Genomic DNA, 140291 nt, shown 5'->3' with positions numbered 1-140291 from the left:
AATTGGTAACTCTCGAAATTTATGTGGTGGAAATTCCTTCCGCCCCCCCCCCAAAAGTCGATCCCGTGCACGCGCTTTCATTGATATCATTGTTTTTGTTCGTTGTGGATGAACTTCTACTCAGGGTTATCTTAACATCATGGACCATCATGCAACCTGTATTTCACGGGACATTCATGTAATTTTGGCCGTCCCGACTTTTCGTAAAATGTTCTGTTTCTTCCCTTATTTTCAACAATGTTTAGTTGGATTTTTGAAAGCAAGAATTGAGATTATTCTCATCACTTATAAATAAATGTCTTTTTGACAATATTTTTGGCCGTAATCGGTATCTGTAATAATTTTGTATCTTCGATAATTTTCTTAGCTGTAATTAGTGACCTTAATTGCTTCAGAAATTTTTTTTGGCTGTAATTGGCATTTCTACTTCCCTTCGACGATTGCTTTTGGCTATAACTGGCGATATCTCGATCGGATTCCGCATTTTTATGAAGGAAATATGGTCAAATTAGGTTCTTACCGTGATGATTTTCTGGTAGAAAAGCGGAACACGTTCCGAGCGACTGATGAAACTTGTTGGCCGGCCGTATTTGGCCCGCGGACAGGAGGTTGCGCATCCCGGTTTTAGAAACCCTGTTCTTAGCTGGAAGTAAGAGCTTGCATATTTACAACTAACTATCCAAAATCCTAATACCAGATCTCGTATAATGTAGTAAAATTAAGAACCCCTGCTCTAACTAAGTCTTTGAAAAAGTCGAATTTTCAAAAATGACTTCAGAGAAATATTTCATTCGATTGGAAATAAGATACAGTCCAATCCCGTTATAACGAACTCCAAGAGACCGGAGAAATCACTTCGTTATAAAGGAATTCCCGCTTTTTGCATTGTTTCTATGTACGCTTAACTGAGGGATTAAAAAATTGTTCGTTAAAACGAGATGTTCGCTATAACAGTATTCGTTAAAACGAGATGTTTGCTATAACAGTATTCGTTAAAACGGGATTCTACTGTACATAAAATTTGGTGTTAATCGGTTAATTTGTTGTTTCATAATAAAAGAAAGAAATGATGAATTATAGTGTAAACATATTCAGTCGAATCCCGTTACAACGAACTCCAAGAGTCCGGAGAAATCACTTCGTTATAATGAAATTTCCTTATAAAGGAATTCCAGGTTTTTGCATTGTTTCCATGTAGGCTACACTTATCTGAGGGGTTAAAAAGTTGTTCGTTAAAACGAGATGTTCGCTATAACAGTATTCGTTAAAACGGGATTCGGCTGTACTAGAAAAAACACTTTGAACACGATTATCGAGAGCAATCGACTAATGGGTCGATAGTATTTTTTGTAAAAATGTTGAATTTAGATTTTTGAAATGTATATATTTTTTTCAAACTTTAAAAATTTATAAAATTCTAACAAATGGTCAGATATCAAAGTCCGAGGTCTATTCTGCTATAACGCATATCGACTGAACTTTCCTGCAAAAATTCAAAAAAAAATTTTTTTTTGGGGGGGGGGGGCAGTAGTTTTCTTTAACTTTTACGGTTGAGCTCAAAAACAGCAATCTGAGAAAATCGCGTTCAAAGTGTTTTTTTTTTAGTACAGTCGAATCCCGTTATAGCGAAAATCTCGTTTTAACGAACACTTTTTAATCACTCAGATAAGCGTACATAGAACCAATGCAAAAAAAAAATCCTTTATAATGAAATTTCGTTATAACGAAGTGATTTCTCCGGCCTCTTGGAGTTCATGCAGTTGCTCCCCAACTTAAATTGAAGGGAAAAAATTGTTCAGAAATAACTCATTTTATTACACTTATTTTTTCATTATTTCAGGAACCCATTGATAGTTGAGATCGTAATCAAACACAACATATTAAGAGTAAATTGCATTGTAACTAATTTGACAAAATTTATAAATGACTAATAATAATTGGCGTGGCCCACCTGCTTACGCTTCATCGTGGCTCGAATCATATTGAACAGACATTTCTGACAAACTTTTAAAGTGTTTCATCATCTTTATCAAAGATATGTTACGATTCGATAATCATTTTTCGGATCTTTTATTGTTTCTGCGCAACTAAATGTAAATAATAGCAGTAAAAAAAAAGGAATCAAGGACTACTGGAATTCACAAAAATAAAGTGTATTCCGTTTAACGTTCCCACTTGGAAAGTTCTCGCTGCGTACGACTTATTTTCGTAATTCTAACTTTTACTAACACTTGAAATTTCCCGTTTAAAGCGTTTTCCCGCCCACAACGTTTCTTATGACAAGTTTTTGAAAAATGGTTTAAGTGGGGGGTTCATTATATGAGCACTCCGATGTTATTACTTGTTTAAAACCAAAAGTTCCTTGTGTCACAAATAATATCCAAGATTGTAATCTCAATATTTGAATATTCAAACTTGAAATTCAAAAAGGATGCCCTTGTATAGGTTGTCGAATATTAGCAACACTAGCTGCAATCAGTCTAACCTCAGATATAATTTATTTAATAGTTGGCAAACACATTTTCTTATCAGAGAATGAACTACCGGGGCTGCAAGCAACGTAGCCTACATCATAAATTTTCAGACCTTTGTGCTCTTAAATGTTTTTATGCAGGAACTCTCCGTTCATGAAACAAAATACCTCTAATGTCGGAACTGTACTAAATGAGTAATTAGAGTGAGAAAAAAAATTGTTTTTTCGAAAGTTGTCCTAAAAATTATCAAAATTTAGAATTCGTACATTGTATATATCCGTCTTCCGGAATGTATGAGAGAATGATTCTCAGATGGTGGCGTTAGTAAATTTTGAAGAGGTTTTCAAGCCTCCCTAGGGCCATAACTAGGCTGGGGCAACCGGGGAACTGCCGCAGGGCCCTGAGCCGAATAGGGGGAGGGACAAAAAAAAATTTACTCTTTTTCGTTTAAATAGGAAACCCTTTCAAAAAGGGCTCCAAGGAAAAATTTGCCCCGAAAGGCATTTGCCCTACGGCCTTGCTCCTCAGGGAAACATCACGACAGTTCCCAGGAAGGTATGCAACAAAGCCGCTTGAAAGGTAACTTTTAATACAGCTTCGGTATGCAATTAACACTCCGAAAGAAGTTGAATTCGAAGAAGTTGAAATGAAAACTGGATCTGTGCGGAAGCGGAAGTTGACTGAAAGACCAAAATGAGGTACCGTGCACCAGAGTTCTGTAAACGTGGAAACATATTTTGAATCTGCCAAAAATGAGTCTGTAAAAAAGCTACCGAGGCGTCCAACTACATTAGCTATCGTATTGCGAAACAAGGAAAAAATCACACTATTGGTGAATATTTGATTTCCCCGTGCATCAAAGATGCATCATGTTTTCAGAGGAAAGTGCTCATATAATGAGTTTAATACCTCTGTCAAATGATACGGTGTCTCGAATTATACAGGGCATGTCAGACGATGTTGAGAGCACGGTCATAAGTCACGAGAAAGGTTGCGAATTTTTTCTCTATCCAAGTCGACGAAAGTACCGACGTTGCGAAATATTCTGTGCTACTTTCTCTTTCATGCTAAGCACATGAAAGAGAATTCGAAGAAAATCTTTTATTTGTCACCCATTGAATAGGTCGAACGACTGTTAAAGACAAATTCCTTGAAAAAGGAATTCAATGGCCACAATGCGTTGGTCTCACCACAGATGCAGGAAAATCCACGGAAGGGTGCTACTCAGGCCTTCGCGTGGCAGAAGTCGTCCCCAAAATGAAATGCACTCTCTACTATATTCACAGACAGAGCCCTGCAAACCTATGCCTCCAAATTTGCGAAACGTTCTTGATGAAGCGGTCAAAGTTGTCGAATCTATCAAGGTGAATCCTACCAACTACAGGTTGTTCAAAATGTCGTGCGAAGACATGGACAGCCTTCACAACACTTTGCTATTGCACACCGAAGTTAGGTGGCTGTCCCGGGGTTAAGTCCCGACGTGGCTGTTCCAATTTCGGCGCAAGGTAGCCCTTTCTTTGGAAGTGTTCGAAACACTTCACATTTCTTGTCACAAGCCGAGCTAAATTTAAGATTGGTGATAAGATAATTGAGCACTTGGAAGGATTAAAGTGCTCGTTTGAAAAATATTTTTCACAGCCTGAAATAGGTGATCGGTGGACATCTAATCCTTTCAAAGAAGACTATTTTAAAACGGCTTCATTGTCCATTCCAAAAAAAAGATAAATTGCGTCGAAGCCAGCATCAGATACCACTCTGAAGAACCACTTCAATGGCGGAATGGTGAACCTAGTCACCATTGGGCTCGTCGCGGTGACGAATGCAGTGAACTTTGCAGAAAAGCCATAATGTTTTTGTTGCCGTTTGCGAGCACGGAACTTGTTGAACGGGCGTTCACTTCGTATACTTACATAAGAAACAATTATAGAAGCAAATTGAACGCAGCACCGCATTTGATATGTATATTGTTTATATATGTATTTATACTCTTTTGAGCCTAATTTTTCAAAACTTTGTATAATTCAATACAGTCCATAATATCACATTAATTTTTCTTTAATCTAAAGTGAATTTACGGTGGGGAAAAACAGAAATATGATAATAGAACCGTCAAGGGGCCCAGGCCCGTTCCAGAAATTTTGTTTAGTGGGGGACCACTTTCATTTCGGGGAACCAAAGTGATAGAACAATACATTTGACCATCTTTTCCCCTTTTTCGGTCATTTTTTCAATGGTCGTGCGGGATCGGGGGGGGGGAGAGAACCCAGATCCCCCAAGTCCGCTCCCCTCTCGCTACTGCCCTACCGGGGCCCGAGGCCAGCGCCGTCTTAACGCATGTGCCCACCCGGGCACAGCCACGACCACCAAGTGATAGATAACCAATAGGTTATATAGGAGGTCGTGGCACAGCACAGGGGCCATGAAATGAGATCTGGTTGAAATTGTAAGAACCAAGAGTGCAACCGATTCGCTCTTATTGGTCATATTCGCTTATTTTCTGTCAATCTTTTACAGTGTATTGCCGGACTTACGATAAGAATTTCCTTGGGCTGATTATGCCCCTTCCCTTCTTCTCGCATGTTTCATCTTAATGCGGGGGGAGGAGGCCCACCTGAGCACGGCCGGGAGGAGACGGAGCTCAGCTGTAGAAAGGGGGAGGGGCTCATGAATATACGATCTGATCGAAAAATTTGAGAATAAACACGCCAAAATTGGTAGGCAGGTATTTTTTCTAGCCAGATAGGAGGAGGGGGTGGGCTGAAAAATCACTTCGCCACAGGGCTTATGCAGGGCCGCAACTCCGACAGGGCCGACTGGTTTTGTGAATCGGGTGCTAGGCCACAGGGGGAACAAATTTCACCGTTTAATCTCTGCTTCAACATTACAAGAGGGTGCCAAAATGCTTGCTTGACACAGCTAACCAAACCTCTAGTTGTGGCCCCGGGTCTACGATGGTCTTAAGGTGGCCTTAATGTACTAATGGATAGGGGCAGAAAAAAGAAAGGAATCTCTGCCCGTCAGGGATCTATTTTTGGTGCCCCCGATGACGTTACTCAGCTCAGCAAATTTGTTTCCTCCAACTCGGATTTGGCACCCTTTCCTGAAGAGGTGCCCCATGTGGCTGCACAGGTCGCGCAGCCTCTGTGGTCGGGGGGGGGGGAGGCTGAAAGGCTCTTCAGCCTAGTTTCTTATAATTTTTTATTCATACTGTAAATTCCTTATCGAGGGACCAGTGAAAAATTTGGCCTCTCAGGCCCTAATAAAGATCCCATCTTAGCGACCCTGCCGCAGAACGTGAGTGCGAGAAATGCATCCAGTCCTCCCGCTAGACCAGTACGTCCAATAGATATTGTATCTAGGAAGTAATGAGTCCCTTATGAGTCCCCCATATACCGGGTGCCTCGAAATGTTACGCCGTTTTTTTTTGTTTTTGTTTTTTTTTGCCTTGTAGCATTTGCCGCGAATTCACAATGGCACAAACAATTTTAATATTGTTGGTGCTGCTATCTACTTTCAAAATCAGAAGTGCCTTACGTGGCGATGACGAAGCTCAGGTGTAAAAAACTAAATTCTTCTCATTCAGCTTTGCTCCTTATAAACAAAGCTTATAAACTGACCTGAAAGATCAATATTCCAGTTCGGTTTTTTCAAGACCCAAGGAGACATCCAAAACAAAGGACCTCCACACAAGCAAACGACAGGTAAGATCGTAAAAAGTGAATTTTTCCAAACTCAACTTTATGGTAATGTGCTGCCATCTAACCTCAAATTTAAAAGTGACTCATGTGGTGACGATGAAGTTTAAAGTTAAAAAACTATACTCTTTATTGCGCTCAGTTCCTTGTAAACAAAGCTCGTGAACTGAACTGGAAATTTAAACTATGCGTTCGGTTATTTTATCTGAGCATAAGGAGACGTCCAAAACAAAGAACCCCTTGATGAGCAGACGACAGACAAGAAGTCGGTTCCCTACAAGCTAAAGCTCACAAACAGAACTGGAAGTTCGAACTCCCAGTTCAGTTATTTATTCAGGACACAAGGAGACGTCCAAAACAAGGAACCTGGAGAGAAGCAGACGACAGAGATACTGAGGCTTGCATCGAGATTACATTACTGGAGCCTGAGTAGTTACTTATAGCTCAGCACTGGAGCCACCGCGACGGCAGCGACATCAAATGCAAGGAAATCACGGGACGCGGTGAAAACAAAGTTCCCGCCTGGCAATTCGCCCATAGAAATGTACGGTTCGGTCTCTAAATATTGGGTTTCAAAGATTAAAATAAAAGATAATTAGAGAACTCATCTAAAGGTGAAAAAAGATTAAATTATTTCTTTCATTAATTCTGGAATTACTTCCTTTATTAATTATTATTTCTTTCATTACTTCTAGATTTGTTTCATTAATGCTGCAATTATTTCTTTCAGTGATTCTGAAATTATTTCTTTCATTGGTTCTGAAATGATATCTCATTAATTTTGGAATTATCTCTTTTTCATTAATTTTGGAATTATCAATTTCCTTCATTCTGGAATTATCTTTCATTAATTTTATTATTATCTCTTTCATTAATCCTGAAATTATCTCTTACATTAATTGTAGAATATTTTCTTTCATTAATTCTGGAATTATCTCATCATGTCAAGAAAATAACTGGGGATTGCGTTTGTTTTTACCGAGTCACGTGATGTGATGATGACGACAGATGTTGGGGGACACCACTGACGTCATACTCTCTCCAGTAATATTAGAACCCCTTTATACACGGGGTTATATAACACCCCTTATTTACTCATTTCGGTATATGAAGGCGTCTTAAGTAATATAAGCTTGATGGAGGCTTGATTTATACTGTTGATTATACTTGATTATACTGTTTGTTGGTGCTGCCATCTAATTTCGAAATTTCAGGCAACTTATGTGATGATGGAAAGAGAGAGAGAGAAAATTGCGGTAATAAAATTCGTAGATTTGCAATAATCGATTTTTATGTGGAAAAAATAATTATTTCTTTCCACAAAAAAATCCGGACAATATGGATGATCGTACAAGTGAAAATACGGATTATGTGGCTTTCAGATAGGGTTACCAGATTCTAAACTAAAAAAGGAGGACGCCTGGTCCTGGTGCGAACCGGGTGCCGTGCCTGAAGGGCCTCAAGAGAAGAGGTGCCTCAGAAAAACGAGACGTAGTTGAATTTTTCAGGTAGGGCCTCCAAAAAATCCCTTGGCTCGGAGGTCCATGATGCTCTTAAGACGATCCCGTCTGTCAGCCCCACCCTTGTGGGGGGTTAAGTAATTCCATTACTTGATTCCTTTACTTCCATTAATTTACATTAATTAGACAAAAACAGCAATAAAAAATGCGAAAAATGATCAAAGTTATCGAATTGCAACTTATATTTCATGAAGAGATGACGAAGCGCTTTAAAAGTATGACAAAACATTATGTCTGTTCATTCGAACCACGATGAAGTGTCAGCAGTTGGACCACGATAATTATTATTAATAATTAATGGATTTTGTAAAATTAATTTAAATGCCATTTAAATGGATTGTGTTTGATTGTGATCCATACCATCAACGCGTTCCTGAAATAATTAAAAAAATGGGTTTAATATAAAATGCGTTTTGTTTCTGAAAAAAATTTCACCTTCAAGATTTATGTTCGTAACTCGAAAAGGTTGTAAGTCGGGAAACAAGTATATAAAAAATTTTTAGAGGGGGGCCACAACAATGTTTTTGCAAACTGGCCGCGAAATTCTCCTAAGCCCGGACCCGTCTCCGATATTTCGAATTTAAATATCTCAGGGAATAATGCAGTTAAAAACACGTGATCTGTTTGTTAGGCTCAGAACAGAAAAATCAACAACTGTCTATATAATTGGAAGTTAGAAGACGGGGGAGGATCGTATAAAAATTTACATTTTTTATTTTGTGTACACTGTATTTTCATCTTGAAAACTCGTGCAGGGTAATCTCTGGTCACATTTTGAGAATTTTTAAAATTAGAACCATAACCACTAAGACGAACGGTTGATGAGATAAAGGCTGTAACAACACTCCAAGGAGGAAACCATTGAATGTTAGAATGGCCATAATATTACCAATAGGCAGGGCCGCAAGTAGTGGGGGGAGGTGGGTCTGGTGTCCCGGGCGCATCACAAAACGGGGTGAAAATTTCACAATTCAACCTATCCTTCAGCATTACGAGGGGTACCTAAATGATTAGTTGCCCCGGCTAACCAAGTATCCAGTTGCGGCCCTGCCAGTAGGTATCTTATTTCTGACGAATCACCCCGTTATATATCGGGTATTTTTTCTTTTAGATACATTCTTAAGTTCGTAATTTACACCTGGTAGCATTTCTTTTACTTCCATAGATCAAACTGCACAGTTGATCCACTAATGACCCACAAAAATTATGTCCTTATTCTGTAGAACTCGGTATACTGGACGGGCCCATCTGGCACCGGGGTGTCAAGTGAAAATTACATTTTCAAGAGTAAATATGCAAATAGGTAGGTAGGAATTTTTAGCTAGGTAGTACTGCCTCTCTCATAAAAATCGCGTTGTACGTGGGCGTATGATAATGTTAAGACAGCCCTGGGCGTACTTTATGAAAATTGTGAAAAGCTAATCGAAAAACTTAGCAATGATGTGAAATCTTTTATCTTTTTGTGGCGCCCCTTTTGTACTGATGCCCAAAGCACGCGCTTGTTTTCCTTAATGGTTAATCCGGCCCTGACTAGCTTGTAACTCCCGGTGGACATGAAAATAAAAGAATCTTCCCGGTCTGGGAGTGGGTAAGTCTCCGTAGGCATGTGGGATCAATCTACCACGGACCCATTTCTCCATGTTAGATCATTGATTTCAAGGGTGATAGTAGCACCTTGATTTGTATTTTTGAAATTTTTTTTAAAATCGAAACTCGCGAGTAGTGTGAGTTCACCAAGTCTCTCATGCTGGGCGGACTAATCTCGGACGTCGAACCTACAACTTTTCCCGGATGCCCCTAGGGGCGGGTCGGATTTGTCTTGCATCTTACCCTGTTCATTCAACATGTTCCAATGAAGCTATCGTCTTCTGTCGAATTACATATGTCCACTCTAGATCTATACCGAGTAACGGGATGATCGTCTGAATGGAAGCCTATCACCTCGTTTTGTCCTGTTATGAACAGGAGAATAATCTGGATCTTCGTCTCGTTTTGTTGCCTCTGCTGTCTCCTGGCCTGTTTATCGTGCAGGATATCAAAGTTCATTTCCAAGAATCTCACTAGGAACTGTAATCGCCTGAAATTTTGTTGGCTATCGATCGCACGTTTCTTTCGATGTGATAGCCTATTTTTCTCCGCTATTCGTCCAAAATGATACTCCATCCTTACGTGGCGTCAGTGTCGTCGGAGCCGGGGTTGCTGTGGGTGCTCAAGCACGCACAGTAGTTTGTGGCATGGATCCGAGCACCCCTAGAATTGATTCAGAAATTAAAATTTCCGATATAAAACTAAAGACGAGTACCCACAGTTTAGAAACACTTCCGACGCCCCTGCGTGGCGTAATGCCACAGTGAACACGATTGGTCACATATGAATCTATAATTGCTGGACTATTCGCAAAAAGGGACCACGCTAAGTGGCCAAAATAATCCTTTGCCCTAGATCAGTGTTTGCCAAAGTGGGCGATGGAATGGTTCAAGGGGGCGATGGAACGAACCTATTGATTTGAAATAGGATCCTATGGGTTTACTTGAGTTGGGGGGCGATGAGAGGAAAAAATTTCTGATGAAGGGGACGATGGAACAAAAAGTTTGGGAGCCCTAGATCATGGCCCCCACATCCAGGAGTAGGGCCCATAGGCTGGGAGCTTTCGTGGGGCCCCCGATCAGACTTCTCACGGGCCCTTCTATAGTTCACGTACAGCGTGAAAAAGCAAAAAAATGATGAGTATTTTCCCGGGGCCCTGTCAGCCCCGGCCATGTGGGGCTGGGCCATGACCTAGATCACACCTCTCGTTCCCACTGTATTATGTAGGCGTGTTTCAGCCGACTCTCGTACCAACGTGCTTGTCATTACAAGATCATCTGGCCTTTATGTAAGCGCTTAGGCATGTTTGTGCGAAATGAAGAGAGGTTTAAGGTCCGTCAGTGAAGTACCGCTGCCTTTACGAGCTTATCGGACTTTTCATTCCCGATTAGATCCCACGTGTGCCTTGACCCAGGTGAGCCTTTTTGACAGGATGAGCCAATCGTATGAGTCGAGCAAAGTGATGGGGTGTTCGAGGGCGATGTTCAGGTACTGTATTCTATACGTTTTTCTGCGTGTCCAGAGATTGAAAATAGATTGTAGTTTTTCGTATTGCAGTTACAATTTCACCGTACGATTATAGAATATATTGACATTTTTGACCATTTAATTTTATATCGTTGTCTTGACACCAGTCTTCAACGTCTTCAGCTGATTCTTGTAAATTTTGAATACATTTTTCCCCTTTTTTGTGATTGGTCAATTGGATGGCGCCATCAGCATATAGACCAAGCATTCTGCCCCGAGGAGCTGGAAAGTCATTGATGTTATGACTGCAAAAAGCAGCTGTTCCAAACAAGAACCCTGCGGTTCAGAGGCTCTTATTGGTCTAACAGCTGAGAGAGAGTTGCCATTTTTGATTTGAAATTTTCGATTGGAAAGGTAACTGTTTAAAAAGATGATAAAATAGTCAGGCAAATTTAGATCAATTAGTTTTGCCAGTAAGGTCACGTGATTTGTTTTGACGAAGGCCTTACATATATCCAGACAAAGAGCACAGACATGTTCCTTGTAGTTGAACGCAATCATTATGAACTTGGTAACTCTGTGCAGCTGAGTAACGCAAGAATCCCCCCCCCCTCCTGAGTCCGTGCTGCTCACTTCGAAGAATGTCGCTGGAGTACAGGAAAGTGTCAAGACGTGAAACGTTCAAAGACTTTTTAAATATTACTGAATAGGCTGATAGGTCTGAAGTTCTGAGAAAAAAGGGGTCAGTTCCAGATTTATGAAGAGGTTTGAAGAGCTGAGGCTATATTTCGAGATTGTAGACTGTCGTCGTGCAATGCAGGAACTGACGATTTCCCCTGTAGCTTTCAATCTCTGTTGGAACCTCATCAATGTCGACCAAGTTGGCAATTTCATTAGAGTTGATCGGAACTTCCACCAAGAAGAGCGGGAGTACTCTTCCTGTGGTATAGCTTTTGAGATTGCATACTTTTATCACATCGAAGCCTTGGTTTGATAAGTCGTTAGTGGTATCAGAGTGGTTAACATTTGCTGGAAGACCACGTATTACAAATTTTAAGGACCTTTCACTATTCATTTGGTACGTATGGTACTCGAACCTGTTATCGTCCAAGAACCTTGTGACGTTCCTGTGATCATTCTCACTAAATAAATTTAACAGAATGTTCTTATCTGTCGTTTTAGACACTGGAGCAAATTCACAATTGTTTTTTATATCTCATAAGGTTGCAAGCCAGTTGGATCCTCAAGAGGGCAAGACAATTTGGGGTACATTAACTTTTTTCGTCTTCTGTTGACATGAGTGAATTCATCGTTGTCACCATCAGGATAACCACTGTCAATTCCAGATTCTACCCTATTCAGTTCCACTGAATCCGATTCTCCATAGCACGAGCCAACCCCACCTGAGTCTCTCACTGGACTTCGATGACTTGTAGAAGCCATTACAAACTCATTTGTTGATTCATCTTCAAATATGGGGGTAGCAATAGCTCCAGTGGAGTTGTGATTTTCGGTGGACAGCATCACCTCATTTGCTCTTGTAGACATCTTTTTGTCTTTTTTTCTAGCCTTTGATCTGTGTGACTTCGTCAATTTTGACTGATTTCCTGGCTCGTGAGTTGTCTGATTGAAACCAAGTGTTGGATCTGGTTTCCCTTTCGAAATCCTGGATTGAGGAGACAGCAGATTACGATCTGAAATTTTTGCCACACATGCATTAAATGGAGGAGGTCTTGGCAACGGTAATCTTTTTGTTAGCATGCTTGACACTTTTAGAGTTCTTAGTTTTCAATTTCTCCACGTTGTATATATTTTTGTCGTTGGCATTGCCTGCATCAGTGAAGGTCTCTAAATTTCCAGTTACAGGTGGCAAAATTGGATTAGCCGGTGAATTAGATAACTTAACACAGTCGGAAAGTTTCTTGGCGACCTTATTTACTAGTGCCGGATCATCATGATCAGTATCACTGTCAAAGTCTGAACGTTTTTGCTGAGGCTTATCGCGCTCATTCGGCACTGGACGTTGAGATGGCACTAGTTTGGACAATACACATCCTTGCAACTTATTTTAAGGGCTTCATTATGCTTACGTGATTTACATTTACTTGAAATATGACCCTTTTTACTGAAACCATTGATTGAGACCTTGGCCAAATTGCCGGATTAGTTAGCATCATTATCACAACATTCACTGATAGTAACAAATTTACCTGATTTCTCAACATCAGAATTAGGTGGTAGTGCAACATTATTATTCCTGACAAGTTCTTTTACCAAACAATCGATTACATTGACATCATTGACACTATGTGTGCATCATTACAGACCACATTACCCAGTATTATTTCATCAACAACAGTTGTATTGTTAAAATTGATTTTTGGGTTATTATTATCATTATTCAAATGCTAGCTTTTCATTTACACCAAAACTGTTATGATCATTATTACGAATAACTCTGTTTGATACATGCAAGGTACTATTAACTGATTTGATACCATTTTCACTTGATTTGTTGATACATGCATCATGAATACTATCTTAACATTATCACATGGTTTCATATCATTGACACTCTTTTCAAAATCAAAGTCATTCTTATCAGATAAATCCACAGAATTACCGATTGATTTGACAATCATTAATGTTATTATTGTGGCTGATTACCTTATCATTTACCTTTGAAACATTTAAATCTACAATTCCTTCACCTGTGTGTGCGTGCCAGAGTTTTTATTACATACATTATCAGCCAGTACCTTCTTACACTTACGAATTGATTTAGCCCAATTGGAATCAGAATCAGTTACCAAATTTACAGGCATTTTCTTAAAGCTATTAGACAGGCCTATATGAACACAATCAATACCCTCAAGATCTCCAAAAATTAAACAACCCGTACTAATTAGTTTTTTGAGTATAGAATCATTGTTACGTGACGCTTTGAACTTAACAAAATATGTGTATCAGATTTTGCAATTGATCAACCACAGAACATTCATCATTAATGTCATCGTTACTCAATTCATACACGTTTTCAATCCAAGGCAGAAATTTCTCTGTTAGTGCCTCAAAGATTATGACTTTCCTCAGAAACGAAACTCTGGCATCCGGCGAAAAATCACAATTTCAGCTTCTGCCGCCGAATCGGCATTTTAAGTGACCACTCAAAAGGCAAAGACCTACGCCTAATCAGACACTACACAACATCGATCTTTCGCCCTCAAACCGTAGATAGCTGAAAACACAGTCCCGTTCACTGTTCTGTTGTCCAAGAACAGACTCTTATAGCGGCGAAAAAGAAGTAGTATATATATGTTAATGAAAAGTATTTTTATACATACTTTTACTTTATAAGTTTTTCAATTAAAATCATGCCAGAAAATTAGTTTCTTAATTACGTTTTATTTATCAGTGATCGTAAGTTGAGGTTTTTTAAATATTTTTTTCTTCTTAAATACTTAAACACATCAAATACCCTGGTATCGAACTACATTAATATCATAACATTTTTGAACGACAGATGCCGCTATGAAACCAGTTTAATATGCGAAATACTATCAAGCAAAGAATGTCGATCATATTGGCTGCTCGTGGTCGGATATTTTGGGAACGCAGATTTCCAAAAACATACCGCTATCTATCGGTGACGAAATGCAGTCAAGTATATGCAGGGCCGTAACTACGATTTTTGCCGCCCGGGGCAAACATGATTTTGTTGCCCCCCCCCAATATAAAATTCGATAATTTTATGTAATGGTGTTCTTTGTTTCCCCCTAAAACTTGCCACCCCTTAAATTTTTCCACTCGGGGCGATCGTCCCCTCTGGTTCCGGCCCTGAGTAAAGTCAAACCTCGTTAGTACGTCACCCGGTTAACACGTCATTCCGCTTACCGGGCCACTTTTAGGAAGCCCTAATTGTCCTCTGGTAGGAATTGACACACCTATGGCTTACTCCGTTTAACGCGTCACTCCGCTTACCAAGTCATATTTTTGCTCTCCCAAGAGTGACTCATTAAAGAGGTTTGACTGTACATGTACTATTTACAATTAGTGAAGTATTGCACCTACATTGAAAACTTTTATTTTGTTTATCAAATTACTTTTCACATTAACCGTATACCTATTGCAGTACAAAAATAATAATGCTCTATCAACGCAACATTTCCGTAAATAGTTTGCGCAGTAGGCTTATAAGCGATGTCTTAAAAACAACGTTGAAACTCGTCATTTAAGTCTAGCAGTTGCCATCGTCAATGGTTCTTGCAAATTGTGTGAAAATTCATACTCTGCATCAAATATCAGGGCTCTGTACCGAGTCGAAATTTGGGCCCCATTTCCGGACCCTTCACAAAATTCCGGATCTAAAAATCGGACCGTTCACAAAATAAAAATTAATGAAACCATAAATTTGGAATTTTATTTCTTTTGCGTAGATTAACTAGATTACTTCGCTTCCCGCAAAATTACTTATTTTTCACGGAATTAATGATCCTTTTTCATAAAATTAAGAGAAATTTTTCCCAAAAACAGGACCCTACGCGCCTGAATATTATACCCTATCAATAGAAATTTATACACCTTCCAAAATAAAATTATAAAATATATATTTTTTTTTATTCAAATATATTCTAATTTAGAAGATACAACAAATTTAAAAGATAGTAGATGTAAAAAAAAGTAGATGGCAGCATCACAGTCTCCGCGGTGCGTTTTTAGCGAGGCCAAAACGAGTATAATAACCTGTGTGCTAACCATTCCCCCCTTCTCCTTTCCCTGGTATTTACTCTACCAAAGGATATCTCATATAGCGCACCACGGAAAGAAGAATACAGAGCTCTCTCCACGAAAAGTGCTGCCGAACCCTGACCATATGAACCGTATTTTACGGGACTTTTTTGTAATCAATGCTTTTTCAATCAAAATTTTTCTTTTCGAAATTATTAAATTCATGTCGAAAATAAACAAAAATAATGATAAAAATAAATTCATATCAAATCCATTTAAAGAATTGAATTAATGGCTTGTGATTTTCAGGGGGGCGCGCGCCTACGTGCCTCGTTCACGAGCCGCACCTGGTCAATTAGTTCTACCCACTGCTCCTCCTTCTCTTAACCAGGTCATAACCCGCCGCTCTGTCTCAATGAAGAGATATTAGCAAGTGAGCAAAGAAGACCTGGGCCGTGCTAGAAGCTGTGCATGTATGTGTTATGAACCTTACACAACGTCTGTTTCTGTGTAATGCTTGTTATCTGTATTGCTGCCATCTGCCGTCAACTTTTCTAACTAGGAATTAAGTGTAATGATTCACAATTGTATCGATTCAATAATTGTATCGTTTTAGGCCTGGTGCTCTCTGTGGCGAGACGTTTTAAAGGGGAGATCAGCTCGGTTCGTGCGTCGGGAGCCACAGAACAGAATAGACCGAGCATGACAAGGCTCTGTCGCTTATTTCTGAAATTTCTGAATCGCAAGGAGGGGACAAAAATAATAGTAATCGAGGTCCGTATCATGGGATCTAAACGAACACTAATCATGTGTATGTGCATTCAAATTAACAATATGCATTCAAATAAGAGCTTCAAACTAACATGTAACACAAATATAATACTAAAATGCAGGAAAGCGAACTACCACTATGGCAACGGCGGGGGTTCGAACTCACAATCTGGGTACTAGCGATTCAAACCCGTCACTATGACCACTCGACTACCACAGCGGATATCCACAGCTCCGAGCTTGTCGTTGAGCGACTTACTGAGCTCGTGCATAGTGATCATTGAGATGAACCGCTCATGATGAAATGAATGAAAGATTCTCAAATGAATCGTAAATTTCTTTTGGGAGCTTATTTTTTAAGATCATGCGCACGTTCGTTTCGAGACTCCCTGAAATACGACAACTTTTTTTGGGCCCACAATCTCCGTAAAGAATGATTTTACGTTCTAATAATAATAATAATAATTTCGGGTCACTCGCATTTATAATGTTGTCGATTTTCCTCTTTCTGTTTGAATGAAATGGTAGTTACAGATTTTATTCGGTTTTAGTAAATATTACACGCAATTTGTTTGTGCAATCGACACTCGTAATAACGACCGTCAGTGGTAGAGACCTTTCCATTAAAACGACCGGTACACCACACAGGCCCCAAATATTTTCCTATTTCGACCATGTTTTTTATCCAATGTAACGACCGATAAATATCATTCAACTCATTACAACGATCGAACACAACTCGGCCCCTGTTTGTTTGTTTTTTTAAACAAATGAAAAAGAAAATCTGTTGTTGAGAGAGAGCCTGTGATGCTTGGAGAAGAAAGGATATGAAACATGCATCGTCGATAAAATGAAGCGTTGTAACTTCTACAGAAAACCTTGTAGTTAACTAGCGCCATCACTGGGAACTTTGCTTACAATTCCGTTCTATTTTGTCGCATGGTGGATCACTCTCACTTTTCACGCGTGCTTGACTTTTCCATTTTATTCTAAATTTTAGTGAGCAATTTTACTTAATTCCTCAGAGGGAGAATTTCTCACAGGCAAGTGATAAAACAAATAAATGCAGGTTTATGTAGGCCAGAGATTCTCAATTTCTTTTTTACTATTTCACCAAACACCAACTCTGGCCATATCGCTATATTGCAATTTACTGCCATTGGTGAGATGGGTTGGAAGTGAAAGCGTTGTCTATCGGTGGTCGCCTCGAGTTCGTTAGGGAAAATATCTTATCTATATCCTCCCTCGGGTTCGAACCCGGGACCCTGACAACAACCTACACGATAGTAGACGAGCATCTTACCACCATGTCACTCGGGCGCAATTTGACTCGCGGATTCCTTTCTGGTCTATAAATATCTATGGGAAGCCCCGTAGGAACATTTTTTATTTAATTATCAAAGTTACTGATTTCTTACTATTATTAAAAAATATTTATAATTATTTTTTACAATTTTACTGTTTTTTTTGTTGTTGTTGTTTTCCTAGAGTGGCCGCGGAGCCCCTGGGTAGTGCACACGGAGCACCGGTTGAGAACCACTGATGTAGGCCATATACAGTATTTTTGTTCGTAAAAAAATGTAAATACTGTATAATGTGTTCAATTTTTTTTTCCAGCCAGATACATTTTCACTGCAACATTATAACAAAATGAAAGAATCCTTTTTTTTATATATATACTGTAAAAGCAATATAACATAAAATTTTCCGGGGAAGCTAAACTTAATGATTTTATTACAGCGTTCCATATAACGTCCGTTTTCCGTGGAACGAAGGCAGGGGCGGTCGTTATAACGAGCATCGACTGTATAGCTCCACAATATTATGAAATAAATGTTTTTTGTTTTTTTTTCAAAATTGTACAGATCATGTTAAATGTCTGTTGCCAAGTAGGCGAGCATGTATTCGAATTCCTGTTTAATTGTTTTTGCAACCTTGGCTAAGATTTCGAATTATGTGTTTAAGTGTTATTAACAAGAATTTCCGTATTTCAACGAGTGTAATCTCGTGTATAAGCAAGCCTCTGATTTTTTGGGCTCAAAATTTGGAATAAAAAAGTTGGGAAGATACCGTAATACTATTTACTTACAAGAAACCCCCCTCACATTTTTGAAACCTAATTTTTGGCAGAAAGGGGTTTCTTACGTACATTAAAATAGGGTATGCGTTTTACTTAGCTACACTGAAGAGCCAAAAAAACTGGTCACCTGCCTAATATCGTGTAGGGCCCCCGGGAGCCCGCAGAAGTGCCGCAACACGACGTGGCATGGACTCGACTAATGTCTGAAGTAGTGCTGGAGGTAATCGACACCATGAATCCTGCAGGTCTGTTCATAAATCCGTAGGAGTAAGAGGGGGTGGAGATCTCTTCTGAAAAGCACGTTGCAAGGCATCTCAGATATGTTCAATAATGTTCATGTCTGGGGATTTAGGTGGCCAGCGGAAATAAATGTCTAAACTCAGAAGAGTGTTCCTGGAGCCATTTTGTAGCAATTCTGGGCGTGTGGGGTGTCGCATTGTCCTGCTGAAATTGTCCAAGTCCGTCGTAATACACAATGGACATGAATGGGTGCAGGTGATCAGACAGGATGCTTACGTCCCTGTCAGAGTCTTATCTAGACGTATCAGGGGTCCCATATCACGCCAACTGCACACGCCCCATACCATCACAGAGCCTCCACCAGCTTGAACAGTCCCCTGTTGACATGTAGGGTCTATGGATTCATGAGGTTGTCTCCATACCCGTACACGTCCATCAGCTCGAAGCAATTGGAACCGAGACTCGTCAGACCTGGCAACGTGTTTCCAGTCCTCAACAGTCCAATGTCGGTGTTGTCGGGCCCAGGCGAGGCGTAAAGCTTTGTGTCGTGCAGTCATCAAGGGTACGCGAGTGGGCCTTCGGCTCCGAAAGCCCATATCGATGATGTTTCGTTGAATGGCCCAGAATTGAAATCTGCAGCAATTTGCGGAAGGGTTGCACGTCTGTCACGTTTAATGATTCTTGTCAGTCGTCGTCAGTCCCGTTCTTGCATGATCTTTTTCCGGCCGCCGCGATGTCGTAGATTTAATTTTTTACCGGATTCCCGATATTCACGGTACACTCGTGAAATGGTCGTACGTGAAAATCCAAATTTCATCGCTACCTCGGAGATGCTATGTCCCATCTCTCGTGCGCCGATTATAACACCACGTTCAAACTCACTTAAATCTCGATAACCGAGCAGTAATAATAGCAGCAGTAACCGATCTAACGACTATGCCAGACACTTGTTGTGTTATATAGGCGTTGCCGACTGCAGCGCCGTACTCCGATTAGTTCCATATCTTTATTTGCATACGCATGCCTGCACCAGTTTTTTTGACTCTTCAGTTTATTTTTTCCCTAACCAAAGGTATACAGGGTGCATAGCTAACGCCTCGAACCATAAATTACTGGTGAATTGTTGATATTAGAGTTCAATTAGAAAAAATATTCAGATAACATGTCGAACTCAGATACGTCTCATGTTGTAGTAATTGCATTCTTATTGGAATAAAATAAAAACTTCTTATGCCGACACCCTGTCCTCAAAGACCCAATTAAAAAGTTGTTGCCCTGTCTGTCCTTGGAAGACCAACAAAAACCATTCCACATTTCTATCTGCAATATTCACTTAAACATTCAAAAATCGGAGAAAAGTTGCGTAAGAAGCGTTTTCCCCGCGTCAGTTTTCGCTGTTCTTCCACAATTTTCTCCAATTTTTCAATTCAAATAGATCAACTAATACTTTACTTAAAAACGTAGAACTTTTTTTGTTGGCTGCAGGAGAGACAGGGCAACACCTTCCTTATTGGGTTTTTGAGGACAGGGTGTCCATTTAAAAAATTATTTTATTATTTTATTTTAATAACTGCACAATCCCTTGCAACATGAACAACGTATCTGAGTTCCACATGTTGCTTGGATAATTTTTCTAATTGCGCGAATGCCTCTAGGATCAACGGTTCGTCAGTAACATGCGACGAGAGTGATTACGTAATAACCAAAACATTTGGCAATTTTCAAGACCGCCTGTCCGAGGTGCCCCTGACACAGGTTGGAGGCAGACCAGGGTGCCGCGGCGCAGTTTCAGAACCCCTGGGTAGTTACACACGTGCAGAAAATTCTTAATAAGTTCCAAATTATTATTTGTCCTTATAGTAGCCGACTGTTGTTATCATGCTTCTTCCATTATCTTGTAACCCATTCATAGTTTTAAAATGATTGTTATCATGTAAGTCAATTGCTGCTGCTGTGGCCCGTCATTACGGAATCAACGAATCTACGGTGAGATATATTCGTTCAGCCGTGGCTGTAGCTGCACCTGTGGCAGCGAAAACTTAGCATCGCCTAAATCCATGTGTTTCTCGTACATAAAATGCTGTTTTTTTTTGTGAGTACAAGAGTGCTACCAAAAGGTATTCCAATTAATTGTGATATTATAACGGAAAAGACGATAAAACATTTTACGCTTCTATAAAGGGAAGGGCTGGTAAAACGTCTATTTCATCAGAATTTTATGCAACTAAAAGTTGATTTCATAGGTTTAAGAAACAATTTGGATTACGTAATATACAGCTCACTGGAAAACAAGCCTCTGCCGACCAGGAGGCAGCTAGAAAATTTCCAAAGACTTTGCAGAAAATTATTGAAGAGAAGGGTTACGCACCTCAACAGGGGTTTAACGTTGACGAAACTGCACTATTTTGGAAGAAAATGCTTCAAGAACATTTATCAATCAAGAAGAAAATCGAGCGCCTGGTTTTAAGATAGAATTACTATGTTGTTTTGTGTAAATGCGTGTGGGTACATGATAAAGCCCACCGTAATTTTCAAATCTGCGAATCCGCGAGCATTGAGGAGAAAGGATGTCAAAGCTCCCAGTATTTTGGATGAACAATAAAAGGGCTTGGACTACGAAAGCTGCATTGGTTTAAACGGTGTTTCGTTCCGGATGTCAGGAGGTACCTTGAGAGTGAAGACACGTCATTCAAAGTTCTTTTGATACTGGGTAATGTTCCTGGATAACAAGATGTCAATGTGTTCAAAGCTGTTTATATTTAAAATGTTTGTGCCTCCTAATCAACATTTATCATTCAGTCCCTTGATCAGGGGGGTAAAGCGAACATTTCAAGGCTCACTATACACGCCACTCAATGGAGATGATTGTGCACGCAATAGAAGATGCAAATGCATATAATGTCTTGAAGGTATGGAAGAATTACACTATCACTAATGCCGTTACTGTGATAACTAGAGCCGTGGCAGCTCTTAAGTAGAAGACAAGTTCACCATGAGTAACATAGCGGAAGGGCTTCGCAAGTTCAAATCAGCAATAGATTATTTTAATGTCATTGATCCCTCTAGTTTACGTTCTTCGCATGTAGAAAAATTAGTACAGGAAGCCTTGTCAACATTTTCCATCATCCTTGATGATATGAAGAAGAACAAGCATCAAACAGAAATCACAATGTTGTTTCAGAAAGTATCGCCAACAACCGCTGCACCCTCTTTTACATTCCTCTTGTACCTCTGCGTCACCCTGCTCTTCTCTCTTCTCATGATGTTCAATAAACGAGATAAACAAAAAAAACCTATGGTTTCGGTTATTCGCGGATTTCCGTGTTCGCGGTCACCCCAGGAACGTAACCCCCGCGAATACGGGGGGCCGACTGTATTTATTAAACATATTTACAAAGAACGAGAAATGCGACGGCGTCGATGGTACATGGCGAACTAAACGGTCTAAGACGAACTACTATCAACGTTTTTAGCAATTTTTCTACAATATATAGTTCGGTACAACTGGTAAAATATATATTTTAGCATTAAAATGTATAGGACCAATTGTGATCTAGTCAAATGTCGTATAAATATGAAAGTCGTATAAATGAGGTTCCAACGTACTACTACTACTACTACTTCCCATTAGCAGACACTTTCTGTTAGCGGACAAAATTGTTGGTCCCATTATTGTCCGCTATCGAGAGGTTCTACTGAACCACACATACACCTCTGAGGGTCTTCTAACGAATTGGAGCATGTCGGAATTTACCGTGTGTGTTCTGTACCTAACGTAAAGCTCGTTTCTGATGAATGTTTGTTACATATTTAAAAAGTGTTGCCATCTCTGTCTTCCGAGTTCAGAAGCAAACGAGTCGGCAGGTTATTTTGCCTGTTATATTATGAATGGATTTTAAATGATACAGGTGTGATTGCTCGCTGTGGAGATATTGCTACTACTGATATCAGTGAAAAATCCATGTATTAGTGCGGTGCTCGAGCCTCAAAAGTGCCATGAAGACGATCGGGGGGTCTGCGAGGTCAATCCCAGAAAACGAAAAGCAAGAGTTTTTTTTCTTCCCTATAAAACCTGAGGCTACCATTACTAAACAACACATATACCTCGTCCATATTCGTCTGCAGAATTTCTAACGTATTGGTACATGTTGGAATATGCGTGTACGTGTAGTGAACTTAAAGTGAAGTTCCTTTCTGTGTAATTCTTGCTATATATGTGTAGTGCTGTCATCCGTCATCAGTTTTTTCTTACTATGAATGAAATTTAATAGAATAATTGTGTCGTTGTAGGTCTTTTGTTCCTCTTTGACGAGTATTTATCTGAGAGATCGGCCCGTATTTACGCCTAAAAGTTGGGAACCACAGAAAACCTACTGCAGCCGACCACTACTGTGGCGACGGTGGGCCTTTTACCTACTATAGTGATGAATTTCAATTTTGTAACAATCTTTTCTCGTTTTTCCTTCTTCTTTCTTATGTGCTGCCATCTTTTTTTATTGATAAATTTTATATAAATTTGGTTTTTGAGTTAGAGATTGTTACTTGTATTATATTCAGAATTTATAAAATAATGATTCTGTTGACATCACTAATTTTTAAATAATTCATATTTCAATCTGTTTCAGTCGATGTAAATTTGTAAAATTTTAATGAAGTTAAGTTATATATTATTTATAAATGAAAACTTGGTTGTCGGAAATGAGTTGGTCATAATAATTAGTAATCCTTCGTCATACGTGAATCGAGGGGCATGTGTTTCAGGTTTCTTCTCTCTAATGATTCACGGTCCATCAACATGGCTTTCGTCGTTGGATAGTTCTGCGCCATTTTCCTCCCGTTTAACGTGAAGTGCGGTCGTTTCTTTTGTGTTATTAACTTGCACGTGTGTGTAATAAACTTGCTTAATTTCTCTTATTCAATTCAACCAATTCCACATTCATAGATGGAGACTGAAATAGCAAAAGCCCGGCCTTCTAATATAACCGATGTGGACGCATTCTGGAGAAATATTGTGGAAACAAATGTCTTTGTATACATTCCAGTGCGGTTCCTACTAACTTCCCTGGGGGAAGAGGTAGGCCTGGTGTACTTGACTATACAATTTCTTAAAAATTTTCCATATAAAAATTCAACTGGGTTCAATGCCAGTGCTAAATCCAACTCATAATCCACCAGTCGATACGAAGGTTTTTAAAATTCTTTAAAAAAAAAATTGAAGAATTTCCAAAAATTCATCTTCGCAATACCCAGTTGTTAAAAACCTTCATATGGATAGCGGAGAGTGACGTCATCCTTTCATAATATCATAGTCACTATGCTATAGTTAGACTATGCACGCTTAATTACAAGAAATCTTATCCTACGTTAATATGAGAATAATAACTGGTACGTAACTCTTACAAAGGTTTTTAACAGCTGGCTGATGCGAAGATATATTTATATTGGAGAGTGAAAATTCAACTGAAAGTGAACGCTCTAGACCAGTGGTTCTCAACCAGGGGCCATATAGCCTCCTAGTGGTACTGGAATACTTCAAGGTGGCCACAGAAGAAAATGGAGAAAGGGGCAATGACAGGTGGTTTGGAAGGCTGCAGAGAGCTGAGAAAAATTAAGGTGTGAAGAAATAAAGCTTTTATATTAGTGACTATACAATTACAGAATCCAACAAAACCACCCATAAAACCAGGGCCGTCTTAGCGCATGGACCGACCCGGACCTCACCGCCTACATTTTGCAACAAGTTCCCTAAGGATGGGGTTTTTTGCAGGTCCCCGGCTAGATTTTTCACAGACCCCCCTTCTCTATATTAAATTTATAGTGTGAAAAACAAAAAATAATGAAACCATATCAGGCCCCGGGTTGCAGTTCTGTCAATCTCACTCTGGTGAGGGGGTCATGCCCGGGGGCCTCATGTCCATAAGTGACCCCACCTTATGATATTTTATATAATACAATTAATTTTGAAAATAAGTCGGAAATATGTAGGCTGTTTATTTCCAGATATGTATGGGACTACCATAGCATCACTTTGCCTGATGGGGGGGCCATGATGTTGAGACGGTCCTGATAGAACTCGGAGGCCAGTGGTCTGGAGGCCAATTTTCTTTGCAAAATTTTCGTTCAGTATAAATTCACTGAAAAAATCATTTCAATACGTATGAAGGATCTTGCTTCCAGATGAGGGTCGAAGACTCTGGGTAAGACAGGGGAGCCACGAGAAAAAAATATGGTTCAAAGGGGGCCACGAGCGAAAAAAGGTTAAGAAACACTGCCCTAGACCATTAGACTAGAGTCAACGAATATCTCAATCTTTCCTTGGAGCTCGGGACCGTACGTGGACGGTCGGACCTAACTCAGGCCAAAGCTCCCAATTGCTAACAATGCTACCAGATGGCGACTTATCCGAGGATGTTGTCACTCTCCGCTATCCATACAAAGGTCAGTGGCGAGTGACATCATCGGGAGACGTAACTGTGTATATGACGTAATGTTATACTGAGAGACTTTTATCTTTTAAAATTTGCCTAAAAATTCGCTTGAGCTATCGATAAGGGGCCGTTCAAGTATTACGTAAGCAAATTTTTAGCCATTTTTGACCCCCTCCCCCCCCCCTCCTTGTCAGTAAAATTTCGTCATCAGCTCTGCCCTTCTGAATCCTAACTCATATTTTCTTTTCATAAAGGGTGGTTGAGGACGTAAGCATTATCCAACCCCCCCCCCTTGTCATCAAAAGTCAGAACCCCCCCCCTTATCGATGATGACGTAATACTTGAACGGCCCCTAATTGAAAGAACGGAAGAATTCTCTTGATTTGTTTTTTTTCAAGTGACGCAATAAAAGGTCTTTCGGAATATACTAGCAGCTGTGTGTATGCAAATTTTTATTTCTTTTCTATTTTCTTTTTTGTTTTGGACTGTCGTAACTGATTGGGCATCGCGAATTTACTGTACTTATCTTCGTATATCTCCGTTCGCCAGTTATTAAAGGTCGAAATTCACTCTTACACCCTGTATTTTAGCGATTTATTGGTGGTGATATCTTAAATTACCCATAATATCCCAATACGCAACACTTTCTGACTTCCCCTCACCATTATATTATCATAATCTGTTCCTCGGGGTGTCCCGTAACTGCTAATGTGATCAACCGTCCGTCGTAGAGGTGTGATTCCAATTTTAGAAATGCTCAAAGAGCGTTCAAAAATTTCCCTGTGACAGTTTTGAGAGTGAAAATACAGTGTGTAACAAAATGAAAAAAACATCTAAATTTTGATACGCTCTCTTTGTCCTCCAACTTCTAACGAGGAAGTTGTAGCTATGTCTCTCCTGTGAGGCCAACGAAATAAATTCGATGTTTTTAAGTGCATTAGTGTAGTAAATTCGCTTTGATATTTGAATTATAAAATTGGAGAAAAGTTATTAAGGAAACTAACGGACAACGTTGTTTTCCCTCATTCATGCTGTTCTTTCCCAACCTTTTTCCGATTTTTGAAATCGAATATCTCAGCCAATATTGCACTTAGAAACTTGGATATTTTTTTGGTTGGCCTTAGACGAGACAGACTTTCTGATAGGAAGTTGAGTACAAGGGGACTGTATAAAAATTTAGATTTTTTTTTGTATTTTGTCACACACGGTATTTTCACTCTCAAAACTGGTACGAGGGAACTTTGAGCATTTTTTAAACTGAAACTATACTTCCACAACGGGTTGTTGATGAAGTAAAGGGCGTATTATTACTTACAGGACACCCTTTATACAAAAATGCGCAACCGAAGCTGTCAGAAACCCCGTAGAGCATCTAGAAGCTACCACAGAATCAATACGCAATCGGCAATCCATCGCTATTTGACCTCGTTGACAAGATGCGAGAGAATAATTATTTGAGAAAGACCAAAAAAAACCAGAAATCGTAAAGAGAGGGATTTTCGTAAGAGCGATCTAAGAGTTTCATCATCACCGACAGCAGCAATTACGAAACTAATGAAGGGGGGGGGCCCCCGCGGAGAGAAGAAAATAAAAGTATCATCTCTTATGGGTCCCAAAAGAAACTACTGAAATAACACTTCATGCTCTTCTACCACCAGTAAAAACCAACAAGGTTCGTCGCCGCTGACGTTTTCCAAACACTACAGAGCGAAGTCGTGAGGAATTAGGACGCAGCATGCATTTCCCCCCACCCCCCTTTCAAATTCGCTTTCTATGATGGCATGTGAGAAAGTGTATCCACATCACTAAAGGCCATTAATACTGCTGCTGGTCATTTATTGGATTCTAGTCCGCGTCTCAGTCGAAACCACTAGGTCAGTGGAACAGATTTCTCACGAACAGGAAGGAACGGCTTCACTTCCGATCTGGTAAATAACAAGTACGAGAAACATCGTCCACATGAAAGGGAGTGTGAAAGAAAAACTCATGTTTGACCTCTAAAAAGAACATTCCCGTGTATGTGCCTCGCTTGCTGGTCAATTATTTTTCTTTTTCGTGACCGCTCGAGGCGGTGCAAGTTCCCTGTTAATAACCTTAGCACGTTTATACGATAGTAGCAATAAACTTATTAGGCGATGTTATGGAAGAATCGCTGGTGAAATGGAAAGTGTCTCGACGGATACTCGTTTTTTTAGCCCATTTCAGCCGATGTTTATTGCTTTCGGAAGCCCCGGTGGCCGCTTGTTTTTTCATTCATGATAAGTTCACTGATTGACCAATTAATTTTTGGGCACTTCGTTAAAACGTTATCAACGTAACTGACGTGTAGGCAATCCCATAATTAGGCAGGTCTGAGGAATTACGCAGTTCTTCTGATGGACTGGCTTAAACTCGTTGAATGTTTTTAGGAGGTATTAACTTTTTGCCGTCCTATGTCGAGGTGGAACCGACATTAGGAAAAACCGGTACTTCATTGTTATAACGGACCCTAATGATCAGAAGAAGACCTGTGCACTTGGCTTCTTAGCAGAACTCATGAGCTTTAGAAAAAAAAACCCGCAAAAATTTGCATCTAGAAGCCTTCCTCATTGCGCAGGAGGCGGTATAAAGTACGAACTGCAACACCGAAATACTGAATAAACCTCTGTACCGACAAATGGGGAACGAAATTTTGCTGACAAGGGGAGGAGGGGATAAAAAAATGGCCAAAAATTTTCTTACGTAATACTTGAACGGCCCCTAACAACAAAACACTAGAGTTCTATCATACGGTATAAACTATTAAATTTAAATTTTCAAATTATTTTTAATGTATATCTTCATCGTGCACTAAGTAACACAATAAATTCTTTGTGTACGCCATTTGTTTTTCGCTTTTTTTTTCATTTTGAAATATTTCTAATTTTATGCAATAAAAAAAATTTTGGTGATATGGGCCAATTTTCCACTTTTTCGAATGATGCAAATGGGTTGAAGAGAGTCAGTGTGGCGTTTGTTAGCTGGCTTATTGATGAATCTTTCGAAAGTTGATGGAGAATCGATTCCTTGGCTTGGGGTTTTGTCAGAATTTTCTTAAACAGAGTTCCGCTGTGTTAGAATTTTCTGGAATGGTTATGTTGTGTCAGGATTTTCTGGAAGAGTTCTGTTGCAATCCATCTTTTGAAACAGTTCTTTTGGAATAAAATTTTCTGGAACAGTTCTGTGGTCAAGGAAACATTTATTTTTCTGGATATTGTGCTGAGGTGTACTTGGAAAGAAAAGTTATCTCGTCTCCACCAGGTCTCGAACCCAGGCCCTTCTTGCATACCGGGCAAGTATGCTACCATCTACACCACTGGAGACACGACCCTGCATTCCTTCCTTATTTCACGCACTGTTGCGTGGGGTAGTTGCTCTGAAGTAGAGGCATTAGTAGCCTCTCTTAACTTCAGGAAATGGCCCCCAGGTGGGACGGTTTAGAGAGAGATAGATGGCTTTTTTCTCAGCCCAAGATATCAAGGAAACATTTATTTTTCTGGATATTGTGCTGAGGTGAACTCGGAAAGAAAAGTCATCTCGTCTCCGCCAGGACTCGAACCCAGGCCCTCTTGCCCTCCTGAAGTTAAGAGAGGCTACTAATGCCTCTACTTCAGAGACTCACGCAACAGTGCGTGAAATAAGGAAGGCAGGGTCGTGTTTCCAGTGGTGTACATGGTAGCATGCTTGCCCGGTATGCAAGAGGGCCTGGATTCGAGTCCCGGCGGAGACAAGATGTCATTTCTTTCCAAGTTCACCTCAGCACAATATCCAGAAAAATAAATGTTGCCTTGATATCTTGGGCTGAGAAAAAAGCCATCTAGTTCTGTGGTGTTAGGAGCTTTGGGAACAGTTTTGTTGAGTTACAGAAATTTTCTGGACGAGTTCCGTTCTTAGATAACGATGGCATAGATTGCTCCTTGTGATAAAGGATGGGCTGTGTTCTCAGATCAGTTCAGACACATCGTATATATCTTCCAATGGCTTCCCACATCTTCTTAGCTGGGATTTTGGGGCACCAACATTAAAAACAAAAAGACTTTTATTGAGAAATAATGTTGATTTTCTTACATATTACTGGTCTAAAAATTGAAAGATAAGATAATGCTCATGCGATGCTGCTTTGCTTTTTTTTATCTGTCATACTATAAATTTATTTGTCGTGCAAAATATTGTTCTGGAAGACTCCCAAAGATTTCGACCTGATCTCCGTCCCCAAGATTTTAGGATGCCTGTAGGTGGCCGACAATAGACGAACCGTTTTAGTTATATGAATTTATTCCAGCGTCACAATCATAGAGCAGGGAAACTGCACCAAAAAACAATATACAGATACAAATTAGTTGACGTATTGAATTTCGTCCATCAAGCAAGGATGGTGACTAGATTTTAATTGGATGAAGCATGAACATCTAACCACTTCTCTCTCTTCCGAAATAACTACAATTTTTCGAAAAATATTTACGCCCCTACACAATAGATCCCGTAAATAACGGTTTTTCAAAAGACCGTTATGACAAACGTTATAAGCTGGAAAACGCTTTCAAAGTAAGAATTGGGACCACGAAAATAAATGCTGGGGAAAATGGGAACATATCGCTAAATGGGAACGATATAAGTGTGAGAGAGAGAGAGAATGCACTGTATTTCGTTATTCCTGGACAACTAGGGTTACCAGGTTCGTTAACTTCAAAATGAGGATGCATGCCTGTGATAATAACGGCTCAGTTAGCTCTGTTTACAACAGATAGCGTCACTATCCCCTTATTATACATGTGCATAATGTATTTTTTTTTTCGGGAGGGGGGGGGGGTAAGTTTTTCTGGAGAGACTTTTTAGGAAATTTCGGGGTCGTCTTAACACATGGAGCCCACCTGGGAATTTCTCCCGGAAGACTTCGAGTACTATAGGAAGGCTCCATGATAATGAGATCTGGTGCTATGTACAGTAGAACTTTGGTTAACGAGCTTAATTCGTGCCACGAACATGCCAGTTATCCGAGAACCACTCGTATATCGAATCAAACCTCCCGTAGGAAATAATGGAAACTTCGGAAATTCGTTCCACAATCATTCATTCACGTAAAAACAACTAATAAAAACGGAATTTAATCAATAAAATAATGAAACGCCATAAATAAACATACAAAAAAAATACGATAATTTTTACAAATTAACTTACTCTAAACGACGAGAGAGAAGGACTATCATTTAGGACGATTAATGGACTCTCCATCTCAGTTGTCTTTCTTCATTTGCGTGACTTTAAGAAAGAACCTTATCCAATGAAACTTACTTTTGCCTCTCTTTTTAGGATTCCTCGGGAAATGGGGGAACTGTGCATTGTCGTTGGGCAGATTCATTGCTCGCACTGTTACAGCTTTTTTTGGGTTGTTCTTCTCTACAAAATTTTGCGAATTCCCACATTCAATACATCTCTCTAATCTCCTCAGACGAAACTCCGTCCATAAGCTCTTGTTGATGCGCTCAATGCAGATCCATTAGTTCGTCTGCAGTCGACTCTTAGCCATGCTTTTTCTCTAGTTCTTGAATGTCGTCCTTATTCATCTATAGTCCTACAGTCTTTCCCAAGGACACCATCTCTTTGACAAATGGTGGCTCCTATTCAGCAGCTCTAATCCCTCAAAATCGCGTTTTCTCCAGTCATACATGCTAGTTTCGTATCACAAACAGACACAGTTGCACATACGTTCATTTCTCGAGTTATTGCTCATAATTTTTGTTGATTGTGTTTTTAATTGGGTTGCTTTAATTTTTGAATTATATGACATCCATATTTGTTATGGGCATCTTTTTCTCAGCCACCTCGTTAGGCATTTTGCCTGTTGTGGCGTTGTATTTGTATTGAGTGAGGCACGCTTACCGGAGAGCGTAGGGCAGAATATTACACACAATTCCACAGTACGTGCGTGGGCGAAAACGAAAAATCCCATCGGCTCAGTTGTGATAAAGTGGAACTAAATAAACAAAGCGCAATTGCTCGCAATGCGAATCATCAGTCGTTAACCGAAGTTCCATTGTACGTATGAAAGTACAGAGTGTTTCAATATTCGCGCACGTCATAGTTTACGAATTTTTTTTTCTCAAGTGAATATGAATTATATTTATAACAGAGAATCACGAATTAGTCTTATGAATTGAAACATTACCTTTAATGAAAGTTTAAAAACTTTTACAAAAAATTTACAATAAATGTTGAAAATGTTGGCCTTTCTCACACACACATAGGCACTTTTTTCCACCAGAATGCTCGAGACTTTACAAAATCTGCGAGAATTAATGTCTGATATCGCATTAACAGTGTTAGTCTTGAGTTCATCATTCGTATGTAGATCCACTGCAATATGCCCTGTTTTTAAGATAGCCCGAAATTTTAGTATTGGTCCATTACGTACTCTCATATTGTTCATGAACAGCCCTTTTTTCGATCAAGTAAGATCGAAAAAAGATTGTGTTTGGTATGCCTACATCACGCGCAGTCGGAATGTGAGGCCTATCTTTTCCGATTCCACTGTTGATGCCAAAGTCTGCACAGACTCAATTCACTTCACTTTTGTTTCAACAGGATAGTGCCCAAACGTAAAATTAAGATTTCATGTTTTAACTGAATTTTTTGTTGGTTGTGTTGTTATTGCATGTGAACATGGGCTGCCTCTTTCATCGGACTTGTAACCCCCCCCCCCCCAGTATCTTTTTCGAGCTATCTTAAAACTGTGGCATACTGCAATAATCCTCATACGATTGATAGACTCAAGACTAAAGTCTCGAACTAATTCTGTAAAAAAAAAAATAGTGCTTTTGTGTCAGTGAAAAAAAAACCACCATTTTCGACATTTACTGTAAATTCCAAGTGGTTTTTTTATACTTTTATTAAAGACAGTGTTGCAGTCCATAAGTTTGAGCTGTTATTTTCTGTTAAAGAATTCATATTGGTTAAAAAAAATAAAAAAAATATCGTAATCTATGATGCTGTGAATTTTGAAACACCCTGTATGTTTAATAAGTGTACTGGTATTTCCAGATACGTATAAGGACCGGGAATATATACTTTGTCGGAGTGGGAGGGTATGATTTTGATGAGACGCAAAGTATCCCCAAATTCCCCCGTTGATCGTACGTAAATGACACCCTGGAGACAGCCTGGGTTTCCTCAAAAGTGGGAAAATATGTGTGAAAAAAAGGGGGGAAAATCACACTGATGAACAGTTTTTTTGTTTCAAGGCTCTTTTTTCCCCGGCTGAAAAGAAGTAAAAAAAAATAAATCCTGAACCTTAAAATAAGGACAAATGTAAGAAATTTCAAAAACGTATGGGACCCGCTTAGAACGACATAAAAAATGAGGACGTCTGGTAACCCTATGAACGACTCAAAAATCAGCCAGCCTACAGATTCTACAAACCGACACGTCTATCCACCCCAAACTTCCGATGATGCAATGGGTACAAATAAAGAAAAATTTCCACACAATGAAAAATTTGAATACAATTACAGAAATACAAGTTCCCCACAAATGCAGCAAAAAAACCCCAAAAAATAACTCTTTGACTTACTGATTTCAATTATTGTATGATATAATAGACATTTTGAAAGCACATTTTCGACCTTGAGAGATATCCCAGGTGGTACCGTATCGTATTCATATAGATTATGCAATACATTTTATTACTGAAACTAAATCCGTTATCTAATCTGACTTTTTCCGATGGCAACAAAACAACAAACAAAGCAAAAAATGCGCTTTGCCAAAACGAATAAAAAACATCATGACATCGATGACGTGAAGATCATTTCCATACCCATACATTACGTTACGGCTGTCAACAACTGTATAGACACGTGCTCGAATCTGTAGAAGCAAAACCCATTCGGTCACGCAAATACGCTTAGAAAAATCCACGAAAAAGATACGTCACGTGTCGCGTGCAGCGGCCTCTTTGGGGTTTTTTTTTCTCTTTTTCGTGCCTGCCACTGAATCTAGTGACCAGTCAGTCAGTCAGTAGATCTCTAGCACCAACAAACGAGTGGTTACATCATCGTATCGGGTTCCTCCGTTGGGTAAAAAAAGAGGTAGTTAGGACATGGAAAGGCTTTTCAAGTCCGTCGATGATTACCACGAAGCCAAGCAAGCCGTTGTAACGGGTAAAATTTCGATAATTTTTAATTATACTTTTAATTTCCGGCTATTAATTGAGATAATTGTTTAATTACGGTACACAGCAGTGTTTCCCAACCTTTTCGATATTGCATACTCCCTGTAATGGAGGCCAATGCACCGCTAACCCACCCCCTTTTTAGAATCAAATTCAATTTCGACACGCCACCTTCCCATAAAATGCATTTTCTTCCTAAATTTGCTTACCGTAAAAAAATTGAATTCAGTTGTACAGCACAATGTGCCATTAATTGGAAGTAAATGGAAATACACCCCCCTTACAAAGTGCACACGGAGCGCAGGTTGGAAAACACTGGTATATACCATTACTTGTTAGATATCGTGAGGGGAATTATCCTAATCGGGGTAGGGAAGATTTTTTATGATGCGGGGATGATCAGGATGAAACTATCATCCTATCGGCCTCCTGTGCGTTGTGAATGGGGGGGGGGGAAGAGAAGCCTTCAAATCCTGCAGCAGGACCCCTAAGCTACTTCAAACACCAACTCTGGCCATATCGCTATATTGCAATTTACTGCCATTAATGAGATGGATTAGAAATGAAGGCGCTGTGTCTATCGGTGGTCGCTTCAAGCTCGTTGGGGGTAAATATCTATATCCTCCCTCCGGGGGGGCCCCTGGGCTAGAATCTTTGGTGATTCCCCACAAGGGCCAACCGGGGGGGGGATTTAGGGGTCTGGTCCCCCCTCCCCCGAAATGTGAGAAAATGAGTGAAAAAAGGGAAAAAGATGGCCAAATCTATTCTCACTTTGTTCCCCCCCCCCGAACGAAATTTCTGACTACGCCCCTGATTTCCCAGACCAGATTTTTCACGGGTCATCCAGTGAATTTGGTGTTAAATACAAAAATATGCTTATTATCGCCCCTCATCCCAGGGGCAGGAACCCTGCTCGCCCTCCTTGTAGGATAAGGGCATGATGTAGGTGGGGAGGAGATTCCATTGCGATTAATAATTAGCAATTGGAATTATTTTCCTAGTTTCTTGGGGGGGGGGGGTGATTTTTAGCTCTTGTTTAAGCTGTAATGTTGAAAATGAATCAATTTGATTAGAATGATCGGTTGGTAGTAAAAAATGTGTTGATCGAATCTTCATACATTGATATCCTTCTCGAGGACACAAAGGACAAAAAAAAATTCGTCCCTTAAAGAGGTTTCCGTGTATTTGACTTAACTACTCGTGTTTACCGTAAAAGCAATCACTTTTTAATTTTACATTTTTGTCAACTTGCTACAATTTGAAATATTTTCTGCAATGGCTCATAAGTTGTCTTCGTTCCCAGTAGCGGATTAAAATAGGTCGAAGCCCCCCTTAAATTAGAAAATGTGAAGTTCGGGTTTTTCGGGGCCCTTTAGCAGTCGGGGGGCCCGCCGTTAAATCCGCCTCTGATAGTCCCTATTATACCCACCATGGCTTCAATGCGCTACTGCATTTAATTGGCAGCGATGATGGTGGCAGGCGGAAATTAGTTCTTTTGTCTCATCCACGGCACCCGCGATAAGAGTAAAGGATCAAGGTAGCTGTTTCAAAAATTGGAGAAGCATTTATTACTGATTAGTCGACCTTCAGCTCGAATTGCGATAGATATCATAAAAATTGTATTACAATGGGCTAGCTTTCATTAGCATCGGGGATTCTAAACTAGCATTAAGCAGGAACCTGATCGATAAGATAAACCGAGCAATATTTTAGGCGTACAGTATCAAGCACCGTTTACTCGACATGATACTTGCACGATAAGAGAACTCGAGCATTTACCATCTTTATTTTGAAATATGGAAAATAGATGTCGGTAGATTCGTATTTTGCTGCTGCCAGCGTATTTTTTTTTTTGGGGGGGGGCACTCGGTTCACTTTTTCGACGTGTACCGATTCGCTAGAAATTCCGCGGAGTGAAGGTGCATGTATGGTTAAATATTTTAAGCATAGCCGTTATATTGGGGCATCGTGATGGGACTCTCATTATGAGAATTGAAGTTCCCCCCCCCCCCTCCCATAGACAGCACATTGGTGATCAGCCGGAATTTAACTTCTAATTTGGTAACGTGAGCAAGACTCCCATTTAAAGTCTCTCCGCTTACAAAGAAAATGGTTCCAAGGTGTCCTAAAAAAATTATGAAAAAATTTAAACACATTCACCTTGCCTAGAAACACATTAACATAAGTATTAGATGTGGAATGCGATTATTAAAGCGGCAAGAAGAAAAAATGGCGTTTCGCTACTGATCGCCTTTCGCGCTGATTGGCGATATTTATAGAAAACGTCTTTTCCTCTGTTCTAGAAGCTAGTTTATTTTTCTTGGTCTGTGCTTTACTTTATATACAGTCGAATCCCGTTTTAACGAATACCGATATAGCGAAAATCTCATTTAAACGAAATTTTCTAATCCCCCAGATAAGCTTAGGGGCCATTCAAGTATTACGTAAGCAAATTTTTAGCCATTTTTGACCCGCCCCCCGTCAGCAAAATTTCGTTATCAGCCCCTCTAAATCCAACTCATATTTTCATAAAGGGTGTTTGATGACGTAAGCATTTTCCAAACCCCCTCCCACCTTGTCATCAAAAGTCAGCAAATCGGAAACTCTCCCTCATCGATGATGACGTAATACTTGAACGGTCCCTTACATAGGAATAATGCATAAACCTGTAAAACATTTATAACAATTTCGTTATAGCGAAGTGATATCTCCGGTCTCTTGGAGTTCGTTATAACGGGATTCGACTGTACTTTAAATTTGGGGCTGTAGATCAAGGCATCTTAACTTGGCCATGTGTCTTGGAAGAAGTCATTCTAAAGTCCCGCAACCCTAGGGTGTTGAATTCATTTTCGGCGTCTACCGGCGTTCACAATATCGATATATTTACTTTTTCTTTTCAGCGACGTGAAAAATTCCGGGTTTCTTATATTTTCGTGCGTATTTAATAAGTAGAATCAGTGGCTATTAGACGTCACCTTGGCACCCTTTTGTTTATTGGAGCGATCGGGCCAACAAAATGACTCTTAAAACAACGGAGCTCGGGCATCTTTCACTTCGTGTGCGGAAGAAAATGAAATGAGCCTTGGATTTATAGCAATTGAGGGCGGTATTCACCGACATGGTTTAAACTATAGTCACAATTTTTTGATAAGAGATCGACACGGATTGGTTAAATTCAGGGTTTCAACCAATCTATGTTGATCTTTTTATCCAAAAATTGTAACTACAGGTTTAAACCATGTCGGTGAATACCGCCCTAGAAGTATTTTTCATAAAAATTGAATTCAGATTTTGTTAAAACTCGTGAATTTTTATAATTTCATTAGTAGTTCATTTTACTGACGCATGCCGAATAAAAAATTTCTGCAGAATCTCGGGATTTTGATTTTGCGGACGAGTTGGAAAACCTGCAATCTGAGATAATCTCGTTCGAAGTGGTTTTTCTTGTATACATTAGCACTGTAATTCATCTTTTATTTTGAATAAACTAACTTATTGACACGAAACTCTTTCCATTTAATTTGTAATTGAATGAGAAATGAAATTGAATATTTGAAAGTTGATTTCAAGACACCCCCCCCCCCGTAATTGATCAGCCAGGGCCGCAATTAGGGGGAGCAGGAGGGTCTCGTGCCCCGGGCGATAGACCCGAGGGGGGCGCAAATTTCATTCTGAAACCTTCAGCAGTACAAGGGGGCGTCAAAATGTGCGCTTGCCCCGGGTAACCAAGCATCTAGTTGCGGCTCTGTGATCAGCTGACAGTTCATAGCTCTGCTTAGCATTCCCGCACGGTATCTCCACCCATGCAGCCCTGAGTAGCCTCCTAAATTTCATTCCACAAAGTTTTGGTTCGTTTCCGGCTATTTGATCGAACAGGTGCTCGCCCAAAATTCTGTCGAAATATCGATCTTCGTACGAGATTAGGCTTTCCTACAAATAAAATGAGTTTATCGGTTGCTTTTCGACTAATCTGAAGTCTCGGAAGTGCAATAAAATATCCTATGATTTTTCTGTGGCTTCAGCTGGAAATCGATGTCGATAGTGATAAGTAGGGCTCTGATTTCTGTCTGCATATTTCGCTATTTTTACGTGATAGAAGATATTTTCAGAATTTTGAGGCATATTTTTGCATTTCATAAATTTTCTCCTCGCTATTCCAATCCCGCTTCCGACTGGTTTTTGTGGCTCCTGCCTTTTGACGAGAGCTGTTAGGACTAGGATTTTTCTGCGCTGGAAATGGAACGCTATTGCTGATTGGTAAAAATCCAGAAATTCAGGGTTTTCAACCATTCGGTAATGACATTGAATTGTTAGAGCATAAAAAAAAATACTAGCCCTTCGACGACGCTAGTGTGGCTGTAAATAGATTAATCATCTGAACCCGTGTTGCAGGGCCGTCTTAAGAGCATTATGGGCCCCCGGGCCAAGTGGTTTTTCTGAGGCCCCATCTGGTAAATTCTAGAAAGTTTTAACTAGATCTCATTTTTGTGAGGCCCTCTTCTCTTGAGGCCCCCGGGCCGTGCTCGGGTGGGCCCATGCGTTAAGACGGCACCGCCGTGTTGGTGATGGTAGCTCTAGGGAAAAATTGACTAAAATTGGTAAGGGAGAATTTTTTTTGGTGTTGGAAATTGAGTTTTTATTAAATAAAAAGTGATTTTAAACGTTTTTAATTTCTTGCAATGCTTTTCTAGAGCTAGCTAGTGCTTGGCTAGGTATTTTTCCTATAGGTCACACAGCACGGTACTTCTGAATTTGGGGGCTCAAAGGGAAATTTTGGCTTGAAATTAGTAAAACGAATTTTTATTTATACAATAAATACTGGTTCAAAATAATTTAGACTGCATCAACACCATCACATCTTACTACACGTACTTAGTCATGAGATTTTTTAGGACATCTTTTTCGTTTTATAGAGCATATTTAGTTTAAGAGCATTTATTATAGAGCATTTTTAGAAGTTTTTAAAGCAAAATCCTAGCCCTAGTGATAAGTTTTACGCAGAGAGCCATGCATATGCAACGCATTAGCTTACTTCTCTATTAATATTTTACGTCTGAGTGGATGACTGGCTACAAAAGGTATTCAGGTCTAATCTTTTTTTGAACATAATTTTTGCGGCTCTAAATGTCTCGGAAATCGCGATTGCTTATGGCAGTAACATGCGTGACACTTCCACACCGAGATGGCAGATCGGATCTAACTGCTCTAGTAGGTAGATTCATTCTCCAAGTAAGGTTGCTACTAAACCATACATGCATCTCAGACATAGAATCGCTCACGACAACGGACTTGTGCAAAGCAACTTTTTTCCATTACCTCATGTGGCAGGTTTATGTCCGAAAAAAGCAGATTTAAGTGGCTTCCATTATAAGTGGCCTCTGTGCTCGAAAGTATCAAATATCTCACGTCATGCCATTCGTACATCCCTCTGCGAAATTTCTAATGAATCTGTGTGCTGAGGGGTATTGCTGCATTCTACCGCATTTGCCTTGCCAGCTATGCTTTTTCCGAGTTCTTGATGGTGCTTCGTCTGCCTTCCACATTTTGGAGGAAAGATGCATAACATTAAAATTCAAGAAATTTACCAAGTATGTTGTACGTCTACCTGCTTTCAGCGGAGACTTTTCACATGAGCCCATCTGGTATCCGTGTCTCAAAGTTGGAAAACCATAGGAAAACTTCAGCAGACCACCAATGCTGCTAACGGGATTTTGAATTTCGATCGTTAACTGACAGTGAAGCACGATGCGAACATAATGGTCAGCTGCAGCAAGGGGTGCCAATCTGGTGTATAAACCGCACCCGCACAGTGACGCAGGAAACTCGCACAGTGACGCAGGAAACTCGCACAGTGACGCAGGAAACTCGCACAGTGACGCAGGAAACTCGCACAGTGACGCAGGAAACTCGCACAGTGACGCAGGAAACTCGCACAGTGACGCAGGAAACTCGCACAGTGACGCAGGAAACTCGCACAGTGACGCAGGAAACTCGCACGTCGCTCCCTAAATAATATGGTGGAATCGGGTAGTTAGTCACTAGACTTTTACCACGTGCTTTGCATAAACCGGCGCACATTGATTATCTGGTTGCGTTGTCAGCTGGACTTCAGTTGAAGCTATAGTTTTTGATGCATTATTTCATCTAATATATTCATAGTTTAAATTTTGCACACAACTTCTTTCAAGGGGTTGATGCATCCGAATTTTCTGAACATTTTCGAATTTTTCAATTGCCGAATACTATCAGTTTCTGCGTCTGTGTTCGAGCCTTCGTTCTACCCCGCACTAGAAACAATTTTATATATATATTAAAATATAAACTGCTGGCAGGCATTAGATATGCAAGGGTCTCTTTTCATCCGGGTACACCCCACTTCCCCCTATTCAATGCTGCTGTCGGCTCTCCCAGAGCTGTTTGACAAAGAATATTTTCGAAAACCTTTGTCAGAGGCTGCGCGGAGCGGTGACACTGACAAAAGTTGGAGGGGCGCCGGGAGCACAGTTGAGATGCTGGTTTCCTTTTAAAATGTTTTTTTCTCAACAGTTATTAGTCTGAAGAACATTCAAACACCTTGTAGAAATGTCAACTTTGAGTATCAACACTAAGGTGTAACTTTAACGAGAGCATTTATTAATACGATTTAAAGAAATTTCATGGCATAAAGTAGGAGTGACTTTCAACGTGCAGCATTTTTTTAAAAATCACGAATTCGACAAAAAAGTTAAAATTCTAAATGCTCTCGTTGAAATGTATAAAAAAAAATACTTGAGCATTTAAAGGGGGGGGGGATTGACTGCCTGAAGTGAGATGAAAAATTTCTAAACTGTTCCTCAAAGATATATCCCATGGGAAGCCGAGAACGTGCAACAACCCTCTTAACCCGTTAATTAGGTAAACATTGAATATCAACAGGAGAAATGTTTTGAGGCGGTAATACATTAAGCAAAAATGAGGCACCCTGAATGATATTACACAGCAAAAATGTCAGTGATGAAAATATGGGATGTTGCACTTTGTGGAACACGCCGTACTTATGATTTACATAGATTTTGAACAGTATAAAAAATTGCATTTATTTTCCAACTTTTCTGTCGCTGTTGAAGAACACCACGGAGGAGACTTATCGCTGTGATGGTCGAGTGGTCATAGTGACAGACTTGCATTGAGAGGACCCGGTTCGAACCCCAAAAAACCGTCGCTAATGGTGGTCGGCGGAAGTTGGTTTTCTATGGTTCCTAATTTCAAGGCGTGAATGCGGGCCGATCTCCGTTTAAAACGTCTCGCCGCAAAGCAACGAGCCTACAAATAATCATTACACTTCACCTCTGAAATATGAGTGGCACTATATACATACTAGGACTGCCAGGTAAACTCTTACTTCCAGCAGAACTCGGTAGCAAATTGCCCGTGGCGATAGACCAGAGTTGTGCTCGGTTTGAAAGAAGTCTCCTCCACACATTTCTCTCAAATGCATTGGTCGAAAAACCTCGGCTTGTCAATAAGTAGGGGCACTAGATCCATTCTGCTAATAATTGTAGAAATTTCGTGAACAGCTCGGAAGTGAAAATCGAATGTTTAGGAGTTAATGCCGAAACGAGCTCAATATAAAATGCCTTTTAATTTGAAAAGTAAAAATGTTGCCTGATAGGAACATTGCCAAATAAAGGGTTAAAGTTTTCTACAATTGTTTTCCTTGCCCAAATTTGACACCACCTTAGAGGCATCTAGTGGAACCACGATGGTAATAACGAGGAATCTATTCACTTACCGGTAGGCTTTGAGAGCCGTTTAATTATCGGGATAAAAAAACGTGCCAGAGTATGGTTTTGTGATTAACATAGACCATCCTCTCCAAAGGTTGTCAGAGTAGTGGTGCCAAGATAAGACCAGCTTTGCATGGACCAAGCAGACTCCCTGCACATATGGAAGGATGCGCGCTCCCCATAACCTGGTGTTTTACATACATTAAATTACAAGAAACCATATTTGGGATTGTCATTACATGTAATCCAATCATGCGAGCTCTATTCTTCAACCAGCACCTCCTAGAAATAGGCTTCTGCACTTTTTACCATAAACATCATTCAGACTACCTAGCAAGTTTGCCACATTTTGAAACACCGCATCCTATTTCGTTTCTTATTTTGGCTTAGAATCTTCCCGATTGGCTCACAAATACCGCATATTGATTGGATGTGGGGCATAGAAATCGCCGATTCTGAGCCCGATCATTTCTTTTCCTCGCAACGATACTGGCACGAACATTTTCTTTCCCCTGAATATTCTGAGGGAAAATGGACTTACTGACGTCACAAGCAGACTGCAGAGGCCTTCTATCTCTAGGAGGTGCTGCTTCAGCTGGAATATCGGTGGTAGTTTGAAGCATGTCACCAACCTGCTATGTCAACATTTAAAAAGAATGCTTCTGGTTTTTGGCACAAATAATCATGTCTGAGTTTGAAACTTCCCTTGGTCATGGCACTACAGACTTCACTATCGAATGCATTTTTGCCCTTTGGGTATTATGTCGGTTGAAGTTTCGAAGCACCATTGCGAGTTGGCATTTCGAAAAAAGTTAAAGCACCTAATATGTATTTAGATTCAAATGCAGAGGCCGCAACAACCAACTTGCCCACCGAGATGACTGGAAAAGTGTGCCCGTAACAAACTTTAAGCAATTTGTGTGTGCGGAAAGGCAGTATGGTTCGGACATAGTAAATTATTTTCGTCTCGAGAAATACTGAATGTTAGTAGCCTGTTAATCAGGAAAGCTGCTGTTGAAACTAAGAGCTGAAATAACTATCACAAATTTGAATGAGTGCAGTTTTCCTAGTTGTGGCCGCAAAAAATCACCTCGCGGGCCAGAGCAGTTGGCCACCCCGGATCTATACTATCGATAAAACTAAGAATATTACAAATACAGTCACCCCCCCCCCCATATTCGCGGGGATTACGTTCCGGGGGTGACCCGAATACGGAAATTCACGATTAACCGAAACCATGGGGTCTTTATCTCGTTTATTGAATATCATGAGAAAAGCGGGGTAACAGGTAGAAGGGAATGTAAAAGGTGTGCAGCGATGTTTTCCGAAAGAACATTGCGATTTCGGTTTGCCGTTTCTTCAAGTATTTAGACCATTAAATCTCTCCCACTTCAACATGACAACTTCTTACTTGTACAAGGCTTTTCTATCACACTTTTTCACACTACTTTTGAAATCCCAGCGGAAGCATCTCTTCAGCTACGTGTGCAACATTGCCTAAAAGAGCCGTCAAATGTGCAGCAAAGTGTCCATAGTCTTTATCCCCATTTAGAAAATCCACAAGTTTGTTTACCAGCAGAATTCTTTCAAAGTTGGCGAAATAGACTTGGAATAAACATCACCCTTCTTATTGGCAGTGCAACACAATTTGCAAAATGTCCGATTAAAGTGGTCTAATATTTCTTTGTCATCGAAAATCTGAGGGAATAGAGCGGGACCTCCCCAAATCCGGACACTTTGGCAGAATGTTTTCTAAACAAATGACATTTGTGTGATTTTCTTTACCCAAATTCTGTTCTGGCTTTGTCAAATACATCGACAATTTCATTTTTTTTTGTAAAAATTATCATCGGTGTACTGTTTTTCGGGCTTCCGGGAAATCATGATGGCAACTGTATCTCAATTAGATATTTCGGCTTGGTCAAAAGAACATTTCTCTGGTCTGTACGGTTATCCTTAGAGCGCTAGACAACTTATACTTTTATCTGATTATATCCAATTTTCAAACATGCCGCAAACGTCAAGTAATGTGTCGCGCACAAGCTGCAAAAGAAAACATTGTTTCAAGTACCGAAACCTAAGAGTCTAACTATTGAAAAAGCTAGAACGCGGAACACCAGTACGAATATTGTTTAGTAGATTCTGATTCCATATTCTTTATTTATAGTCACGATCTTCAGATAATTTTTTTTTTTCTCCGGATTTGAGCAATGTCTTCAAAACTTATTGATAGAAAAAACTTGATACTACTTTGAAGAATAACGGGAATGTGTTGATAGTTAGATAAAAACCATAATTTCCAATCTGTTACTACAGGGTGCGTAAGTATCGGGGTGTATGGTATTTCTCTGGCAACCCGTTCGTCCTAGAGGCATCCTTCTAATTAGGAAAAAGTGTACAAATACCGTGTAATACTCAGATATGTCATCCATGTTGCAAGGGGCTATTAAAATATATTTTTTATACGGACAACTTGTGCTCGAGAACCCAATTACCAACTTGTTGCCCGGTCTCTCCCGATTCCAACAAAAATTCCGCGTTTTGAAGTGCAATATTCACTGATATTTGAATTCCTTAAACGGAGGAAACTTGGGGGTGGGGGGGGGAACGTTTTACCATAAATGTCTCGTTGAATATTGCACTTAGAAACGTGGAATTGTTTTTGCTGGCATCGGGCAGCACCTCCTAGAGATAGGCCTCTGCACTTTTCCCATAAACATCTGTGCCACATTTTGAAATCATCTTATTTCGTTTCTTATTTTGGCGTAGAATATTCCTCATTGGTTCACAAATACCGCATATTGATTGGATGTGGGGCATGGGAAATCTCTAATTCTGAGCCCGATCATTTCTTTTACTCACAATATTTTTTCCCTGAATGTTCTAAGGGAAAATGGACTACTTACTGACGTCACAAGCAGAGTGCGAAGGCCTATCTCTAGGTGCTGCATCGGGACAGACCTTTTGTAATTGGGTTCTTGAGCGCAGGGTGTCTGTATAAAAGCTGACAAGGAAATGAGTCGGGATTTGGGAGATCCTACTGTATTTAGGAAGGTACAAACTTTTCTGCTCTAGACATCTGGGCATATACTGCTCTGGTTATAGACACTGAAAGTTGGGCCCTGTGTTCTGATTGGTGTTTGCAAAACTATGTCCACGTTGATGTATTGTCTACAACTCGAAGGTAACTTTGAGAAAAACATTGGGATTCATCAATGTTGGTTTTTTATCCTAAAACTTTAACTCGGTGGTATCTTGTTTCTAATGAATTGTGCATTTACGAAATCTGATTCATCAAATTATTTCCAAACATGTAGGTTCGGTACCAGAATGGCTCGAAGGTCGTCTCTATCGGATTGGCCCCGCTAAATGGGACTTGGACAATAAGTTTTCCCTGAATCACTGGCTTGATGGATGCGCCCTCGTTTACAAGTTTACCGTAAGGAATGGAAAGGTAATGTGAGGCGATTCCCTCTCCGTAATTAATAACTTCAAGATTACTTATGCTAACTTTTGCATTTTCGATTTTTTTTTTCAAGGTGGACGTCATGTCAAGGTTCCTGGATTCAGAGGCGTATCAGAAAATGACGAAGGTTCAGAGGCCGGTCTACACGGAGTTCGGAACAAAGTCTTATCCGGATCCTTGTAAGAACGTATTTTCCAGGTAATGCCGGTGGTACCTGAATTCATTAGTCGTTGACTAGCTCAAATTATGATAGTGGCGTTAATTGCCAAATAACATGGACACAGGCGGATCACATTCCGTGGTTCCACGTAACATGGGTCATATTTCGTTACTACGGGCCGTTCAAGTATTACGTCGTCATCGATGGGGGAGAGGCTTTCCGATTTGCTGACTTTTGATGACGGGGGGGGGGGGGGTTGGCTTACGTCATAAACCCTTTATGAAAATGAGTTAGGATTCAGAGGGGCAGAGCTGATGAAATTTTGCTGACAAGGGGGAGGGGTCAAAAATGGGTAATACTTGAACGGCTCCTTTAGAGGCTTGAGGGTCTCGCACGTACCTTTTTTAAGATGGTAAAAAAAAACTGCGCTCTAATAGAAATATCATTTAAAATGCTATTTAACTAAATTTATTTAAAAATTTTTACACGCTCTTCATACCATAGTAGGATAGCACATATAATAGTTTTACATATTTTGCATGCTTAATGTTTTTTTAAATTATAAAAAATTAGAAAAATGCGTCAAAAACAGCTTGCGCACATAAAATACAATGATTTTAATGTAATTGAATGAAAATTGATTCAAAACATAAAATATTTAGTTTATGAAATGAAACAAAAGGTTGAGATTCGATTGACTACATTTGAAATTAAATTTTTAGTTTTTAATAAGATAGAAAAAGTTGAGATTTCATTTGACTTCATTTCATGAACTGAAGTTTCCTATATTTTAAATAAATTGATTCACATAAATTGATATTTTATGCGTGCAAACTGTTTTTAATTGGTTTGTGAAAATTATACAAAAATTAAGTATCCAAGATGCGCAAAACTTTATAAAAGCATACGATATTACAATCAAAAATGTGTAAAAAAATTGTACTTTTTAAAAATTGATTTTATAACTTTTTAATATTTCTAGGCTTTTACTATCTTAAAAGGTGAGACCCCCCCCCCTCCCCTTAAGAAAAATCATATTTTTCAGATTGAGGATTCGTTCTTGGTAAATATCTATTCATTGGTACCTTTTTTGTAATTTGTTCTCTCCCTAGGTACTTGTCGCAGTTGGTGCCTTTGGACCTGACTGATAACGACGTGGCTAATATCTACCCTCTTGAGGACCAATTGGTTTGTGCTTCAGAAACGTGCCATCTTTGGAAAATTGACAAAGATGATCTCAAAGCGCTCGAAAAGGTTCAATTTGGTGTTGGCATTACCAAATGATTTTAATTTTATTAACGTTGATTAGTAATTTCAAATTTAATAAATTGAAATTGGAGAATGTTAATTTTAATAAAATTTAACATTCCCCAATCTTGGTGTATTTACCACTTAAATCCAAGATAGACAATTTTTCAAGCTGGCTTTCCTCCACTGATCCCTGTGCTGAATGGAAGACCAATATGTGCAATAAGAGTTATGATTTGTTGCCTCAGTCCTGTTTGAAGAGATGCTGAGAGATTTGTTGTCGGCGGAGGCGTATTTCCCGGAGAAAGGGGATTTGCGGGCTTTTGGCACGGCAGCAAGTTACGGGAATGTGTGGTCAAAAAATTATTAGAATCTAAGAAGGGCAGAAAAATGTATCTCTCACGCAATATCCGCCTCTGCCAAGAGCGATGGACCTAGTCAGTGAGTGAACCAAACGAGCAACCTTGTTTTCGAGCATGCGAGTGACAAAAAAGAATGACTTGTAGAGTGAAAGATCATCTCAGTGAATGGCCAAAACTGACCTTGTGAGCATAAGCAGATATGGGCGGCTCGCACGGAGAGAACGAATGCCCATCTCCGCACTACCGCCTGTGTTAATACAATCTTTTTAATGAACGGGAGGGGAGGATCACCCTCTGTATCCATCTATGCTAGTGACTCAGAGACAAACCAGTGAGTGACTGAAATGTTGGCCTACAAATTGTGTAAACGCGGCTGACCAGAAGAGTTACCAAGAATTCAAGCATTTGAGTGACCAAAAGTTGCTTTAAAGCGTAGTTTCGGGTGGGTGGTAAGTGGGCTTTAGCCCAGGACGACAAATGACTGGTAGAGAATGGAACTAGAATAAGAGGGCAGCAAAAATTGTATTGTCACAAGGCCAAAACCATGAATCTGTCTCTGATGGTCCTTTTTACTCAATTGCAGGTTGACTTGAAACAGCTGATGTCCGTGAACTTGGCGAGTTCTCACCCTCACATCTCTTCGGACGGTGTTCATTACAACCTTGGAGCAAGCTTCATGTCTGGACTCAAGTACCATATTTACAAGATCCCGCCTCGACCAGCCAAAGGAACTGGTGAGAGCTCAAAACATTAGTTTTCCTTCATGGCTATGCAAGCTATCATTTAGATTCTATAATCCAGTTTTCCAACCCTGTTTGTCCCATCGCCCACTTCAGAAACATTATCTCCCATTGATCCCCAACGCAATCTAACCCATAGGATCCTACGTTATACCCGTAGCCTCTACCGCCCCCAGGGAGCGTTAACGCCCACGTTGGGAATCGCTGTTCTAGAGAATCGTTTACCACCAGTTGTAATACATATTATATTGTACTGTTACATGGCGGATTGATAATCTTTTTCAGTGTGGTCGGCAGTGTTCATTGATCAACATGACCTGTGGCTTTTAGTGAATTTCTTTTTCTAGATATCAATGACTTTGACCGTGCCAGCGTGCTGTGCTCCATCAGCTCAAGCTGGAAGACTAACTTCAGCTATTACCACAGCTTCGGATTGACCGAGAGATACATACTGTTCCTGGAACAACCCCTGCTGATCAATACCATCAAGTTGGCGGCGTCTGGGATCAAGGGGCACTCTTTAAAGGATTGTATGGAGTGGAATCCAAAGGAGAAGGTATTTGTTCTACTTTTCGGGTGTAAATTTATGAATTTTCTTTACATATAGCTGAGGGGTTTTTTTTAAACAAATCTGCTGCCAAGAAAAGATGGTCCTGGGAACAGAATATCCCAAAATATTTGGGGGGTACTGATTTTTTTGAGAGTATGTATGAAATTTGGTTGGCTGATACTTCCAGGCAAAGAAGGGGGTAGGCCCCTTTGGATAACTATTCCCCGAGGCTGTACTATTCTTTCGAGTCCTTAGCTCTAAAGAATGACTTTCCAAATGTTTAATCAATTTACTTGTGATTTAAAAGTTGATTTTATTTAAATTTCACTTAAAACCTAAAAATTCATGCGGAATGTCATATTTGTAAAATTTTTGAACTTTTGTAAAAATTGGATTTTTGTCTTTAATGCCTCTAACTTTTAACATTGTTTGATGCAAATTCAGAAGTATATATTATACGTAGGAAATCTTTAAGTATCGAGGGCTTGGATTTCTCGTAACATTTTAAATCGCTGATGGTATCTATTCCAATCCGTGATCTCCCCATTTAAACGTATGCGCAGGCGTAGAAGTGATATCATCAGGGATCGTTCAAGTATTACGTAAGCAAATTTTTAGCAATTTTTGACCCCCCTCCCCCCCCCCTTGTCAGCAAAAGTTTCATCAGCTCTGCCTCTCTGAATCGTAACACATTTTCATAAAGGGTGGTTGATGACGTAAGCATTATCCAAACCCCTCCCCTTGTCAGCAAATCGGAACCCCCATCGATGACGTAATACTTGAACGGCCCCTCACTGCTTACATAGTTTTCAGATTGTAATCAGCTTAGTCTAATCCACGTTTTCTACTGACTTAATGGCTAATGAATCGTATTCAAGCGAAAACATGAAAATAAAGATAGCGGCACACTTATAACAAGCATAACTCCGACAATGTGATCACCGACAAAGACTGCAATCTCGCAGGTTAAAGGATTCGAGATCGAAAGAGTGGTTAAATTTGGGATTTTAACTAATGCGTGTCTGTCTATAATCCTTAACCTGCGATTGCAGTTGAATTGTCAGTGAATACGGCCGGTTAGAACACTCATTTCGGCATCTACCTAATCGTTAGAAACTAAGGAATGTTCACGGGGTTCGGTTAACCCTTAATTGGTGAACATTTTGAAACCATGCAATTTTCATCTTGCCACACCTTAAAGAAATGCATCTGGACCATCTTTTTTTTCAGTACCTTTCAAGCTAGCTGTTCACATGTTTGAAAAACTTGTTAGCTTCCGATGTTTCCTAATCGTGTTTAGCATTCGATTTAAATCTTTAATAACCTTTCCCGCGTCAGTCTGAATTGGTAAAATGTCTATTTTTAAATGAAGTAAGGTTTGATCCGATTTTACCTTCATTTATCTCTAGATTAGATAACAGCTTCCCCCCCCCTCCATCATTGCTCTGCCAATTAAATGCATTATTGCATTGTGTGAAACAATGGTTAGCTTTAGAAAAGGGATGATGGCAATTTGTCATATCTTGCACCATCTCTAAGATGGCAAATTTTTTACCCTGGGAGTTATACCAGCCGCCACCACTAAAAGAACTTTGACTCCAACTGATGCAATATGAATAAATCGAAGTTGCCATATGATTATAAAATGCTGATGATGCAACATGTTCATAGCAATGTTGCATCTTGTACTCATCATTGGCGACTTTGGTTTAACTCCATTATATAGCATTAATATCAGTGCTGAGATTAATGTTATATGATGGTAATGGAGATACAGAAATAAAGTGAAGTGTGTGCCACGCCGTTTTATATAAATCGACTTTATTTTTATTGCTTTCCTCTACTTCTATGAGAGTTGAACTTGTCAGAGGCGGAAATTTGAAAAGATATAATTTTTTTTCTAGTCGCCCTTATCAAATCCAAAACATACCCATACTTCCTCATGTCTGGGCAGTATTCGACTGTTTTGGACTTATTAGTTAAAAACCCGAGATCAGCTTCATTTTTGGCAATCCGGAATTCAGTTAGACGAGATCTCGGGATTGTCACTAATGGTCAAGTTTAATTATATTTAAAAGTAGCCTAGTATTGTATGGAAGTTATATGAAAATGTAAAATTCTTTCTCAAAAGATCCGGTAAATATACTTGAACCAAATTTTTAGATAATGGAGAAAGATAGTTGTTCTAGATTTTGTGCGTGGAAAAATAAGCTAAACTTAGATATAACTGCATCAAGTACTTGTCATGCGTTACATTGGATCACCAGGCTTCTCCCGGTGGAAAGTCTTTGTATAAAGCATTGTATTCTATGCCTTAATTGAGATTTTGGTTTTTTCTTTAAATATACCTAGATTGAAATTTTCGGCAAAACTTGACCAATGGCTTAAAAATTTGAAGTTCCTGGTGTAATAATTTCGCGCAAATTAATTTTGCAGTTTGAAAAACCTAATTCCTATTAAATAGTTGTTTTCCATGTCTTTTTCTATAATTGTCATGTTTGAGTGATTTCAATGTTTTGGCGGTTTTTCCTTGCATAATGGGAATTTTATGCCGAGACCGCCTTCACCAAACACCCACTCTGGCCATATCGCTGCCATTAGTGAGATGGGTTGGAAGTGAAGGCGCTGTCTATCGGTGGTCGCCTCGAGTTCGTTAGGGAAAACATCTTATCAATATCCTCCTCCCTTGGGTTCGAACCCGGGACCCTGACAACCTTCACGATGGTAGACGAGCATCTTGCCACCATGCCACTCGGGCACTATGCCGAGACCTGTTTTCAAACCTCTGATTAGCACTTGTGATCATCGGAAGACCGATGGCACTAAATATCCGGTATTGGAACAAAGTTCTTGGCTCGTCATATAAAAGGGTCTCGGATATAAACGGGTTTTAGAGGTCCAGCCAATGAGAAGACTAGGACTCTACGCCGTTGCCTCGCACCTGATTGGCAGCAGACGACACATCTCCCCTTCGATCTTTCTTCACAGCTGAGAAGCACTAATTAATAATCTGAAGTTGTACCGGCATTTTATCTGCGAACATTTAAATTCATAATTTAAATTTTGAAACCAGACCAATTTTCCCGACTCGAGTCAGAAATTTTTTTTTGCATATACACGCATACATTACTCCCTTGTCTTTTCTTTCACACGTAGTTCCCGAAGCTACATTTTGTAAGCCCGCAAGAAGTTAAATTTCATCTGGTCTGGTCGGGTTTTAGAGGCGAAATCTCGCGATTGCCGAAACACCAAGTATCAAGTGAGGCGAGATAGCACTTTCGCTGAGGATGCTAAAATTTTAGCGTTCATACAAACTGATTCCTATGGGGATGCACGATAGCAAAGTATGCAAGATTTTCTAGGGAGCATTTTTTACTGAAAAATTACAGCATAATCTTGGCGCAAGGCCACCACCTCCTTGAGAGAGGCCTCTGCACTGTTTGCCATAAACTTCATTCAGACTACCTAGCAAGTTTGACACATTTTGAAACACAGCATCCTATTTCGTTTCTTCATCTTTTGGCGTAAAATCTTCTTGATTGGCTCACAAATACCGCATAGTGATTGTATGTGGGACATAGAAATCACCAATTCTCAGCCCGATCATTTCTTTTCCTCACAACGATGATACTGGCACGAACAGGGAATTTTTTCCCTGAATATTCTGATAGAAAATGAACTACTTACTGACGTCACAAGTAGAGTGCGGAGGCCTATCTCTAGGATGTGCTGGCAAGGGGCCCTTTCGTATGCCTATTGTATATTCGGTCACCTGCACACATCTTTTTGAAGTTGGGATGAGCAGGCATGAGCTTGCTGCTTTGATTTTTATTCAATGTAAGCTCTATTAAAATTTGAGATGCGATTTGTTAATCCACCAGACTAGATTCCACGTGATCGACAGGGTCTCCGGAGAAGAGCTCAAGTCGAAGTACGTGTCTGAACCGTTCTTCCTATTCCATCACGTGAACGCCTACGAAGAGGATGGGCACATCGTCGCCGATGTCATGGCTTTCGATAACCCGGAGGTACTGGAAAAGTTCTACTTGGAAACGTTACGGCTCGGACGGTTCGATTCGTCTTGTCAGGCTCAAATAAGGCGCTTCGTTCTGCCTCTGTCCACGGTGAGTACCGCATTCGAGGTAATTAATACTTGTCGTATTGAATTGACGATAGGGAGAGATACGTAGCATAAGCTCGGAATTTCATAGTTTGCGATCGAATGCAGACTTGTTTTCATCATTGAACTGCTCTAATCGAGAAATTTCGTTTCCTCTTAGGGCGGCTCCAAAGGAGAAAACTTGGTGAAACTTCCTGATGCTCTATCTACTGCTGTGAAGCAAGACAATGGTACCATATTCCTAGAAGCGCAGTACATTGGCGACAAAGGTTAGCTGAACTGTAAATTTCTATCGACGCCATTGTATGTTTTGTTAAGATGTCCTTTAGAAATTTGGATATGTCTACATCGCACATTGAGATTTTCAATGTGCTGCTGATTTTGATTCCATGTCTATTTCACAGGTTTTGAAATGCCAACCATTAATTATGGTATGTGCAATGCGAAGAAGCACAGATACGTATACGGCAGTGGAGTCTTTGAGACGGGAACGTATCGTAATTCGGTAAAGTATTCTTTCATCTATTTTTCCGTACCTGGCATTCATAGCTCCATTGTTTTCTACATAGCAAGAGTTCTTAACCGTTACCCAGAATCGAAAACACGAACTTAGTGACCCATCTATTTTTAATTTAAAAAATCCTTGAATGATATCAAGACTCCTAAAGTTTTTAATGACAAATATTTCAATCAATTGCAAATCGAATCCAATATTTCAATTAATGCAAATCGATTTCGTGTCACTCGATTAATTTGTTCTTTCCAAATGTGGTAAATGAATTTTACTGCAAAAGCCAGAAGTTGGCCACTTCTCGACGTGGCCAGCCCAGTTGACCCGGCCAATATCCGAAATTCGCGCTTCCACTGGCACCTAATGTCTATCCCTATGATTCGGGGTTATTGGCTTATTTTTTGGGATAATTATGGTCAATTACAATTAGTCGTAGTTGCCTTTAGTTAACCATAATAATTATAGTTAAAGGCAACACTAACGATCAAAGGAATCTGAATCTTAGTGATACATACATGGGGATCGACATGGGGGGGGGGCGGGAAAGCAAGAATTTCGGACATTGGCCGGGGTAAACTGAGCTGGTCACTCGGTGAAGTGACCAACTACGGGCTTTGGCAGTAACATAAGAAATTGCGTTTCACTAATTTTTTATTGTATACGGCCGGTATTACACTATAAAAGTTTGATAAAATCCTTTTTATAAAAGTTGAAAAATCTAACCAATAACCTAATTGGTTAGATTTTTCATTACATTCTAGAAAATGCAACCGTTGACCTTTATTGACTGCATTTTTCAAGTTTTATAACAGGACTTTTATCAAACTTTTTATAGTGTAATACCAGCCTAAGAATGCAGCTTTTGAGCTCTTCCATCAAATTAAATAAAACTACACCAAAAATTATGAGGTTTTCATTTTGCAGAAGTCTTAAGAAAATGTTTAATTCAGATTTCTGAAATTAAAATACTTCACATTGGTCAAATGCTAAAGCGGAGGTCATTTTCAAATAAACATTTCTCCAAAATTTCAATTCTTGCCGCAGCAGTTTTCTTCGCAATTTTTGAGCTCGTCCATAAGATGCAATCTGAGAAAATCGCGTTGCAAGTGCTTTTTCTCTTACTTTTGCACTATAATCCCTTGCTTTTATTTTGAATTTTTTATTAAATTAACCGATTGGCACAATTTTTTTTGCAATTGTTCTTTTCAAAATTATAGTAAAGCTGCGAATTCTCTTAACAGGTGTGCCAACAGGGTCTGAGGTCAGGGCCCTGAATCGAACATGGCCCCCCCCCCCAAAGTTCCACTAATTCCGAAATATTTTTCAGAATTAATGAAAATATTTTACTTTTTCTGATTCTGGAAGAATTTTTCATTAGTTTTAGAATGTTATTTTTGGGAATGCGTTCAGTTATACTGGAATTATATATCCTTCTAAATTTAAAATTCCTGTCTGAATCTTTATACATAGGTCTAGGTAATTTTTCGCCTTTCTGTGCATTCTGTAATATCGTGCGATTTTGGATAATGACTCCTTTCAAAAAAAATTTGTACGTGAAATTTCCGAAGAGGGTCGCAAAAACACGGCCCCTCTTAGTCACAGAAATCGTGGAGACGTCCCTTAAACCAGTGAAGGCAGCAAATGAAATCCATAATTGGCTTGTAAGTTAATTTGCATGACCCATCTCAGGAGCCCCGGCGAAGCAAGTTTGGGTCTCGACCCGTAGCTTAACCCCCCCTAATATAGAGGGTGATGTTTTCGAGAATACCCCCCCCCATTTCATGCCCTGGTGACGAATGCACGTACGATTACAAACCGAAATGCCAAATTTCGACAAAATTAGGCCAAGTCTATAAAAAACAATATAAATTCAGAGACTTTCAACGTTTCATATAAAGCTATAACTCGCATCGAGAAATTCCTGATTTTTCAGGAAATTTATGGTGATTAATCTTGTGGTTGGCGATAAATCTTTATGGGCATCTTTCTCAGCCACCTCGTTGGGCATTTTGCATGTTGTGGCGTTGTATTTGTCTAATATAACGCATCATTAAGAAAAACATTAGAATTGTGATATAACTGCATGGGTATTTTTTTCTGTTGACGTACGTTATGTATCTTGTATCGAATGTAGATTTTATTATGAAAGTATTTGACTATATATAGCTTTTTGTCTTGTTTTTCGGTTTCATTTCACTTCAGCTTGTGAAACTAGATAATCAGACGGGAGAAATGAAAGTCTGGAAAGAGAAGGATACCATGTATCCCAGTGAAGCAAACTTTGTGGCCAGTCCTGGTGCCACTGAAGAGGATGATGGTAAGGTTTCTCACTTGATATATCATTCATGAGGTGGTATCAAAATAACTTATTTCGACAGTTAACAGAAATGTGCAGGTACCTTGGCTAACGAAGAAAATGCTTTCCGGAATCTCGTTCGTTTACCGAAACAAGATGCCCCATAGGTTTCTATGGAAAATTAAATTGTAGATTTGACTAAAGAAATGAAAACATTTGTGACAATAGAATTTAGCACAATGCAGATTTCATGTGCGTCTATCACTAGACGTCCATCTTATCTGCACAATGAAAACCGGAACACGAGGACTTGGAGTGCTGGCCCTCCTCCCCAATAAAATTCGTAAGGCTTGGCGCCCCCAAAAATTCGTGGAAATGCAATTGCGTTACGCAATGCCCCCATGCGGACGATCCTGAATCTCGTACATCGTACCCATGTGACGTCCAGCAACTATGCCCAAAAGTAAACAGCACACACCAGAGAAGCCATCACGAAGTCAAAACCGGGCCGTCATTTAGCGGCCAGGTGTGAGAACAGTTTTGCGGCCCTCTTCAGTACAAGAGATGTGGGGGTTTAGGCCCAGAGGTTAACCATTTTTTTTCTCTATACATCCAGAGAAATTGAGGGTGGGACGGAATTCGGACCATTCAAAAATCTGAAATTTCCAGAAAGCAGGTCAGTCTCAACGCATGGGCATACTGGATCGTGTAGGTCGTTAAATTACGAGGCATATGCAAAACAATGTCTAATACGTGAAGCGAGATTTTGAATCGGTTTGACGAGACAAACTTTCGATATAAATCTTATTCTGGAGTTCTGTGAAAAATTGAGGCGTCCTTCAAGGATGTGGGGACAGCGTATTCAGTACCATATTTCTGTTGAAATTCTATTGATATGTCGATTTATTAAGTTCTGGCTTTTTAAAGTAATGGTAATATAGGCACAGTCGATGCAATAGAATCCAGTCTTACGGCCCTGCACGGAGTTATAATTTTTAAGCGCCTACCACACTAAATATAGGTTTGGCGGTCTTGTAGGCTGTCAATCATCCATAAGAAAAAGTTGTTTAAAAGTTAGAACTTTAATTTTTGAAAAGCCTTTGTGTGCCGCTCCTAATGTGGTATGCCACGGGTTGGTCACCTAGGTTAGCTCATTTCTGTATCTGATACATGCAGATGGAAAAGATAAGCTCTCAGAGTGCCTGGACCATAGGAGTACTCGGGATTTTCTTTGCGAGGGAGAATTAACCTTAGCCCCCAACCTCTGCGTAAATCAACGGTTTCGACTGTTCAGTTTGATGCCAAGTCTTACATTGAAGGAACGCATGCTCTGAAAACGGGCTTTTTTGAATGCGTTTTGTATTAACTGAATCTTTCATTTTACATGAAAGTGAAGGTACATCTAGAAAAATATTCAGAGGTGGACATGATTTAATCTTGCTGGAGTGACGCTCAAATTCAACTCGCGACGCGGCTGTTTTTATCACGAAAAAATATTATAGCCGTAAAATTCGTGAGCCAAGGTATCGCTTTACGCTGACGCATCTCCATATTTTTCCCAACAGGTGTGCTGCTGTCTGTCGTGCTGGATGTCGACGTCGATTCACCGGATTTTCTGTTGGTATTGGATGCCAAAACATTCCGTGAGATAGCCAGAGCCAATGTTCCGAAAAGTGTTGTCCTGCCTCCAACTATACACGGATGTTTTTTGAAAGATTGAGAAAATTGTTCTAATTTTTTTAATTGTAAATATATTACCTGTTAAACATTTCTGAATATAATTTATTAAAGATTATTACCGAATTGGTTTAAATTTGTTCTGTTCCTCCCATAAAGCAAATTCAGGTTTTTGCGATTTTCAAACATTTTTTCTCGTCCGTTGTCCGTATAAGTAGTACAGAAAATATTGATTCCTCCCCCCCCCCCCCCATGTGCACCCTATTGAAATCTGGTCTCAAATTTGTTAACCTATTAGTTTTCTGCATTTTTACTCCAATTTTTGCTTTCTTAACTGCTGGAGTTACCTTCCACTCGAAAGGCGAACGGTATTTTTTTTCTTGTAATTTATTTTCAAGAAAATGTGTACCAGTGATGTATGTACCCACGGTACCGTAAATAACTTATTCCATTGAACTGCATAGTACAAAAATGATCGAAAATGTTTTTCCTCCTTACTTTCACTCGCACACCAGCAATTTATCCCAGAAAGATTTCAAATGATTCACGACGCTCCAGTAAGACTATAAGCGCCCTTGGGGCAAAAATGCTCGTGTACCACAGTGAAGGTTACTGTCACGGACCCGGATTCGAACCCGAGGGATATATTTTTCCTAATGAACTTGAGGCGACCACCGATAGACGGCGTTTTTATTTCCAATCCATCTCGCTAACGGCAGTAACTTGCAATATAGCGATATGGCCAGGTTTGGTGTAGCAAGACTGCATAGAGGGTTAATGAGAAACTTTTTGTAAAGATATGAAGCAACTATCTCTTACAGATAGTGGGCCAAAAAAAATAGGCTGTCGGACACTGCTGCGGTTATTTTCGCGAAAACGTCAATAGTGACTTGAAAATAAATTTTTCGTCCATGATCCCATCGCAGCATATACAAATACAAATACAAATACAACGCCACAACAGGCAAAATGCCCAACAAGGTGGCTGATAAAAAGATGCCCATAAAAATATGGTTGTCATATGTTTCAAAAATACAGCAACCCAATTAAAAATGCAATTAACACAAATTACAAACAATATATACACATGATAAAATATTATACGATGCCCATAAAGATTACTTATGGTTGTCTTATTCTAAGAATGGATAGCTTCTCGATTTACCCCAACATGTTTATCGTATTTCTTTTTAAACGTGTCAATTGTGTTACAATTTACTACCTCCGGGGGTAAGCTATTCCATTTATTAACAACCCTATTGGAGAAAAATTCCCTGCGACACCATAACCTTGCATTGTCCCTCACCAATCGATACTGGTGTCCCCTTGTAAAAGCAGTCGATTGGCGGTGTACTAAAAGTTCATGGTCCATCCTATCCATCCCATTGAAAATTTTGAACACTTCGATCATATCTCCTCGACACCTGCGTTCATCCAATGTAAACATATTCAAAAAATGAAGTCTTTCTTCATAACTCAAGCCCTGTGTGCCAATAAGGACACGCGTAGCTCTTCTCTGCACCCCTTCAACCAAGTCTATGTCCCTCTGTAGGTATGGTCTCCAAAACCTTACAGCATACTCCAGTCCAGGACGAACTAAGCCTCGAAAAAGAGGAAGAATGTCCCGGTACCTCTCGCATAATATAGGATATATAATATAGGATATAATATAGGAAGATTCCGAACATCACTTACGTGAAATTGTCAAAATGAAGATCGATATGAAGTTGCCTACAAGGAGGAAAGGGTGGATACGAACGTTTGCAACTAGTGATGCGGTAAAAGAGCGCGCATGAAATATTGCCAAGCAATTTGAGGCTGTCTGTGTTGCGGCATAAGTGAGTAGCCATTGTTAGAGGCCCGGATGCGAGCTGATATCCACGTTATAAAATCTCGCCGCTGTGAGCAACAGGCCTAAACGTCACTAATCATTACACTTCACTCACTATCAGTTAAGAAAAAAAAATCAAGTTTAAAAAAATTGTTTCGGCGTAGTGTTGCCATCAAACTTCACGGAAGGTTCATTATACATACACGCGCATTCCAACATGTACCAATTCGTTAGAAGTTCCACAGAGGAATATAGACTGGGTGCGTGTCTGGTTTATATAGTAGTAGCCATTGTTAGACGCGCTAAGTACATAAGCCCCTTCTAAGGCTAAGAATTGATTGAAAATTTTGAATTTAAGAAAATTCAAAATTTTTAGAATGAATCTCACAATTAATGAACAAATAATGAAATGTGTGTGGAAACTTCGAAATTAATGGAAAATAATACCATATCGAATAAAAATTTGGAAGTTTTTGTGAAAAATCAACTAATAAAAGGATTGAGATCACAATCTGAAGTTAAATAATTCCGAAACTGCTGAAAATTCATATTTAATGAAAGATCAGATACTTACAAAGCTTGATAATTTTTAACCGCTTTGAAGACTTGTCACCCTCTTGACAACTACAATTTGATATTTCGCGAGTTACTCCATGTTAAGAGTTTGCAATACGACACTGGAAGTGCGGTTATCGCTGTTATAAAAGTTACTAGGAATGTGTTTGTAAATACATTTGGAATTTGCAACAACCATAAAATTTTGAGTGATATTCGAAATCTCATTTTAAAATGTCTTATTCCACGATAGGAGGTAAACATGTTTCATTATTCAAACAAAAAAAAAATTTCAAACATTTAATCATAGATGACGGAACTAATTTCACGTGTATTTTGATTTTTTTGTGAAAGATGATTGCATCTCTTGAAGATATATAAAATCGATACCCACAAAATGGACGGAGATCGCTGCTACTGCTCAAAACTATAACGGGAGAATGTAGTTTTTGTGCGTAAATCTTGATTTTAAGGACACATTTTCATGGCTAAAATCAAAGAAAAAAGACTGGAACCCTTTTGTCCGTCTCTGGGATAATTTACCACAATCGAAAATTCAAGTAATTTAAATTTATTCTTTTTCTTAGTGCAGTTGTATGAAGTTGGGATTTTGTACATAGGGGATGGAAGCATTTTATAGATATGGAGATCCATATCTATAAAATGCCTTTTTTTAAGAAAAGGGCAAACAGAAAAAGCAAGGTACATTTATAAAGCCCTCTAACGATTATATACTCGTAAGTCAATTACAGTTCCGTTCAATTTTAGCAAATGACTCCAACCCCCCTCCCCCCCGTTACGTACTATAGTCTTAACGATGTTTTAAAGAGAACACTGCATTTTATTCTGGCTGTAAAAGGAGTCAGTCCGTTATAACTTCTCATCACTTGATTAATTCATCAATTCTTTTTATAATTCATTTAACTTTTATTGAATCCGAAATTCGCCCGATAATTTTGAAATAATTTTTTTCATTTATTTCAAATTTTCATTAACTATGAAATTATTTCTTCCAAAAATTATTAATTTTTTCCATGAATTACTACTCTTAACAATTCTGAAATTACTCTCAATAGTTCTGAAATTATTCCTTTCAGCAATTCTAACTATTTTTCCGTTAATCATATTCTATTAATTATGAAATTATTTTTTTTCCTAAAATTATTTCTGTCACTAAGGTGTTTTTAGTGATTTAAAAAAAAATAATTTTGTTAAGTTTTTCTGTAAATTGTGTACACCTTTTTGGATGTCGAATTGAGCCTATCGAAATTCTACAGTATATGTAGCCTATACGAAATCGCAGAATCGTAAAAAACTGTCTCTCTGCGGGTCCCTTGAATTTGTTATGACGACCCCTTTAATGTATCAAATGCACAGCATTACTTCTGAATCTGGAAAGTATCGCCCAGTTCTAAATACAGCAGTACAGATATCATTGGCCAGACCTGTTTTGGACGATTTTCTTTTTTTTTAATTCAATCGTTTTGGTATGTAAAATAGCTATTTTCTGAAAGTGGTCGGGGACCACGAGTTGAAGATCTCCGGTCTACTCTTATTGAATCTGTAAAACTTGTTTGTGCCGGTAAAAACCTATATTTGCAAAAATGTAAGAAAATTAACTACCTGGAAATGACTAGGGGATGATTCGCCCATATAACATTTTGAACCTATCATGATCCTCTTGGGGGGGGTTAATTGTCAGAAAATCCATCTTGGTGGATGTCTACATTAAAAAATATAATACTGATTAAATTTCATATTTATAGCTTCAGCGTTTTCAGCTCGGTGCCATGATTCTCCCATATAAACTTTGAATCGCCTTATGAACCTCCTTAAAAGTTGAAATTCTAAAAATTCCTCATTTGTGAGTGTTCACATCATAAAACAATTGACTAAATTTCATATTCATAGCTTCAGCAATGATTGCCCTATATAACCTTTGAACCCCCCATTAGGAGTTGAATTTTGAAAAATCCCCGTTTGAGAGTGATTTTCTACATTACAAAATAAAAATACTCGCCAAATTTCATATTTTTCACTTCAGCGATTTCAGTTCGTCGCGATGCTTCTACATAATAATTAACCCCCCCCCCCCCCCGCAATCGTGATCCTTTTAGGGGTAGAATTTCAAGAAACCTCTCTTGGTGAGTCTTTACGTCAGGAAATAAAACTACTGACCGCGGTTTTGGCTCGGCGATGATGGATCAATCAGTCAGAACATGTTATTTTATATGTATAGATTACCTAACTATAATATTTTTCCCCTCTTTTTACTTCAGAGAACTATTTTCACTCTCGGTGAATTCCTGCAAAGGGAAAGAAGAAATACATTTTATTGAAATGGGTGAGAAAACAATATTTGAAGCGTTTAAAAGACAGCGGCCTTTCGTCCGCAGAACAGGATAAGTGAGGCGGCCCGTATGAAATTGAGAGAAATACCTACACGCCCATGTCTAACCGCGAACGCACATCAGGTTCACAATTATGCGTTGTCATGCTACCGAGCACTACTTTCGTAGTTCTTAATGTTTATCGATAAGAAAATAATATTGATGTAAATTTTTATTAAAAATTAACTACAAAATAGTGAAAGAAAAATAAAGTTCAATTTATTGCGTATGAAGTAAATGATGTCAAAAAAATCAACATTTTCAATAATTTATTGTCCAAATTTACAAGCAAAAAAAATTTTTTTGTTTCACATATAGATGACAGCACATGTACTAATCTGATGCTGAAATGCTCTAAAATTATCATTCTTCATGAGAAGGCTAACAAGGCGAGAATAATTTAATTAATGCGAATAATTTTGTAGATAAAGGATTAAACCTATTCGCTTACAAGCTTTTGGCAACAAATTTGAAAATCTCTATTCGACGAATCGGCGATAAATCTGGTAACCTTGTCCTTACCAAACCGCACGTAAGGAAAAGGGGGAAAGAAAAAATAGATGGGTATAAAAAAGAAAAATAATAATGTGTTAATAATGTGTTAAAATAATAATGTGTGCATATATAGCAGATAAGATACACTGGTGAAATAAATTAAGAGAATTCGGATATTTTATCGAATTTCATGAAAAGAACTGAACTGAATGTAAAGCCACTGCTTCTAGACAAAAATGCAAATCTTATACGTCAAATACGTAAGCGTACACGTGTGTGTAGACGGAGCCAGTAGAGAAACAGGCTTTATAAGCGCGCGTAAGTTAAGACGCATTTCGTTCGCTAGCACACCTCGCCGAATTTCTTGGTGTTATTTTGCAGCAAGCGGTTAATTTCAAATTGTAACAGTAAAAATGAGTAACCACCAACGTTTAGATGATGGAATGAGGTGGCGAATTGTGGGGAGGCTAGAAGCAGGCCAATCTCAAGTCCAGATTTGTAGAGAGTTCAATTTAACGCCCAGCGTCGTGTGTAACTTATGGAAACAGTTCCAGGATACCGGATCCATCGAGAGAAAGCCTGGGCAAGGTTGTCGAAGAGCCACGACGGCCAGAGAAGTTGTCGATTATAGCGAGGCGTAACAGGAGTGCTACAGCTTCTCAGCTCTCTCGTGACTTGTATGCAGCCACAGGAACCCGTGTATCAAGGGCAATGCGGTTCAAGATTCTTTAATACAGCTTTGATCAAGGGTGACTGTTTCCAAAAGACTTCATGAGAGAGGGTTGTTTGCAAGAAGACCTGCTGTTTGCGTCCCGCTCACTTCTACGGACAGGAGAATCCGTTTATCATGGTGCAGTCAGCATTTCACGACCGTTCTCTTCACTGATGAGTCCCGGTTCAGCCTAAGCACCGATTCTCGCCGTACGTTCATATAGAGATAACCAGGGACCCGCTACCTGCCCTCCAATGTCCGCGAAATCGACCATTATGGCAGAGGAGGTTTAATGGTCTGGGCAGGCATCATGTTGGATGGCCGCACACCTCTCCATGTCTTTGAAAGAGGCACTGTGACTGGTGTGAGGTATAGGGATGAGGTCTTGGAGCCCTATGTTCGCCTTTTCAGGGGTGCAGTTGGCCCCGAGTTCATTTTAATGGACGATAACGCGAGGCCACATAGAGCTCTTCTGCTCGACGATTTTCTAGAGAGTGAGGATATTCGCCGGATGGATTGGCCAGCCAGATCTCCAGACCTTAGCCTTATAGAGCATGTCTGGGACGCTCTGGGGAGGGCAATTGCAACTCGCAACCCCCCCCCCCCCCCGGGAACCATCCAGGGAATGAAAACGGCGTTGCTGAACGAGTGGGACCAATTGCCACAGGAAATGATAAACTGCGTTATTTCAAGTATGAAATCACGCTGCGAGACCTGTATATCTGTAAGAGGGGCCATACCCCCATTAACCCATTTTTTTGTTTATTCTGCAGCCGCTGTTTCATACCTTCCGACTCCAACGAGTGTTACGCACGATCACGCGTGTGTATTACAATTATTGAATGGTTATTTGTTTTGTATTGTATCAATGTATGTACATATCAAATTTCATTAAAATCGGTATACAGTAGTTCTAGAGGTAATCAACCAAGTCTGCAAATTCTCTTCATTTCTTATACCAGTGTATATAATAAATAAGAGAATATATATATATAACACATTTCTCTTTTCACTCTTACACTAGGTGTTCTATTTCGCTTATATGTAGGCTATGTAAAGTATATTTAAAGTGTATTTTTGAATATATATATTAAACTCAAAACGTGTGTGTGTGTATATATGTATATATATATATATACACACACACAAACTTTCAGGGAAAGTAGAAAACACAAAATCGTAAAACAGAATCAACCACAGGAATGTACGGCCGGAAACCCCAACGTGTTCAGCTGGAAGATAAACAAAGATGCAGATATGACAAGCCAATAAATGCGTGGGAAAACTATTTAGCGATACTTTACACGTAGGCAGCACGTGCACGTTAAGTTTCACAACACGTGCTCAAAGTTCTTACCAACCACAGTTACGCACGCTCGAGGGCGCTGTTATCCACGAAATGCCGGGTACTTTGAAAAGCTTCGACAATCAATGCTTCGCCGTTGTGAAGCGTGCATAACTGTGGATGGTACGAACTTTGAGCACTTTTTGTGAAAGTTAACTTGACACGTATTGTCCTCGTGTAAAGTTTTCGCTAAATAAAGTGTTTTTCTATCAGTTATTGGTGGTTGTCATTTCTGCATCTTCGTTTACCCTCCAGCTGATCAGGTTGGAATTTCCGACAGGGCCGCAACTAGAAGGGGGGCGGGGAGCAACTGCCCCGGGTGGCAAAATTTAGGGGCGGCAGTCTTAGGTGTAAACAAAGAACACTGTTACAAAATTATCGAATTTAAGTTCTTGAGGGCTGCAAAATAATTTTTTTCCCTGGGCGGCAAAAATCCTAGTTACGACCCGTGGTTTCCGGTCATACATTCCTATGTGATTCTGTTTTGGTCACCACGTGTCCCCAGACGAAAGTCTTCCACTTTGTCAACTGCCAGAATCCAGAATGCTGGCTTTAAGGAAACCCCGAAACATTTCTCCAGCTCCCATCCCCCTTTTTTTTTTCCCTTTTTTGACACAAAATAAAGAGTTCCAGACTCTGCCACGAAGCTGCGCTGGAAGAGATCTCGGCAACGGGACAAGTCCAGCGGCAAAGTACTGTCGTTCATTCATTCATTCAGAATGCTGGCTTGGAAGATACGAATTCTAAACAGCCCTCTGAACTTTAAACATTTGCGGAAGTTGCTTCAATTCCAGGACCGTAACCTACATCTATTCCACAATAAGACGCGAGCTGTAGGACCAAATGGACGACATTCGTGCTCGGAGGACCCATCGAGTAAATTTAATCCCAAATACTACCAAGACAAGATTATTGTGCGATTTTCTACGCAAGGACAATCGTGCGATTACGGACTGATTTTGCCGGTGAGATGATTTATTATAGATTCCTTATTGTATATATGTTATGAATGAATAATAATATCCGCGGATAAAGTAATAAAGGATAAAGGATAATAAGTCCGCGAAATCAACCATTATGGCGGAGGAGGTTTAATGGTCCGGGCAGGCATCATGTTGGATGGCCGCACACCTCTCCGTGTCTTTGAAAGAGGCACTGTGACTGGTGTGAGGTATAGGGATGAGGTCTTGGAGCCCTATGTTCGCCTTTTCAGGGATGCAGTTGGCCCTGAGTTCATTTTAATGCGCGATAACGCGAGGCCACATAGAGCTCTTCTGCTCGACGGTTTTCTAGAGAGTGAGGATATTCGCCGGATGGATTGGCACGCCAGATCTCCAGACCTTAACCCTATAGAGCATGTCTGGGACGCTCTGGGGAGGGCAATTGCTACTCGCAACGTTCCCTCCGGGAACCATCCAGGGAATGAAAACAGCGTTGCTGACCGAGTGGGACCAATTGCCACAGGAAATGATAAACTGCCTTATTTCAAGTATGAAATCACGCTGCGAGACCTGTATATCTGTAAGAGGGGACCACACCCCCTATTAACCCATTTTTTTTGTTTATTCTGCAACCCAGGGGCGTAGCCAGAAATTTCGTTCGGGGGGGGGGGACCACTTTCATTTCGGGGGGGGGACCAAAGTGACAGAACAATAGATTTGGCCATCTTTTTCCCTTTTTTCTGTCATTTTCTCACATTTCGGGGGGGGGGGACCAGACCCCCAAGTCCCCCCCCCCCTGGCTACGCCCTTGCTGCAACCGCTGTTTCATACCTTCCGACTCCAACGAGTGTTACGCATGATCATGCGTGTGTATTACAATTATTGAATGATTATTTGTTTTGTATTGTATTAATGTACGTACACATCAAATTTCATTAAAATCGGTACAGTAGTTCTAGAGATAATCGACCAAGTCTGCAAATTCTCTTAATTTCTTACACCAGTGTATCATTCAAACCCCCCCCCCTCATCGAAAGTTAGCAAATCCGAACCCCCCCCCCATCGATGCTGGCGTAATACTTGAATGACCCTCATGAATGTATGTAGGCTATGTATATTTTTCTCCCCTCCTAATACTACAAGTGCGTTGCTTCCCAAACTGTGGGGCCCGATGCGACCTCACCTGCCGTGCATCCCTAAGGGTGGCTCTGGGTCACCGAACATATAAAGTCAGGACTAAAATGGCCACGACATTAAGACACCCCTGGGCCGGTAAAGGCAACCCCAATATAAATTGAAGGTGTTTCATTAATTTGCTAAAATTAAAAAAAAATTGTCAATTGATTTTAATGAAATGCTTCTAATATTAAGCCGAGTCCCTCCTCCCCACGTGACTTTCTTTGCCTCTCTCCTTTCTCCTCCCCCCAAGGAACGACAATCCACCAATCATAGGGCTTGAAATTTCCCGGTCAGAGAAAGAGGGAGCAGACGACTTTTGCTCCCTTTGTTTGTCTCCCACAGCAGTATAAACAAATTAGTAAGAGATCCCGGATGTGAAAGATGGCCTCAATGACCAATGAGAAGGCTTGAAGTTTCGCGCCAAATTCCAGAGCGGGAGCAGGCGATAGAAAAATTCTACTGCGCAGTTGAAATTTAGTAGAAGCGTCATCGGGGTGACGTCGCTGCCTCCCGTGTTGTTGTTCATCGAAAGTGAATTTATTCAGAGTGAAATTAATTTTATGGAAGCCATTTTTTTTTGTTCAATTTCTGGTGAGTTTTACAGTTAATTTCTAAATTTATTTATTTTGTAAATCCGTGAAATTTATATAAAACAGTGCTCTGAACATCCCCCCCCCCCACATCCTGGAGGGGGGGCCCTAGGCTGGGGTCTTTTGCGGGCCCCTTTATGATGAATTTATAACATTAAAAAGCAAAAAAGTTGTGAATTCTGTCCCGGGCCCCAGTGCTGGAGTCTTGTCAGCCCAATCTTTGTGGGGGGGGGGGCCCTAGGCTGAGATCTTTTGCGGGCCCGTCTGTAGTTAATTTATATCGTGAAAAAGCAAAAAAAAAAATTATGATAACCGTCTCGGGCCCCAGGGCTAGAGCCCTTTTACCAGACGCAGGGCTCCGTACGAGAAGAGGACCACTTGACAAAACGGGACGTCATGACATTTTTGGGGACGGGGAATAATCTGAAAATTCGTAAATTGGAACCTGCTGGAATTCTTCCAGTATCTAAGTAAGTTCCGAAGTAATAAAATAAATGCAGTTAACACCTCGGATGCGGTCACCCCTCTTTTACGGCTAAATAATAATTTTCCCCCAGTGCATAATAAATGTATGCATTTCAAACCCGGTCACCCCTCTTTTGCGGACGCTTTTTTTGTCCCGCGGGTCAGGGCCGTCTTAAGAGTACCATGGGCCCCGGGCCAATTGATTTTTCTGAGGCTCTACCAAACAACTCGAAAATTTCAACCAGATCTCATTTTTGTGAGGCCCCCCCGGGCCCATGCCTTAAGACTGCACAGCCGCTGTTGTCCGCAAACGAGAGGTTTTACCATAATTCCAAAATTAATGAGAAAAAAAAAATCCAGAATTTGATGAAAATTCAGAATTATTGAGCAGAATTGGTGAAAGAAATAATTCCAGAATTATTAAATGATATAAAATTCACAATGAATGAAGAAAATTGAGAATCAATGAAAGAAAGAGAAAATTCCAAAATTTATGAAAAGTCAGAATTAATGAAAAACAATTCAAGAATAATTTGTGAAAGTTTTTGGTCATCCCTAATTGATTCAGGGTTTTTGGCCCCTCCAGCTCACAACTAGAAACAAAATGAATTTAATCACCAATGGGCAAACATCAATTTTTATGTGAAGTCTACTTCGAATTGAAAAAAGGGTTAATTTGGTGATTGTTTTTTGTTTTTCCCATGGGCGGAGATATGGGGGGGGGGCATTGCCCCTCCAGAATCAAAGATGAAGTCACTGATCTAGTACATATATGTATATATGAATTGACATCATTGTGCCCCCCCCCCCCCAGACTTCCAAGTCTATATCTGCCTATGGTTTCTCAAAGTCTATTATTGTGAGTTCTGGGTATTCTTAAAGTGTGGGACTAGGTGCAACCGCACCTATTGCCCACCCCCTAAGGGCAACTCTGAGAATGACCCTTAAATTGCAAAATTACGGATGTATTCAATTGTAAGTAATAATTTCAAGTATTTACCATAGGTGGAGATTGACTTGGAAGTCTGGGGGGAGCAGGATGATGATGTCAATTTATATATGCATTAGATCAGTGACTCCACCTGTGATGCTGGGGGGGGGGGAACGCAATGACATCCCGTACCTCCACCCCCATGGTATTTACAAATACTTTTTGTTAATTTCTTAAGTATACATTGTGAAATTGAGGAAAGTATTTAGTTAATGGATGTACTTCTTTTTGCATGCTCAGGATATTCCTTGTGGAATAGAAATATATCAATTTTCTTTTAAATACTCTGTCTCTTCTATGTTATTCTAATTAGAATAGCAGTGTCTTTTTCTCGCATAAACAAACGAGGCCCTAAAACTATTGAACGTACTTGCTAAGCTCCTACAATTTTTTCTGAATGATGGTTTTTTGAAAGTAATAATAATAATAGTTGACAACAGTACTTTGTAACAATTCATTGAAGAACCCTGCAGGAAGTCCCCCACCCAAAATTAATGTTTGAGGTGATTAATTTCCCTGTGTTCAACCATCACCAGTTATAATAGACCATAGTCTCCCAAACTTTTTGTTCCACACCCTTCCCTCCTTTTAAAAGTTTTTTATTCCCATCGCCGTCAGCTCATAGGATCCTACTCTAAACTCTAGCCTTTACCTCCCCCAGGGGGAAAAATATTGCCTACTTTGAGACCCTCTGTAATATTAATATAGTTGATCTGGGTTGAAGGAGTTATTCTGTAATTATTTCCTTCATTAAATATAAGTGTGCTTTAATTTGAAAAACAATTTTTTTCAATTAAATTTAAATAATTTTTAATTGTTCATTAAATAATAATCTTTCATTAAATATGAATTTTCGTCAATTCTGAATCAATTTCAATTAAATACCAAGTTCACTAATTATGGAATTTATTTCAGTAAATATCAATCTGAATTAAATCCATGATATTTTTCTCATTAAGTATATATTCTTATCAATTGTGCAGCATTATTTTTCATTGAATATGAATTCACGGTAGTTCTGAAATTATTTATTTCATTATTTATCAATTTGATTCTGAAATTCCTTCGATAAATCATCAATTTGGATTAGTTCTGATGAGTGATTTCTCTCCATTTTCCTCATTGAATATCAATTCTCGTAAGTTTGAAATGATTTCTTTCATTAAATATTATTACTAATTGTGGAATCATTGTTTTCATAAAATGGTGAATTTTTATTAATTGCAATATCATTTCTTCCATTCAATTTGCTTTAATTTTGAAGTTTAATTTACTATGAATTTGCGTTAGTTCTGGAATTATTTCTCTCATTAAATGTTAATTTTTATGATTCTTTTTTTTACTTGATGATAACACTACAAGTACAATCTGATACAGTAACAAAAAAAAAACGTATGAATACATAGATTAGGGACATTCACTCTGTGACCCCAAGGGACTAAAGCTGGGTTTTCCTAGGAGTAGAATTTCTGCGCTGTGTGTAGCACTGGGTTTTCCTAGGAGTAGAATTTCTGCGCTGTGTGCAGCGTGAAAACGCTGATTGGTTAAAAACTTGAAATTCAGGTTTTTTTGTCCAATCAGAGTTTTCACGCTGCACGCACTGTAGAAACCTGCTTCTAGAAAAACCTGGCTTTAGGCGTCCTTCCAGTAGGTCTACGAAAATAATCTGTTGGCACGTGGCAACCGTCATTCATTTTTCAAGAACTTTTTAATTTGTTATTTTTAAAATAAGCTGTTATATTTTTTATTTTAATATTTAAAAAGCACAAATAATTATTTAATATGGAGTATGCTGTAAGGTTTGGGAGACCATACCTGCAGAGGGACAGACTTGGTTGAAGGGGTGCAAAGAGCTACGCGTGTCTTTATTGGCACACAGGGCTTGAGTTATGAAGAGGGACTTCATTTTTTGAATATGTTTACATTGGATGAACGTAGGTGTCAAGGAGATATAATCGAAGTGTTTACAACTGGATGGATAGGATGGACCATGAATTATTAGTACACCGTCAATCGACTGCTTTTACAAGGGACACCAGTATCGGATTGGTAAGGGACAATTCTAGGTTATGGTGTCGCAGGGAATTTTTCTCTAATAGGGTTGTTAATAAATGGAATAGCTTACCCCCAGGGTAGTAAATTCTAATACAATTGGCACGTTTAAAAAGAAATACGATAAACATACTGGGGTAAATCGGGAAGCAACCCATACTTAGAATAAGACAACCATAAATACATTTTATGGGCATTGTATAATATTTTATCATGTATACATACATTGTTTATAATTTTTTTTATTTCATTCTTAATTGGGTTGCTGTATTTTAATAATACATGGCATCAATACTTGTTATGGGCATCTTTTTTTTTTCTCAGCCACCTCGTTGAGCATTTTGCCTGTTGTGGCCTTGCATTTGTATAAGTTATGTGTACATCCACTTTCCATCTTATTTGTGTAATCAGTATTGCATACTGTTATCCATCATTTGTTTTTATTACACGATTTCCTCACAGTTTTTATCTTTTGCAGATGAGTAAATATTGAAATTTGAGCTAATATTCCTCGTATTCAGTTCATTGTATGAAAAAGATTTAGCATTTTAGGGGCAATGTAACAAACTATTTTTAATGTTAGTGTGTGACATTCTGTTATAATAAATACCAACTCTAACAACAATATTAGTGATCTAATTTTATTGCAAGTGCTATTTAATCCTTGTATATTTGTATCGTATACCCCATCCCAGGCACAAATTCCATATACCAATTTGTTTCCAATTTATTTCAATGAGGAGTAACACCAATTTGTTTCCAATGAGGAGGAGAGGAAGCTCAGACTGAAAAGATACCCCCTGGTTTAAATGTTTTTAAAACACCTATCTCATTGCATCACAATACACTTGGATCTGCTTATAACAAGGAGCTCGTTTTCAGCAGAAATTCTTGTTCTATCCAGTCACTCCTTAAATCTGTTTTTGAGTAAAAACAATGAAATTCTCAAAATTAAGTGCGAAAATTAGTTGTAGAAATCAGTGCCGTCTTAAGACATGGACCCACCCGGGCCTCACAAAAATGAGATCTGGTTGAAATTTTTGAAAATTAGTTTGGTAGGGCCTCAGAAAAATCAATTGGCCCAGGGGGCCCCATGATACTTTTAAGACGGCCCTGGTAGCAAGCATGAATAATGTTATATTAGATATTTGACGGGTTTTCCCATAATTTTTTCTAACAACTTCAGGATTTACTATGGAGCTGAGATTGCATAAAAAGAAATCTACTTCTATTACTCATTCAATCTCCATGATTTACAGTTAATTCTTTGACAGTATAAAATTTGTGTTTGGGCATTTTTTGGATATTTTTTCCCAAAAAAGTAGACAATACACAGGAAAGGAAAATTTTGGAGTAGACTCTCACATTCAACCACATGAAAACTTATTTGCATTGGAAGTAAAGTAAGGGCTCAGAAGTTTTTGAAATTCTAATTAGTCATTTTGGATTTCTTATCTTCATTTTCTATGCTCATTTCGCTTGCTGTTTCCGCATATTAACAACAAACTGTAAAGGGGGCGATAGCCTGATAAGTCTTTTGCTGAATCATTTGATCGACAGTCATTTCTCATCAAAATGCATAATTTCCATGTTACCAAAACTCAGTTTTGTTGTTGGCCTTTCAATTACATACTTTCACTTTTATTTTTGTGAGGCGGGGGTTCAATTTTTTATTTCTTGTTCCATGAAAAAAATTCCTGCTCGCTATAAATGACAAAATTGCTATACAATTAGTATTGTACCAAACCAAATGCATTTATTTTCTCGCTGAATTCAAACGCTGAAAGTGGGTCCAACTGTATAACTCATTTGGTTTGGTTAGGCTGGGATTACACTATATAAAAGTTTTGTGAAAGTGCTTTTGTAAAACTTGAAAAATACCACCAGTAAACTGATTGGTTACATTCGAACAAATGCAACGGATCAGCTTATTGGTCAAATTTTTCAATTTTTATAAAAGAACATTTCTAAAACTTCTATAGTATAATACCAGCCTTTGCAAAACTGGAGAAGTGTTCACATAAATAGTTTATAATCAGATTTTTCTGGATAAAATCTTTTTCCCCTGCATTGCACCTGTTTTGTAAAGTATAAAATTTATATCTTTGTAGCACCTATACTGTATTTTTACTTTTTATTTTCAGATCATTCAAATCCTCAAACCATCTATGAATTTCCCAGCAGATGTATTGGGATACGTAAGTACAGAATAAATTTCAGTATTTTGTGTTTCGAATCTATTTCAAATTCCCACTTTAAAATTATATATAAATGTACATTATGAAAATTTAATTTTTTTATTTTTGTCGAAACTCACCAATACCAGCACCATGGGCAGCTGTAATATGCAGTGTAGTGAAAAATCATTGTTAAAGTACCATTTTTTTATACGTGAAAAACAGAAAACAAATTAATTATGTGAACTGGAAAGAAAAAGCAAAATATATACACAATGAAAATTTCAAAAAGAAATTAATCGAAGAATTCAAAAATGAAAAAGTCATAGCCAATGTCTAGGGCTCTCATGGAGGGGACACCCTGACCTGACATTGGCTAAACACAATGTTTCTGAGAGCATTCCTTGGCCTTCATTGCCTTAATAGATGCCCGATCCCCCAACATTTTACTGTAGTACCATTAAATTCAGAAGCAAAACAAATGTTTTTTGTTAAGTTGAAGAAAAGTTAGTTAATATAAAAATATATAAAATAGATGCAGAAGGTGCAAGTGTGTACCATGTGCTAGTCCATGATTTGTACACCATGCTAATAACACAAGGTACCAATGTAAACAAACTGAAAAAATAGTTCAAGTAAATAATGATATTTTTTCTTCAACCAAAAGGGAAAACAAGTTTAATCCCTAATTGAAAAAGAAACTTTTACTACGCAAAATTTGTATAACATCTGCCGGCAGAAGTCCGAAGATGAGGCGTCAAAATATTGATACGAATCATATGTTTTTATAAATTGAAAAATTCAATTTTTATTTGAATTTTCCTGAATAATTGATTAATCTGTCAAAATGCTGAAATTATTATTTTTTTCCATTAAGCACCCCCTTAAAATGCTCTCCTGCAACCCCAGTTGGGAATCACTGATATAGGGTGACGTTTAATATTGAAGGACCGGACACACCCAGCTTTCCATCTCAGAGGGATATCAAAGCTTTCCCGGGGGGAAGGTGTATCAGAAAATTTGTTAATTTATGTGAAAATAACAAACAACAATGTTTCATATATACAATAAAGAATCTGGAATAAAAATTGTGATCATTACATCCATTGGCGTATGCAAAGGGGAGGGGTTGTGATTTTAACCCCCCTCAAGCTGAGATTGTTTAATTTTGCAGAAAAAACACAACCCCCCCCCCCTTGAGTAGAAAAAAAAATTGAGAAACTCCCCTTGAGAAAATTCTGCATTCGCCTATGATTACATCATTCACAGATAAACAGTCTGTAATGTAACATTGTCCTTATGTAGATAATCAAAAAATAATCTTGTCTTATATGTGATAGAATTAAATTTATCTAATCTATAGAATATACTGATCTCATTGATTTTCATTATAAGCAATCAAGCTGAAATGAGAGGACAAGTAATACTTACAGGATAATTTTTTTTTTTATGATTGGTGTTATTCCATTGGGATCCTGATTTTCTGTATTTTTTATGAAGGAAATATAGCCATTCTAAGTGTTTATAAATACATTTTTACCGGAATACCTTTTGCGGGCAGATGGAACAAATTAGTGAACCCATGATATAGTGGGTCACAAGGTTCACTCCCTATCTTGTTGGCAAAAGAATTTCATAGGTCTAAACTTAGTTCACAATGTCCTAATTGGGTCGTAATGATAGAATCCTCAATGATTCCATGTGCGTGTAGTGCTGCTTTTGGAATGGCGTACCTTTAGTGAAACGTATGTTAAATGTCTTTATCTTCAATTCCCGGCCAGTTTTTTTTCCCCAACGAACCATAATTTTACCCGAAAAACTTGTGTTACCTGAATTTTACCTGAAAATTAATTTCATTCTAACTTCTTACGATTTCTGAACCAAAGGGGAAAAAAAGATGTCAGCTTGAAGGGAAAAATATTCTGTACGAAAGTTTTCAACAGCTGGCTGATGCGAAGATATATTTTTTTGAAAGAGAAAATTCAACTACCCTGCAGAGAATTGAACCCATGTCCTTTCACTTTCCGGGTGAACGTCCTAAATCACTAGACTACAAAAGCAATGAACATCTCAATCTTTCCTTGGAGCTCGAGCTTTGGCCTTAGTTAAGTAAAACCATCCATGTACGGTCCCATTTAGTGCACACGAGCTCCAAGGAAAGATTGAGATGTTCGTTGCCTCTGTAGTCTAGTGGTCTAGCCTATTCACCTGGAAAGTGAAAGGACGTGGGTTTGATTTTACCCACAGGGGCAGTGGTAAAATTTCCAAAATATATCTTCGCATCAGCCAGCTTTTAAAAACCTTTGTATGAATAGCGGGGAGTGACATCATCCTCAAAATATTCTGTTCCAGCACAATATGGGGAGAAAAGAAAAACAAAGATAGTCAAACAGGACACATAGGAACATATATACAGGGAATATAAGTGAGTTGGACTTGGAAAAGACGGCAATAACTTCCAATTGGACGTTATAGGGCATCAGAACCGTATATAATTTTTTTTTTCTATTTTGTGACTGTGTATTTTCTCTCAAAACTGAGCATTTCTTTAAGTTGAAACCATATCTCTACGACAGAGGTTTTCAATTTTTTTTCCAGTCGTGAACACTTTACTCACCATCAAAAGAACACCACCCTTATGACAAGTTTAACATACGAATGCATAAAAATGAGATTATTTCCATCCTTGAATGCAAGTCTTACACTTCATTTAATTGGAATGTTGATTAAATGTTCTCGATCACAAACTTGGACACAAGTGTTGAAGTGGGTGTGATGGTTTGGTGTTTATTTAATTTTTGTCAACACTCCATTTTTAAAATGAAATTAGATTTACTATTTGAAAGGCACCAATTATGTTGTGGTTAAAGTTATAGAGTACTATTTAAATTGACAGTACCCCAAAAAGTGCTTTGTGTAGTAGTATTCAAACTGAATTCTGAACTTAATTAGAACTTATGCATCAGGGTTTTTCAACTAGTCTTACGTGAGAATACAGTATCTGAGTACATAAATGCGACAAATATATATATATATTTTCAAATTATAGATGCATATGTAAGTGGGGAAACCGAGCAATTGAGATAATAGTAGTATATAGTTAAAATATTTGCCATGGATCATTTCTGTTATCACTTAATGGAAGAATTTTCAAGGATTACACAAAAAAGCATAGAGAAATACTTCTGTTCTGGTTAACATATGTTATTATATTTGTGGAAAGCAATCTTTTCTGCATTTGACAATTTGACACTATCGAATACAGAAATCTATTACGTATGCCTGTCCAAAATTCAACGTAGCAAAGCATACATTGTAAACTGTAACTTACTCAGATTTAACGTTAAATTAAATTAGCAGCACAATGGCTAAGAGGTTTTGAGTTTTAATTTATTTTTTTGTGACCAATTATAATAAATTGTTTTTTAAAACAATTTTGTGACTAAATCAAAAAAATTATTTTTCTATTTTATTTGAATTTAAGTGTGCCGCGGGGATGAAGGGCTGACTTCTCAAAATTAAACTGTGTTGACGTATGTTTTATATTGTAATAATGTAAATCATAGATAATATAAATTGTAAACGTCAAACTATGTCCACAAATGTATGGTATTTTTAGGTCGGATGATATCGGGTCAAGTATAGTTTGACATCGGATTCTTGACGTCAAACTATACAGACAAATGTGTACTGATACTCTACGTAAAAATGGCATACAATATGGGACGGTATCAAAATCAGTCATTGTATATCGATGTGCTACTGGTGTGGGGTGAAGAATGTGGAATTTTTGGCTGTACGTATATTTTCTTCCATTTTTAGCAGGCAGAGCTTCAATAGAACAACAGTGAGGGAGTGAAAAAAGTGGGAGGAAATAACATGTAAAGTACTTACTAAAAAGAAAGAATAGACCTGTGTGTCTCTGAATCAGGGTTGGTAAAAAAAACTTTTTTGTTTTGAGTAGTATAAACATTAAAAACAATAAAATTCCTGAAAAATCATTCAAACTTCTAATAATTAAAATTAAATATTCATTAATGTAATTAACACTATTCCCATATTAAAATGCAAGAAATATTTATTGATTAATTGACAAAAACCAACTTTTGCAATTTAATTATTCTTTGCTTAACTCAATGGATTACTTTGTTTGAAAATTCTTTTAATTTTATTATTAATCATATAACATAAAGAGATGGTTTCTCCAGTTTCAGTATGCTTAATTAGGAAGCTACACCGCTCAAAACAAATAGGGGAGCAAGCAAAAAAGTGAAGAAAACCGTGCGAGACAGCCACGTATTGGCATACAATGGATAGTACACGGGTATCAATGCGCAATACAGAAAAAAGACTTTAAAAAATTTGGAATTAAGCTTTAATTCTTTGAAAATATGGAAAAAAGATGATTTAGGGTAACAATTTGGTTACATGTAAACAATAAAAAAAAGTACTGTTTAGACATGATGCATGAGTTTTAATAGGGCGTGTGGTCTCCTCGAACAGCTAAGACTGCTGCACACCTGTTTGCCATGGATGCGATGAGGTTATCGATCAGACTTTGGGGAATACTGTTCCACTCCTCAAGAAGTGCAATCTGCAAGTCTCGGACAGTAACAGGCGGCCTTGGTTGCGCAGCAATGCGTCGTCCGAGCATGTCCCAAACATGCTCGATTGGATTCAGGTCAGCAGAGCACGCTGGCCATTCCATACGCTGTATTGTTTCAGCTTCAAGCATGTTCTCCACCAGACGAGCTCTACGCGGTCGGGCATTATCATCCTGGAAAACAAAGGAATCTCCAATGGCTCCAGTGCAAGGAGTGACATGAGGTCGCAGTATCTCATCTGCATACCTTCGGGCCGTCAAAGTGCCATTCCGAATGATATGTAGGTCTGTACGTCCGCCTATGCTGATTCCACCCCATACCATCCAACCAGCTCATCTGTATTGTGACCTTTCACGAACGAATGCGGGGTTATTTCGAGTGCCCCTGTCCCTCCATACCAGAACACGTCGGGTGTCGCATTCCAGACTGAAGCGGGACTCGTCTGTAAACAGCAATTGGCTCCAATCATGTTGCTCCCAATCTCGATGTTCAGCAGCCCATCTTCTTCGGGCCGCACTGTGGCGTGGGGTCAACGGAATGCAGACCATTGGCTTACGTGCATAGAGCCCTCCCTCATGAAGCCGATTACGTACTGTTTGGCTGGACACTTTTCGTCCTGTTGCCAAGAGCAACTGTCTTTGCAGCTGCATAGCATTCTCTGTTCTGTTTCGACGGGCTGTTAACCATATATACCGGTCATCAGTTGCTGTAATGACGCATGGCCGACCTTGCCCTGGTCGACGTCTAACATTTCCTGTTGCTTGGAATCGATTCCACAGCCTTGCAACAACACTTCTGGCGACTCCAACAGCGTCCGCGACACTACGCTGTGTTTGCCCGGATTCCAGTCTGCCTATAACACGCCATGCCATGGATTCCGATAAATCCCGTTGTTGAGACATCTTCAAGTCACCTTGTCTCAAAAAAAAAATACTGTGCAATCGAATTTCACAGTTACGGCAGTAAAACAGACGTTTCTGCAACATCCTGATTTCTGCCCTTATCTCCTTTTTGTGGTTTTTGACGTCATGAACTTTGATTTGCATATGAAGTTTTCTTCTTCCGTTTCCTGCTAGGCTTTAAATTATGGATGATTCATTTTATGTTACTTATCGGTATACCTCTTTGCGTAATTTTGTTAAAACCATGTGCTCCCCTAATTGTTTTGAGCAGTGTATTTTGCAAAAACTATATTAAAAATTAGGTGAATATAATGTATTTAATGATGAAGATTAATTAGGGATGATTTACAATATATAGGGTGATTATAACTAAGGTTCTGATTGCAAAACACTGTAAGAAAAAAGGACAATTTTGTGAGAATGACTTGAAAATTGACATGAATATTCCTGAAAAAATGGAATTTTATTTGGTAGAGGGAGAAAAAATGAAATTTTACTTAAAAATGTAAAATTAATGACATCGTCCAATACGTGGTAAATTTGCTTGCAGAATGGAGAGGATAGCCAGTCATGGCTGGTTATTTACATAAATACGTTGTAGTGGTATTTTTAGTTATATCCACGTTGCATTGTACATGTATCTGTTTTTTGGGCATTGTAAATTAATTGAGCATAAGATTTTTTTGATATTGAAAACCGTTATTTTGACACTTCCTGAAATGTGTTTTTTTCATACAACTTCTATTTGGCAGTCACCTCTGCAGACAGTCATTTTTTTTATGTAACACACAAATGGTAGTCTTAAAGGACTTTCTCTATATTTTTTATTTTATAATAGTTATCTATACTTTATTTTCCGTTCTGTAAACACATTCCTTTATTTTTAATAAATCGCTTTCTTTCGTAGCAATAGTAAACAAATAAAAATTGTGTAAATCCCAAAGAGTACTGTATATTTCTAACATGCGGATTATGTACTGAAATCGAAGGAAAATGCTACTTTATCCTCTACATTTGGTACAACTTAGAGGTCCAAGAAAAATCCAGTATACATTACATATCAGCATGGTTTCGTGCCTAAACGATCTGCTAGTACGAATCTTGTAATATCTCAGGCTATTTCTCACGCTATTGTCAGAAACACGCAACTGGACGTAATCTACACTGACTTTTCCAAAGCGTTTGATAGCATTAGCCTCACTATCCTTCTTTTAAAAATCCGGACTTGGGGTTTTTCAGGTTACCGTGCTAACTTGTTCGAATCCTACCGCATAGGTCGATACCAACAACTAAGTTTTAATGGTGCTAAATCTTCCCGTTATCCTTGTCTTACTGGCGCTCCTCAGGGGTCCATTTTGGGCCCTTTGCTTTTTATTTTGTTCATAAATGATTTGGAAAATCACGTAGATTCTAATTGCTTGATATATGCTGATGATCATAAAATCTTCCCAGTCATAAATAATGCAGATGATGCTGAGACGCTACGAAATTCTGTCGAACAACTCAGTTCATAGTGTAACACCAATAAATTAAATCTGAATATTGTCAAGTGCAAATGTTTGCCTTTCAGTAAGAAGCATAGTCCGATCCTGTACAATTACAATATTGACAGTCAAATGCTCGAAAGAGTAGAGTACATGAAGGACTTAAGTGTCACTTTTGATAAGACTCAATTTCAACCAGCATATCAATATCATTGTTTTATAAGCATCAAGGAATGTCTGTTTCATAATTTGCAACAGCAAATTTTTTCAAAATACAGAAACCTTTCTGCATCTTTACAATTCTTACGTAAAATCAGTTCTAGAATATTGTTCCATAATCTGGAAACTATTAATTGTACAATAACAAGAGGATTGAATGCACACAAAATAGGTTTTTACGCTTTTTTTATTTCAAGAAATTTCAAATTTTTGATATTCAAATTCCTACAGACATACTCGGATCTACTTTTCACTATGAATCATTTGAAGTCTGCCGTCAGAATGTATTGATCACCTCTTTTGTGAAAATTCTGCACGTCGACTTGGATGTACCAGACATTTTAGCGCAAATCAGTTTTCACTGTAATAGCATTAATCTTTGTAACTTCAATCTCTTGTATATCCCACTATACCGAGCTAACGTGTTGGAAAATTCTCTTTTCTGCTTCCTCAGGTGTAGAAGTTCTCATGTGCTTTTTTGATATTTTTTCTCCTTTTTGTGTATACACATATGGTGGTATTTCTATTATTATTGTGCCGCTATTATTTGTGCTATTCTTTGCCTTTCTGTATTGCAACGTGCTGTTTATGTTTGTTTTTACTTTTTTCTTCACTCCACTGTAATTGGGTATATGCCTGTTGTGCGAGTTTATAAATAAATAAATATCCAGAAAAAAACCCTTCATATGGAAACAACACTGAACAATAGAGCTAATGCTTACTAACTTCAAGGGAAATTATTTAAAATTATTTTTGAAACAAACAAAACTCATGCATTTGAGGAGGCACTAGTCCAGAAGACACTAGTCTATTATGACAAAGGATTGTCATAAGCGTAATGAGCTTGATACCATTTTCAATCCTTTGAAGCGTGAACTGAAAAGACCTAGAACAGAGTTATGGAAAGAGAAAAACTGCAGAGAAAATCAGTTGTGTATATATATACCAGAGTTACCAGTCTAATTTGTGTTCCTATGCATCAAATTACCATAACGTTACTGAGATGTGATTGCATGTATTTAGTTATTGGCTGCAACACATTTTATTTTCAGGTTTTTGGAATCCACAAACCAGCTGTGAATTTTCATCCAAAAGATGAGAGATCCTATCTCTTAACAATTATGTATGGGCTATATATTGAATTTATGATCTTGTGTTATCATGTCTCATGTTTTGTGAAAGGAATAGATGTGTGCATGATCTTAGTCTTGTGATTTGCGTGGTTTTTTTTTCTTGTGCAGTCGTGTGAAAGAGATGGATGTGTGTTGTCCTTGTCTTGTGATTTGTGTTGTGATGTCTTGTGTTGTGTGAAAGGGATGAATGCGTGTGTTGTCATTTGTGTTGTGATGTCTTGTGTTGTCCTTGTCTTGTGATTTGTGTTTTTTGTGTGGTGATGTCTTATGTTGTGTGAAAGGGATGGATGCATGTGTTGTCCTTGTCTTGTGATTTGTGTTTTTTGTGATGTCTTATGTTGTGTGAAAGGGATGGATGTGTGTGTTGTCCTTGTCTTGTGATTTGTGTTATTTTTTGTGCTGCGTTGTGATGTCTTTTGTTGTGTGAAAGGGATGAATGCATGTGTTGTCCTTGTCTTGTGATTTGTGTTTTTTGTGATGTCTTGTGTTGTGTGAAAGGGATGGATGCATGTGTTGTCCTTGTCTTGTGATTTGTGTTTTTTGTGCTGTGTTGTGATGTCTTGTGTTGTGTGAAAGGGATGGATGCATGTGTTGTCCTTGTCTTGTGATTTGTGTTTTTTGTGCTGTGTTGTGTGAAAGGGATGGATGTGTGTGTTGTCCTTGTCTTGTGATTTGTGTTATTTTTTGTGCTGCGTTGTGATGTCTTTTTGTTGTGTGAAAGGGATGAATGCATGTGTTGTCCTTGTCGTGTGATTTGTGTTTTTTGTGATGTCTTATGTTGTGTGAAAGGGATGGATGTGTGTGTTGTCCTTGTCTTGTGATTTGTGTTTTTTGTGCTGTGTTGTGATGTCTTGTGTTGTGTGAAAGGGATGGATGCATGTGTTGTCCTTGTCTTGTGATTTGTGTTTTTTGTGTTGTCTCCTGTTGCACGAACAGATCTGCCAACTCTCCGGATTTTTCATCGTTCCTCCTGCTCTCTTAATTTGTTAAAATTTCTCTGGATTTCGGCAGAAAATTAGATTTTACGCAAGCTTTCACATTGTTGTGAGGAGAAACGCCCATAGAGGACAGCTGTGGTCATTTCCATCAAGTAGCTGTGAGAAAGTCTTGGTGACCGCATTTAAGCAACTGGCAAAGACGTGATTGTTTACATGGTGTTTATCGGCAATCATTTATCAGGGGCATGACCTTGGTTGCCAAAATTCCTGTATAATCATTAGCGTCTGATATCTGGCTCACAGAGACCGTTCATCCCTTTGGGAGAGAGCGCAAACCATCCCATGAAGGTCTCTCTGGGCAGCCATGTCTGTCTGCATAATCGTTGTTGTATTCCATTAACAGCTTTGCAGTAAACACAAACTTTTCATCAGCAGCTTCTTTGCATTTTGAAGTTTTTAAATTGTTTCCTTGATTAAATACGTCTTCAGAAGGAAAATATAAAACTTTAATCAATATAAAGCTATATCCAAGATTATCAATCACTGATAGCATCCACAAAAAGAAACTTATGTTTTTAATAACAGTATGTAGATGTGATTTCTTTATTCTGCATGGAAAGACTGACATGGAATTATATTCTGCTCGGGGGCAATGCAGAACTTGCCGTGGTAGGGATAATAGAACTTTGTCTTAATTGATTTTTAAAAAAATTTTGAAAGAAATTTTTTGTGAATTTTTTTTTTTGATCCAGGCTAATGAGTGCCAGGGGGTACCCCCTCTCGGGAGAATCTCCAGATTTCTGGATTCCAAAAGTTGGCACGTCTGCACGAAGGAGATGGATAAAAGCTTTCTTTTCATCTTTGTATATACTTTTTATTGGTGCCATGTCTCACATTGTTTGTTTTCTTTCTATTTGTCAAATACCATTGAGTTGCTGATGAAAAATTTTGGTATGGAAGTTCTCATCTGCTGTTCATGAAAGTTGAAGATATTTGATGACCACACAAAGTGGAAGCATATCATTCTAATTTCATCACTGTGGTTCTAATTAAAGTTTCTGAATTATGAGGATATTTGCAATGGCTGGGTAAGTATTTGTGAAATTTTTGATATTATATTTTTGAATGACATTGTTTAATCATATCTTTCTTCTCTCCCCCCCCCCCCTGGTTCTTTATAGTTTTAAATGTCTTGGAATTCTGGAATTTCTTTTTCTTAGCTATGAGCAGATAGGGGGCACGAGACCCGCAACTGGGGGCAGCAGGCGGGTCTCGTGCACCGGGTGCTGTACCAGAGGGGCACAAATTTCATTCTCAAACCTCTCCTTCAACATTTCAAGGGGACACCAAAATGCACACTTACCCTGGGTGACTAGGCATCTAGTTGCGACCCTGGTTATGAGTAGAGCCCGGATTATACGCATTTGTATATTTTAGTCTTTTTTAGCATTAATGCATAAAATTAAAAATTTTTCTGAATAAGTGCATGTTTTTGAAGGTTTGTTGAAGCTCAGTGTTTTTTAATAATTTTTCAAAATAAAGTATTGCTCATAATATTTACTTAATATCGGTTATTTTGGGATTAAATGATTATTATTTACAAAATATAGCAAAAATATATTAATTCACCAAATCCCACCCAAAAACGTGAGAGCTTTAATAAAACTTCGAAAATATGCACTTATTCTGAAAATTCTTCAAATTTATGCATTTATGTGCATTAATGCTAAAAAATGCAGGGTCATAACTAGGACTTTTGCAGCTCAGGGCAAACATAATTTTGCCACTGCCCTCAACTTTAAAATTTAACAATTTTATGATGGTTTTCTTTGTTTCCACCAGACATTGTCACTACCTAAATTTTGCCACCTGGTACAGTTGCCCTCACCCCCCCCCCCCCCCCCCCCCAGTTCTGGCCCTGTAGAAAGTCCAAAATATTTTCTAGAGATACCATCAAAAGTATTTTTTTTTAGAAATAGTGTCGAAATTCTTTAGTTACTGATATTTCATTTCTGAGCAGTTACGACTAACTAGAAATTAAAAATACCTAAATAAAAAAATATGTAAAAGTTATGTGCATATGCAATATATACATAAGTGGGGATATTTTTTTAAATGAATGTGCTCTAAGAAATGCATTTTAAAACTTTTTTATTTATTTTTTTTTTGCATGATTTTTTTACATATACAGTAAAACCTTGATAAGTCGTCACCTCAAGTTACGGAAAAATTATGACGGCTTAAGCGGAGTGCCGTCAGTATCAATGTGCAATGTTGTGAAAATCGTGTAAATTTAAAGTAATATGAAATTTATGATGAAGAAAAGTATGAATCAAAATAACAATATTAATAAAATTTATAGATTGCAAAAGAAAAAGTAAAAAATTGCTATTATTTAATCTCTTATTACTTAGATTATTGTGGTAAAATGTACACTTTGATTTATACTAGTAATTTTTAATTTAGACTAACGGAGCAACTGTTAGTCTAAAGCTATATAAGTAGCTTTTCTTCATAATAGAAACTCTGTATTGCACATTAATTTTACATACACATCAAATTTAATTTTAGTATTTTAATTCTTCATCAGTAGTTCATGATGCAACTACAAAGTAATCTTGAACACTTTTGACTTGGTGGAGGGGCCCTGGGCAGGAAAAAGTAAACAGAAGACCTCAACTTGGGAAAGAATGTCTAATTTTTTTCAGCAAAGATATTTTGTTTAAATTTCAAGCCCTAAATTAGTAGAGCCAAGGCAGAAATGAGATCTAGTTTAAACAGTTCCCAACGTTCTAAACACCTTAGTCGCCAAATGAACTTCCCCAGCGTAACTTTCGTTACTTAAACTGTTCCATTTGGGTACATATGATTTTATGGTGACTTTTAAGCATATGAAAATGTTGTTAATAAGCTCTTTTTTTTATGGTAACCATAAAAATAGTTCGTTCCTCTTTCTCGAACTTTTTCATAGTGACGACTTAACTGAAATTAGTGGCGAGTAAACGAGGGTTTAATAACATTGTTGTCTATGAGAGGTGGAAGGACCTGAAGAAAAATGGCGACTTAACCGGAGTGACGACTTAATGAGGTTTTACTGTATTTTCTTTTTTGGTACGTGTTTTGGAATTTTGAACTTTTTCAAAATTTTTAGTGCATATTTTGACATTTTTGATGCATATTTTGGTATTTTTAGAGCATATTTTGGTATTTTTAGAGCATATTTCACAACATTTTTTAATGCATATAATCTGGGCTCTAGTTATGAGCCAGTATTCCTCAATCTATTTCAAGTAGTAAACACGATATGCCATACAATTTCAAAATTCTAATTATAGCGGTCCTCAGAGTTTTTATATATTACTGAGTAGGACATCTGTTTTCAGAATCACTAGGCATCAGTATTATCAGTCTTGTCCACACCATACTTTTTAAATAAGTGAAATGTCCAATTTTTTCAGAGCATCATTTACGGGGCATCCCATGAATTCATAAATGGTACAAAAAATTCTTTAATTTGAAGGAATTGGTAATTTGCATGGGGTTTGGGGAAAAAATTATTCTCACTTAGAGGGCACTGCATGAAAGAAAATCACTGAAAATATGCAAATCAGAGTACTATTAACAGCTCATTTCTGAATTTTCTTGTTACTGGCTCTTACATAAGGTTTGTGTTTTCATTGTGATGTTGACCAGTGGGAATAAAATACTGTAGGTGAAGTTGTTTTATCTCTGCTACAAATAGCCACCTGAAGTTATACAAATGTTTCAGAGCAGAAAAAGAAAGGGGCCATTCAAGTATTATGTCAGCAAATGTTTAGCAATTTTTAACCCCCCCCCCCATATCAACAAAAAACTCGGGCCTCCTTGTCAGCAAAATATCGGCATCTCTGCCCCCTACCTCCCCACGAGATATTTTAAGAGATCATTTTTGGAATGTTCTGCACTCTTTTGTTGATTTCAGAAACTTCTTTTTAAATTTGTCATAATGGATTTTTCTTTTCACTGAATTTGCAATACATTGTTCTTAATTAAATTTGAGGATTAGAAAAGCTTTTGTTACAATTAGATTTTCGTTATATCAGTATTCGTTAAAACAGGATTAACTGTGCTTAGAATTAAGCTTTTCCTACTCACAGACACTATTAACAATGTTTACATTCCTAGATGCATACCAGGTGTGATAGAGGAATTACAAAAAATTACGTAAGCATTTAAAGGAGTAGGGTCTAGTGGGCTATAACCTAGGGCGGCGAATTCGAGAAATGAGTGGTCAAGAAAATTAGACTAGAATAATAGAAGGGCAGTAAAATTGGTGTTGCACACTAATGGTACAACCATAAATCCACCTCTGATCAGGCCCATAACTTAGCTGGGGCGACCAGGACACTGCATTGAGCCCCACTAGAAAATTTACTTTTACATAATATTTCTTTCAGTGGTGCCCCAAGAAGACATGCTACGGCCCTGCCTCTGATTAGAATAGGATGGCAGGTTGCATGATTTATGATATGAGCAATGAAAATCATACCCGCAGAGAACCGCCAACGGGCCAGTACATTAGAGAGACTTGCGTTAAGCCTCTTGAATTTAGTACAGCTGAACTCTGTGTTGCTGTTGTCCCAGCTAGTTTTTATGTGGGGGGGGGGGGGGGAAGAAGAACACAGAAGACTAATGAGTTTCAAGCGTATTTACTTATTTCCTCGTGAAGAAACCGAATAAGCATACGTGGAAGTGATGTAAAAGGTACTCATTACATACAGTATCTCCAAAAGGTAGGAAGCATGGGTGATTACATGGGGTCAATGCGATCACCCTCTCAATCAATATGAGTGATATATTGAGTGAGTGTACGAGTCTTCTAGAGAATGAGTGATTTGGTGGGTGAGCAAGTAACCAATTGAGCATCCTAGCGAATGAATAAAACTCAATGACTCATTTGCTCCCTTGCTCGTCAATGACTCATTTACTCATTCAGGCACTCGCCTGCTCACTTACTCACTCGCCCACAATTGCTCATTTGCTTGCCAGCTGACTCCACAGAACTGTTTTCCGTGAATTTTTGGGACAGCATAGGCGGAAATGGGGCGATCTCCCATCTCTTTGTTCAGTGAAAAAATTGTTGGTATAGGTGGGAGGGTGCAGGTTGAAATTCCCCCTCCCCTTCTATTCAAGGAGGAAGGGAATCTGTTGGAAGTGCACGTTTTCTCTTATGCAGGACAGGCTCTTCAAACAGTAGCCCTCCTGTTCAATCTGGGGTGTATGATCACCCTGTTATAGCAGACCAGCTATAATACCTGAAGCTGCTTAATTTTTCTTCAATGAGGCTGTTAGGAACACGTGATATCTCCCTCTTTCTTTGAGGGACATACAAACCATGTCTAAGTTAACCAGTATGGCACCTTCCTGCGTGACACATGAAAGAAAGAAATCTACATTTAAAGAAACGTTGAAATGAATATACAGGGTGTTTCAAAACGAATCATCTGATTTTACAAAAATCATAAGTATTCAGCTTTTAATCCGTTTTGATCAAGTAATGTATAGGTAGAAAGGGGGAATCTAGAGTTTCATGCAGTTGTCGACAGGTAGCACTAACTCTCTTCCTTTGACCGCCACTTCAGTGTTTGCCAATATTGGCTTTTTCCACAGTTAAAAATCAATTCGGATAACTTCATTTTCCAGGTGGAGCTGTGTTCACTACACTGGAGCTTGGACAGTTGAGAATTTTTTAATTGCCGAATTAAAATTGCCGATTTTAATGTACAAAAGGGGAAATTCGGTGGGGTTTTTTTCTGTCACATCAATAATTTTAAAAATTGTATTAAATACTCGATTTTTGAAATATTGAGTTCGCTTAGAGATATACAAAGCTCAGAAAATTAAATATAAAGTAATTAGTCTGACTTACTTTTGAGTTGGATATTCATGCAATAACATAGATTTCAACCATTTATTTATATTTTCTCAAGCATGAAAATTAATGTCTGGATTGTCTTTTAATATTCAACTATTCATATAGTTTAAAGGATGTTTTTTAAATTAATTATGGGCCTGTAAATTACATTTAAGAAGTTCTACAGCTTTAATTATTTTTTGAAGCAAAATAGGCAGATGGATAACTTGAAGTTCGGGGGGGGGGAGGGGATCGAAATACCTAGCGCCCCTTAAAAAGCAAAAAAGTACAGGGTGTTTCAAAAAGAATCACCGATTTGAAATGCATATATTACGAAAAATATTAAACTTAAGATTAATTTTATGCTACATGGCTAATCATTGTTTTTTTACAAACCAAATAAAAGCTGCTCAATATGTCCACCTTGGGATGCTCGGCATATGTCTATACTGTAGTGCTAACTCTCTTCTTTTTGTCCCACTTCAGTGTTTGTCAAGATCAACTTGTCATATTCATCCCAAACTTTCGCGAGCATTTTTGCATCCACTGTTGCCACCGCTGCTACTGTGCTTATCTTCAGTTCGGCTAATGTAGCTGGAAGGGGAGGTACATAAAAGTAATCTTTTATTAACCCCCACAAGAAGAAATCACACACTGAGGTTTGACGATCTTGGAAACCAGTGACGTTTAACTGAATCGCCAGTTCCCGTACGATCCATCATTTAGGAATGTGATTGATCCAAAATCCTCGAACGTCCAAGCTCCTGTGTGGCAGTGCCCCATCCTGCTGGTAAATGAAGTCATCCAAATTGGTTTCTAACTGTGGGAAAAGTCGATCTTGACAAACACTGAAGTGGGACAAAAAGAAGAGAGTTAGCACTACCTGTCTGCAACTGTGTGAAACTCGAAATTTCCCTCTTTCTACCTATACATTATTTGATCAAAACAGATTAAAAGCTGAATAGAAATGAATTACCTTTTGGGTTTGATAATAGAATTGAGTAATCGGCATTGGATATACCCAAAATTCCAAAACGAACATGGCTATACGCATTTCGGAACTATATGAAGCTCCTTAATCCGTAGCAGAAACAAAGAAGAAAGGAAATATTGAAAAACTCCTTATAAAGGGAGTTACTCGCTATTGTACTAATAATACTCATTTGCATGATAAATGCTGTAGATGCCCCAGTTGTTGAGTGTCTTTTTTTCCGTCCTCTTACTCTGCTCTTTTGTTGCCAGTTCATTTTGAATTTGACTCTTGTCTACAGCAGCGAGTAACTCCCGCTATAAGGAGTTTTTCAATATTATCTTTCTTCTTTGTTTCTGCTACTGATGAAGGAACTTCATATAGTTCCGTAACGCATATAGCCATGTTCGTTTTGGAATTTTGGGTATATCCAACGTCGATTACTCAATTGTATTAAAAGCTGAATAGTTGATTTTTTTTTTTTTTTTTTTTAATCAGATGATTCTTTTTGAAACACCCTGTATATTCATTTCTACGTTTCTTTAAATGTAGATTTGTTTCTTTCATGTGTCACGCAGGAAGGTGGTTAACTTAGACACGGTTTGTATGTCCCTCAAAGGAAGAGGGAGATATCACGTGATCCAAAAATCCTCATTCAAGAAAACCCAAGTAGAGCGCCGGGTACTATAGCCGGTGTTCAATATTATTCTTAAATACACATTTCAAATCAGTGATTCTTTTTGAAACACCCTGTGTTTTTTCCCTTTTTAGAGGGATGCTATAGGTATTTTGATTTCCTCTCCCTCTGAACTTCAAATTATCCATCTTTCCAGGGGCGTAGCCAGAAATTTCCGTTCGGGGGGGGGGGGGAGAGGACCAAAGTGACAGAACAATGGATTTGGCCATCTTTTTCCCTTTTTTCGGTCATTTTCTCACATTTCGGGGGGGGGGGGCCAGACCTCCAAGTCCCCCCCCCCCTGGCTACGCCCTTGCATCTTTCTGTTTCTGCTTTAAAAAATGATTAATTAAAGCTTCTTTACAGGCCCATTTCTGAGGGGGGGGGGTGGTGTCAGAGTTTTGCTGACGGGGTGGATCAAAAAATTCCTAAAAATTTGCTTACGTAATACTTGAACAGCCCCATATTTAATTTTCTGGGCTTTGTATACCTCTAAGCGAACTCGATATGTCAGAAATCTAGAATTAAATAGAATTTTTAAAATTATTGCGGTGAAAAAACCCCCATTAAATTTCCGCATTTTTACGGTCAAATCTGCAATTTTAACACTGATTCCTATGGGGATCATCCTTTGTCTAACCCTCAAAGTAATGCTCATGATCAGGGCCCCAACTGGGGGGGGCAGCAGGTGTGTCTGGTGCCCCACTCACTGGATGAGAAGGGGCACAGAATTCATCCTTTAATTGCTGCTCCTATATACAAGGGGCTCAAATTCCAGCTTGCCCCGGGTGACAAAGTATCTAGTTGCGACCCTGCTGATGATGATTCTGACATCTATTTAAAAAGCCTCATTACTGGAAGGACTGAAAATGTGCCAAACCATTAGAAAGTCATTGCTAGGGAATTACTGTAACTAAAATAAACATTCCGAAAGTGAATGTTGAGGCCCAGAAACCATTGTTGCCCAGCAATTTTTTGTCTATTTCGGGCATTTGCCCTGCTCTGACGAATTTTTAATGTAACCTATCGTTCAAGTCAGGTCTCATTTGGTATATATGCAAAATTTGGCGACAATTGATTTGAAATTGTAGATTTGTATGGAGAGAACACACACACACACACACGCACACACGCACACACGCACACACACACACACACACACAGACAGACAGACAGAGAGAGAGAGAATCTATTTTATGTATATATTAGAGATTAATATAATTGGTTTTTTTCTTTTTTTTTTTGTCACATGACATCTCTAGGAACTGCTTTTTGGAACTGAACTGGTACTGTTTTGTGTCTGTGTTTATCAAATTCCTATTTTCTCGCCTGTATTTTGAACATTGTATAATCACGTTATTTTGGTTAAATCACCACCCGATGAATTTGTGATCAAACAATGCCTTCTTTTGGGTGGATTTGCATTTTGTGAGGCCATCAGCTGTGTATATATTTGTGGTGTTTATATATTTTTTGTGATTGCATAGTATAAAACAGAATCTGACCAGCCGCCAAGAGAATTGGAGGCATTGGTTGTTCTTTGTCTCTCGTGTTGTTTTGAGTTATAATTTACTGGTGACGTCTATCAAACAGGACTTCAAGACAAACAATAAGATTACTCTAGAAAAGGAAAGTAGGGAAAACTTTTTGTTTTAAAATGCTGTGGGAACGTTCTTGAAGGGGTGACTGGGCATGAAATGAATATAATCATTTATTACATTATACCGGTGTTGTATGAACAATGAATGTTAACTAAGGTCTTTTTCTTTGTTTCTAATACAGTAGAATCATGTTATCTGCGGTAGGAAAAGATTCACATTTAATGTGAAAATTATGTACATAATTGTTTATTGTGTGTGTCGCACGGTGTAGTATTGTCATAATCATTCATTTTTTACTTTTTAGTGTGTGTTTTACAATTCGTGATAATTTCTCATATTTTGGGTTGTAGTTTTATATTTGACATCCATATTTTTAAGGGCATCTTTTTTTGGCCACCTAGTTGAGCATTTTGTGGCCTCTGGGTTTGTATTGCGTATTCGGCAATATTGTGGAATTTTTGCATCGCGTATTGTTCTTTATTACAAATTGATAAATGTCTTCATTCATTAAGTATCGGAACTCATGTTCAGGATGCATCTTGTATTCGGGGGGGGGGGGTTTATTCTTCTGTAACTCGTATCTTGTGTTGGGGGTGTATCGTATTGGGCGGTATTATGGATTTTTTTTATATCACGTATTGTGCTTATTACGCATTTTAACTCGTGTTGTGGGTGTATCTCATTGGATGGTATTGTAGAATTTTTTATGCATGGCGTATTGTGCTTTTATTATGTATTTCTTAGATGTTTTAGTTCATTACGTATTTGAACTCGTGTTGCAAGTCTATCATATAAGACGGTATTGTGGAATTTTTGGTGCAACACGTATTGCACTTTATTACATATTGTAACTCGTATTGGGTGGTGTTGTGTGGAATTTTTGTGCATTGCGTATTGTACTATATAACACATGTTGGGGGGGTGTATTGTGGAATTTTTTGTGCATCGCGTATTGCATGTCGGGGTGTATTATGGAATTTTTGTGCATCGTGCATTGCTACATATTAACTCGCATTGGGCAGTATTGTGGAGTTTTTGTGCATGTATTACATAGCTTGTTGGGGGGGGGGGTGGTGTTTGTGGTGTATGCTTTTCGTTGATATTGTGGAATTTTTTTTGTGCATTGCTACTTTATTACGTATTGTAACTCATCACATGTTAAGGGTGTATTCTTTTGGGCGATATTGTGGAATTTTTGTGCATCACGTATTGCGCTCTATTATATATTGTATTGCGTGTAAGGGGTGCATTGTGCATATTGCACTTTATGTTTGTTACACATTGTAACTCGTACCGCATGTTGGGGGTGTATTTATTATATTTGGTGGTATTGTTTTTTTTTTTGCATTGCGTATTGCAACTTGTATCACATGTTTTGTGGGCAGTATTGTGGAATTATTTGTGGATTGCTTTATTAAGGATTATTCAAATATTGCGTTTGGTAGGGGGGTTTCGGATTTGGTAACTTTGATGAAGGGGGGTATGAAGGTTGCTTACATCATCCACCATTTTTAAAGATATGAAATATTCTAAGCTGCTGACAAAATTTTGTTTACAATGGGGGGGGGAGAAAGCAGGGGTCAGTATTTTGCTGACAGGGGAAGGCAAGCCCGTCTTAAGAGCATTGTGGATTTTTTCTGAGGCCCTGCCTCAAAAATTCTCGAAAAACTCAAATACTTTTCATTTTTCTGAGGCTATTGGGCCATCTCGCAGTCGGTTCTGGGCCATGTGACTAACTGCACACTACAGTTCGGCTATTGCAGTTGATCTTATCAGCAACTGAAATTTCGCGTGAAATACACTGCTGTTAGCAACCGGGGATTTTTATTTTTTAATATCACATGACATCTTGAGTTTGGCCAAATTATTTTCGCCAAGCTGAAATTTGCTGCAGTTAGCATGCAAATTCATGCTCATAAATTGCATTGTAGTAAAACCCCTCTTTTTATGGCCAAATTTACAGTTGTATAACATAAAAGTATGTATTAAGGACACATTTTTTTTTTTCTGTACATGCGAATAAAAATATTCAGGTAATTAAATTAATTTTCTGTAACAATATTTGCCATTTGGAATTGAAGAAAGAGGGCCTACAAGAGAGAGTTCCATTTTTGACCGCTCTTACAATTTGTGACGAAATTGTACAGTTCTTTTATATATGATGACTGGCTATTCAAATAACGTATTTTTGAAGTTTTAAAAAATTAAATATGAATTTAGCATGTTTTTCTTTGTAATTAAAGTATATTTCCAATTAATTCCAATAATGGAAATTAATTATAATTTGGGAAACCCCATGTGAAGAAAAGTCAAGGAAAAAAAATCATATAGGAAATCGGAATGAAATTTCTGAGTATATTTCCATGTTTTAAAAATCAAATTTGGGTTTTTTTTTTAAATCAAATTTTCATGTTTAAAAAAAAAAAACCGTTTTAAAATCAAATTTGCAGGCCCGGGTTAGCCATTAAACGGACTATTGTATCAGGAGGGACGATTTCTTACGTAGGTTTGTTGCAACGTCTCGCACATATTATACACTGACTGGCAATTCTGTGCTAGCGAGGGATCGATTACCCCCCTTCCTTTTGGATCCACACCTGTTCCAGCGACCGACATTTTTTAATATATATTTGTGCAATAAATTTCGCTTTGACTAAATTCAAATCTCGCTCTTTGATGAGGGTAGAAGGCACTAGAAGAAAATATGGTGCAAAGGGCCATTGGCTAACAAAAAAAAAAAAAAATTGACGATCACCAGACCATATATTTTCTTTGAATAAATTAAAATTTTAAATTAAATCATGATACAACAATACTAAGAATATCTATCAATTGATCATTAGTGGATTCGATCTGACGGACACACACAACCGTGGTAACGAAAAAACTTCGTTTATGAATTTTCCCTATATGGCGCGATGACACGAAGGGAACGTTGTTATACCTTCTTACTAAAATCCGTTTGCAGATACAAAATTCCCAAGTATCAAAAAGATATAGATCTATATCGGGCTCAGATATCGTTCTGGCTAAAAAATAAAAAGCCATAGTCACAGATAAATAGATCTATATCGTGAATGTGATGTATTTAAGTACTTCAAATATTGGACAATAGATGGGAAGAGATGTTTTTTAATTTCCTTTGAGAAATTAAAAAACATTTAACTCCATATTTAGGGTAACCCTACGTCCCGTATTTTGCACGAAGCCTACTTTAATTTTTATTCTTTATTGAAGTCAAAGATTGAAATTATTTTCAACTTATAAATTATATAAATGAGTATATGAATTTCCCACGTTTGTCTTAGTGAAAATTTCTTTTCGTGGAATTCATTTTAATCCACTTTCTCCGTTATTTCAACAATATTTGGCGATGTCCCGTATTTCTCTCGAAGAAATATGGTCAGCCTATTCAAATCTTACCAAATCGCCTTTTCAAATTTCATTTTCCATGTATGCACAGAAATTAAAAAATAGAAATTGTGAGACATAATTGTAGAAATATAATTAAGGAAATTATAATACAAAAAACAATGTATTGTGTAATATATTATTTATTTGAAATTTATGCTGTGGGGGGGGGGGAGGGGGCGCGCGCATATTCCAATATTACGTCAGCATCTGGGGGAAAGAGATATTTTGAAAGTTGCTTATGTCATCAACACCCCTTTTTGAAGAAATGAAATATTCTAAGCTGCTGACGAAATTTTGGTGGGAGTGGTTAAAAATGGCTGAAAATCTGCTTACGTAAAACTTGAATGGCCCATAAATATGCAATTCTAAAAAGTTAAAATTATTTCACCGTACTTTGAGAATTTTAAGAAAAACCCGTATACTACAAAAACGAGTAAATTTTTCTAAATTGAAAAAATATGTGCAGTTAAAGTAAGGGGGGGGGAAACTTGGGGGGTCTGGTCCCCCCCCCCCGAAATGTGAGAAAATGACCGAAAAAAGGGGGAAAAGATGGCCAAATCTATTGTGCTGTCACTTTGGTCCCCCCCCCCCGAACGAAATATCTGGCTACGCCCCTGAGTTAAAGTTATGGTGGATAAGTTCATGCTGCTTCTAAAATACCAGCACCTACAATGTGAAACATACACAGTAAAGTATTCAATTATAACTGATGAAATGATTTTGATATATCAACATAATTAATCCTATTGAAATCAAAATTTCATATGAAAAGTTATTTATTCATACGTTTTTAATTTCCATTTAAACAAAAAATTGTACACTTGACTTTAAATTTTCTCCAAACTTTTATTTAAAGGCACACGATATGTTGATATATCAGCATATTGTGTATCTGATATATATCTTTGTCAGGTTCACGATATTAAAATAATTTATTGTCCCAAGTTGTTCTTCAAAGTAGAGATTATTCACATGGAATCACACATTCGACATAAATTAGACTTAATATCAAATAATTTGCACCATATAGGAGAAGATCGTTCTGTATCATAGTTATGACATCTGATATTTCGATATATAACAATATGGTCCAGATGATGTGCTACTGGGGGGGGGGGGTGGTCATGGCTTCGCCCTTTTTTCCCCCCGCGTAATTTAAAGTCGTGACCACAAATTTGTTACCTCGGCCCGCTTAGCACCCTGTACATACGGAACTAGTGTCGTCTTAGGACTATAGTGGGCTCTACCTGGTAAATCTTAGAAAATTTCAACTGGATCTCATTTTTGTGGTGCCCGTATTCCCTTGAGGCCATGGGCGGAGATAATGTCGACTCCACCCATGGAGTGGACCCATCAAACTTAGTTTTATAAAAATGAACGCGCACATTTTCAGAGCACTTGAAGGATCCGTGAAATATTTAGAGATCACTGAAGTGGCTTTGTATGGGACTTATCAATAGGGAGAATATTAGTTCAGGTGTCGCACTATTGAAAGGTTTGTTTCTAATTTTGGCGCACCGAATAAGATGCCATTAAGAATATCTCATATTTTCTTAAAGGTGGTTGCACGTTAGCATCATCGAAATCTCATACTTGAATGGTACCCTTTATGTATTGTAACTCGTAGGCCTATCTCATATTCGGGGTGTATTGTAAAATTGTTTTTGTGCATCGCGTATTTCACTTTATTACGTATTGTAATTGTGGAATTTCTGTGCATATCGCGTATTCCGCTCTGTTACGTATTTGAACTCTTGTTGCGAGTGCATCTCATAAGATGGTATTGTGGAATTTTTTGTAAAACGCGCGTATTTTGTGCTTTATTACACATCGTAATTCATATTGGCCGGTATTGTAGAGTTTTTGTGCATTGAGTTTTATGCATTGTAACTCGTATCGCATGTTGGGTGTATTGCGGAATTTTTTTGCAACGCGTATTGTGCTTTATTACATATTCTAACTAGAATTATTGAATTTCTGTGCATCGTGTATTGCACTACTATACATTGTATCGGTTAGTTTGTGGAATTTTTGTGCAACATGTATTGCGCTTCATTATGCATTGTATTGTGTGATATTGGGGATTTTTTTTGCATCGCGGTAATTGTGTGTTGGTTCGTTACACCCGCTACAAGGGTTCTAATTGGTATTTCGTTGGACGGTATTGTGAAATTTTTTGTGCATTGCGCTTTATTAGGGTCATTCAAATATTACGTCGAGGAGGGATTTGATGACGGGTATGAAGGTTACTTACACATCAACCACCCTTTTAGAAGCTATGCAATATTCTAAGCTGCTGATGAAATTTTGTTGCAAGGGGGTGGTTTAAAAATTTGCTAACGTAGTACTCGAGTGGCCCTAAGTTACGGCCTCTTATTGTTAGATGTCTCGGTTCATTACGTATTGTAAAACTCTTGTTTCGGGTGTATCTCGTATTCGATGGTACTTTCTTTCAAACCGTGCGCAACTCAGGTCTATGACCATTTCTGGGCGATTTGCTACCTAGCGATTACTACCAGAATCTTTTGGCTACTCGACTTGGACATTGTTCATCACAACGATGAATATGCTGAGCTTTCATTTGATTGATAGCGACTTCTTTACATCATGATTAAATCAGTAACAATGAAAGTTCATGTTTCGGCATTAAAAAAAGAATTTCCCGTTTGAATCCTCGATAATCAGTTTTATAGCACACCGACAAAAAAAAAAAAAATATATATATATAGACATTATTTATCTCGCTCTTATCAACTCTCTTACTGAAAACATATCATTTCTGGAGATGAATCGTTCTTGCATGTTTTGATACTTCAACCTTAGAATTACCGAGCGGTCATTTTGATCGATTTTTGAATTTTGAGATCACCCACTACACCTTTATATTTCAAAAGTTGACAATTTCGCTCCTTGAATTTTCTGAATTTGTCGAAGGAATCTTTCGGCACAAAAATAATAAATAGGAATTAAAAGTGATTCCATGTATTGAGTTTTGAAAATTATTTCTGTACCTATTCAGTTACCGATAGGTCATTTTGATCGCAGTTGAATGTTAGGGCCGTATTCACTGACATGGTTTAAACCTGTGGTTACAATTTTTGGATAAGAGATCAACATAGATTGGTTAAAACCCTGAATTTAACCAATCCGTGTCGATCTCTCATCAAAAAATTGTGAATATAGTTTAAACCATGACTGAAGCCGCTTTTTCTTTCCCCGCATTCTTTCTATATACTCCTGTTATTCCCCCCACCACACATATCTTACTACTATATGCATGTAAGAGCGAAAAAGGACTAAAAAAAAAATTATCTAATTTATTCGTTATATATTTTTTTCTTTTTCATGTTTTTACAAATACAACGCCACAACAGACAAAATGCCCATAATAATATGGTTGTCATATATTTCAAAAATACAGCAACCCAATTAAAAATGTAATTAACACAAATTATAAGCAATATATACACATGATAAAGTATTATACAATGCCCATAAAGAATACTTATGGTTGTCTTATTCTAAGAATGGATAGCTTCTCGATTTACCCCAACATGTTTATCGTATTTCTTTTTAAACGTGTCAATTGTGTTACAATCTACTACCTTCGGGGGTAAGATATTCCATTTATTAACAACGCTATTAGAGAAAAATTCCCTGCGACACCATAGCCTTGCATTGTCCCTCACCAATCGATACTGGTGTTCCCTTGGAAAAGCAGTCGATTGACGGTGTACTAAAAGTTCATGGTCCATGTTATCCATCCCATTGAAAATTTTAAACACTTCAATCGTATCTCCTCGACACCTGCGTTCATCCAATGTAAACATATTCAAAAAATGAAGTCTCTCTTCATAACTCAAAGCCTGTGTGCGAATAAGGACACGCGTAGCTCTTCTCTGCACCCCTTCAACCGAGTCTATGTCCCTCTGTAGGTATGGTCTCCAAAACCTTACAGCATACTCCAGTCCAGGACGAACTAAGCATCGAAAAAGCGGAAGAATGATTTTAGGAGAACGCGAAGAGACCGTTTTGAAAATGAGACCAAGCATTCTATTCGATTTTTTGACCACCGCTGAGCAATCCCTTCTTTCTTTTTGTAGCATGGAAGTTAGGTTAGGACGATGTTACCAGATTTATCTCGCCGGTTCATCAAATAAAAATAATTCAAATTTGCTGCCAAAAGCTTGTGCGTGAAGTGGCAAAAAAAAAAAAAAAAAATCTGATTTTAAAAATACTATTAATGCAGCTTTTTTTAGGAATACAATTAAATTTCTTCTTTTAAAAATAAGGAACAGAATCGTTCGCGTTTCGTTAGATTTCGGGCATAAGCAAGTATACAGGGTGTTTTAAATAAAGGTGGGTTAATTTCTAAAAGACGGCAGAACGTCAAAAAATAAATAACTTATTTCTTGTCGTTCGTTGAAGTAGTTTGTGAAAAATAGGATATAAAGGTACCAGGGTGGCCTTTAATGTAAAGCGAAAGAAATCGCATTTTACTTCCTGCCGTGCATTTTACGGCGCCTGGCCCTTCTTGATGTATCGAAGGTTGTACAAATACACTACATATCCTTAGTATCATGAATTTTATCGACCAGAACCATTGTTTTTCATATTTGGGCTCTTCTGTGGTGGTGATCCCAACTCCATCCTCCCCATCTGTATTCGCGCCAGCCATTTTTGTGATACAAAATTATTAATGCATTTACAGAACTTTTCCTCCATTTCGCTTCAAACGTAAACATAAAATCTTTTGACTGGGGGGGGGACAGAGGTGGCGAGATCCATTGGATTCAGGTCGCTTCAGTCCTCGAGAATTCACGGAACATACAGAGAAATGCATTTAACCCCCCCCCCCCTCCCTATTGAATTCCTTATATAAGATACTAGATATGCTGCCCGGGTTTTCTTCAATTACTGAGGATTAAAAAAGGGCGCGGGGTAGCCCAGGTCAAGCCTGCCGTTCGGAATCGGCAACAAATTGTAGGTCCCGGTCTAATTAGCCTTCGTGTGCAGAAAATGGCCGTGGTGCGACAAAAATTATCAATGAGGATTAAAAACGTGACCAAATATTATAAAGGCATATAAAATCTGGCATCATTAAAGGAGTGACAAATCATTGTAAAGGCATATATATGTCTGAAACGCATTGCTAAAGAACCACGGTAACCAAAGTAAGCAATCCGAAAGTGATTCTTGAGGCCCAAAAACCATTGTTGCCCGAAAGCCCATTTCGGGGTCCAGATCTGACAAACTTTCAAAGTAGCCTATTGTGTCGGGTCCCATTTGGTATATATGCAAAATTTGGTGACGATCGATCTAAAATTTTAAATTTGTACAAAGAACATACAGCAGGGTTTTCCAACGTCAAAGCTCGCGCGGACCCCTTGATGATTGAAGAAATTTTTAAATTTTCTTAAGAGTTCCTCGTAATAGTCTCAATTTACAGGGTCCCAAAAATCCGTATTCACTCTTCGAGTTCCGAAGAGTGAATGCGGATTCTTCTATTCAAAGTATCCTTGCTTGTAGTAGAGAAAAAGTCATGTTCTTGTGGTGTAGTGGTTATCACATCCGCCTAACACGCGGAAGGTCCCAGGTTCGAGCCCTGGCAGGAACAGTGGATTTTTTTTTTTCCAGCAGAACAGTGGTAGGCCTGAGCTATAGTAGGTTTCAGATAAAGTAGATAAAAGTGTCAAAAAAAATGTATTTGCGCGTTACACATAGTTTGACAAGTGATTATGTTAATCGTGAATTCGTTATTTTAAAATGTGTGAGCTGCAGGGGCGGCTCGAGCTTACCTGCCACCCGAGTGCGAAGCCTTATACATGCAGCCCCTAAAGGAGAGGCTGGCAGAGCTTCAGTCAAGGGGACCTCTAGATAAACTTGATTTTTTTGTCAAAAAAAATTCGCACGCCATTGTTTACTGTGCAAAATGACGGTGACCATACGTCCCGCTTTCAAAACAGATTTTTCTCTTTTTTGATCCGGAATTATTTTACCGTTCCTAATGCTGCCAAATAACACTTAATTTAGGGAACCATCGTGTGGAGGCTCGTTATACATACATATCATGTAAAGAGGATGTATAACGAGGTTATTTTTTTTATTAAGAAATTTATTTCGGAGGTGTTTCTGGTATTCCAGATACCGGATAAGTGAGAAGCCAAATTTTTCTTTCACTTCGAACCATTCCGGAAAAAATACTGGGTGAGGGAACCGAAATGCACACTTGCCCCTTTTCATAGAATACAGGTGCAGCCCTTGGGCCATGCGGCCGCACGGGGTGCCACGTCCATGGTGAATGCGTGGGAAAAGTTTCATTGGTCAAAGAAAATGATTTCCGTCCGTTCTGGAGAGACGCTAAATCCGAGATGAAAGAACAAAAAACTTTTTCTTTGTTTGGAATTGTGATAAATTATGAGGGAGGGGCGTGACCCACAAGGGTAGAGCTGATAAGGCTCCATTCTGGGGGCCCGAAACTGTATCCGTACCATCTTTTTTCACGCTATTAACTAACTGTAGAAGGGTTCCCAATTTAAAATCTGGGTTTGGAGCTCGCGAAAGATTCCAGCTTAGGGGCCCTGAAGCAGGATGGAGGGCTATGGGGGAGGGGGAATAGACAGAGATCCGAGATCCCAAATTGAGATTTTGTCTCAAGCCTCCCCTGATAGCTTACATTCTTGTTTCTGGTATTACTGTCGTAGAAATGTCTATTTATTCCAAGTTTCCTTAACGTCTCCGTTGTCTTGGTATGACTCAAAAGCGTGATGTTACATGTGGATTTTCACTGTGTGGAATTTTTGAAAGTTTCGAAGATGCTGCTGCCCCTTACAACCTGCTGCCCGGGTGCACCGCACCCCTTGTACCCTCGCTTATGCCGTCCCTGGTGAGCTGTCTTTTCCTTATTCAGAGAAGCGATAAGAATCTGATATCATGAAGCTCAATTGCGATCTTAAAAGGAAGAGAGACGGGGGGAGGGGCAAAGAAACAATTCAAAAGTTCAGCATCCTTGGAGGAATACCCTCCTAAAACTCGTATGTATATTTTGGGTTTCAGGAATACCAATTCCGGCATGCCAGGAAATAGCGAGGGAGGCCGGCACACTGGGAAAACCCGTGTTTTCCGACGCGCTGAGAAATTCGAGTCACAGATTCTTCAAAATTCCTAAACATCTTTATTATAAAAGTCCACTGAATTGGCTGAATGTATAATGTAATCCAAAACTCGTTTCTCCCGGAGAAAACGTACCAGACACAACCATTCACAAAGTTGGCGTCCCTCGAGTTTCACGGCGTACGGTACGTGCAGAGGCGGATTTAACGACGTGCGCGCGCCCGTGGCCCCGACATCGAAAAAAGGCCCCAAAAAACTCCACACATTTTTCTAATTTAAGGGGCCCCGACCGACTTCAATCAACACCACCATGGGTATTTGCGAGCATTCCTTTAAAAGTACTGCCATCTCGATATTACTGATATGTTTTAAATTCTAGAACAGTTTTAAAATGTATCATTACGAAACGACAAAACCTGACATATATGGTCATATCGTGAACATGTGAATCACCCATGTGATAAAATATACAGAACAGAATCAAATTGTTACCCCCCATGCCCAGCTCTTGGCTGATTGTGGGGTTACGAACGGGCCCAGTAAGGCCTATGAAGAAGGGGGAAAAAAATAGACTGTCAGTTTTGTAAGATAATTAGTGTGTGTGCATGTATGTGTTTTGTGTGGGAAAGAAAGCATAGTCAAATCCAGGTCACGGTCATAGCTATACAGAATTTAGCCTAAATGCAGATAAATCACTAAGAAAATGCCACCACAACTCTTCGATGACACGTCACTGCCGGATGGAGAGAGGTCCAACCCACATATTTATCTTAGTGGTAACTGCATGCGTCAAAGTGAACTCAATCAGAATAAAAGAATGGTGGTTAAAATCCAAAGCTTTAATTTATACACTCGTCAAATTAAATGCCATTCGTCCGGGTGGCTTTTTATTATTTTTTTTCCAAGTTCCAATATATGTGCCTTATAGTAATTTCCATATGTACAAGGTGTTAATTAAATACGATAATTAGATGCGGAAAAAAGTGAATAAATAGGTGCCAAATAGATAAATGCGATTAAAATAGGTGCCACATAGATAAATGCGTTTAAAATAGGTGCCACATTAGTAGAGAATAAGTGTATATATATAATATTTACAGTCCTAATTATAGCCTAGGAGGCTTCCAAGTTATTCCTGCATTATCCAATCTCCTCCCAAGGGAGGTGGAAAATCTGCTGAGGTCTCCTATACACTGTTCGAGCCGATGTTTTTGGTGTAGGTGCTGAACTATAATCAACCAAGTCTTTGATATGTTGATGGCTGGAATTTTTCATTCTCTCAAATTGATTTTTATTAATTTCTTTGATATATTTGAATATATGAGGAATGCCCAGATCTTGGCGAATATTAATATTTCTGATGAACCAAGGTGCATTCAAAAATCTCCTTAGAATTTTATTTTGTTCAGTTTGCAAGATTTTAATATTGGTTTTGCATGCATGGACCCATGCAGGTGAGGCATAAAGCATCGTAGGGCGAAGTATTGACTTAAATAAAAGAATTTTATTTTAATAGATAGCTTAGCCTGGGGGAATGAAATTTTGTTAAGAGCACCCATTACATTGTTTGTTTTATTACGTACATAATTAATGTGCGGTAAAAATGACATTGTTTTATTTAAAATGCATCCCAGGTATTTTATTTTTCTAACCGGACTGATCTGGTGATTACCTATATATAAATGCCTATCCGGTATACCATGTTTCCTAGTAAACCATATAAATTGTGTTTTTTCACGGTTCAATACAATGTCCGACCTCTTGCACCAGTCCATAATTCCTTCTGTGGTTTCCTGCAGATTTTCCAGGGCCTTGGAGGGGTCTCGGTTATCACATAGTATAGCCGCATCATCGGCAAACAAGGCAAGTATACCCACTTGAGGAGCTGGAAAATCATTGATGTATATTAAAAACAACTGTGGACCCAAAACACTACCCTGTGGTACTGATGCTTTGATGTTCTTAACAGATGAATTAGAGTCCCCTATTTTTACCTGGAATGTTCTGCCGTTCAAATAACTGTAGAAGAAAAGTATAAAGTGGGGGGGAAAATTGAGATCAATCATTTTGGCTAATAAAGTGGGGTGGTCACATTTATCGAAGGCCTTTTTAATATCCAAAAAGGCGGCCACCACATAATCAGAATGGTTGAATGCATCGATTATATATTCAGTCACCCTAATCAATTGAGTGACACAGGAATGTTCCTGTCTAAAGCCATGTTGTTCTTTTCGAATTATGTTATTGTCATCCAGATATTTTTGAAATCTAGGATCTAAAATCCTCTCGAAGACTTTTGAACAATTAGATAAAAGGCTAATGGGCCTGAACGATTCAGGAAGTAACGGGTCAGTTCCTGATTTGGGTATTGTTCTAATGAGTGAATGTTTCCATATCTTTGGAAAGTGGTTAAATTTTAATGCTGCGTTAATAATGTTCGTGAATGTCAAAATAATATGACAAGGCAGATTTTTGAGAGCTTTGTTACTTATACCATCATAGCCACTAGCTTTTCTGTTGTTTAATTTGTTTATAATGTCAGTGACTTCAGCCAAGTCTGTGGGTTCAAAGCTGGAAATATTGTTAATATGAAAGTGTATATAACGAGCAACTCTACGACGGAGCTCAACTTGAGTCGTTAACGGTTGTACGTGATTGGGTGTAAATTGCTTTTCATAGGCGGTAGCAAAGGTTTCAGCTATTTCTTCTGCTGAAAAAACCAGACCATTGGGGCCTTGTATTTTATTGATTATACGAGTACCACCAGGTTTGCAAAGATTCCATGCTTTCCATATGTTTCCATTTTCTGAGGTAGCATTCTCTACAAATTCGGTAAACCTACCATTCACAAAATTTTGCACTTCTTCTTTAATCTCACGATTGAGACGATTTAGTGTAATTTTGTCTGAACGTCTACGAAAGCGCTGCCAACTACTACGTATTTTGTTTTTGTGTCTAATCTTTTGCATGATTTCTCTAGAAAGTCCATATTTATTTTCAGGCTGTAGCACTTCTGTAGATGAATCATTTAATGCAGCTTGTATTATTTGTGTTAAATGTGATACCGCCTCATCTATATCCTGAGCGTTGTTCAGTGTCAGCCCTGCTGTTTGATTTGTTTCCAAAATTTGTCTATACATGTCCCAATTAATACGTTTAATTGTTCTCCTGGCGCAAGAGCGAAGAAAATCCATAATAAAAAATACTGGATTGTGCGGTGAGCTGAGAATTGATTTTGTGTAAGTTTGAACGTCAAAGAGAATATTTTTGGAGATGCCAAAATCAATTACATCAGGTTGATATCTATTTTGAGGTGGTACATGTGTTGGTGTGGTGGATGAATGTATATTTAGGAAATTATCAAGGCAGAATTTTCTTAACACTCGACCACATCTGTTGGATTTTTTACTAAAGAATAGATCGTTTTTACTATTCCAATCGCCCCCTACAAAAATTGGAAGCCCTGTTCTGAATAAGTGTTTTAGAAAGGAAATATCTATGCAATTATTGGGGGGCTTATACATTGCACAGAAAGAAATGGGTGTTCTATCTATGTAAACAGTGACAGCAGTAGCTTCCATTTGAGTGGAAGGGGGAAGTGGTAGTTCTTGAAATGGAATATCAGACTTCACATATACAGCTACCCCTCCCCCCCCTACCATGTAATCGGTCTTTTCTGACGCCAGTGTAACCATTAATTTTGATTTTTTGTGAGGGCAATAACCATGTTTCTGATAGAAGTAAGATATCCACTTGATAATTGAATAATTCTTCTTTTAATTCCCTTAAGTTGTCTTTGAGACCATTAGCATTCCAGGCCATAATATGTAATGGCCTGGTATAGATATTTCTTGTTGTGCTAATTGTTGGGCTGTGAAAGAATGTCAATCAAAGCTTTATTTATTTGACTTATTTTGTCACTAGATATTCCAGCGGCACTCAAAACAGTGTTGAGTAGGTCATTAAATTGTAAAATTTCAGGAAGAACAGCTGATGAGTTGGAATTATTGTTACCCTTTGGTAAATTTGACTTACTCAAGGACTTTACCTCATCAATAGACTTAATTGTGTATGTGTTATTTGTGTTTGATTCCGCGTTCAGAGGATTGTTATACAGTTCTTCATTTACCTCTGTTTCTGTATTATTTCTGTTATCCATTACATCAACATACAGTTCAGAGTCAGAAGTAATATTGTGTCTATAAGTTTGTGTAATCAATTGATGTAACACATTCCTATAAATTAATCGTGAATGTGCTTCAATAAGATCCAATTTAATTTCTGCAGTTGTTGGGATATTGCCCTTATTTTTTGCAAATGGATGAGTTCCTTTCCTAATTGTGTTGTGTAGAATTGTTTGTTTTTCCAAATTCTCATTTTGAGATTGCTCATCAGAAATATTGTTATTTATAGTAATGTTCCATGATTTTTTAGTTGCTTGTGGAGTAATTGTAATTGGACCTATCCCTGTGTCCAAATTATCAACATCTTCATCTTCAGTGCGAAGATTTTTCTCAGTCAAAGGCACTCTCCTAATAGGAGATCCTTGCAGCCCTGGCGGAATTGTAGGAAGGAATAATCTTCCTCTATTTTTATTTAATGCTGGCCGGGCTTTACATCCAGAGAACGTCGATGTGTGAGGACCCCCACAGTGACAACATTTAATCATCCTTGAGTTACCTTTAACTCTACAATCTCTGGTCTCATGTGATCCGGCACAAAATGCACAGGTAGGTGTATTTTTACATCTATATGAACTGTGCCCATATAATTGACAGACCCTACATTGAATGGGTCCTTGAGCGCCTCTGTATCTTTCTATTTCTATTGGAATTTCAGCTATTTCCATAATATTAGCAATGTTTTTGTCAGCAATAGGTACCTCAACTAAGAAAAGGGGAAGACATCTACCAGTATGGTAATTTTTCATATTTGACACCTTAACCGGCTTAAATTGTTTTTTTTCCAAGTCAGCAATAATTTCCAACGGGTTCACATTCGTTGGAAGTCCCCTAATTACAAACTTTAGTGTTCGTTCCGAATGAGTGATATATGTAAAGTATCGAAATTTTTTGTCATCAAAAAATTTCGTAATTTGTCGATGGTCTTTCTCAGTGAAGACCTGAAATACAATTGTGTTTTCCGTTGCTTTAAATTGTGGAGGTATTTCGCATATTTTCTTGGCAGCTGCAAAGTCAGAAATCCAGCTTCCACCCCATTCTGTGAGAATAATGGACGGAATATTAATTTTACGTGAGAAGTTAGGGGCATTTCCAGTTGGGTTAGAGATTGAGTAAGGTTCCGGGACGAATCGTCAGGGAAGCTGCTAAACGAAGAAGCAAAAGAGGGAAAAACTACCCTGAAAAATATAGCGCGGGAGCCACAGAGAGAAGAAAAGAGAAACGCTCCCCCTGGGGTCTTTTTTCCTGATTATTATTATTATGGGTGTGGTGTTGTAAGGTGTGATGTGCTCGTTGTGTAGCACTTTTCTCTATCCTCCTTAATCAAAATAAATATGATTATTGTTTTGAAAGACGACTCATCAATGAGTACGTGTTCAGTTACTCGACCACGAAGAGGGAGGATCGTTACTGGCGCAGTCGGTAGGATTAGAACTGAAAAAAAATCGGGGGAACATTTTGAAGAATAACACTTATGAAGAAGGACAAAATGGCCACAGCGTTCCTCCATTGTCAAGCTGAAAGAGAAAGCATGGACTGCTGATGACGGGTGGTTCCTGAGAGCACCATTGCTCTGCAGTTGAAAGGTGAAGAGCATCATTTGCTCCAGAGGCGTATGAGGCGAGCATCAGCTCCAATGGCATATTCAGCGAGCATCAGCTCCAGTGGCGTATTCAGCGAGCATCAGCTCCAGTGGCGTATTCAGCGAGCATCAGCTCCAGCGGCATAGTTGACGAGCATCATTGCTCCAGAGGCGTAAGGTGGCGAGCATCAGCTCCAGTGGCGTATTCAGCGAGCATCATTGCTCCAGAGGCGTATTCAGCGAGCATCATTGCTCCAGAGGCGTAGGTGGCGAGCATCAGCTCCAGTGGCATAGGTGGCGAGCATCAGCTCCAGCGGCATAATTGACGAGCATCAGCTCCAGTGGCGTATTCAGCGAGCATCATTGCTCCAGAGGCGTAGGTGGCGAGCATCAGCTCCAGTGGCATAGGTGGCGAGCATCAGCTCCAGCGGCATAATTGACGAGCATCATTGCTCCAGAGGCGTAGGTGGCGAGCATCAGCTCCAGCGGCATAATTGACGAGCATCATTGCTCCAGAGGCGTAGGTGGCGAGCTCCATCTATATTCAGCGAGCATCAGCTCCAGTGGCGTATTCAGTGAGCATCAGCTCCAGCGGCATAGTTGACGAGCATTATTGCTCCAGAGACGTAGGTTGCGAGCATCAGCTCCAGTGGCGTATTCAGCGAGCATCAGCTCCAGTGGTGTATTCAGCGAGCATCAGCTCCAGCAGCGTAGGTGGCGAGCATCAGCTCCAGTGGCGTATTGAGCGAGCATTAGCTCCAGTGGCGTATTCAGCGAGCATCAGCTACAGTGGCGTATTCAGCGAGCATCAGCTCCAGTGGTGTATTCAGCGAGCATCAGCTCCAGTGGCGCATTGAGCGAGCATCAGCTCCAGTGGCGTATTCAGTGAGCATCAGCTCCAGTGACGTATTCAGCGAGCATCAGCTCCAGTGACGTATTCAGCGAGCATCAGCTCCAGCGGCATAGTTGACGAGCATCATTGCTCCGGCGGTTCGTGTGGCGAGCATCAGCTCTAGTGATATAAGTGAGAGCATCATTGCTCTGTTGTTTATCAAGTGAGAGCATCATTGCTCTGTTGTTTATCAAGTGAGAGCATCATTGCTCTGTTGTTTATCAAGTGAGAGCATCATTGCTCTGTTGTTTATCAAGTGAGAGCATCATTGCTCTGTTGTTTATCAAGTGAGAGCATCATTGCTCTGTTGTTTATCAAGTGAGAGCATCATTGCTCTGTTGTTTATCAAGTGAGAGCATCATTGCTCTGTTGTGTATTGAAACGGCGGTAATTACGCGAGTACTGATTTTTTTTTTCTTGGAAAGATACGTCAGTATTATTCGCTCAGAAAATGATTTTTTTTTTTTGAACAGCAGTATTATCGCACATACTAATTTTTTTTTTTACAATTATCTTTGAATGTACGATTTTATTTTTTTATATTTTTTTTTTGGGTTTGTTTGAAATACGTCAGTATTATTGAGCATATATCTATCTATATATGTATATTTTTTTTTTTTTTACGAATGATTAGTCATTAACGTATGACGGTGGACGTATACACGTAGACTAAGTGTGAACATTTATAAGCGAAAAAAAAAAACCAAAAAAACGATATACCAAGCAACATGGCATATCTCGGGCGTGCAAGGAGGGGTGATTTGGTGGTTTTGGCAGAGGAGTTGGGTCTGGTGGTCAAGGACGGATCGAACATATTGGACTTGAGGAATAGCATCCTCAAATGTGACGGCTATGACGAGGAGTTCATCCGAGAGCAGTTAGCTGTCATCAAGGGAGACAGGGAAGCACGAGAGGAGCGTGACCTAGCTGAAGGGAGGATGCGTGAAGAACGAGAACACCTCTTTCGAATGGAAAAACTCCGCCTGGAGATGGAAAGGACGAACGCGTCCACAAATGGACGACAGAATTTAACCTCATTCAGTACGGAACTGACGAGGCTTGTTCCAAAATTTGACGCCAAGGAGGATGACATCGCCTTATTTCTCATAATATTTGAACGCCAGGCGAACAGAATCGGGGTGGACAAAAGAAACTGGGTTTCAGCTTTGCTGACCTTATTGCCGTCAGATATAACCCAGTTAATCGCCCGAGAATCGGAAGAGAAGTTTGATGATTATGAGTACATTAAGGAGATCCTCCTTAGGAAATTCAAATTAAGTGCGGAACATTTCCGGCAAAAATTCACCAAACATCAACGCAACCCGGCGAAATCATGGCGAGAATTTGTCTTCGAAATATCGAATTTCTTCGAAGAGTGGATCCGGGGTCTGGACGTTGGTGACTTCGAGACACTGAAGAGCCTTGTCATTACTGACCAACTAAAACGACGAGTTCCCGGCGATATACGTGGCCATTTCGTGGACGAATGGGCCTCTTTCATATCTCCGTCTATCCTAGCTGACAAGCTAGATGAATACGAAAGTGTGCGGTCAAACTTCAGGAAGGTGGGCTCGGGCAATGATAACGTGAAAGATGAAGCTGGCAAATATGGTAACAGTAGAAGTTTTCCTCCTAAAGCACCGAATTCCAGGCCAGGACTCAAAACCGAAACGCGTAAAACCTTTGTGAAGCCAACTTGCTATTCTTGTGGCTCGGTTGGGCACATATCGAGGGTTTGCAACAATAATGCGAAAGGGCATGCCATTGTGAATGCACAGAGTCAATTAATGACGGTGGAACCAAGTGAAGCCTCGAATATTTTGACGGTGAAGGTTTCGGTTCCTGTGTCTTCTGCGAAGGTCACGGGGAAAATCGATGAACTTAAAATTGCACCCATCAAATGCGGAACGAAAAAATTTAAAGCGATTATTGATAATGGAGCTCAGATATCAGTTCTGAGAGAGGATTTGGTGCCTTCGAACTGCGACGGAGAAGGCACTATACGAATAATATCTGCGTTCGGGGAAACTGAGGTAGCGGCACTGAAAGTTATCCCGATGAGAATCGATGATGGTATGCACAGCGACATTCCTGTAACTTGTGCCGTGTCGAAGAAACTTGTTAACGACATGTTAATATGCTCAACTGCGTACGAGGCGCTGTCGGAAAGTGTGCAGCTCACTGGGTCCATTCGGCATACCGGAGACTCAACGATGTCGGTCGTACAACTCCTGGATTCAAACGTGGAAGGAGGGAACTGCATCCCTGATGCATCACAAGTCCCCGATAAAGAAGACGAAGGCTTTATCGGTTTGCAAATTGGAGACGGCGATCTCAAGGAGGGCTGGGACTTAGTACGTCTGGGGCAAAGATCTTATGGCGTAAGGAATGGTGTTCTCACTCACTCCGAGAACGTAAACGGCGAAAATATCGTACAGGTTGTCGTTCCCACCTGCAAACGAATGGAAATGCTTCGGACGGCCCATGAAATACCTTTGGCAGGACATCTAGGGGAGCGCAAAACGAAACAACGCATGAAGTATTCGTCCTACTGGCCCACCATGAAAAAGGATGTTCAGCAGTTTCGTAGGAGTCGTCGAGAATGCCAAGTCAGACGCACCGTCACGTATAGAGATCGCCTACCCATCCAACCAATCGTGAGACCCGAAAACCCATTCGAGGTCTGGAGCGTTGACTATATTGGACTCTTAGAACCCAAGTCAAGCAGAGGCCATACATTGCCAGAGTACAACACGTGGGACTGTATTTGATCAGGACGTAGAATTTGGAGATGTGGACTACGCTCCTGTTCACATAAAATGAAATCAGTCCAGGACATTCAGAACCACGTAATGGGGTTATCTAATAAGCTGGAAGTTCACAGCAACAGCAATTATTCGAAACCGAAAGAATTTTTAGACGTGTTCAGCAGCACGCCTGGACAAGCAAAAGTCGGGAAATGTATATATTAGGAAAGTAAACGGAAAATGTTTGTAAATGTGAATGCATTTCAGTGCATATGTATTACTAATGTGTACTCGGTATGGTATTTTCATTGATCCCACGATGGTAATTGTTGATTTTGTGATTTTTTTTTTGTATGTGTGCTTGAACATGTTTTTCTTTGTTCATTTCTTTTCCTAAATGTGGTAAGCTCAGTTGTCTTGAAAAAAAAGATAGACAATGAGCTCCCAAGGGGGGACGAGTAAGGTTCCGGGACGAATCGTCAGGGAAGCTGCTAAACGAAGAAGCAAAAGAGGGAAAAACTACCCTGAAAAATATAGCGCGGGAGCCACAGAGAGAAGAAAAGAGAAACGCTCCCCCTGGGGTCTTTTTTCCTGATTATTATTATTATGGGTGTGGTGTTGTAAGGTGTGATGTGCTCGTTGTGTAGCACTTTTCTCTATCCTCCTTAATCAAAATAAATATGATTATTGTTTTGAAAGACGACTCATCAATGAGTACGTGTTCAGTTACTCGACCACGAAGAGGGAGGATCGTTACTGATTGATATGTTTCCGTTGTTTGTCCCTTTATTAATATCAATGTTGTAATTATGTGTCTTAGTTTTTTTCCGAGTAACAACCTTGAATCCCTTATCATCACTTGATTTATCAGATGCATTACTTATACAAGCGTTTCCCGGTGCGATTTTTTTTGCAGCATTCGTGAGCATATGTGCTTCAATGGGGTCCTGAGTGGTCTTATTATGTGTATTAGATGCATTTGTTTGTCCGGAAGTGCTAGGCCCAAGATTAACCGGGAAGACCTCGTTACTTGTTGTAATTTTATATTCGTGAGTGTTGGAGGGTGTTACCTGTTTCTTATTCAAATTACTTTCTTGTTTCTCCTGTGATATTACCGTTTGTGTAATTTCCACATCCTTGTTACCGCAAGAAGTAATATTTTTAGGGAATTTTGGAACAATATCAAGCTGTGTTTCGAAGGAACCATTGACAGTTTCTATCGTTAAACTGCAATCACTTATGGTACCAGTAGAAGTCGACTCATTACTACTATCACGATGGCTCAAATTTTGTGTAGATGATCCCGAAGTTGACTCGTTAGAAGTATTTAAGGAGTCACTAGATTTAACGTTTTTATCTTGTACAGGATTTTCATCCTCCCTACATCGACCAATTTTGGAGATGTTTCTATCAAAAGATTTACATAATTGAAAGTTGGAATTTCCATCATTGTGAATGTTTTTGGTCCTAATTTTCTTCTTTTTTCCCTTCTTCCCATTATTACTTGCACCCCCACTAACTGGAGTGGAAGTCACAGCATCTTTCCTGAACGTGAGTGACATTGCATGTCGACAAGAATCAAAATTTAGGGCGTCAAAAAAAGTAATTGAATTCATTACAAAAGATTCAAAAAATGTTTCCTTCTGCTTTGACACTGCATTTTCCCAGTTAATGAAATCAGCTAACACAATGAGATCGAATTCTCGAGCCAGAGTACACTTATCACTCACATGGCTCAGGTTATCTCCCAAACGTTTTTTTTCCCCAACAAAGTCAACCAGTAATTTTTCAAACTTCTCTCTAGTGACACTACATTCTAAGGCATTACTAGCCCATACACACAAATTCTTAACCACCACCTGATTTGAGTTCACAAAAGGGCAAGTACGACCCATTTTAGACGCATACAATACCACTTACCTTGAAATCCAGTAATTTAGCAGCTAAATAGCCACAGAGATTGCACTCAAAAAAAAAAATTAAAAAGAGGGCAGACGTAACACTGGGGGTAACACAATTAGCAAGCGAAGAATCCAGATGACCGTTATGCCGCATTGCAGACATCCATTAGGCCAACGGTTGGTCGTTGCCGTAGACTTCCGTTATGCTACTGACGGAGAGAAAACTATATGCGACCGATCGTGACGAAATCTAAACACCTCCTTATATATCTGAACGATGATCTGTCACTGATGATAATTCAAAACTGAGATTCCACGGAGCCAAAATACCTGTGATAAAATATGTAAATCAAAGGTAAAATCTATAAATATTTATCTTTATCAACATACAACGAAAACTTCGATCAGTTCAATCTAATTATTGAAAACATTACATGAAAAGGCGCACAAGAGAAATAAAAACTTAATCATTATCTCTCATGATTCGATGAAAAATATATTTTTATTTGCCATTGAATGAGTCTGGTCTGATGTCTCTAATTAAAGGACAGATGGCAGCACATTCTGAATTTACAAAATATATTGCTGAAATTGGGGTTACTGGATTTGAAAGCTAAGCAATGAGGACGCCGGCGCACGCACCCTTAGTGACGTCACTTATCCCAACTTCCACAATAGATGGCGCCACTATTCGGATCAATAAAATCTTCTACAATAATAATTTTACCCAACTCTAAAACAGAACTGCTAAAATAAGCTGAAGCAGAAAAAAAAAAAAAATATCTAGGAATTTCGGTGGCTATATTGGTGAACGCGTGTGCGGGAAAAAACACAAAAAATACTCATATCAATGAAGAAATAATTCCGGAAACCTGAAAAAAGGGACAAAAAGGCGAATTTTCCGAAACGGAAGAAGACGCTTGAAATGACATCAAAGAAGAGGGCCTCCCCTAAAAGAGGACGGTTGGTTTTACCCAAGCGCCCCGCTAGGTGTTCTCAATCCAAATGGTTTTTGTAAAGATATCGATCCAAATTAATTTATTAGTTATTATTATTTTCTTTTTAAAGGACATTTTGACAAGGAACACAAATCAATCAAAGAAAGACTTTTATTAATAGCACATTTTGACCCATGTTTAAAGGGCAGTTATGTTGATCAAGAACCAAGTACGCGACGAAATATCTCGTACTTGTAAACATAGATCACTTTTTGATACGAAATCGAGCACCGAAATTCTCGCCGCCACGAAGTGCCTACCCTATTTCGTGAATGCTGATGTCTTGATTTGAGGCCTATGAACGATTCTAAAGCAACGTTATTTTGAAAGTTTTTAGATAGACCATAGTCCAGCGCATCCGGTGTGCCCCGTCGTCCAGGGTACTGCGTTGGTGTGAAGCTGGAGTGTATTTGTTTCTACACCATCTTTCATAAATTATACCACAGGACTTTTGCAATTGCAGTCCCCAGCTAGCATAACTACGTACATTTTATCTGTTTCCACAACAACACTGTTCTTTAAATGTGATTTTACTTGAATAATGATAAGTTTTAAATAATATTATTTCTACGCAAAGCACATAATTTTGTCACATTAATATTCAACATGAATGTTCTAACATTTAAGAAAAAAATTGTGGAATTTTGTCTTTTTTTCCCAAGGAACTCATCATCAAAAATGCTTTTAGTAGATGGCAGCACACGATTTTACGCTAAAGAGGTTGCCTACATTTAACGTAATCCCCAGTTTACATAGGAAATGGAAAACCCGGTTTCCTTCGGGGATAGGAAAAAGGGGGTACTCATCGCAAAAATCCTCACACAAGGTGGTGTGTAAATATAGCCTCCTGTTTCTTTAATTCTCTTTCCCTACCGGGGGAAAAAGTCCCAAACGCAACCGCAATACAGCACATGTAAATTTAGAAATTAAGGTTCACGGCCCCCACATCCTGAAGCAGGGCCCCTACGCTGGGAGGGGCTTCTTTCACAGGCCCCTTTAAGATAAATTTATAGCGTGAAAAACAAAAAAATGATGAAAAATCATCCCGGGCCCAGGGCTGGAGCCTTGTCAGCCCACCCCCTGTGGGGGGGCATGATTAGGAGTTCACCACCCGCGGTCCAAATGCTGCCGCCAAGGGACTCTATCGCACCCGTGAGGAGTGTTGCGGAACGAAAGCTTCTTTTCACACAATTTTATAACTATGGTGACGATATTTCTTAGGAAAGTAGGCAAAACACGGGACATCACAAATTGCCTATTCCCAAAAATGTACCAAAGCTCAGCACCTCGGGAACAATAAAAAAAAAAATCTCTACCAGTGTGGGACCTATTTTTGACGTCCCCTAGACCACGATTTTTTTTTCTTATTTGCTTTGGGGCCGTTCAAGTATTGCGTCAGCAACTTTAGAGCCGTCCTCCCCATTGTTAGCAAAATTTCGTCATCACTCTGCCCCCATGAATCCTAACAACGCATATTGTTAGGATCAAAGACGTAAACGCCCCGTCCCCCGACGATCAAAAATTTATTTTTTTGATGCAAAGAAATTTTTCTTTTTGAATTGAAATTTCGGAAGAAAATACCTTTACATGTAATTTCAATCAATTTCTGTTAATTTCAATGTTATTTGAATGCCATGAACTCAAAATTTATCATTAATAAATTCATTGCGACTCAAACTCACGGTAAATCGCGTAAAGACCCGCTGACCAAATATGGCCCTGGGGGTTATCTGATGCGGCCTGCCCTCCTCAAATTTAATTTTATAAAAATGAACTAAGCGGCACATTTACAGACCGCTTAAGTGACCCGTGGTAAAAATCTAGAGCATTTAAGCGGCCCGTGGCACATTTTCAGATCACTTAAGCGATCCGTGCAGGGCTGGATTAACCATTAAGCAAAATAAGCACGTGCTTAGGGCATCAGTACAAAAGGGGGCAACATAAAAATATATCAAATGGTACTTTTCTAATGTACAATTTTTTTTCAACATCGATCATCCCATAGAAGATCCTAAAATTGTAAGGACACTTGATTGTATAGTTGAAGATCATTATCACAGGAATGGCACGAAAGATGAGAATCTAATAATATTGCAAACTAGACTTCACACATTATATTGCTGAGTTTTTAACTTTTCAACTATTAACTTTAACTATTAACTTTTCACAACTTTCATAAATTTCACCCAGGGCCGTCTTAACATTATCATACGCCCACATGCAAAGTGATTTTTCTGAGAAAGGCACTACTACTACATTCCTACCTACCTATCTGCATATTTACTCTTGAAAATCGGAACCAGATCTAATTGTCACTTGACACATTACAGAATAAGGACATGATTTTTGTGGGTCATTAGTAGATCAACTGTGTAGTTTCATCTGTAGAAGTGAAAGAAATGCTACAGGGTGCAAATTACAAACTTGAGAATGTATCTGATAGAAAAATACCCAATATAACGGTGATTCATCAGAAATAAAATACCTACTGGCAGGGCCGCAACTGAATACTTAGTTAGCCGGGGCAACCCCTCATTTAAGCCCCCCCCCCGTAATGCTGAAGGATAAGTTGAATGGTGAAATTTGCGCCCCTTTTGTGATGCGCCCGGGGCACCAGAACCGCCTGCTCTCTCCTCCCCCCACTACTTGCGGTCCTGCCTATTGGTAATATTATAGCATAATTATATTATGGCCTTTTATATCTGAGATTCAATGGTTTCTCCTTGAAGTGTTGTTACGGCCTTATCTCATCAACAGTTTGTCGTAGTGGTATGGTTCTAATTTTAAAAATTCAAAAAATGTGACCAGAAACCATCCTGTACGAGTTTTGGGATGAAAATACAGTGTACACAAAATAAAAAATTAAATTTTTATACGATCCTTCCCCTCCCTCCCCCCGTCCTCTAACTTCCAATTAGATAGTTGTTGCTCTTTTTCTTCTGAGCCGAACAAACAAATTACATGTTTTTAACTGCATTATTCCCTGAGATATTTCAATTCAAAAAATCGGAGACAGGTTCGGGTTTAGGAGAATTTCGCGGCCCAATGGAAAAAAAAAAAACTTTTTGCTGCCCCCTTTAAAAAAAATTATATGTAGTTTCTCCCGACTTACAAACTTTTCGAGTTACGAACGTAAATCTTGAAGGTGAAATTTTTTTTCAGAAAGAAAACGCATTTTATTACACTCATTTTTTTCCTTATTTCAGGAACGCGTTGATGAGTCTGGATCGTAATCAAACACGATCCATTGAGAGGGGGAATGGCATTTAAAAATTAAATTCACAAAATTCATAGATTATTAATAATAATTAGCGCGTGGTCCAACTGCTGACACTTCATCGTGACTCGAACCATATTGAACAGATTTTTTCAATTTTTGTCATACTTTTAAAGCGCTTCGTCATCTCTTCATGAAATATAAGTTGCAATTCGATAACTTTGATTATTTTTCGAATCTTTTATTGCTGTTTTTGTCTAATTAATGTAAATTAATAGAAGTAAAGGAATCAATTACTGGAAATATATAACCCGCCACAAGGGTGGGGCTGACAGGCGGGATCGTCTTAAGAGCATCATGGATCCCCGAGCCAAGTTGTTACCGAAATTTTCGTCTCTTAAAACAATTTTATGCTAAAAAATAACCCAAAGAACTCTCTCTTTTTTTCATCATCGCATGAGTTGCTTGAAATTTCGAGATTAGATGGCAGCACCAACAGTGTATAAATCAAGCCTCCATAGAGCGTATATTACTTAAGACGCCTTCATATACCGAAATGAGTAGTTAAGGGGGGAGGGTTATATAACCCCGTGTATAAAGAGGTTCTAATATTACTGGAGAGAGAATGACGTCAGCGGAGAACATCTTTCTTCGGAAGATCACGTGACTCGCTGAAAGCACACACAATCTCCCGTTAGTTTCGTATCCACAGAAATTTAAAACAATAAATGAAAGAAAGAATTTCAGCATCGATGAGATAATTCCGAAATTAATGAAAGAAAATATTCTAGAATTAATGTAAGAGATGATTTCAGCATTGATAAAAGTGATAATTTCAACATTAATGAAAGAGATAATAATAAAGTTAATGGAAGATAATTCCAAAATTAATGAGATATAATTTCAGAATCAATGAAAGAAATAATTCCAGCATTAATGAGAGAAATAATTTAATCTTTTTTTACCTTCAGTGAAGGATGTTATGAGTTCTTTATCCTTTTTTTAATCTTTAAAATCCAATATTTAGAGAACGAACTGTACATTTCTATGGACAAATTGTCAGGTGGGAACTTTGTTTTCACCGAGTCACGTGATTTTCTTGCATTTGATGTCGCGGCGGCTGGATTCTCCCTCCAGTAATATAAAGCTCGATGCAAGCCTCAGAATCTCTGTCGTCTGCTTCTCTCCAGGTTCCTTGTTTTGGACGTCTCCTTGTGTCCTGAAAAAATAACTTCACTGGCAGTTCAAACTTCCAGTTCTGTTTGCGAGCTTTAGCTTGTAGGGAACCAAACAAACCGACTTCTTGTCTGCTCATCAAAGGGTTCTTTGTTTTGGACGCCTCCTTATGCTCAAATAAAATAACCGAACTTTCAGTTTAAATTTCCAGTTCAGTTTACGAGCTTTGTTCATAAGGAACTCAGAGGAATAAAGAATATAGTTTTTTACTTTAAACTTCATCGCGTCACCGCATGAGGCACATTACTATAAAGTGGAATGCGGGAAAATTCACTTTTCACGATCTTACCTGTCGTTTGCTGATGTGGAGAGTGTTTTTTCCTTTGTTTTGGATGTCTCCTTGGGTCTTGAAAAAAAACTGAACTGGAAATTTGATCTTCCCGGTGAGTTTATAAGCTTTGTTTATAAGGAGCAAAGGATGAATGAAGAATTTTTTAGTTTTTTTATACATGAGCTTTGTCATCACCACGTAAGGCACTTCTGATTTCGAAAGTAGATAGCAGCACCAACAATGTTTTTAAAAATAGTATTCATATATTCAACCTTAGACACAGTCACGGATCCATAGGGATGAGTCAGGAGGGGTGGCTGATTGTGTATGAATGTAGAATTGTCCCGTATTTTACGGGACAGGCCAAATTTTACCATATTATCCAGATTTTAGGAGGGGTGATTAGTCCTCATCCTACTTCTGGATCCACGGCTGGCCTAAGATTAGTTACTTCTGAAATAAGTTTCATTCGATGTTTTTTTCCCTATTGATAGATTCATGTTTAGGGCCTTCAAACATCTTAATACGGCCCTGGGTCCGTGACACATTTAGTTCATCCGTTGAGTGATATGTGGCATAGTTTCATCACTCAAGTTACCAGCTGCACATTCTCAGATTATTTAAGTGATCCGCGGCATATAATTACGTATCACTTGAGTGATGCGTGCACTGTTCCAGAGCACTTACGCGGACCGGACACATTTCCAGATCACTTGGGTCCGCGAAACATTTAGAGATCACTAAAGTGGCATCTTCAGGGCACTTATCAATAGGAGGAATGCTACTTCAAGTGCCCACAAAGTATCGAAAGATTTTTCTCGTACCGAGTAAGATGCCATTAAGAATATTTCATATTTTCATAAAGAGTGATTGATGACGTAAGCATTATCCAAACCCCTTTCTCCCCTTGTCATCAAAAGTCAGCAAATCGGAAATCCCCCCCCCCCCATCAATGCTGACGTAATACTTGAATGGCCCCTTTGTTTTTCTCTTTCAATTCAAATTTGGCACCCACCACTAGAGCGGTATGCCAAGCGGCTACACGGGTTGCACGGCCGAAGAGCCGTTACTGCGTAATCAATGTTGCAAAGTTGTCATTTATCACTATAATCACTTAAAAATCACCAACAGCGAGAAATGTAACGCTCCTGCAAATCTCATTATAATGAGATCTCATTCACGAAAGAAACGTTTAGTTTGATGAATAAGCGACGTGAATATTCATACAACTGTGTGTGTAGCTGATTATAATTATCATAACGCAATTCATAAGTCATTAAAATTATCTTGAGCTTTGATTTCGGTAAAGAATATAAATTTAACCTCTTTACGATCAGTGACGTAATATTGCGTTCAAACGCCAGTGGAATAAAGTCAGTTCATCTATATTTCTTCAACATCTTTTTTTCCTGATCGCCAAGGTTTATTGTAACCATATGAAACAGAGTTGTGTGTGTGTTCCCCTCTCCCTCCCGTTTTCTCATCCAGTGCCGTCTTAAGGCATGGGCCCACCCGGGCACCTCAAGAGAAAAAAGGCCTCACAAAAATGGGATTTAGTTGAGATTTTCGAAAATTTGCCTGGTAGGGCCTCAGAAAAATCATTCGGCCCGGGGCCCATGATGCTCTTAATACGGCCCTGTTCTCATCACTAGAACCCGGAAGATAAGGCATTAAAATGGGTGAAAAAGGCATTAAAAATACCTAAAATAGTCACTAAAAAGGCATTTATAATTTATGGAAGGAAGAAAATATATGTATGAGGTGTCCAAAAACTAGCTGAAAAATTGGTTGTACGTCCACCGTTTTAACTATAAGTTTATAATAACTACATTATTATCCAAGTTAAATTGATTTAAAGCCCAAAATAAAATATTACTGGACCCTCAGGGTTAGGTCAATTCCAGGGCCACCATTAGCAGACGCGAAACTCGTAGAGAAAATGATCTATGGAGCTCCTTCGAGTTGCGAATAATTTTCGCTTATATTCAGGGCATCCATAATTCAAAGACTTTACTATATAGTAGACTACGTGCGAAACCAGTCATCGGAAAATTGTGAAATTTTGTGGAGGACTTCATGAAGTGATGGGAATTTGTTTCGGGGGACTGGGGGGGAATTAGTTGCACATGTCACCGCCAGAGGGCATTTTATTAAGAAATGACACATTTAGGCAAACGTTTACAATTTTAACCATTTGTTGAACACTTTTACAACTTAGAGAGATATAGATGGCTTCTTTCAGCCCGTGATATCAAGGAAACAGTTATTGTCACTGAAGTAGAAGAAGCAGAAAGAAGCCACCTATATCTCTCTAAACCGTCCCACCCGGGGGGCCATTTCCTGAAGTTAAGTGAGGCTACCAATGCCTCTACTTCATCGCCTCACGACACAGTGCGTGAAATTAGGAAGGCAGAGTCATGTGTCTCCAGTGGTGTAGATGGTAGCATGCTTGCCCGGTATGCAAGAGGGCCTGGGTTCGAGTCCCGGCGGAGACGTGATGACCTTTCTTTCCGAGCTCACCTCAGCATAATATCCGGAAAATAACTGTTACTTTTACAACTGTTACTGCAACAAAACATGTTCCACATGTTGGCCATCATTTGCAGATACCATGTGAAAACGCAAGATGGCATGTTCCACAACTGACCGAAATGTGTGTAGGGAAATGTTCAGCACGTGGCGTGAAATGTTGCCTTTAAGGTCAGGTAAAGTTCTTGGATTGTCACGACTTACCAGACGTTTCAAATGTCCCCCAAAGCCAAAAATCGCATGGATTAAGGTTCGGGGAGGCCATAGATTAGGGAAGTGCCGGCTGATGACACGTTCTTCTGTAAAATGTGTTTTAAGAACATTCTTAACACACACTGCAATGTGTGGAGAAGCTCCGTCTTGCATAAAGATTTTGTCTACAAGGCAGTGAGACGTGCTTGCAGAGCCGGAACAATTTCGTAACATCGAATATTTCACTGGACCTGTAGAACGTAATTCCTCGTACAAGTAGGGACCGAGAATAAATGACGCAGTAAATCCACACCGTCACTTTTAGTGAATGCAACGAAACCTCTCAGATAGGGTGCGGATTTTCTGGTTCCCAAATTCGGCAGTTGTGAGTATCGACTGCACAATCCAAGTGAAAATGCACAATCCATTCTCAACGCGAGCTAAAAACTGCAGTGAGAACCGGTCGAGCGTCATAATCATATGGAAGCAACCGTTGCACAAGTAAAAGTTTGTACGGATAATATCAGAGGATATTTCGCACGATCTTATGTATAGACAGTTGAACGTGAGATATCCAACGCCTACGCTACCACGCTTGACACTAGTGCTACCACGCAGGGCCGCAACTAGATGGTCACCCGGGGCAAGCGCGCATTTTGACGGCCCCTTGTAATATTGGAAGAGAGGTTTCAGAATGAAATTTGCCCCCCCCCCCTTGGATCCAGTGCCCGGTGCACGAAACCCGCCTGCTCCCCCCTAGTTGCGGCCCTGCTACAACGAGAACTTGAAGCTCGGTCCTTCCACCTGAAGCGAAAAACCTCCTGTACTGCATCTATAGAAACGGGTGTTTCCTTCCTCTTCCAAGACGAACAGCCAATAATCCTATGGTTTTAAATTTCAAACATTTTAGGGGCGCGATAAGATGCTCGCCTTCGTCCTTGTCACAAAACTTTCCTGACACAGGGGTACAACAAAAAACCCTCGTGTGCAGAAAAATGACCGTGGTGCGACAAAAATGATCAAACATTTTAAATTTCGGGTTTTTAACATTCATTAGAGCTTTTCGAATCCTCTTCCAAGTCCGATATTTTCGTAGAGCAGTTACTGCGGAATCGCTGTTTTGGTAAAACAATTTGACCAAGGAAGCGCGATCTCGTAAACTTACCATCATTGTGAGCAGCAAACACATTGAGAAACAAGATCTCCGTGAATGTTTCTAGGTTTTATAACAGCTGCTGCGCGACATTACATAAATTTACATGTTTATTACAGGTATTCAAAGTGAAACGTCCTCTGGTGGTAACATTGCAACTTATTATTTTCCCCCAAAAGAAATTCCCATCACTTCAAGAAGTCCTCCCCAAAATTTCACACATTTCTGATGACTGGTTTCGCCTGTAGGCTACTTTAAAATAGGGTATTTTAATTATGGACGCCCTGTATTTCGTAGCCGCATCTGTCACACAAACCCTAAAGGGCGAGTCCGGTCAATTTAATCGAATACTAAATAATTATGTAAAATAAATATAGGGTCTTTGGTTGTCTACAGTTCATTTATGGTATAAATAATAAAATAAAACTAAAACAACATGATGTCCCATAGCTCTATCTTCCCCTTGGGTGAGTCATGACGTCATTTGATGACTAATGGAACCATGGTCCCCACATCCTGGAGAGGGGCCCCCGGTCAGACTTTTATGGGCCCCTTCTGTAATTAATTTATAGCGTCAAAAAAGCAAAAAATGATGAGGACTGTCCCAGGCCCCAGGGCTAGAGCCCTGGCAGCCCCCCCCCCTTTGTGGGGGCCATGCCTGGAACAGTCATCGGCCAGCTATACATATGCAAGGCAGTTTAATGCCTGAGCGAGACATGAAAAGCATATGGAGAAGCAAATTTCTAATTTTTTCTGTTTTTCTAATATGGGCTACGTTCATCTGAAACAAAGTTACTCACGACTAACGCCATCCGGTCAAAGCAAAGTTGGCGACACCAAGTTCCCTATCTCTCAGATCACTTGAGGCCATTCAAGTATTAAGTAAGCAGATATTCAGCCATTTTTGACCCCCCCCCCTCCTTGTCAGCAAAACACTGACCCCCCCCCCCCGTCAGCAGCTTAGAATATTTCATATCTTCAAAAAGGGGTGGTTGATGACGTAAGCAACCTTCAAACCACCCTCCCCTCCCGTTGTCATCAAAAGTCAGACTCCTCCCCCCCCCCCCCCGATGCTGACGTAATACTTTAATGACCCCTTATTTGCGTTTAAATGGGCCTTAAAGGGGGGTGGGAATTGCTTTCTGACGATAATACCATACTCAAAACATAGGCGGAGATAGACTTGGAAGTCTGGGGGGGGGCACGGTCATAATTGCTGGGGGGACAAGATGATGATGTTGATTCATCTATACATATATGCATTAGATCTGTCGACTTTACCTTTGATGCTGGGTAAAACGCCTCCCCGTATCTCCGCCCAATTCTTTTGTTTTCAATGCTAATATCAAGTATCAGTTTTGCGGTTTATGTGGCTTCTGAAATTCACTAATGAACTTAAAACTATGCTAAAAGAGCGGCATTTATGGCAGGAAAAGTTGAAAAAAGGCATTTTCACAAAAAGAAGTTTGAAAATAGGCAAAAAGGCATTTTTATGGCATTTTGCTTGAACTTCGGGGCTCTACTGATCACCATCGTGATATCTCAACCAGATAACTGATAACGACCGTGGCGGTTTTCTCCACAGCTTTTCTCTCTCTCTCCTCCCTATTCCCCCGTCACTCTGATAATAATGTAATCCTTCTATTATATACTGGACATAGAAGTGAGGAAGAGAACAAGTAAAAAAAACCTACAAAACAAGTTTGTAGCAGAGGGCGAAAAAGCAAGGCACACACTGTACCAATACTTTCTCTTATACACTTTCTCGTTGCCGCTGTGGTGGTCGAGTGGTTTTAGTGACGGACTCGCGATGCGAGGATCCGGGTTCGAACCCCACAGTGGTGGTCGGCTGAAGTTGGTTTTCTGTGGTTCCCAACTTCAAGGCGCAAATGCGAGCCGATCTCCCCGTTAAAAAGTCTCGCCACAGAGAGCAACAGTCCTACAACGATAAATCATTCAATCATAACACCTCACTCATAGTTAGAAAAACTGGTGGCAGATGGCAGCACTACACATAACAAGCATTACAGAGAAACAAAAAAACTTCACGTCAGGTTTCACTACACGTACACGCACATTCCCGCATGTACCGGTTCGTTGGGGGTTCCGCGGGTGCATGTGTGGTGTAGCAGTAGTAGGTAGGGCCTCCAAAAAAAAAATGGCTCGGGGATCCATGACGTTCTTGGGTCAGCCACCTCGTTGGGCAATGTGGCGTTGTATTTGCAATTATCTCTCTACTGTTTTTTCCTCCCCCCCCCCCCCGATTTATTTTTTTTACCCTTTCTTCCTTTTTTAAACGTAGAACAAGGCATTCATCAGTTATACGTCTAATACAGATCATTAAAATTTATCGCCAGCAGCTTGTACGCGAAGAGGTTAAGTACGAGAGCTTTGTGCGAAATATGGCACATTTTTACGAGTATATATGTCGGGGAGAGAAAAATTACGGGAGAGTACAAAAACTGTCCTGTAAAATAAGGGGAAATATGATCAACCTGTACGCACCAGTTTCTGGCCTACGGGCTGAAAAAGTTGTGCACCCAGGCTTAAGACGAAGTTTATTTTAATAGAAAGATCAGGGTCATAAGAAAGTGATGTGATAATTACCCTTTCTTGGCTCAAAGTATATGCCTATCATTTGAGTCTCACAGTTGCGAAACTCGTTAAGCGCCAACCAAACAGCAAGTGGAAAAGAAGCGGCCTGCTTGAAGTTTAAAATTTTAACGGCATAATATTAACATTTTAACAAGCGTCAGCTCAAAAAAATACTCAGCAAGAGTTTATTGTCACTTTGTGTAAAAAAATCTGGTTGGCGCTTAACACGAGTTTTGCAACTGTACGACTCAATTTACATTTTACACAACAATCGTGCTTCTAGATCTCATTACCGTGAGAAAACATTATTTATTCGGGCCGTTCGCGTGGGCCCATAGATCAAGACAACCCTAAGCGAAGTGACGACACCTGAATTGCTGTCCAGTACATTAGTCTTTGATTGAATTGGGCTTGGCTCGAATCCCGCACTTGCCATGACCTTCCAGCCTCAAAAAGAGCCAAAGGAGCCGCCTTCTTTTCCGATCCGTCTGACCATTGCAATTTTTGTTCCTCTTGATGTTTACTAACAACTCTCTGAGTGTGTAGGTCCATTAACAGAACACCCTGTATAAAACAATTTTAACATTTATATTAGCTAACAGCGTTCAACAGATGATCTGTATTCATTTCTGTTGGGCTGCGGAATACAAATACAACGCCACAACAGGCAAATTGCCCAACGAGGTGGCTGACTTAAGAACATCATGGATCCCCGAGCCATTTTTTGGAGGCCCTACCTACTACTAATCTTCTCGGGCCATGGACCGTTTCCCACCAACTTCAAGCGTTTCAAAATTTCCGACAACGAGCAATGTATATGCGGAGGAGTGGGAAGTCCAATTCACTTTGCTACGGAATGTGTCCACACCAGTCGTTTCCACTTAGTTAAGCCACGGCCGCAATTGGAGAACGAGTGGTTTAAAAGAATGGCCAAGGATGATGAGGCACTCGGGAAAATCAAGGAACTGGTCGGCTTTCTGGAAGAGAGTATGGAGTGGCTCCATAATGAGCGGCAGATCGAGCGACGAGCCCACCTGCACCCAGGAGAAGGAGTGAGAGAATCAGAAGGCGTCAGGAGACAGAACAGGAGACGGGACGACAGGGAGAAGAAGAATGGACTGAGGAGGAAAACGAAGATCAAGAGGCAGACGATCCAGGCTCCGACTTCCAATGAGGACGAGGCGAAGAAGGAGGAAATCACGAATTAGTATCTAATTAAATGGGGGCGAAGGCTGTTCCTTGTGGGCGAAGGTCGCGGGGCGGCTCCCTTGGGGCCGTGCCGGGTGGGCGGCTGGACTTTGGGGGCTGGGTGGCGGCTGGTCGGGCAGTTGAATGCATACAGTCGCTTTCGTTGGCTTTCACGCCTTGAAGTTGGGAACCACAGAAAACCAACTTCAGCCGACCACCACTGTGGGATTCGAATCCGGATCCTGGCATCGCGAGTCCGTCACTATAACCACCACAGCGGCAACTTTATTTATTTATTTTATTGGACAGAACACGTTGCAAAATACAAAGAAAGACAGATGACAAGACAAAAATGCATAAAAGATAAACAAAAATGGACATACATTATACAACCACTTTGTGACCCTCAAGGGACTGCTTGTCCTTCCAGAAGGTCAAAATAATTTATAATATTAAATTTATATTTTTCAAAGCAACCTTCTTATCATAATCAGTGATCATTATACACGTGCACACGCACGATAATTGAATTTTTATAATACGTCACACAAAAACATATGTCGAAAGAATTACAAATTAAAGTAATTATATCCTGTTCATATGTTCATAGTATTACCTCTTCGAAGTTTGATGATTAGTGATCACGCAAACTGTTGAAAATATACATGTTTTTCATAAATATTTCTATGCACAAGAATTAAACACACGTATTGTAAAAGTGGAGAGAAAAATCTTTTCCAATGCAAATATTCTACAAATATGCAAATATTTTATTAGTGTTTCCAAAACTATACTCTCCGCGAGACAAAAAAATGTTATTAATTCAATCTCTTATTAGTATGATTATCAGCTTGATATTTATTTAATACTAGCTATAATACCCGGCATTGCCCGGGTTTTCTTCAATGAGGCTTTTTCGATCATGTGTGATATCTCCCTCTTTCTTTAAGGGACATACAAACCGTGTCTAAGTTAACCAATATGGCGACTTCCTGCGCGATTCATGAAATAAACAAATCCAGATTTAAAGAAACGTAGAAATGAATATATTTTTTTCCCTTTTTTAAGGGCGCTAAGTATTTCGATTCCCCCCTCCCCCTTTTTGAACTTCAAGTTACCTATTTCTGCCTATTTCAGCTTCCAAAAATGCTTAGTTAAAGCTGTGTAATTTCTTCGATGTACTTTTTATGGGCCCATATAATTAATTTTAAAACCACCTAAACTATATGAATTTATGCAGTTGAATATTAAAAGACAATACGGGGACATTAATTTTCATGTTTGAGAAGATGTAAATAAAAAGTTGAAATCAATGTTATTGCATGAATATCGAACTCGAAAGTAGGTCCGGCTAATTACTTCATATTTAACTTTTTGGGCTTCTCTCGTATATCTCTAAGCGAACTCAATGTTTCAAAAATCTAGAATTCTATACAATTTTTAAAATTATTGATGTGACAGAAAACTCCACAAAATTTCTACAGTAAAATCGGCAATTTTAACATTGATTTCTATGAGGATCACCCTTTTCCTGACTCTCAAAGCGATGCTGATGATGATTATGACGTCTATTCAAAAAGCCTCATTACTGAGAGTATATTGAAAATGTGGCAAACCATTATAAAGGCATAAACTATTATACATAACTGGCAGCATTAAAGAAGTGACAAACCATTGTAAAGACATAAACACGTCTGAAATTCATCGCTAGGGAACCACGGTAACCAAAGTAAACGTTCGGAAAGTGATTGTTGAGGCCCAAAAACCATTGTCGCCCGACAGTTTTTTTGGCCGTTTGGGGCATTTGCCCTGCTCTGACGAAATTTTAAAGTAGCCTATCGTTCAAGTCGGGTCCCGTTTGGTATATATGCAAAATTTGGCGACGATCGATCTAAAATTGTAGATTTGTATAGAGAACATACACAGACAGACAGAAAATCAATTTTATATATATAGATAGATATATAGATTTTTGTGGAGCAGTGTAACTAAAACATTTCTTGAAGAGAGTTTTATTAGTTTTTGACACACTTGATATTCACGATACTTAATTTAGTTGATGATCTGTTTTGATTCCTTATTAACACCATTCTTCATTTGCTATAACAAATGTTTATTATTCTGTAAATACAGTTTTGTCTTATAGATAATGCGAGGCACTCAGTTTTGTTTTGATTAGAGGGATTAGTTTTTATTGCGGATCTGATTTTATTACATATATTGTCTAATTTATTTATGTTAGTATTGTATGCACCTCCCTAAGCACAGATTCCACGTGTTGCAATTGAGTAAATCCATGCATAAAATATATCTGTGAAAAAATATCTTTATCTATTGTATTTTTATGTCTATATAATACTGCTGCAAAAGTTTACACATATATACACACACATTGATATACATATACATAACTGCCAGGTCGAGTCTCGCTCTAAACCTATTTTGGTGAGCAATGTGGGATTATTTTAAATGGGGAATTGCTGGGGGAATCCTTAGCTAAAGCTCTCTCCAAAAAAAAAGACAATTCCCCATTTAAAATAATCCCACATTGCTCACCAAAATAGGTTTAGAACGAGACTCGACCTGGCAGTTATACAGTCGAATCCCGCTTTAACGAATACCGTTACAGCGAAAATTCCGTTGTAACGAACACTTTTCTAAACCCCCAGATAAGATTGCATAGGAACAATGAAATTCCTTTATAGCGAGATTTCATTATAACGAAGTGATTTCTCCGGTCCCTTGGTGTTCGTTATTACGGGATTCGACTGTATATACTATGTATATAAATGTGTGTATATGTGTATATTTCTTTTTCCTGTATTCAAGTTCTTCGTGCATTTCATGTCCGCAACACACGTGCGTACTCATATTGTCGTATTCATGTTGCTCACCAATAAGGTGTTAAACGAGATGACTCGCTCCGATGGATATTTTATATCTCACAACAATATATGACATGACAAGTGTAAGATAACAGATGAGATGGCATGAGGGGGGGGGGGCGAGCTCCAATTGCTTCATCCTAATATGTGTACATTCATCCGTCTTAACGAATCCCCGAAACTTTTCTCAACTCCCAACCCCATCTCGTCTGTAATCACCCCAAAATTTGTTAATCGCGTCAGTACGTCCGGGAAAAATATGTTGTAAAAATTTTGTATGTTTTTTTTCTTCTTTTTTGACGCGAAATAAAGTGTTCCAGATTATGCCACGAAGCTGGGCTGGAAGAGATATCGGCAACGGGATAAGTCCAGTGGTAAAGTTTTGGCGTTCATTCATTCATGCTGCAAAAGTTAGAATTTTTTTAGTTATTTTTTCACAGTGCAAATTCCATTTTAGATCATCCTGCATTGTTATGCCCAGATAGTTATGGTCGAAAACTCTGTTTATTTCTTGGCAGTTACAGTGTGATATTTTTGACATTTTATTCCCTTTAATGCTTCTACTACGTTTTCGTTGCCTTGCGTCTTCATTTTCCCACCTGAGCGTACAAAAATAGCTATAGCTATTTTTCTCAAAAAGTAGAACAGATACGACGAAACCAACGACAGATTCGGAATCAGCGCCCCAATATCACCCTAAAATCTCTGAATTATCTATGGAAATGATTTATTATACAGGGTGATTCAGAAAAGATGGGAAAAACTTTAAAAGGTGATAGCACACACGAATACAAACAATTATTTTCATCAATGGTTTGTATTCGTGTTCACGAATACATACAATGTTCACGGTCTAACATAAAATGCAAACGCGCTAGCGTTTCGAAACGGCCGCTTTGCAAACGCTTAAACCACATTCTTGTTGAAATTTATCGGGAGAAAAAGAACACACCATGCATTCAAATGTAACCTGGGGAAGAAGAAGAAGAAGAAACCGTATGCAAATCTGCGTCACAGTAAATAAAAGGCGTGGACGCCACCCCTGTGAAGTGATGCAAAATCGTTCTAACAGTTGTAACGAACGGGACAATGGCGCAACAGGAATGCCGTTCTAACGTTTGCGGCGCGGCCGTTCCGAAACGCGCTAGCGCGTTTGTGTATCATGTTGGACCATGCGTTCTTTGATGATAATTGTTTGCATTGGTTTGTACTATCACCTCTTGAAATTTTCCCTATGTTTTCTGAATCACCCTGTATTTGTTTATAACGCACAGTTTTAATATGATTTGTACGTTGCCTTATGTGTTACCATTGAAATTTAATTTTCATTTTATCTCAAAAACTATAAGTGATGGGTTTTTGTATTATTTTTCCAGTAATTAGTATCCTAAAAACTGTAAGAAACACTAATTACTTTTAAGTTTTTTCATCGCAGACCTGTGTTATTTTTCACACGCTCCTGGAAGGCTCATCACGTGCTTCAGAGCAGTGTTTCTCAACCGCCGGGCCGCGGTCCTGTCCCGGGCCTTAATATCATTCATACCGGTCCGCGAGTGATTAGCCGTTTCATTTTTCCTCATTCATTTTCCGTTGGTCGTGTGTTTTACCGGACCTTCGACTCACAATGACACCGGGCCGCGGGCTTGAAAAGGTCGAGAACCACTGCTTTAGTTGAGATTTATGGGTCTTTTCTTTCCAATGTTTCCAGATTGGACGATACCCACTCCAGGGGGAAGGGGCCCATTCACCGGACCACCATCGGTTATACTTGAAGTACACTCGATGAAGTTGATCGTACCGAGCGGGTGGTCCTAGAAGTGGGGGAGGGGTCGCCAAGGAAAAAATTCATCGGAAAGTTGAAATTTTAGTAGAAATAATAATTTGGTCTAATAATAAGTCTCTAGCCCATGGCCACCAGAAATTCATCGTAAAAATACTTCCGTCAGTCATTGACACATTTCAAAGCAAAGCATGTCTGATACTCATCTACATAAATTACTCATTTACATAATGGAATTATTTTTCTCCAAGAAATAATAGTAATAATGCAATAAAAATCTATCTATCTACACATCGTACTAGCCATTGACTGCCAATACCAAATCTGACAGGTTATTAGTTCTGAAGGTAGTTATCAACGTCAAGACGTTTGGCACTTTTCTGATTCGGGACCCACCACAGAGAGGACGATGACGATGGGCTGGCCGCGATCATCGTAACTGATCGGTCCTCCCGAGGACCGCCTGGAATCATTCTGAAAACGTTTCATCTTTCATTACAGATGCAAGATGGCACAGAAAAGCGTAATATACGTTTCGTATAATATGCGTTCATTAAATATGTATTTAAAAATTCTCCTACAGGCTACCCAACAGCGTATAGTCATAAAAGCGTCGTGTTGAATACGAAATGCCATCAATGTCGGCAGTTAATAATATAAAATACTACAAAAAAAACTTATTCAATTTGTCCTCGCGGACGCCTGTAATAAAATGCACGGAAAGGCAATCTCTTCTATTTTCCCATGGGCTTAAGCCTAACATTTTTACGGCATCGTTAAAACTTAATGCACTTCCATTGGTGTCGGTTCAATCCCGCTCTTACGTTTGTTTTTCTACGGGGATTCCTCCTGTAAAACGGACGGACAGGGGCACTTCTTCGAGCTAAATCCGATCGTAAAACGTTATAAAAAAAAAAATTTTGTAACTCGGGCTTATTTGATCCCCTCTCCCCGTATTCCATTATCCGGCCCTCGAAGCCCACCAAGATATTGGCCGGTAGCGATATAATTATAGACCGGCTCTTCGCCTTGATCACGGCAAAAGAGCCTTTTTACAAGAAGATGAAACGAAGCCGACGGACCGGTTGTCAAACACTGGCCACGTGCCGTTTTATGAACGGTTGCATACCTTTGCAACATGGTGCAGCTATACGGATATTTGGGGACACTTATTAGTGTATAGCATGTGTATATGGAGATTTCGGCTGGATAAGGAATTAGGGTAAGGGGCGATGGAAGAGTCAGAGAGAGATTCCACGTTGGTTAATTAAGGAGTGGGTAATAAAAGACACATCAGACGAATTTGGGTAAGTGGTTGTTGGTGTGGCGCACGCAAGGTGGGGAGGGGGGGGGGTTGGTGTTTGATATTTTCACAGGCGCATATCTGAATGGTGTGTGTCTTCGACTGGTATCGATCTTGGTGCTTAGTATCAATATGAAATGTCCGTACTGTCCCAAATTGCTGGGAATATCATTTGTATGAATTTTGACTATTGCATATACGAAAACTGTATCTTTTCTCTTCTTTGATATATTTGTTTCTCTCTTTCAAGGACGCGGATCGGAACCTGCACGAAAACTTTGCCATTGTACTCATCCGGTCTCCGAGTAGAGGAGAAAAAATTAAGAAAATTTCCCGATTTGTGCTAGTGACGACTGAACTTGCTAAATTCAGTGGCCAGTCACGAACGAGAGGCAAACCGTTGGCTCAATCCCACAGTTTTTACGGACATATTAAACACGTCAAACACAATGCAAATAAAAAAACAAACCGTGTTTTTATTAGTTTCGCGTCTATTTTTTTTAATGATTTTTTCATCTATTTTTTACCAATTTATCACCTGCCATTTGTTTCTAGTGAGTATCTAGTGCACATCTGAATATATCATACAAGTCATTAATCTTTTAGGTATGGACGCCTACTTCGGAAGGAATCCTGCCGCTGGTTAGTTAGTGAAACATACGCACAGGCGGAGATAGACACGAAAGCGGGGGTGGGGCATGATTATGATGATGATGCCAATCAAGGGCGTAGCGAGGGGGGGGGGACTTGGGGGGTCTAGTCCACCCCCCCGAAATGTGAGAAAATGACCGAAAAAAGGTTAAAAGATGGCCAAATCCATTGTTTTGTCAGTTTGGTCCCCCCCAAAATGAAAGTGGTCCCCCCCCCACGAATGAAATTTCTGGCTACGCCCCTGATGCCAATTAACACATGTGCATATTTATTAGACCAGTCGGCTCCGGCATTGCCTCTCGTATCTCCACACGTATGAACATGCATCTTTCCCAACTGAACACTTTCTTCGGGATTAAAATCCTCTAATAATATTTCATCACAATTTTTATGAAAACTCTGTTTTCAAATGCATATTCTATTGATTTTTGAGATTGATCTACCTTTAATGATGGTTTTCAATTTGCTCCATTTTCTCTCTACCTTGGCGAAATCGTCAGTAGAATTTGAAACACCATTCTCACCGTCTCAAACTCGGTAGACTCTGGAGAAGCCATCTCCTCCAACAGTGATTCCAAAGATATTTTGGTAGTTTAAAACTTGATGCGTACATCATGGAAAATTGATGGTGATGAGAGCGAGAAAAATCGCAGTCTCTACTCTCTAATGTCTGGTGGCCACGAAGCGAGTGGTGACCGTTAGCTCTCCTCTTTACGCCCGAGATGTCTTAAAATGACTTTTTAAAGGCAGAGACGAGAGACCAGAACCGACAGCAAAAAGGACATACATGATCAGAATAAAAGTACGCATACAAAAGCTGAACTACGATCATCATTGTATTCAGGAGCAGCGTCACATGTAATGATATAGGGAACTGTGGGTGTTTAGGTTGAACTTCAGTAATTGCACCTTGAAATCGTCTTGTAAAAACTTTCATCATTAAACTGCGGACGTTTAGGCACTAAAAATAGTCAAAATTGTCAGGCAAAAAAGGCGCTAAAAATACTTAAAATAGGCTCTGGAAAACACATTATTAAGAAAGGGAAGAATGATGGAGATAGACGGCTTTTTTCCCCAGCCCAAGATAACAAGGAAACAGATATTTTCAGGATATTATGCTGAGGTGAACTCCGAAAGAAAAGTCATCTTGTCTCTCCGTCGGGACTCGAACCCAGGATCTAAGATATTAATGGTTCGAAAAACTGGCTAAAATGTAGATTGCGTTTCATAGTTGCCTACTATGATGATTAAATAATGCATTATTAGCATTATTATTAAATAACTGCATTATTAGCCAAGTTATAAATTGATGGAATTGAAGTGAAAATAATCGTTTTTCCTGATCGCTCACGTTCAAGTCCAGTGTAATTCATTTGAGTGCTAAATAGTGCCTAGTTAGCGAACACCGAAAATAATGCTAGCTTAAAATCGAACTTGGTTAATTCGAAGTCAAAAGTCAATGAAAAAAAGTTTGAATTATTGAATTAATCTATCTATCTATCTATCTTGAATTATCTATGTAAAATGACTAGAAATTGCAACTTAATCATCGACATTCATGCAGGATAATAATTATCAATTATTAAAATTTTACCATCACTTACGAAACTGCTTCCCAAATTTTTTAATACTGCTACATTATGGTCATTCACCAACTCACTTGGTCATTCATGTGGTACCACACTTTGTTACTCATATGGACATCATCCTAACATCCTAACCGAACGGGGTGACCCAGTCTATATTCCGAGTAATTTCTAACTGAAAGGTCACCACCGGATTATCATATCATCTTTTCCCACGGGGCCCCAAGATCAGCCTCACAGACAAACAACTCATAACGGACATTCACCCACTCACTTAGCCATACATATGGTCATCCACTTGGTCACTCATCCATTCACATTCATATTTTCCACACTTTGTCACTCATACGGTCACTTTCCCACACTCACTTGGTCATTCATATAGTCACACACTTAAACACATATGATCAGCCGGGTCACTCATAAGGTTACTCTCCCACTCACTTCGTCCCTCGCGGTCAGGGTTCGCGGTCGATATTTTGCATGCATATGGTCACACACTTGATAACTCATACGGTCACTCACCCGGTGACTTCAAGTCGCTTCGTCACTCACACGGTCAGGGCAGACGAAATGTCGGAAGTGAAACTGCCCTTCCGTACGGTATAGAAATTACCGGCCCATACGCTAGAGCCCTATTCAATCTTCTTTTAGCCTATGATTCAATTTCAGAAATATTGCCATTAACTTTGAAAACCAAATCGCTTACTATCCCCCCGAGAGAGACGGTAAGATTTGTTCTCGAAACCGGGAACCAAAAAATACACATACATCATCAATTATGTATTGCAGGGATTATACATACTGTATATGATATGGATACGCGGTCATTATATGAATTTTTCCGAGCACGTCCGCCGGGAAATATATACGCGACGGACGATGTTAATACACAGTAACTTCATTAGGGCGTCGAATCGCTGCAATGTGGTCGACCACACGCAGGCACACACACAAGACACCCAGTCTCTTATACAGCTTAATAGGATCAGTGATTTATGCTAATATCATCTCAATGTCTCCCGAGATGTTCATTTTTTATGGCTTTTTCCCATCTGGAAGAAGCAGTAAAAACTTGGTAGAGATGCAGTCAAACTCTGTACCTTGAAGAAAAAGAATTCTTGCATTTATACTGTACTATAAATCGATGCATTCCCATCTCTCTGTCTCGAAGTAATTTTTGAAAAAAAACTCTCCATCTCGAAGGCCCGGCCATGATGAGTTTTAAAGAAAACACCGAAATTCCTTCTTCTTTTAACCCGTAAATCTGGCTTTTTTTACGGAGGTAAGGCTGGGATTACACTATAAAAGTTTGATAAAACATCTTTTATAAAATTTGAAAAATTTCACCAATAAGATTACCGGTTGCATTTGCTCGAAGGTAACCGATGCGGCTTATTGGTTGCGTTTTTATAGTTTGGTAAAATCCCTTTTTATAAAACGTGGAAAATCTAACTAATAAGGTTTATTGGCTACATTTTAGAAAATGCAACCTGCGACCTTATTGGCTGCATTTTTCAAGTTTTATAAAAGGACTTTTATCAAACTTTTATAGTGTAATACCGGCCTTACAGAAACTTATAAGAAAGGATTATTCGCATTGTAATCCATTGTGTTGATGTATCTTGTCAATTTCAGGTGGATACTATGATTGGCGGGGAGGTAGGGTTGGATGCTACGTGGACCGCTTGTTCAGCATTGCAAAAAAAAAGTCAGCAAGCACACAATCCGAAATTGCTTCAAGAAAGCTGGGTTTGGAATCGGTCATCACAGTGATGAAGGATAAGATCTGGTGGTTCAGTGGGATTCCAACGATTCTGAGGACAATGCTGAGGATGAAATTTTTATGGCAGAACCTTGTAGGCCTCTCTTATTTACTTACTTATCAAATTTACTGATTCATTTTATTTTCCTCGAGTCGCCGCGGAGCCCCTGGCAGGCTCACACGGAGCACCAGTTGAGAACTGCTGCTATAGAGAATAATGTTGACGAACTTTGCTTATAACGTCAGTGAAAGAGTGACGACCCCCTTTGGATGTAGGGACACATTTTTTAGTCACTTGATTCCGTTTCCATAGAAATTCCAAAAAAAAGAAAAAAAAAATTGAAGAAATGTCCCGTTTTTTCAACGAAACTTGTTTCAATTCAATTACCGAACACACACAAATCAGATAATACGCAAGATAAGAGATATACATAAATAAAGATAATTTGTGCATAATTTATGCACTACATGTGATTTAATGAATAACGTGATTATAAAGACACTTGCATATTTTGTTCATGTACAACCTTTCTTATTTGATGTAGAATAATTTTGATACTCTTTGTAGACTTTGTAACTGGATTATTGGGTTTAGACCTTAAAAGCGCGTTTGGTTGACCATTGACGAGATAGGAAGGGTGTCCCGTAAATTGTTGAATAGTTTGAAAATTCATAAAAATATAAGCAATTGGTTTTTTTGAACGCGTTTTGTGAAAAAGTTATTCCCCACAAAGAAGGGTTTCTTTTTTGCAATAGAAAAAAAATGTAGTTCAAATTTTCGTGGGTAGAGAGCGCTACACAAAGTAAAAATCGGAAGCCTGTAAACTGATTGATTGTTTATCTCTGAATTTTCGAAATACTAACTCTTACATAAGGTTTTTATTGCGATGTTGAGATTGTGTGGTGGGGGGAAGAAGCACTGTTGATTAAGTTATTTTACCTCAGCCCCCGAATCGCCGGCTGAAGCTTCACGAACGTTCCAGACACAGAAGGGATTGACGAAAGGTTCTGGTCGAAAGGACGGTGATTCGTTTTTGTGCAGCACTCTCTATCGATAAAACTTTGAACAACATTTGTCTCTACCAAATAAAAAAGTATCCCCATTCGTGAGAATAATTTTCGCTGTAACCGCATTTAGTTTTACCAATTCCTTCACTGTTTTATGCACTTTAAAACTACAATAAAACCTCTCTTTTACGGACACCAACGGGGCAAAAAAAAAAAATCCGTCCATAAAACAGGTGTTTGAAATACATACTTTTGTCGTACAATGGGAAATTAATATTTGGCCGTAAGAGAGGGGTGACAGTTGGAAGCGGTTTTAATGTATTTACGAATTTGTGGGGCACACTATACACATTGACTAATTAATCAGGCACTGACATAGCAGCATTCATGCTTTACTCGACTCTGTGTGTTTGGGACTCTTGGTCGCCGTTGGACACGTCCCCGTTTTGGTTATTTTTTTTCGCTATCGCCTAAGCTATTAGTGATTTCAGTTTTGTGCGATACATCAGCATAAGGCACCTTAATAGGAACGCGGACTCATCGTCCTCCATCCTCTCAACATAAAAGTGGTTTCACCGCTCCAAGTGACGTCGAATTATTTGAAAAAAAGTGCAAGATATCAAACAGCGATTGGCTATAGCGGTGATACTGATGCCACAATTGCGCTCGGAGATGGACGGGAAGTCTGACTAGGATTTCAAGGCCTACACCAGCAAATCGCAACCTGCAGTATGAGACCTTCTTTTTCGTTCAAAACGAGCATGATTCCCGGTCTATCGCCCCGGGCAATTTAGTACTAAGCGAGTTGTGCTGGAAGTGTGCACGTGTACTTGACAGTCTGGGTCCTGTGTGAGTTTTCAGTTCTCCCTTCTACGTATGTTTGAAATCGTGACTGAAGTGTGATGATTGCACAATTGTATCATAGTAGGTCTGCTCGCCACAGTGGTGGTAGCTGAAATTAGTTTCCTGTAGGTCCCAACTTCGAGACGCAAATGCGATCCGATCTCCCAGTTAAATAGTCTCACCACAGAGAGCGACAGGCCTATAACAGTAAAATTATTCAATCATTATACTTCACTCAAAGTTAGAAAAATTGATGGCAGATGGCACGTTAGTTTCACATCACGGGCACGCATATACCGGCATCCAATTAGTTAAAAATTCCGTAGAGCCGTCGTTCTCAAACGTCTGTCGCCCGCGGCTCCCTTGTCCAATTTGTTTAACCTGTGGCTTCCCAGATTAGTGGATATTTTCCCATATAAAAGAACCACTCCAAAGCATAAATAGGTACACAGACCAATACGTTCAGCTCGCCGCGACACCCCTGACATAGGATGGCGAGCCTCTAGGAGCCGCGACGCATACTTCGAGAACCACTGACCTAGAGGAATGTGTACGGGGTGCATGTACGGTTAAGTAGTAGTAGTAGTAGGTTTGCTGCTCATTGTGGCGAGGCTTTTCAATTGGTGGATCGGCTCGCACTCGTGACTCGAAGCTGAGAACCAACACAGGGGCTTTACGGATACGTGCAAAATTGGGATGGGTTCACATCTACACGGCACTAACCGTGTCGTGTGAGACACGGCAAACATTCTTTAACATTAAACCAATCAACGCAATCAGGTCTATCGTATCGTGGCTGGGCAGGCACTGACATACATTTTTATGTTAAGGGGCCATTCAAATATTACGTAAGCAGATTTTCAGCCATTTTTGACCCCCTTCCCCCCACTTTGTCAGCAAAACACTGACCCCCTCCCCCCCCCCCCCGTCAACAAAATTTCGTCAGAAGCTTAGAATATTTCATATCTTCAAAAAGGGGTGGTTGATGACGTAAGAAACCTTCAAACCCCCCCCTTCCCCCCTTGTCATCAAAAGTCAGTAAATCCGAAACCCACCTCGATGCTGACGTAATACTTGTATGACCCCTAAGGAATGAATATCCAGAGAAAAAAATTCCGCTGCACATGCTAGTATCGTCAATTATTTCTAGATTTCAATTATTCGGATGTCGAACTTGTCGTAAGGGTGCTCTTCTTTTGGTTGAAAACAAATAACATTGAAATTAACAGAAATTGATTATAATAATAACACATAAAGGTATTTTCTTCGGAAAATTCAATTTAAAAATATTTTTTTTTGCATTAAAAAATAAATTTTTCATCGTGGGAGGGAGGCACGAGCCCCCCCCCCGTACGTCTCTGATCCCACCAATACGCGTTAGGATTCAGAGGGGGGCAGAGCTGATGACGAAATTTTGCTGAGAAGGGAGGTGGTCAAAAATGGCTAAAAATTTGCTTACGTAATATTTGAACGGCCCCTAAGTGAATGTCTGAATAAGTTATCAAGTGAGTGACCATATGTGTGAGTGTGCACGTGACTGTACGAATGGGTGGCCGTGTGAATGACCAAAACGGTGATATTATAAATTCTTAAGTTAGTGACCGTATGAATATCCAAGTGAGTGATCGTATGAATGATCAAAAGAGAATAACCATATAAATGCTTAAGTGAGTGACCTTATGAGTGGCCAAGTGAAACACCGAGTGATTGACCGTATGAACGACCGAGTGGGTGATCGAGTGATTGACTGTGAGTTACTGAAGGATTGACTATCATACTATCATTCATATGTTCACTCACACGGTGATCATTCATATGATCAGGGAAGGCGAAATGTCGGGATAAATGCTCAACTCACTTGATCACTGATAGGCACTCAATTGGTCATTCATATGGTCACTCACTGTGTCTCATATGGTCAGGGCAGGTGAAATGTCGAGGGTAAATTTTAAAGCTCACTTAATCATTCATACGGTCACTCACACCATCATTCATACGGTCACTCATATGGTCAAGGAAGGAGAAATAACGAGGTAAATGTCCAACTCGCTTGATAGAGTCAATCAATTGGTCGATCATATGGTCTGGGCAGGCGAATTGTCAGGGGTGAAATTTCTGGGTGCCAAATGTACCGGGGACGAAATGTGGGAGTTGAAATGTTGGGGGGCAAAGATTCCTTAAACCGGAAAATTCACTGACAACAGTTCGCCACCAGTGAGTGAGTCACTTAGTGATTGAGCAAGTGTGTGAGTTGAGAGACCAATGAGTTGGCCAAATAACTAGCAAATAAGCTAGTGGGTGAGTGAGTAACCGGAAGAGTGTGTGAGTGACCATTTGAGTGACTAACTTTCTTGCCCACCTGCTCACTCAATCGTTCGCTCGTTTGTGAATGCCTGCTCCTTACTTGTTCATTTGCTCACCTGCTCCCTCACTTGTTCATTTGCTCACCTGCTCCCTCACTTGTTCATCTGTTCACTCGCTTACTAATTTACTAATTCACCTACTCTCTTTCTCACTTGCTCATAAAACCACTACTACGTTCGCTCACCACCTCTCTCACTCACTCGCTCACTTTCTCACCTGCTCATTTGCTCACTTACTCGTTCATTCACTCAGCTGCTCACTCACTTGCTTATTCATCCACTCTGAGCAATTGAGTGGATGAATAAGCAAGTGTCACTAACTCCTCACTCATTCGCTTACTCAATCTTTCATTCGCGTACTCAATCACACATTCGCTTCTGACTTACGCACTCACTTGCTGACTTCCTGGTTCTCTTGATCAATCACTCATTTGCTTACTTATTCCCTCAGTTATTAATTTGTTCACTCACTCCCCTGCTCATTCACTCACTCCCTATGTCCCTTTATCGATGAATTATTTGTCGATGAATATTTTCCTAGCGGTGAATTGTCATTGCGGCGAATCGTTGGCGATGAATTTTCCGTACACACGCTCTGTAATACATGGATTTCATTTCATGTACCTGCCCCTAAAAACTGCACAAGTTCCAAAAGAAACGCCCCAAACAAAAATACACAAATAC

At 39.1% G+C, this 140291-nt stretch overlaps 2 protein-coding genes, 1 long non-coding RNA gene and 2 other non-coding genes across 5 annotated transcripts; all 5 read left to right on the top strand.

Moving 5' to 3' along the window:
* The first annotated feature begins 32853 nt into the window (after positions 1-32853).
* On the top strand, positions 32854-56197 carry LOC149077886 (carotenoid-cleaving dioxygenase, mitochondrial-like). Its single transcript, XM_089241488.1, has 11 exons — positions 32854-33164; positions 44259-44395; positions 44481-44605; positions 45680-45821; positions 46761-46911; positions 47265-47473; positions 51349-51591; positions 51748-51856; positions 51992-52092; positions 54301-54415; positions 55960-56197. Exons 1-11 carry the CDS (start codon positions 33104-33106, stop codon positions 56112-56114), a joined length of 1548 nt encoding a protein of 515 aa, XP_089097614.1. The 5' UTR covers positions 32854-33103; the 3' UTR covers positions 56115-56197.
* A 9772-nt stretch (positions 56198-65969) lies between these two features.
* LOC149077885 (uncharacterized) lies at positions 65970-93695 on the top strand. The gene is made up of 4 exons (XR_016193894.1): positions 65970-66110; positions 71762-71815; positions 80056-82162; positions 89876-93695. It is a non-coding gene; the product is annotated as an uncharacterized LOC149077885 (long non-coding RNA).
* A 5477-nt stretch (positions 93696-99172) lies between these two features.
* Positions 99173-99245, top strand: TRNAV-AAC (transfer RNA valine (anticodon AAC)). The gene has a single exon. It is a non-coding gene; the product is annotated as a tRNA-Val (tRNA).
* Positions 99246-108124: 8879 nt separating this feature from the next.
* Positions 108125-110167, top strand: LOC149077883 (uncharacterized). Its single transcript, XM_089242076.1, has one exon. It carries the CDS (start codon positions 108125-108127, stop codon positions 110165-110167), a length of 2043 nt encoding a protein of 680 aa, XP_089098202.1.
* A 10020-nt stretch (positions 110168-120187) lies between these two features.
* TRNAT-GGU (transfer RNA threonine (anticodon GGU)) lies at positions 120188-120261 on the top strand. Its single transcript has one exon. It is a non-coding gene; the product is annotated as a tRNA-Thr (tRNA).
* Positions 120262-140291: the final 20030 nt, after the last annotated feature.

The sequence above is a fragment of the Pholcus phalangioides genome, unplaced genomic scaffold (assembly GCF_987345545.1).
Source record: "Pholcus phalangioides strain wild (caught in Gottingen) unplaced genomic scaffold, Ppha-v1.0 ptg000014l_1, whole genome shotgun sequence".
Taxonomy (NCBI): domain Eukaryota; kingdom Metazoa; phylum Arthropoda; class Arachnida; order Araneae; family Pholcidae; genus Pholcus; species Pholcus phalangioides.
Note: the sequence above shows the minus strand (reverse complement) of the source record. Positions and strands in the feature narration are given on the sequence as shown.

What these genes read in the sequence shown, in the direction of transcription:
- LOC149077886 (XM_089241488.1), top strand. Translation starts at nt 33,104, where the DNA reads ATGGAAAGGCTTTTCAAGTCCGTCGATGATTACCACGAAGCCAAGCAA. An exon ending in ATCTCAAAGCGCTCGAAAAG is followed by an intron (nt 45,822 to 46,760) that starts GTTCAATTTGGT and finishes ACTCAATTGCAG; the next exon opens with GTTGACTTGAAACAGCTGAT. An exon ending in TCGTTCTGCCTCTGTCCACG is followed by an intron (nt 51,592 to 51,747) that starts GTGAGTACCGCA and finishes GTTTCCTCTTAG; the next exon opens with GGCGGCTCCAAAGGAGAAAA.
- LOC149077883 (XM_089242076.1), top strand. Translation starts at nt 108,125, where the DNA reads ATGGCATATCTCGGGCGTGCAAGGAGGGGTGATTTGGTGGTTTTGGCA.